Source organism: Canis lupus, chromosome 32 (genome assembly GCF_003254725.2).
Source record: "Canis lupus dingo isolate Sandy chromosome 32, ASM325472v2, whole genome shotgun sequence".
In the NCBI taxonomy this organism is placed as follows: Eukaryota; Metazoa; Chordata; class Mammalia; order Carnivora; family Canidae; genus Canis; species Canis lupus.
The window spans coordinates 38,527,969-38,641,797 of NC_064274.1; the positions used below are offsets into that span (position 1 = coordinate 38,527,969).

The window sequence follows — 113,829 nt, forward strand, 5'->3', positions numbered from 1 at the left end:
TTAATAACCAAAGTGAAGAAATACTTAGGTAATAATACATTTATACTTGGTGGCTTCAATCTAGCTCTTTCTACCCTCGATAGGTCTTCTAAACACAACATCTCCAAAGAAAGGAGAGCTTTAAATGATACACTGGACCAGATGGATTTCACACTTATCTACAGAACTTTACATCCAAACTCAACTGAATACACATTCTTCTCAAGTGCACATGGAACTTTCTCCACAATAGACCACATACTGGGTCACAAATCGGGTCTGAACCAATACCAAAAGATTGGGATCGTCCCCTGCATATTCTCAGACCATAATGCCTTGAAATTAGAACTAAATCACAACAAGAAGTTTGGAAGGATCTCAAACACATGGAGGTTAAGGACCATCCTGCTAAAAGATGAAAGGGTCAACCAGGAAATTAAGGAAGAATTAAAAAGATTCATGGAAACTAATGAGAATGAAGAAACAACCGTTCAAAATCTTTGGGATGCAGCAAAAGCAGTCCTAAGGGGGAAATACATCACAATACAAGCATCCATTCAAAAACTGGAAAGAACTCAAATACAAAAGCTAACCTTACACATAAAGGAACTAGAGAAAAGACATCAGATGGATCCTATACCCAGCAGAAGAAGAGAGTTAAATAAAATTCGACCAGAACTCAACGAAATCGAGACCAGAAGAACTGTGGAACAGATCAACAGAACCAGGAGTTGGTTCTTTGAAAGAATCAATAAGATAGATAAACCATTAGCCAACCTTATTAAAAAGAAGAGAGAGAAGACTCAAATTAATAAAATCAGGAATGAGAAAGGAAAGATCACTACCAACACCAAGGAAATACAAAAGATTTTAAAAACATATTATGAACAGCTATACGCCAATAAATTAGGCAATCTAGAAGAAATGGACGCATTCCTGGAAAGCCACAAACTACCAAAACTGGAACAGGAAGAAATAGAAAACCTGAACAGGCCAATAACCAGGGAGGAAATTGAAGCAGTCATCAAAAACCTCCCAAGACACAAGGGTCCAGGGCCAGATGGCTTCCCAGGGGAATTCTATCAAACGTTTAAAGAAGAAATCATACCTATTCTACTAAAGCTGTTTGGAAAGATAGAAAGAGATGGAGTACTTCCAAATTCATTCTATGAGGCCAGCATCACCTTAATTCCAAAACCAGACAAAGACCCCACCAAAAAGGACAATTACAGACCAATATCCCTGATGAACATGGATGCAAAAATTCTCAACAAGATACTAGCCAATAGGATCCAACAATACATTAAGAAAATTATTCACCATGACCAAGTAGGATTTATCCCCGGGACACAAGGCTGGTTCAACACTCATAAAACAATCAATGTGATTCATCATATCAGCAAGAGAAAAAACAAGAACCATATGATCCTCTCATTAGATGCAGAGAAAGCATTTGACAAAATACAGCATCCATTCCTGATCAAAACTCTTCAGAGTTTAAGGATAGCGGGAACTTTCCTCGACATCTTAAAAGCCATCTACGAAAAGCCCACAGCAATTTTCATTCTCAATGGGGAAGCACTGGGAGCCTTTCCCCTAAGATCAGGAACAAGACAGGGATGTCCACTCTCACCACTGCTATTCAACATAGTACTGGAAGTCCTAGCCTCAGCAATCAGACAACAAAAAGACATTAAAGGCATTCAAATTGGCAAAGAAGAAGTCAAACTCTCCCTCTTCGCCGATGACATGATACTCTACATAGAAAACCCAAAAGCCTCCACCCCACGATTGCTAGAACTCATACAGCAATTCGGTAGCGTGGCAGGATACAAAATCAATGCGCAGAAGTCAGTGGCATTTCTATACACTAACAATGAGACTGAAGAAAGAGAAATTAAGGAGTCAATCCCATTTACAATTGCACCCAAAAGCATAAGATACCTAGGAATCAACCTAACCAAAGATGTAAAGGATCTATACCCTAAAAACTATAGAACACTTCTGAAAGAAATTGAGGAAGACACAAAGAGATGGAAAAATATTCCATGCTCATGGATTGGCAGAATTAATCTTGTGAAAATGTCAATGTTACCCAGGGCAATTTACACGTTTAATGCAATCCCTATCAAAATACCATGGACTTTCTTCAGAGAGTTAGAACAAATTATTTTAAGATTTGTGTGGAATCAGAAAAGACCCCGAATAGCCAGGGGAATTTTAAAAAAGAAAACCATATCTGGGGGCATCACAATGCCAGATTTCAGGTTGTACTACAAAGCTGTGATCATCAAGACAGTGTGGTACTGGCACAAAAACAGACACATAGATCAGTGGAACAGAATAGAGAATCCAGAAGTGGACCCTGAACTTTATGGTCAACTAATATTCGATAAAGGAGGAAAGACTATCCACTGGAAGAAAGTCTCTTCAATAAATGGTGCTGGGAAAATTGGACATCCACATGCAGAAGAATGAAACTAGACCACTCTCTTGCACCATACACAAAGATAAACTCAAAATGGATGAAAGATCTAAATGTGAGACAAGATTCCATCAAAATCCTAGAGAAGAACACAGGCAACACCCTTTTTGAACTCGGCCATAGTAACTTCTTGCAAGATACATCCACGAAGGCAAAAGAAACAAAAGCAAAAATGAACTATTGGGACTTCATCAAGATAAGAAGCTTTTGCACAGCAAAGGATACAGTCAACAAAACTCAAAGACAACCTACAGAATGGGAGAAGATATTTGCAAATGACATATCAGATAAAGGGCTAGTTTCCAAGATCTATAAAGAACTTATTAAACTCAACACCAAAGAAACAAACAATCCAATCATGAAATGGGCAAAAGACATGAACAGAAATCTCACAGAGGAAGACATAGACATGGCCAACATGCACATGAGAAAATGCTCTGCATCACTTGCCATCAGGGAAATACAAATCAAAACCACAATGAGACACCACCTCACACCAGTGAGAATGGGGGAAATTAACAAGGCAGGAAACCACAAATGTTGGAGAGGATGCGGAGAAAGGGGAACCCTCTTATACTGTTGGTGGGAATGTGAACTGGTGCAGCCACTCTGGAAAACTGTGTGGAGGTTCCTCAAAGAGTTAAAAATAGACCTGCCCTACGGCCCAGCAATTGCACTGTTGGGGATTTACCCCAAAGATTCAGATGCAATGAAACGCCGGGACACGTGCACCCCTATATTTCTAGCAGCAATGTCCCCAATAGCCAAACTGTGGAAGGAGCCTCGGTGTCCATCGAAGGATGAATGGATAAAGAAGATGTGGTTTATGTATACAATGGAATATTACTCAGCCATTAGAAATGACAAATTTGCTTCATTTGCTTCAACGTGGATGGAACTGGAGGGTATTACGCTGAGTGAAGTAAGTCAATCGGAGAAGGAGAAACAGTGTATGTTCTCCTTCATTTGCGGAATATAAATAATAGTGAAAGGGAATAGAAGGGAATGGAGAAGAAATGTTTGGGAAATATCAGAAAGGGAGACAGAACATAAAGAGTCCTAACTCTGGGAACCGATCTAGGGGTGGAGGAAGGGGAGGCGGGGGTTGGGGTGAATGGGTGACGGGCACTGAGGGGGACACTTGACGGGATGAGCATTGGGTGTTATTCTGTATGTTGGTAAATTGAATACCAATAAAAAATTAATTTATTAAAAAAAAGAAAATGCAAACCAAAATTATAAAATCCCAGTATAGAACCATTAAAAAGCTTAAAATAAAAAGGCTGACAAATCCAGTTATCGACAAGGATGTAGGGAACACTGGAAGTGTCCTATATCTGTGGTAGGAATGCAAAACACAGCAATCACTTTGTATAATAGTCTGGCAATTTCTTAAAGAGTTAAACATAGGGCGCCCGGGTGGCTCAGTCCCTTAAGCATCTGCCTTCCACTCAGGTCATGATACTGGGGCCCTGGGATTCAGCCCGCATCCGACATGTGGGCAGGTGCTCTGTCTCTTTCCCTTTCAAATAAATAAATAAATAAAATCTTAAAGAAAAAAAATAAAAGTTAACCATAGGAACCTCTGTGTCTAAAGTAACAATAATAAAAAAAATAAAAAATAAAGAAACAGTAGTAATGTTTGGCAGTGTTTTTTAAAACATGTAGAAGTAAATTGAACGCAATTTTTGGCACAAAGAATGAGACAGGGAAATGGAAAATCCACCTATGCGAATTAGCATAATACTGTTTGAAGGGGATGATAATTTATTTTATTTTTTGAAGATTTTATTTATTCATTCATGAGAGGCAAGAGAGAGAGGGAGAAAGAGAGGCAGAGGCACAGGCAGAGGCAGAAGCCGGCTCCAGGCAGGGAGCCCATGCAGGGCTCGATCGGGGTCTCCAGGGTCACCCCCCGGGCTGCAGGCGGCGCGAAACCGCTGGGCCCCCGGGCTGCCCCAAGGAGATGAGCACCTAAAAACGACAGCCCCTATGGACCCGTAGTGTTTCCTTTCTGGCTCCAAAAATCGTTTCTTTCGTCAGCTGAGAAAGCTTCTCCTAGGCTGCTGCTGCAGGCTCCTCCGGGACTTGGGCGCCTGCACAGCCGCCCCGCGGCGCTGGGGTGACCCCCGGCCTCCGCCCCCCGCCTGCCAGGCTGGACGGCGCCTTCCCCTGGGGCCCGGCAGGTGGGGGCAGCAAGTTCTCCAGCCTTTCCTCCTGTTCTCCGGGGCCTCTGTCCGAGCCTGGCAGGGAGACCCCCGGACGGCGAGCTCTCCCCGCGCGGCCGCCCACTGCGAGAGCGCCGGGGTGTGCAACAGCACGTGAGCCCCACGGCTAGGCCCGCGGCCGCACCGACCACAAGTCTGCGTCCAGGCAGAGGCTTCCGGCCGCAGGCGGGAAAGCGCCGGCTTCGAGCTTGCTTCCTCCCGCACGTCGAAGGCGAGCGCGGCTGCAGGCTCCGCGGGACCAGCTCCAGGCCCGGGGACGCCCGCCTGAGCGGAAGCAGCTCCGCTCCCACAGGCCTCGAGCGGCTCCGGCGCCCGCCGGCTCCGAGGAGCGACTGCGCACGCGCAAGTCGAGAGGCGGGCGGGGCCGTCGGGCGCCTGCAGCTGCCGGCACGTGCGGGGCGCGGGGCGCGGGGCGCAGGGACTCCCCGGGAGAGAGACCAGGGCTTCCGGGGGCCTCCGAGACCCCGCGGCCGCGTGCTGGAAGCCGGCCTGGAAACACCCCGCCGGGGCCGCGCTCTGCCGCCGGCTCCTGCCCGGCCACTGTCCGGGGCCCTTGGCCGCACGACGGAGGAGGCTCTCTGTGAGCAGCGCGCGGGCTCCCCGGCTCGCCCCCCTGCCCGGGCCTGCGGCGCGAGGTACGTGCGGCTCCGGCCCTGCCTTCCTGTGGGCGCGACGAGGGGGAAGGTGGGACGAGGAGAGGGTTTGAGTACAAGTGGATGACAGGATGTTCCGCGGGAGGTGGAGGAGGGTACAGCGATGGCGCTTCGGTTTTGGCAGAGACTTTTTAAAGTTCAGCTCTAAGAATGAATGGAGACGGGGCATTCGTATTTAGATGGAGTGAATTCACCTGCCAAATCCATCCCATGAAAGAAAAAATGTGGGCAGCCCGGGTGGCTCACGGTTTAGCGTGGCCTGCAGCCCAGGGCGTGACCCTAGAGCCTCGGGTGTCCCTAACAATTCCCCTTTCTTTTAGGAGTTTGATGTCTTTCAGGATTTTCCTTTTTGTCGTTTAAAGCCGCTCATGAGATGCAATGGGTGGTGGGTTAGGTGGGGAAGTCAGATCGGTGTGGCCAAATGTGGAGAAAATTCCTAAAGACAGGATGATCAACGACAACCACAAGAGAAGACACCTGGGTGACCCAGTGGGTTAAGCCTTTGCCTTTGGCTCAGGTCATGATCCCAGCCAGGGTCCTGAAATGGAGCCCCGCATCAGGCTCCTTGCCCAGTGGGGAGTCTGCTTCTCCCTCTCCTCCTGAGCTTGTGCTCTCTGTCACTGTCTCTGCGTCTCTCTCAAATAAGTACAATCCTAAATAAAAACAGCCAAGAAACAACAATAACAAGACCGGGTCCCAGAGATTATTCCAAAGAGCAGCAATCAGGTTTCAGGGATTAGAAGATATTTGGGTTTGGTGGAGGGTTGAAGGGCGGTTGAAGGGACAAACTCACTATCAGCAGCAAGGAGGGTCACAGAAGGAGCAGAAGCCATGCTTGGTAAAGTCAGTGAGAAAGAGACCTGGATCATGAGAAGCCTACGATTTTGGTTCAGCTCTTTATTACTTACCTCCATGTTGAGACAGAGAACAGAGAAGTAGAAATAGTGCTAAATCAAAGGGTGAAATTTAGGAGTAATTGTAAACTAGGTAAGATAGGGGACATATTAACAATGAATATGACCGAAACAGGGTTTCTATGGAATAACTCTTGCTTGGTCCATAAATAAATAAGCTATTTATAAATAAACTATGATTTCCTGTTTTGAATTCCATTCTTAGCTTCTAGAAATCTTAAGTAGGGCTTCGTTCTTCCCTTTGCTTTAGTGATGGAGAGCTTCATGGTTGTCCTTTTCTCCCATCCACTGGGCTAAGAGTACCAGAACTAGATAGAATGGAAATAATTTCAGAAATTAACAAAAAGTAAGGCAGTATATCTTCATTTATGTTTCCCAGTGTAGATATTTGTTATTATTTTTGCCCTCACATGTTGATATTTGGAATCCTAAAAACAATACAATTTTGTATTCTCTATTTTAGAATTCCACATGAATGGTTTACAGTGTTGGTGAAATGGTCTGTATAATACCACAAAAGGACTTCTTAAAACCAACAAACTGATATTGATCAGTGAATTTGCTTCTTCAGTGACCTCTATGGGCAGAAATCTGAGTCACGTGAACAAGGAGTGCTCAGAATTGTTGAGATCCGTTAGCTGCTTTGTGAGCACATGAGGCTGTGTACCTGTGGCTCTGTGATGGTGGTTGACCTCGGTAGTGGGAAGGTTTCGACTTTTCTTCCATTTAAGAAGATTTTTTTTAATAATTATTTTTTGCTTTACTCTGTTCACACGTGACAGCCCAAACCCAACACTTGGTTTTTCTCTTTTGACTTTACTATTCTGCCACTACCTAGGTCAACAGTCTTCCTCCCAACAGTATATATGGTTTGATCCTCATCATGTAGATACAACACAGGTCCTCAGAGATCGTGGCTCTCCAGCACGAGGACCTCCGTCATCCGCTTTGACTGTCCTGCCTGTGCTGGGGCTCTGGCCAGGTCCTGTCACCCCTAAGGTGTCCCTAGGCCAGAAACACCAAGCAGGCTACATGTTACGTGCCAACTCTAAATAAACGTGGGGATTGCTTAGAGCCTAGGGTTGAGGGTAGTGAGGCAGGCTGTGTCTGGGGTTTTTCACAGCATCCATTACAAAGGGATGCTGTGCTTGATTAACGAAGAAGTCTGCCACGGGCAGCGATGCCCTCAAGAAGTCTGCCACGGGCAGCGATGCCCTCTAGACCTGTCTGGAATGGGGACCTTAGGGAGAGAGACTGCATGCCCGCCACAGGCTGCTCAGACTGGGACAAGGTGTGTACTGCATACTTGCCTTAGGCGGTTGTTCTGCTTCCCAGGCTGCATTGTCTCACACACCAAGTGGCTGAGGAGGCATTCTGAAGGCCATGAAGGTTTAAGTGGCTTCCCTAGGCTCTGGAAGGAAGAGAATAAGCCCCAAGCTAAAGGGTGCTTGGGAGGACGGCTCACACAGACCCCATGGGGTCTGTAAGCTCAGGCTGTGCTGGCATTAGCTCCTTATCCTCTGGAGTCCCTTTCATCCAGGTAAAGGCAGCTAGCTGGATGACTATCTGAATGAGATGCAACTTGAGGGTAAAGACACTTTTTTGTATGTGACACAGAAATAACCTTAATCTCTAAATAAACCTGTACAAAATTTCCAGTCCAAACTAAAAAGGTTTACCTTCTATGCTACCAACAAACCAAAATGGAGTAAAACAACAGTCTTACTTTAATTGAGTTCCAGCAAGAGGGCACACTGCTTGGAAAGCATTTGTCTCAGCAGAAAACGCAAGGGTGTGTGTAATAGAATGTTTCTAGAAAATACTAAAGGCACCAAACAGAACCTTAACTTTGCCTTCCATTTCTCCTCGACGCCACTGCATACCCTGGGTGGGGAGGCTACTTCGTCCAGCTGACTGGGAATGTCAGAGTGCTCCGTAAGGGTGTCCAAGTGTCTGTTGAAGTCCTCCACTCTCTGCTTGTGGGTTTTGGATGCTTTCTTTAGGATCCTTTCCATTTGCCGCTTCTGCATCTTCTTGAAGGCCACCTGGGCCAGGGTTCACTTGTCCAGGCCGCGCCGCTTCTCATCCTCGTTCTTTTTGCTTGTTCCCATAGTTTCCAGGAGTTTCGCCTTGTCTCTGTCCTTCTTTTTCTTCTTCTGCATGGTCACACCGGGCTCTGAAACACCTTTTAGTTTCAGGGGCCCCTTCTGAACCTGCTCGTAGGCCGCCATGATGCCGCTTCCATTTAAGAAGATTTAAATAAAGACACGTGGAACACTGGCTAATAGTGTATACAACAAATCTGGAATGAAATAATGGGAAATTTCATACCTTGCATTTTGTTTTTGAGTAAAAGTCACATAGACTAAGAGTCACATTTATCTGAAGGGTGTCTTCTTATCAAATAATTTGAATTTGCTGTGGTCAGTGTCTATGGAAGTCTTCATGGGATCATGGATTACACAGGACTGGAAGGGACTTTAAGAAATAAAGTAGGTATTGTACTGGAATTAAAAGAAAAGGAGTTAAGAGTTAACGGGGTACGATAAGGGTCTGATTTTCATCTAGATTTCATCTTCCACTCCAGAAAGTCCAAAGCCAAAGTGGCAAAAGTAACTGAGTAAAGCACACATGTGGGGAATGCCTTTGCTCAATTTTTCCCTTGTTTTTTAGGAAGACCAAAATGATCTTTTGTACTGCAAGGTGCTAACACTTGATATAGATGAAAATCTACATAAACCAACGTATCTGTCTGCAACAGGTAGGTACTATTTAAATGCCTTTTAGGGAGAAGGGAGAAGGTCTGAAGCTTGGCCGTGTCTTTAGCTTCTTTCCCAATATCTAGGCTTTGCCATCCAGGAAAAATCCAGAGCAGTGTACTAAATCAAAGTAATTGATTGCAAAAAAAAAAAAAAAAAAAAAAAAAAAGTAATTGATTGCTTTACTGAGTGGTAACTTGACAGTTTAGAGAGTTGGACTTCTGTGGTTATTGTTTGTATAAATAATGTGTTTTATGAACCATAGTGATATGTGATAAAATCTCATAAACACCTATAGATGTACTCAAATCACCTTAGATTAGGTAGTGGACTTTTAATAAAACTTCTGCACATTTGCTTGTAGATTTCCTGGTTGATTTCTTAGAATCCTGGCAGCTTCTGAGCAACAGTTTTTTTCTAAGACTCTGAGGCAGTAGTTATATCGTTTAACAATCCAATCAGTAGTTTTATCCTTATTCTGGATACACTTCCATTATAAACAGTTGATGGAAATACACACACACACAAACGTGTGTGTGTGCATATACACACACACAGGTCCGTACATAAAAGCCATTATCCCTCATAAGTTTTTCATCTATATTCATAAGCCAAAACTGAGTACTATTGAGGAGCATATGGTTCTCTAAAAATCTATTAAGGAAAAATTTGGATTTAAGGGAAATAATTATCCATTAAATTCTCAAAACATTCTTGGAGCACCTGGGTGGCTCAGTTGATCAAGTGTCTGACTCTTGATATCAGCTCAAATCATGATCTTAGGGTCATGAGTTCAGGTTCTTCATTGGGCTCCATATAAATAATAATAAATATTATTAAAATAATAATAATAATAAAATAAAAGGAAATTCTTAGAACATTTTCAATCTAGACTTTACCCTTAAGTGGAAAGAATGGAGAAATTTAATATGTCCAATTTTTTGAATCATTTTCCCTCTGTTCTGTGCAAGAAAAACCAATATAATTAATGTGGTATTGGTGTTATTTTCTTATTCTAGTTAGCTTACTTTAATAATATCACTTAATATTCTTTTATACTAAGTTTCTGAGTTGTTCATGTACAATGAATGTATCTGTGTTGTGATTTCCTAGATTCTTCATGGAATGTACTATTTTATTTCTGGATATCTGATCATATTTAAATGCCTTAAACTTTCCTGGTCAAAGAGTAACTTCTTTTCCCTTTAATATTCTGCAGAGGAATTAAGCAGATTCTTACAGGTTGAAATGTTTAAATATGTCTTCAGAACACTCATGGGAGAAACAGTAGCTCTGTCACATTTTTAGCAGCAAAACACTTAAAAGAAGTAGCTGTCCAACAAAACTAAAACTGCTTGTGAAGTCCACTAGAGATAATCCCATCCTAAATTACTTGGCTGCATTAGTACATTCGTATAAAAAAGAGCAAAAAATAACAGGAAGGTAAGATAGTTGTGTCTGAAACACTTGAGGTACTGATATATATTAACAGACATCAGTTTCTAACTTGTGCTTTCAAATTATGAAAGGAAATTTGTTTGAGATGCTTTCTATCTCATTTTTGGAAAATTTAAGATAATTTTAGAATAGGTTAGATTTAGAATAGGTTTTTTTTCTTAGTTTGAAGAAATAGTTGAGAAAGTAAATAGGAATTGTGTGCCATGGCCTCTCCTCCATCAACTGGATCTCAGAAACAGCGTTCTGCTCTTCCTCTTGGCTTACAGAAACCAAGTTTCTGTACTTCTGCTGCTAGGTGGACACTGTGGGTGGACGGGGAGGGACAGAAGGAATAGAATACACAGACTTCTCTTTCCATTTCAGTTTTCTATCATCTATCGGCTATGAATGACCAAGCCTTGTTTCTGCCCACTTGCAGCCCCCTGAAATGAAGCTGTAAGAGATCACCACCCCCTAGCCCCCGCCAACATTCACAAATTGATAGCTTCTGGGTCACATTAGAATGTTTTAATTTTTTTAAATTCAACTTTGCTTTTTTTGTTCTTTGCTTCTTTTAAAGTAAACTTTGTATTCAAGTACTCGTCATACTTGAATACAGAATGATACACAAATCAAAGTGTATTATATTAATTGAAACTGATCACATCATGGGGAAAGTTGGCTGGGGCCTGAGTGGCAGTTATAAATTCCAACTGCTTGAGTCCTTGATGAACATTGGTTTACTGAAAGGTGTTAGGACCAGGTTTTGCCAAATTCTAGAACTATTCTCAGATTGTGGTATGTGCCTTTATTCTGTAATTACATTTAGGCTGCTTCAAATCTTTATTACTCCAGTATTCAAGTTGTATAGTCACAGAATCTCCCAGTTACTATTTCCTGCAAATTAATTGGCTACCTTCAAAGGCTGATGAACAGGATACCTCTTATTGATTGTAGTATTGAGTATTGTGTGACTACTGAGTAATAGCTCCTGCACCCCTCCCCACTTCTTTCTAATGCTGATTTTCATTCAGGTAATTTAATCTCTTTCACATGACCATATGCTTTCCTAATCCAATTACGGTAATCTTTTTTAAAAAATTGTATTTAAGTTCTAGTTAACATACATTTGCAATATTGGTTTCAGGAGTAGAATTCAGTAATTCATCACTTACATACAACACCCAGTGCTCATCCTGACAAGTGTCCTCACCACCCATCTAGCCCATCCCCTGCTCATATCCCTCCAGCAACCCTCAGTTTGTTCTCTGTCCTTAAGTCTCTTATGGTTTGTTTCCTTCTCTCTTTTTTCCCCTTTTCCCCCACTTTCCCATATGTTCATCTGTTTTGTTTCTTAAATTCCACATATGAGTGTGAAATCATAAGGTATTTGTCTTTTTCTTACTGACTTATTTCACTTAGTGAAATGTGCTCTAGCTCCATCCACATTGTTGCAAATGGCAAGATTTCATTCTGAGTAATACTCCATTGTATATAAAAGAATGCGTATTCTACTTTGGGATGAAATGTCCTGAATATACCTGTTAAGTCCATCCGGTCGAGTGTATCATTCAAACACTTGTTACTGTCTTTGTTTTAAAATCTAGTTTGATATAAGTTTGGCAACTTTGGCTTTGTTTTGCCATCCATTAGCATGATAAATGGTGCTCCATCTCCTTAGTCTCAATATGAGTGTGTCTTTAGGTCTAAAATGAGTCTCTTGTAGGCAGCATATAGATGTGCCTTTTTTTTTTTAAATGTATTCTGATACCCTATGTCTTATGATTGGAAATTTAGTCTACATACATTCAGATTGCTTATTGAAAGATATGAATTTCATGCCACTGTGTTACCTGTAAAGTCGGTGTTTCTGGTGATGTTCCTTTCTAGTCTTTGTTGCTTTTTTTTTTTAAGATATTTTATTTATTATTCAGAGAGAGAGAGAGAGAGAGAGGCAGGCAGAGACACAGGCAGAGGGAGATGCAGGCTCCATGCAGGGAGCCCGACGTGGGACTTGATCCTGGATCTCCAGGATCACACCCCGGGCTGCAGGCGGTGCTAAACAGCTGGGCCACCAGGGCTGCCCGTCTTTGTTGCTTTTGATCTTTTTTTCTCCCACTCAGTTCCTCTTAATACTTCTTGCAGGGCTGGCTTAGTGGTCTATGAACTCCTTTGGTTTTTGTTTGTCTGGGACACTCTTTATCTCTCCTCCTATTCTGATGACAGCCTTGCTGGATAAAGTATTCTTGGCTGCATATTTTCCCCATTCAACACAATTATGGTAATCTCATTCTTCTTGGATGCTCATATTTTAGGAACAGGTATGATGCATTTCTGGTCAATGAGCTAGGAAGTGGAATATTCTGGGAGCTCAGGGAAAAACTTTGTCAAAATTTAAAAAAGACAAAAAGACAGCATTTTTACTGGATATCATTTTGTCACATATGGTGTAAGGTAGTTAACATAAGGATAAGCCTATATCCTGAATAATGCAATATAGAAAAATGGAAAGATCCTTGATGATGTTGTTGAGGCACTGAATTAAGCAACCCTGTAGCTGCCCTACTGCAGAATTTTTCATATGAAATGATAAATTTCTTAGGACGTCAGCTAGTTAGGCCAGGGTTTTCTGTTTCTTGTAGCTGAAATCTTCCTAATTAATACACTAGGGGAACTACTTCATTAGTGAATGATTTACAATTAAAAGATTTATCAGGTTATATAGAAAGGTTTTTATCTCAGCCTGTCTTGCAGAATAAATTATCCTAGAAAGGAGAGGGAAAATTGGATGATGGTAGAAAGATAAAACAGAGTAAGGTTAAACAACAAAAACGATGTGATAGTAGCTGAGACCAGGAGTCAGAATCTATTCTAACACAGTCATTTACATTATATATATATATAGTGCATATATATATATCATAAGTGTATGTGTATATGTAAATGTTTCCTCTAAGATTGTGCAGATAGTTCATATAGTTTGTGCTTCTGATGAATCTCGAGTGCTTTCATGTTTCTTAAATTGCTAAACCTAAATTATTAATGTTGTGTTTACTCAACAAAGTCCTCTTATCTACCCATTTATTGAGCTTAGCTTCAATAAACTTTGAACATAAATTAAAGGTTTCTGTGAACTAAGTTTCTCTTCTGAAACTGATTTATCATCTCAGTATAAGCAGGAACAAAGAATACTGGCTTAAATAAAAGGCAGGTGGGGATCCCCTCCTCTAGCCACCTCCCACCAATGTGTCTCATAGCCCTGAGAGTGGGGCAAAGCTCTTTTTTTCTGGAGGGAGAACCCTCTCTGGCAGTTCCTCCTCAGTTGTTTGTGATCCACTAGCCTCTGGAAGGGGAAGAGCAAGATGTGCAGACTTCCTATGTTACTTTCCAAGAGCTTCAACCTACTTGAAGAGTCAAGGAGAAGGATATTGTGGATCAAATAGACACAAATCCTGACTATATATTTAGAAATGCTCAGCATAGTTGGTTTGAATTTAGAGGCAAAGAGTTTTTCATTGTGATCAGTTTCCTATTCCTTTGGAGGCAGGTATCGTATCTGTCCACCTGTCTGTCTATCCACCTATAGCTTCCTAGTTCAGCCTCTCTGGTATGTTCTATTCTGCCAATGAAAAGGAAACAGTTACACCATCACATCATTTGACAGGAACGTTATATTACATGTTAGAAATCATAAAGAAGGGACAGAAATTTTTTTAGGATAAGTTAAATAAGTAGAAGATAACTTCTCTAAAGTCACATATGCCAGAAAATACACATAGGTGTTTAGAGTCCTGGGGAGAGTATAGGAGGAGCAGTAACATGTTGGCTAAACAGTGATGTGACATTAGCCTAGACCAAGACTGCTGACTCTGATCTACAGGCCAGATCCTACCTGCTGCCTGGTTTATTTTTTTTTAAAGATTTTATTTATTTGTTTGTTTGTTTGTTTGTTTGTTTATGACATAGAGAGGCAGAGACACAGGCAGAGGGAGAAGCAGGCCCCATGCAGGGAGCCTGACGTGGGACTTGATCCCGGGTCTTCAGGATCAAGCCCCGGGTTGAAGGTGGCACTAAACCGCTGAGCCACCCGGGCTGCCCTGCTGCCTGTTTTTGTATGGTACACAAGCTAAGGGAAGGTTTCAACATTTTTTAATGGTTGAAAAAAATTAAAAGAATATTTTGTGATACATGAAAATTGTATAAAATTGAAACTTCAGGTTCCATACATGGTTTTATTGGCGTGGAACCATGCCCTTTATTTATATATTTTTTTTGTGGCTGCTTTTGAGATAGGAAAGCAGAGTTGAACAGATATAATAGTCCTGCAACAAAGGCATAAATATTTACTGTCTAGCCCTTTACAGAAAGTTTGCTAACCTCTGACCTAGACCACTGCTTCTCAACCCTTAATATGTTTGTAAATCATTTGAAGATTTTGTGAAAATATATAGTTTCTGATTCAGTAGGTCAAGGGAGCCTAAGTGTATTTCTTTTTTTTTTTTTTTTTAAGATTTTATTTATACATGAGAGACACACAGAGAGAGAGAGAGAGACACAGGCAGAGGGAGAAGCAGGCTCCATGCAGGGAGCCCGATGTGGGAATCAATCCCCGGCCTCCAGGATCATGCCCTAGGAGGAAGGCAGGCGCTAAACCACTAAGCCACCCAGGGATCCCAGTGTCTGTATTTCTAATGAGCTGAGGACCACGCAGTAAGTGGCGAAGCTCTAGTGCAGGATTAACACACTTACTGTTTAAAGAGCCAAGTAATAAATGGTTCAGAATCTGCAGCCTATCCAGTCCTTTTTTTACAGCTATGTACATCTGCTGGGTAACGTAGACATAGACAACGTATAAAAGAACAGGAGTGGCTGTGTTCCAATAAACATTTGCAGAAGTAGGCTTTGGGCTAGAATTGGCACGAAGATTTACTTTAGCATTCACTGGCCTCAGCTGTTTAGTGTGGGTGTCCGTTAAGTAATAGACACAGTCCTACCCTCAACTTGCTTACTAGATTTATAACATATTCCAGTAATGATGATAAAGACAGTTAACTTGTATTGGGTAATTATCATATGCCAGGCTCTATGTGAAGCACTATGAGCCATCTCTTATTTAATTACCACAACAAATCCTAGGAAGCAGATACCATCATTATCCTTGCTTACAGATGAGAATACTGAGCTTCAGAAAAAAAAAAAAAAAAAAGAAAAAAGAAAAAAACTTAAAGCTGCCAACAGCAAATCAGTGGTGGGCCTAGGGTAAGGCATAACTCATGATTATTGAATGACTGTTGGATTATTAGATGATTGGATCAAATGTGTGCACTCATAGGAGTTCCAGAAGCTGGAGAACCAGACTGTGACTACACTGGCTTCCTTCATTGTGAGGCCTGGTACTCGAGGACCTGAACAGTAAAAGATACGACATCTCTTTAGAGGCAACATTAAATGTAGGTGTCAGACACTGGATGTTTGACTCAGGCCAGAGCTTTCTTTTTCATGAAAGATTTAGTACCTTCACTGCATGTTTTTGAAGTTAAAGCTCATAGATATCTCAGAAAGCACATTTTTCATAGTTTTGGGTTTTCCATGCTCCAAAATGAAATTGCTTTACTTTATAATAACATGTTATTTTAGGCACCAAATAAGTATGGCATTTTGCCTTCCTTGTGTACTTTGGGATTTTCAATCATACAATAAATGTCCCTTCTAACCACAGTGACTGAAATTACATTTCTGCTTCCAATTTCTAGATTTTTTTCCCCTTCCTTCTTAGCTGCAATTACTAACGTAGAGAGTAGACCTTGATTCTGGCCTAGAATATAAGATTACTTTTATCTGTCTTTACACTGTTATTTTCATGTAAATGAATGTTTTTAGGTAAGATGCCTACAACTACATTATAATAAATTAATAGGTCCCTGAGAGCAAACATGTTGTTAATAAAAATGCTTTGGAAAAAAACTTTATGGAGTCTCAGACACAATGTCCTTGGACTATAGATATCATATAAAGATGAATAAGTATGCCATTTTAAATAAACCACCTGTTGAAAAACTTTTATGTCATTGCTTTGATGAATAATAATAGGTTCCATTTTATGAGCAGTCAGTGTAGGTACAGGGCAAGGAGGAATATGTCAACATTTTCTAAGTCTTAAGAATCAATAATCTTGAGACGCCTAGGTGGCTCAGCGGTTTGGTGCCTGCCTTTAGCCCAGGGCATGATTCTGGAGACCCGGTATCGAGTCCCACATCGGGCTCCCTGCATGGAGCTTGCTTCTCCCTCTGCCTGTGTCTCTGCCTCAGAGAGACACACACAGAGAGAGAGAGAGAGAGGCAGAGACACAGGCAGAGGGAGAAGCAGGCTTCTTATGGGGAACCTGATGTGGAACTCCATCCTAGGACTCCAGGATCATGACCTGATCCAAAGTCAGACACTCAACTACTGAACCACCCAGATGTCCCTCATCTATTTATTACGTTGTAACTCCTTTAGGTTAAGTTCGTCCAAGTGTTACTGGAGGTATAGCCACACTTCTACAGCTCAGCTTATTCAACTAAAGCCTGGTTATTGTAAAAAAATCTATTATTTCTTAAAAATAGCTTGATTACTGGGTTAATATAATAACATTTTACATTAATTTGAAAGCAAGGCATTATTTAAGGGTCCCAAGTTGTCTTTGTGTGGGACAGAGGGAACCAAAACTGTGTCTCCCTGTTACTTATGGCCCTCATGAGAAAAGCTGCCCAAACCATCATGAATATCCAGCAGGATATTTATGGGATTTCTAAAAAGATGTAAGTTACTGGAGGAAAGTTTATTAAAACAAGCTGCATTTCTCTTCAGTGAATTTTTTCTTATTTTGAGGAATTATTTTATGCAGGTATCTGGTGCCACCACAGACCATGCATTGTGACTTGCTCATCTTTAGTGACTTTTGGCTTGTCTCTGTGTACTTGGCTGCTTTCCCCAAGTGTTGGCCAGGGCCTTCTGATATAACTGCCATTAATCAGGCAAAAGCAAATATAAACAATGTGAATCTTTTTCCGCTTTTAGCCCATAAGTTAAAAGTTTAATATCATAAATTTGGAGAAAATTAGACATAAACTGACATATTTATATACATGCTATATCTCACTAAATGAAAATTAGGCTAGAAATTCTTTTTTAAAAAGAATTCTTTTGAATTGATTGTATCTTGCACAATGAAAGCTTGAAGTGACCTGAAAATGGCCTACATTCTTTCCCTAGTGTTCTTGTAGGCACCTGAACACACAAAAAAACAAACCCTTGATTGTATGGAAATGTTATGTCTTCTTGCGTTTGATTTTCAACTTGATACTTTGCATCATTGCAAGATTAAAAAATTTCCTGGAATATTGATTTAGAATGTTGAGCACTAAATTAGAATTCAGTTTTAAGATTTGAAACACATAGTGCAATTAAGGGGTTTAAAATTCTTGTACTTCATCTCTTGTAAGAGACCATTCTTTTATAAATTAGAGTGTTTTGTAAAATAGCAGCCAAAGGACATGGAGATGGAAGAGGAAAATAGAAAAACAGGAAGAATTATCCTTCTTTGTTCAGTTCAAAAACACACCCAAGAAGAATATTAAGTATAAATAGTGAGGGAAAAGGCTGACTGTGCCAACTTACTAGCATTGATTAAGCAGTGCAAAATGTGTTGATATAGTGATTTTCAGATTACTGATAAAATATATAACGCGACAGGAGGAAAAAACCCACAGCTGTATTCTCAGTATCTAAACTATTGCTGCCAACATGAAGAAAGATTGTGCGTCATATAATATTCTGCTGGATTTAACTGTTGTTTAGGTCTGTGGGGATATATCGATACTCAGAACTAGTGTGCCAGTATGTCAAGGTAAGATCAACTGTGAAGGGCTTCTTCCTTTACTTAATTAAACTCCTGGAATCTAACAGGGAACCAACCTGGAATCAGATGGCTGTGTGAGATTTCCAATGCCTTTTTCATAGTGAAGAATCCAAACACATCCAGAGAGTGATTATATAAATATGCAGTTCATATAGGTATATGGTCTACCCAGAGTTTCCTAGCAGTTTAAAAATGGTTCCGTAGATACGAGGGATAGACCTAGAGTCTAGAACTAGAACTAAAGCTGGAGCTGGAGTGCTTTCCAAGACCACCACCAGTTCTTCCATCCCTAGGAAAAAGGACAGAAAGGGGTGGTTCTCCTTGGCCCATTCAGAGATTTACCTGATTAGGATTCAGTCTGGACTAGACCACCTCATACTTTGACACTCTGAAGTTCTAGTGTTATAATACATGGCCTCAAATTATTCAGAATCAATGGGACATGGTCAGGGAACCCTTGCATTTCTGTCCTTCCTGGTCACCTGCTGTTCATTGTAGAGAGAATTCAGCATTTGCCCAGTGCCCTTCCAGTCAAGAAAAAGTGGTGGACACAGCCAGATCCATACCAACCAGCTTATATCCTATTCTTATGGATTCTTAAATGATGACACATTGATCAAGTTCATGAATATCACTGTTGCACAGAAACAGCAATATCTTGGATATCTGGTACATTCTAAGAAAAAACATTTGTCATTTAACTTTTCAGAGTTAAAGTCACTGAAGTAGGATTTTTTAAAAAGATTTTATTTATTTATTCATAGAGACAGAGAGAGAGAGGCAGAGACACAGGCAGAGGAAGAAGCAGACATCATACAGAGAGCCTGACATGGGACTCGATCCAGGGTCTCCAGGATCACGCCCTGGGCTGCAGGAGGCACTAAACAGCTGCGCCACTGGGGCTGCCTTGAAGTAGGATTTTAATAAAGAAAATTAGTACTGTTATAACATCTACATTATACAGTTTTACAAAGATACTTGATTTCTTTAATATAAATTTTCAGAAAAATTATAAGTAATGGTGATGATGTGAATCAAAGAGGTAACAGTTCACTGATCTGGAGGGCTTGCCCTGCCTGAAATAAGAAGACTTTGTTCTTTTTCTTTTTTAAGATTCTATTTATTTATTCATGAGAGACAGGCAGAGGCTTAGGCAGAGGTAGAAGCAGGCTCCCTATGGGGAGCCCAATGTGGGACTCGATCCCAGGATCCTGGATCATGACCTGAGCCATTGAGCCACCAAGGTGCCCCTGGAAGACTTTGTTCTTATGTGTCATATGGATTGTAGACAAGTGATCTGGAGGGCTCGAGTCTGAATCTGCTGCCCTAAATTTGGTAGTGAGTTTAGAATATTTGTTTAAAGCAGTTATTTAAAATGAGACAACATTTACAAAGAGATATTAGAACTGTGGTTAAAGTTTCTGGAAAACCATGGAATAAGACAATTTAATGAACAGAATAAATAGTGGGGATTTGGAATGATCTTTTCAAATAGATAACAAGTGGCAGAGAAAAATGAGTTACCAGTTTTGCAGCTATGTGGAATGAAACCACAGTTTCTGTGATCCACATTTCATATCAGAATTGTTTAACTAGCAAAATGCTGAAATGATTAAATATAAAACCATGAAGTTAAAGCTCGAGAAAACTTTGGTCAGAGATGTTTCTGGAATGAGCCCTCAGCTTTCATAGTTGTTTCTGTTCTGTTGGTCAGTGATGAAATGTGCTCTAATCAGCCTAGTAAATTATCCACAAAGGAGGGTTTACTTTGGTGGTTTGAAGGTATCTCCTTTCAGAGCTGTGATGCACAGAGCAGCACATCCCTTAATAGCTCATTTCCTCAGGGATACTAAGCAAGAGCCATATCCAGGAAAAGAGAAAAATTTAAGATCTCTTTCCTTACTGTGAACCCTTTCCATGTTTAAACACAGATGACTCTCTTATTTGCTGTCTGGCTTAAACTGAACATTGCCACAAAGGCGCTAAATACTTTCTATGCAGAGACCCAGGGTCCATTTTTCATCAGGAAAATAAGAGCTGTCTTTACCAGCATTGTGCTTTGCCCAGATGTGAAACTGAAGCCAAAATGAATGAAACAACCTTATTTTTCCTATGACAATTTAGATGGAGAACACTGTAATAAGTTGATGTACAAAGAATATTAATATGTGTTGGTTGCCTATTAGAAACTGCCAAGAGTTCAGGTCTTATTTACTAAAGCATGGTGTCACTTTAGGTCTCAATCTGGTCCTTCCTCTGTCTTGGAAGTCCTCCCTGGCCATCACAGTAACCCAATAATGTTGGGCCTGGGAAGCTGTCTCCTCCTAAGGGTTTTAATTTTTAATTGGTGTTTATTCTAATTTCTATTGATTTGACCATTGCCTTCTGACTTTTTTGTCTTACTTCAGCAGAGTAATGTCAAATGACTATGTAAATATACATATTTCATTTATATAGTTACTTATAAAATAATGTGTTCTTCGGATGTCAAATTGCTGTATTAGCAGAGTTAACTCCTCAGAACAGGTAGGACAGCAGGAAGAGACTAGAGTGAATGGAGAAATTCACTAACTTACTCTGTCTGAGTAAAATGAATATATATCTTTGAAGGACATAATTTCCAACTTTAAAAACAGAGAAGCCTAATCTAATGTGATTTGACTGGCCCATATTTTTTTTTTTTTTTTTTATGATAGTCACACAGAAAGAGAGAGGCAGAGACATAGGCAGAGGGAGAAGCAGGCTCCATGCACCAGGAGCCCGATGTGGGATTCGATCCCGAGTCTCCAGGATCGCACCCTGGGCCAAAGGCAGGCACTAAACCGCTGTGCCACCCAGGGATCCCAGGCCCATATTTTTTAAGTTTAGTAGTACCAATTCCTGAAATTTTGAAATTATTAATACAAAAAATAAACATAAAATATTTTAGAAGGCTTTTTGGTCAAAGTTGTATTATATAATAGGCTTTATTTTCCTTGGCATATTATGAAAAAGTCAAAGAATAGCTCTGACCAATGCTGTACTTATACTTACTGGTAAATATTTATTAACTAGCTCTGGAGATGGGGTTAGAGAAGTCCTGATTCATAGCATTTGACAATTAACATGATGTAAATACTCCTACATGGGGCCAGTTTCAGACTACCCCTGGGATGTCAATTGGCTTGAAAACCTCTTGAAAGTTTTTTTATTTTTTTAATTTTTTTTATTTATTCATGAGAGAGAGAGAGAGAGAGAGAAACAGGCAGAGGGAGAAGCAGGCTTCATGCAGGGAGCCCGACATGGGACTCGATCCCGGGACTCTAGGATCACACCCTGGGCCGAAGGCGGCGCTAAACCACTGAGCCACCCGGGGCTGCCCTGAAAGTTTAATTAGTTCTTACAATGCATAATGACTCTGCTCCAGCATATTGGCCAAGGATGAATTTATACAAACCGTAAAATGATCTTCATAACTTAAGAGTTTGTCAAATCAGTTATCTAATGTGGGCGTGGAACCTTAAATATTCTGTCTTATGATCCTCCAAATACCTCTAGAAAAAAAAAGAAAACATAATAGGGATAAGAATGGGAAAATTCTACTATATTTGCTATACTTAGAATCTTACACCAATATATTGGAAAAGTGTATTAAATGGAATGAATAGTTCCTTAAGCCTTTGAGATAAATAAATGTGCCTCTAAAAATAAAGATTTTAGTATTACTTGTAGCATGTTGTTAGAAGTATAATATCAATAAATGGCCATGAATAAATGATTTACTGCCAGTCACTAAACTTTTTCCTTATATTACTTTTTAATTTATATTCTTGCATTGTGTCTTCTTTGGTATCCCCTTTCCCTCAAATCAGTTTCTATGCATCAGTGCCAATTTATTTCACCAAAACAAATATCCCTATAAAAGCTCTTTATCAGCTAGACTGTTTACAGTATATAACTAAATGATTTTATTCCCCCCTCCTTCCCACCATTCTTTAAATTAAAAGAATTAGAAGGATGTTGCTAATCCTGTGCCAGAGTTTGGAAATTATATGAAAAATAACCTCTGAATAATCCCACCTTACCTGGAAATATTAATAATTTAGGGAAAAGAGACTTAGTTGTTTAATCTGCGAGAATGAAAAGTTACAAGTTAAAGCTTCTTAACTTTATTCATTCCTTTCAGCATCTCAGGCCTGGGACTCAGAAGGTCTATGTTGATTAAAGTCATTGCTGCTTGATAATTTTTTTAATTGGCGGCTGATAAGGAGTGCTTGCACAATAAATTTATTCTAACATGGTCCTTGGGTGTGATCTTTTCTTTTTAGGAATAGCCAAGAAATAGATTTACCAAAGAACATAATCCAATAATCTTTACTGAGTTGTCACCTTTTTTTAAAAGGGCTTATATGAGCACTGGGGGTTATATGCAACTGTGAATTATTAAAAACTACATCTGAAACTAATGATGTACTATATGTTGGCAAATTGAAGTTAAGTAAAAATAGATAGATAGATAGATAGATAGATAGATAGATAGATAGATAGGCTTATATTTTTTAACTTGCCTAGTCCTCTCTCATCTGTTCTTGTTTGCTCAAATACGGAGAAGCATAATGGCAATGCTCTAGAACAATGAAGAAGAAATGAGGTTCTAGAGAGAGTGATTGGATCAGAGAAAACTTAGAAAATGATATTTCTCTTTCCTTGGCTTTAAGAGGTCTAGGTACTCAGATAGGTAAAGCAAGTGGAGGGCTTTGATTTTTTAAAATTTATTTTGTAAATCCCTGGAGACTCTCCCTTTCCCAAGAACTTAAGGCTCCAGAACGGTTGCTTTTAACCACACCATGCATGATAATTTTTCTTTCTGCCTCCAAGGAAATTCTTAATCCATGCTCTTCCTAATCCTTCTGCATTGGCTGTTTGTCAGTTGGAAACATTGACAGTTCTCATTAGTGAGTAGATATTAAAATAACACATTTGTTTTAAAAAGAAAAACAAACATATACATCTTACAAAGGTCACCAGTCACACAATGTACTGTTTGGAAATTTCCATTCACTTTTTCTATGTATGTAAAGATTAAACTCTGATTCTTTAGGGAACTGTTTTTCAAATTACCCTATTAAAATAAAGCACCTCTGTATCTGTAGCTACTTTGGTGGAAAAAAAAAAAAAAAAGCTTTTGCCTCTTGGTGGATGTTAGAAGGAGATCATGATGTACCTACAATGTAAATTTGTTAAAAAGAAAGTAGGCTAAGCTGGTATACTAAACTACTAAGTACTCTCCCTACCGTGAAACCTTTGAACCTATATTTTCTCCTGGATACAAGCTTCCTGAGAACTTTCTTATCTTTGAAGGCTCAAGGACAAGTGTAAAATGAGCTTATCCTTTTTACTTGAATTGAATATCTTGGGCACTTAAAACTATAATCTCTATAGTCTAAACTCTTCCCACCAAAACAAGCAGTAAACAAACAAACAAATTACCCCTCCAGGGAGATTACTAATCTGGTGGCTGATAGGTTATGTGATTTTGTTGCCTTTAATTTTCTTCCCAGATTTCCTTCTGTAGCATCCCTCTTTATTCTGTAAAGCCTTTTGAATTTCTGCTTCTCTCTGAAGTATCATCAATTAATGAAATATTATGTAAGTTGTTAACAATTTGATCCTCTCTACTCATATTTGCATTAAGCAACAGGATTCCTGAAGATGGGAAGACTTCCTTCTTCCTCCCTTTAAGGTATACATATAACATCAAAACTACTTGTGTCTTCCACTTCTCAACCCCCTGCTCACCGGGAATATGAGGAAAACGTAGAAAAAGGACACTCATTTCTAAGAGATTGCTAGTTCCTGATCTGAGCCTTTGCAGACTTCAAAAGAGAAAATACTGTAATTGAGAATGCTCTTTTAAAGAAGAATGTCTGTTTTCTAGGCTTACCAATAATGGAGATTAAACAATAGAGAGCAAAGGTAATTCTAAGAAGAATGGTGGAATGATAGGAAACAGAAAAAAGAAAGGCAAATAAATAGTTGCCTTTGTTCTATGGATTTGCTTAAATATTTTACAGCTCTGCCCCTTGACTCCTCTCTGATGCTATCAGGGCTAGCAAAAGAGCTAGCCTAGGTAGCTATAGACAGATCAATAATTAAACTCTATTGCAAAACCTCAGAAAGTAATGGGCAGAACCAAACCAAAATTACCCAAACATTTAATCAAGTGAATTTTTCTCAATTTCTGTTCTGAGTAACTATGTCATTACTTAAACAGCGTATTTCTTTGTATCATTAGTGTATGTTTGATTGCATCTCTCCATTGACTTTAATCTTCAAATATGGTGTTTCTTTCATTTAAAAGGGTTTCACCATCAAAAGATGAATGGATAAAGAAGATGTGGTTTATGTATACAATGGAATATTCCTCAGCCATTAGAAATGACAAATACCCACCATTTGCTTCAACGTGGATGGAACTGGAGGGTATTATGCTGAGTGAAATAAGTCAATCGGAGAAGGACAAACATTATATGTTCTCATTCATTTGGGGAATATAAATAACAGTGAAAGGGAATATAAGGGAAGGGAGAAGATAAAGACTCCTAACTCTGGGAAACGAACTAGGGGTGGTGGAAGGGGAGGAGGGCGGGGGGTGGGGGTGAATGGGTGATGGGCACTGAGGTAGGCACTTGACGGGATGAGCACTGGGTGTTATTCTGTATGTTGGTAAATTGAACACCAATAAAAAATTAATTTATTTAAAAAAAATAAAAAATAAAACATTTGTAGTTCCTATTTAAAAAAAAAATAAATGAAAAATAAAAATAAAAGGGTTTCAATATTCCCATCCCTTTATTTTCAACAGACTTGCTGCTGGGAGAGATGAACTGTTGCCCTAGAAACACTCAAAACATCAATTTCCCTGGAGCAATATCTCACTAATCTCAGCACTCAAATCACAATGTTTTGCTAGAGGTTGCTCAGTGAGTACTTGAGGGTTAACTAAATGACTATTAAACTTCCCAGAACAACCAAAGTAAAAGCTCCAAAGCAGCAGATCACCCATGTTGGAAGACAGCTCCTTCCATTCAGAGATCAGTTTTGTCAAGACCACCTAGAAGACACACAATTACCAATTACTGAGGGTAACTGCAGAATAGTAATCCCATAAGTACCATGGATATAACCTATATATAATTTCCCGATATTTCCTAAATGTGGCATTTGGTGAAAACATAGGTAAGTATCCATGTGTATATATATGCATGTGCTTGTGTCTGCGTGTCCTCCTTGTGTAGAATCTCTTTGATTAAAAAAAAAAAAAAAAGAATCTCTTTGATTTGCTTACCCTCTCACTTGTTGACTAAATTTCTTCTCTTGTTTATCAACTCTCTTGGTAGAAGTTTGACAATTTAGTTTATGTATCTTGAGGAATGCAGAGAGGACAGATTTAAGGACTTGAGACATATTTCTGAAGTGTTTGATTTCATCAGGACCAGAATAAGATTAGGTGTTTGACTCAGGGATTAGATCATCTTCTGACAGAAAGAAAGTGGTAAGAAAGTTATAGTTTCGAGATATGCCTGCAAACTAACCCATCTGCTCAAAAATAATAGTTTACAAACAAAAAGACATAACACTGTCAACAGTGACAGAAAATAAAAATTTGATTCATAAACCAGGAGTCAGAGATTTTGTAGGATACCAGTAAAATTCCCATGAGTTGCCAAGGGAAATGCTATTTCATCAGTTTTGAAATGACTTTCTACTAGACCATTGACAAGTACTTCCAATGCCGGCTTCCAATCTTAGTGGAACATATTACTCTTCTGTGAAGGTTTGAGGGACTGTGTACAGCATTGCTGTTAATATTCCCATTTCATGTGTGTAACTGGGGTATGAAGGGTTAGTCTGTTTCTGTGGGCTTGCAGAACTCTCTGAAGCAAGAATTTCCAGAGGAATTACAGAAGTATGATTATATTGAAGCCTATTTAAAAAACTGTATAATATTTTGAAACATAAGTTAATTGGAAATTTGGGCTGTTATCATTTATAATTTAACTTGAATGTCTGAAAATAATTCATAAGTAGCCTTTACTTTCTATAATTGAGGTTTCCATGTAAAATATGTTTATTTATAACATGCTGTACCTTATTTTTTTACATGGTTACTAACCATGTACCTTTTGAAATAGTTATGATTTTAAAAATGATAATTCTGAAAGGTCTATTTCTATGCCTAGGAAAATATTTGAATACTCTTGCTGTGTCATTTAATTTTATATTGACTCCAGCTGCTAGTTGCAATCTATTTTCTTCCAGCCAGTGGCCACCTTTTCTAAGGTGCCTTAAATCCATATTTTATTTAAAATGTATGCTTTCAAAGGTGATCATCCACTTTAAAAATAAGAAACACCAGGGATCCCTGGGTGGCGCAGCGGTTTGGTGCCTGCCTTTGGCCCAGGGCGCGATCCTGGAGACCCGGAATCGAATCCCACATCGGGCTCCCGGTGCATGGAGCCTGCTTCTCCCTCTGCCTGTGTCTCTGCCTCTCTCTCTCTCTCTCTGACTATCATAAATAAAAATAAAAAATTTAAAAAAAAATAAGAAACACCAAAAGTAAATGAGGATACTAAGTCCTTTACTCCATTGAATATTCAAGCTAGAGGGAGTGTGTGGGGTCCTGAAGTCAGGGCTCCTCATCTTCTCTTTTTTAAAGATAAGGATGCTAAGCCTAGTCAGATGGTGCAGCTTGCCAAGGCCACACAGCTAGTTAAGGAAGAGCCAGCACTGGAGCCCACATCTCTTGGCTTGCAGTTGAGACCTTCCCCACTATATTTCAAGGAGACCATATTTAGCAAAGATTAAAATGCTGAAATTTTCTCTCCACATCTGTATTTTTCAGTAAATCAATCTTGGACATGAATCATACTCACCATTTCCAGTATTTATCTGAAAAGTCCTAGAGCTCTGAACATTTTGGGGTTTGCCTTTCATTAGCTACAGTGAAAATAGTGAAAGAGCCAGTCCCACCTCCTGTCCTGAATATACTGCTCCTCTCTGATATATTGGGTTTGCAGCTGCTTTTTGAGCCTCTCTCTTGAACACCATCCTCTTTACCTTATTGAAAAGTTATTGGGAATTTGGGAATCAACTGAAATATTTCATAGTTTACAACAATGTAATTTAATGTTCTCCATTAAAAATCACAAACATAATGATACTCATTTATAGTCTGCCTTCCCTCTGGCTATTAATAATTTAAATAATGTTAAGATAGTGTTTCAAAGGAATATTTCCATTTTCACCATATGTGATATTTAACATCTTAATGCATAGAAATAAATGCTTAGGGGGATCCCTGGGTGACTCAGCGGTTGAGCGTCTGCCTTCAGCCCAGGGTATGATCCTGGAGACCTGGGATCGAGTCCTGCGTCGGGCTTCCTGCGTGGAGCCTGCTTCTGCCTCTGTCTGTGTCTCCACCTCTGTCTCCCTCTCTGTCTCTCATGAATAAATAAATTTAAAAAGAAAGAAATGCTTGATTCAAGGAATTTTGCTTTTTCAACCAGTAGGAAGTGCATGAACTGAAGTATTTGTATCTGCTTTACTTCCCTTGAGGACCAGAATAATAGTAATCACATTTTTCCTGAGTGCTTACAAGCTGCCAGGTTTGGGAATAAACACTTTATGTGCATCATCTTATTGAATTCTTATGGCTCCCCTGTGAGATGGTTATTATGGACTCTATTTTAGAGATGAAGTAACTGAGGCTAAGGGATTAAGATCACAAAGTTGATAAATGGCAGAACTGTGGAAAAATCCAAGCAGTCTCAATTCAGTTCCCAGCTCTGTTGCAGAATATATAACCCTCTGGGGAGGGGACAGCTTCCTAGGCCCAACATTATTTGGTTGCCTCTGTGATCATGGAGGACCTCCGGGAGGGGGTAATGATCAGGTTGAGACTGAAGAAACATCATGGAATAGCGATTGAAAACCTGGGCTCTAGACAGTGTGTTGAGGCTGGCATCCCTGCTTTGCTACCTACCAGGCTTTAGTTACCCTGTCTGTATAATGAGGTATATATTACTACACATGTCTGTAGGTCTGCTGTGAGCACAGGACAAGGTAATTCATGGAAAATATTCTACACAATGCTGAGCATGTAATATACACTCAGAAAAGCTTAGCTATACTTATACTTGACTGATAACAAAGAAAAATTCCTATCCCATTGTTCATATCTCCAAACCATAAAAATACCCCATGAAAAAGGAAGATCTGAAGAGTGTCTGGGGGCTCCGGGTGAGAGCTTTCATTCTTCTTTGAATAGCTCAGATGTCATTAAGCCTTGCTCACAAGAAAGTAAAGCAGCCAGGCAGCAGTTATGATATGATAACACGTGAAAACAAGACAAAACATCAACCAGACATAGCCCTAACCTTGGAAAAGTCAAAGAAGAGACTATGTAGCAAGGGATACTGTGAACAGAGGTGCACACGGGTATTACAAAGTGCACTGTTCTTGGGAGTGAGGCATGGGATCTTGGGTAGAGACTAAGGAAGTACTATATGATAGCATCCTGGAGATGATAAAGCACTTGTTATGTGAAACACATGAGGCAGACCTGTTGTTGAGTCAAAGAAGCTGTTCTCTGCACCTAGGATATTTAATATGGCAAAATTTCTGGGATAGGAGTTGCAAAATAAATGCACAGATCTTTCCTAGCACCAGTGAAGGTTTTTGGCTAAAGCATAGAATGGGATGGGAGTGGTTGGGCAGAGTAGAAACCTAGTGTGAAGATCCTAAAGAAGTTTTAGGTATGGTTTAGAGTCAAGGTAATTAGCAAACTACCAGAGGTTTAAAGAAGAAGAGTTTATGTTCTGTGTTTCTCTTTCTCCCTCTTTCCCTCTGTCACTCCCTCCCTCTACCCCACCACACTTCCTGGATTCTCTATCTGGAATACCTCTCTATCCCTCCTCTCCCCATTCCCCTCCTGTTTGCTTAAACTAACTCCTGCAGTCTTCAGGTCTCAGTTTTAGGTCTTTCTTAAAAAGCCATCCCTGACCATAGACTGGGTTAGGTCTTTTCCTGCGTGTACTACTAATATCCTCCTCTTACCCCTGTGAAGTTTGTTTTCTTTATGTAGTGCTTTGTAACAAATCACTACAAATGTAGCAGCTTAAAACAACAAAATTTCTTTTCTCACAGTTTTCGTGCCTTAGGTATCCTGGACACTCTGCTCAGGAACTAAGGCTAAGATCAGGATGTTGACCAGCTGTGTCTTCATCTGGAGATTTGACCGCGGAAAATTAGGCTTCCAGGCATCCTTAGTTTGTTGGAAGAATTTGTTTCCTTGCAGCTGTAGAACTGAGGTTCCTATTTCTTTAATAGCTGTAGGCTGGGACCTACTCTCAACTCATCCTTACCACATGGCCCTCTCTACAGCATGGTAGTTTGGCACTTCAGGGCCAGCAGGAAATCTGCTAAAATAAGAGCTTGTGTAACATTACATAATTATGGGAGTGACTTTCCCATCATATTCACAAATTATGCCCATACTTAAGCGGGAGGGGATGGGATCATACTGTGTGTGTACCAAGGGTAGGGGATCTAGGGAGTCATCTCAAAATTCTGCCATTTTTGCTTTATGACTGAGACATCAGTCATCTCAAAATATCCTTTATCACATTGCATTATAATTGCCAAATTGCTGAGATCCCAGAAGGACTATCTCTTGGTGGACCTGGCTTGTGCTTTGCATAGTGCTTGGCAGATATTGGACTCTCAATAGATACTTGCTAAGTCACTTAATAAATGTTGACAGTTGAGTTTGGTGCTTGGCAGATATTGGACTCTCAATAGATACTTGCTAAGTCACTTAATAAATGTTGACAGTTGAGTTTGGGTGATAGCATGTGCCAAAAGAGAAAAAAAATCTTAATAACCAATACTTTCAGTAGAGTCTTAGTGAAAAAATGTTTCTGAATGGCAATGAAAGAGAAATTTTGAACTAAATCTGGAATCTACAGAATCTATTAATGAGGTGTTAGGGAGCAAGAATTTTCTGTTCCCTAGAAGGTCATTCTAGGTGGGCTAAAATCAAATTGACATGAGACAGATTAATAAGAAGAAAATAAAAATTAATTTCCTATGTATGGAGAATCCACACACTCGGAAATACCAAAGATAGTCAAACCAAGGGAGGTATATATATGTCATTCTGAACTAAGAAAAAAGAAATAGGGATCTGGTATTTCAAAGGGAAAGAATGCAATTCTCAGGAAGACATAAAAGAATTAATGTTTGGTAAACTGTTGTTTACCACTCAGAAACAGTGGGACAGAAAGGACTTTGATCAATCAGGCCCTGCTATGTTCTTTCCTGTCTACGGTATCTAGTTTGTAGTGTACTGTAGTTAGCTCTGATGATAGCTCTCTTCCTGGAGCAAGTTGTCTATCTAAACTATTTTTAGTCAGTTGTGGGGGAGATGAACTTTTCCTGAATCTTCTAAGTTTTGATTACTTTTTAACTCAAAGTAGCTGTCCATCCTGGGGTGGTCTCCCTTTTGGCCCCTAAGAGGATGGTACCAGCATTGTGGTGATGGGGAAACCTGACACTGTATTTTTGGAGGTGGTGATTGAGTGATGATACTCAGTTAACACTGTTTGATTGATTGTGTTGCATGTGGTGTTGAATAAGTAAGAATGAACAGTTCCCACTAATTTGCTGAAGTGTGGAAGACCGTCCATGATAATCATTGCTTAAAAAGATATTTCAGCTTTTCCTCTGATCAAGACACAAGGATAAATACTATTGAAGAGTATCAGGGCTGAACCAAGAAAATATAGGAAATTTAAAGCAGGGAATTGGTTTACTCAGTGATGGGAATGGTGAGAAGACAAAGAAGGGATCGTTAAAATAACCAGAGATCAGTAGCCCCAGGAAGCCTCTACCATCTAGGATTCTAAAGGGAGGAGGTGATCACATAGGAGCTTGGAGGCCAAGGTTATGGAATTCATATGATAAAGGAAAACAAAACACAAAAAAGAGTCAATATTTAAAATGTTCCTACCAAGTAAGAAAAAGACAACTAACCAAATAGAAAAGTAAGCGAAAATTAGCAATTCACACAGCAAAGTAAGATAATATAGTTCAATTTTCATAAAGCAAGACATTAAACAACAGTCCTCCATGTATGATTTCTGAAATGGAGAGAAATGTGAAAAGTTGCATAAATGGCTGGCTTCTTACATTGGTTACTGGAAGGGAGGAGTCTGGAGTGTGGTATGGAGGACTAGGGAACAGGAAAATAAAAGAAAAAGGAGTACACAAGAAAAGTTTAAAGAACACATTCAGCATATACATGGTCCCATTCATGTAAAATAATTGACATATATGTCCATGTATAGGTCTGTGTATATACTACTTCCACTGCTCCCACCCAAGTCCAAACATCAGCTCTTCCCCTGGATTCCCTTTAGAATCTTCTTTCTCATTTCCCTCTTCCATGCTTGCCTTCATGCAGCACTCTGCACGCAGCCAGAGTGATTCTTTGAAAAGCTAAATCAGATCCTTCTCTGATGAGTACTGTCATGATAGTACTCTCTGAGTACATGATAGTACATGGTAGTACATGATAGTACTTTCCATCTCACTCAGAGTAGAATCTGGCCCCTGTAGCTTCTCTAACCTCAGGTCATTCTCTCCCTTCCCTCAGGACACTCCAGCTACACTTGTCTTCACTATTCCTCGGATGTGCTGAATGCCATGTCACCTCACAACTTTAGTACTTTTGCAATCCCCTTTGCCATCTCCATATTCCTGCCCTCTCCTCCATACTTCTGCTTAAATGTCACTTCTTTAAAAAAGATTTTCCTGACAACCCTACCCAAAATAACATCTCTGACACTAATACCCTTCTTTACTTTTCTTTAGAGCATCTATTACGACCTGACATATGACTAGAATATAAACATCTTGAGGACATAAACTTTGTGTCCCATGGCACACAGTAGGCACTCAAAAATTATTTGCTGAATAAATGAATAAATGGAGATATTCGGGCAAGGATAGTCACCAAAATATTAACACTTATAGGTTTCAGGTGCTTTTTGTTTCTTCTTTATAATCTTTATTGCTTGAGTAGCAAAATTCTTAAACAAATTTTTTCCTCAGTGACAAATCAGAGGATTTGGCTTGTTTATTGGAGTCTCTGATAGGTTTAGATGAAGAATTCTTAAGGAAAAATGAACTTATTATGTTTCCTCTTAGAAATACAGGGTTATTAATAGTCTCTGTAGCTTTCATTTTCCCACAGAACCTCAAGATGTTACTTAGCTATTGCTTTATTTTCTAGACATGGGTAGGAAGTTATATATTCAGGGTCCTAGTTCCTATGCTAGCATATGTGCCTTGCATCTTCCTGCTTATTGTAGTGGAGATAAATGTATCTTGTCTGTGTCAAAAACCAAATCACTAGTGTTTGCTGTAGTACTTAAGAAAAAGGAGATTGGTGTTTCCATTTACTTTGAAGTTCATAAAGAAAGACCAAGATAGGGGATCCCTGGGTGGCTCAGTGGTTTAGTGCCTGCCTTCAGCCCAGGGTGTGATCCTGGAGTCCCGGGATCAAGTCCCACATCAGGCTCCCTGAATGGGGCCTGCTTCTCCCTCTGCCTGTGTCTCTGCCTCTCTCTCTCTCTGTGCGTCTGTCATGACTAAAAAAACAAAATATTAAAAAAAAAAAAAAAGAAAGACCAAGATGGATTAATGGATGAATAGAAAGTTGGATAGATATAGAATGAAACAAGATAGTAAAATATTAATGTTAGAATCTAAGGGGTGAGGGATACCTGGGTGGCTCAGTGATTTGGTGCCTGCCTTCAGCCCAGGGCATGATCCTGGAGTGCCGGGATTGAGTCCCACATCGGGCTCCCTGCCTGGAGCCTGCTTCTCCCTCTGCCTATGTCCCTGCCTCTTTCTCTCTCTGTGTCTCTCATGAATAAATAAAATCTTAAAAAAAAAAAAAAAAAGAAAAGAATCTAAGGGGTGAGTATATAGGTCTTCACTGTGAAATTCTTTCAACTTATAAATATTTGAAAAATTTCATAATAGAATTTCTGAAAAATTAAATGACTAGATATAATGGAATTTAGTATAATATTCAAGGTTACTTATTTCTTTTTGATGAGAGAACAAAAAGAAATTTAGATATTCTGATGAAAGCATTTAATAATATTCTTAGAAATAATAAATATTTAGTCCATGTATTTTCTTACTTAGATTTGTGGTCATGTTAACCACATTTATTTGATTGGGAAAAGTCCATTTTGATCATTTGGTAATGTAGTTTCATCAAGCATCTTTTGTACTTTAAGCATGTATAGAAGAAGCAGTGAGAGTCTGGTCTTTTCCATTAATTAGGGCTTTCAGAAGCTTACTGAAAAACACCCTCTAAACATGACAAGCATGGAGAGCTGTTGCACTGAACTACAATTAGCACAGTTAATAATAGCTTTTCCAGGAAAAGAATTTAAGGACTGTGCAGAACCAAAAAATCTAAATTAAGCATCATTATGTATATCACTTCAGTGTGTTCTTTGCTTTTCATGTGATAAATAGGCAGAAAAGTTTGTCTCAATGCTAAATACTATTACCTTCTAAACCTCTAAAAACACATTCATTCATTTCAATGTGCCACTCTGTTCATTACACAGAGGGCATAGAGAGGCAGGGACAGAATTTCAACTCATGGTCTCCCCCTCCCTTTCCTCTGATCCTCTGTTTCTGTCTCCTTGTTCTTTACCCTCTTCTCTCTTTTTCTTCCTCCCTCCCTCTTCCTTGTCCTCCTAGCCCTTCTTTTCCCCCTCTTGTCTCTTTTTCTGTTCCCTTTCTCCTTCTCCCTTAGGCTGCCAGAGAGAGGCAGTAGGCCATTGCTACACACTCATTTCTCCTCTAATAAGACTATGCTGAGTTGGAGTGTGGAGAGATACTAGATTCTATATTTAAGATATATAAGCTATGTATTTCTAATTGTGGGTTATACTTTTCAAATTCTTTTTTTTTTTTTTTTTTTGTTCTGACTAGGGCTCTGATTTGAAAAGAGATGTACTTCAATTTCAAGCTGTAAATACATTTTTAGTCAGATTCCCCTTCTATTATAAATGTTTTTGCTTTATATGGTTAGCACTGTGTTGACAGGTACATTCATACAGTGCATTCTTTTGTGCCTTTTATGAGGTTATGACTTCTCTTTTTATCTAGTTTAGTGCTTTTCCCTGTCTATTGAATTTAATATAATACTTAAGTTCTATATTGTCTGATATTAACCTTGCTATTCGTCTTTTTTACTTTGCTTGGATTTACCTGGTATTTTTTTTTTCCTATTTCTTTATTTTCAGTTTTCAAATTACTTTATATTTAATAATATTCTCTAATTTCTTTTATTAATCCAATATGACTGACTTAATGGAAGCATATAGCCCATTAACATTGAGCATATTGACTGATTGATCTGTTTTCTTTAATTTTTTTCTTATTTTACATTATTGTTTGCAATTTATTCTTATTTCTCTGGTTTATTCAACTTACTATTCATTCTATTCCCCTTTACCTTACTTTATGTACCCCTCTTCTGCTCTAAGTCAGACACACATTTCTTTCCTACTGTTTAAAAGCAAGATATATATATATATTTAAACCCATACATAAAGGAACTATACTGATTCACAGAAGATGAAGTCCAAGAGGTACAGCAGGATGAAGAAATTAAAAACTTCACTAGACCTATTTTCTCTATCTTGTTCCTCCCTGCTTTCTTCCATTTTTTCAGTTTTATTGAGGTATAACTGACAATAAAACTGTGATATATTTAAAATGCACAATGTGATGATTTGATGTACATATTCATTGTGAAAAAAGAGAACAGTTGTCTACCCGCCACCCCTCACCCCCTGGAGGCTTCCCTCCTAATTATCATAACACAACAATAAGATGAGTCCTTTATCAAACTTTCACTTGCTTCTTTTCTGTGTTTCATCCCATCAGAATGAGAGGTTTGGAATGTGGGGTTTTTAAAAATTAGTTGTTTATATATTCATTCATTCATTCATTCATTCATGAGAGACACAGAGAGGCAGAGACTCAGGCAGAGGGAGAAGCAGGTTCCCTGTGGGGAGCCTGATGTGGGACTGGATCCCAGGACTCCAGGATCATGTCCTGAGCCAAAGGTATACACTCAACCACTGAGCCACCCAGGCACCCCAAGGAATGTTTTTATCACCTAATCTCTCCACTCTAATCCAACTCTGCCACCATCTTCAACTTCTGGGTTTTGCTGAGATAATTAAATACTTTTATTCTAAACCGATTCCACTTTCATTTCAAGAATTCTTATTTAGTACTTTTAAAAACACATTCCCAGACAGTCTACCAATATCTATTTAGACTTAAATGTATATTTAGATTGTGTGTGTGTACTCTACTAAAATGCTTTTCAAGTTTTTTGTACAACTTGTCATAAATCTGTCCAACAGCTGTATTTCACTGGATACCTATATCCTTTGATCTTGATCTTTCTCTTTCATATTGTTATTCTAACAGGTTGTTATTTTTCTTGATGTAGACCTGGGTACAAATATTGAAGGTTCCCTAAGTGATGGGAAGCAAAGCATCACCTGCCTAACTCCCTGGGGAATTGTATAGAAGGTAGACAGCTAGACTATCTAGACAGCAGAGAGTCTTCCTGTCCCTTTTTCTACTCATACCTTCCTGCGCTCAGAAAAAGGGATGTTTAGCCTTCTAGATATGCTCTTTCAGCTTTGTAGGGGTCAGACTAAGAACCCTTCACAAGAGACCAAGTCATCCTTAGATGCTTGGAGTGTACAGAACTTTGAGGCTCTCCCTAGTATTCATCAAATGCAAACTTAATCTTGAGTCTCTGAATTTGGCTTTCAAACTCATGCCTCGCCCATGTTGGAAAAGGCCCCACATTTTCTCCTCTGCCAAGATCTTTTCAGAACTCAACATCTTACTTATACTCAGTGGCTCACCACCACCAACTGCTGCTTGGCTCAAGATAGACAAATATATTTAAGCCAGAAATGGATAGGAAATAAGACATTCAAATTTGATCACTGTTGTCCCAGAATTCTCTTAAAACAGATTCTAGCTTTTAAAAATTAATTAATTTTATACATCATTAGAATGTCTTCAAAATGGGGACGTAGAAATGAAAATGATCAGGATTTGGTCGTGTATAGATTGTGAGAGGAGTTTTTATTGACTGTCCAAAATTCCTGCAGGAACCACCACCCTTTCCCTCAGCCAGTTCATGCAGTTTCAGCCTTGGTAAATTGAACTATTAGTTAAGGATATTTGTTTTGCAAATAACAGAAAAATATAATAAGGCTTATGTAAAAATGGTATTTATTTGCTAGTATAACCATCTTGAGATAAACAGACTTTGGGGAAATTAAATAGAGGTATATTGAACTTTGGGTAGCTGGATAATTACTTCTGTCATCATTGGCTGGTTTCTGCTTAGCTTCTATTCCTTCTGTGGCAAAACTCTTCAAGACTGCAAGACGTCTGCCAACAATTCCCAGGGATAACGATCTTGGTCACATCCAGTGGCACAACGTATATCTTCCCATTAGCTATCTGAGAAGCCCCCAGAAAACATCACATTCCTTATTTGGATCATATGCAGTAATGGACAAAAATCTGCCTCCTCAGTGGCTTGCACATAGATCATCAAAGTTACAAACATGTGCTAACATAGAGACACAAACAGTGTCCACTAGCCTTCTCCTGTCAAGGTCACCAAAGATTTCTGTTTTTTTTTTTTTCCTGCTAAATCCAGTGATCAATACTCAGTCTTCATTTTACTTGACTTATTAGTATCATTTGACTCAATCGATCATTCCTGAAACAGTTTCCATTGCTCCCATGACTTTGTTCTACTACTTTTGCTCCTACCTCACTGAGTGCTCCAATTTAGTCTCCTTTGTTAGTTCTTTCTCAACATCCTAATATCTTATATTAGTTCAGAAGACTCTTTAGACCTCTTCTCTTTTCTGTCTGTACTCACTGCCTTCATGGTCTCATCCAGTTCCATAGTTCTTAATATGAGCTATACAAACTGTGTATAATCAGTATCATCATCTTCATTAGCAGAATATACCAAACTAGCATTATCATTCTTATCACTGTCAGAGAAATGTTATCTCATTTACTCCTGACAGAACTTCATGATGTACATTGAGTTATTATCTCCATTTCACAGGTGAGAAAACTGAGACTGAAGACTACCTCACTCTGGCACAGTCACAAAGTGGTATAGAGCCAGGCCTTGAATCTGGATAGGTGATTCCAGAACTTTTTTTTTTTTTTAATATTTTTTATTTATGATAGTCACACACAGAGAGAGAGAGAGAGAGGGGCAGAGACACAGGCAGAGGGAGAAGCAGGCTCCATGCACCGGGAGCCCGACGTGGGATTCGATCCCGGGTCTCCAGGATCGCGCCCTGGGCCAAAGGCAGGCGCCAAACCGCTGCGCCACCCAGGGATCCCAACTTTTTTTTTTTTAAGATTTATTTATTTATTTTAGAGAGAGAGAGGAAGAGAGAGAGGGCAAGAGGATGTGATTGGGGGCAGGGACAGAGAGAGAGAGAGAGAGAGAGAGAATCTTAAGCAGACTTCCTGCTAAACACAGAGCCCAACAAGGGGCTACATCTCACCGTCCATGAGATCATGACTTGAACTGAAATCATGAGCTGGATGTTTAACTGACTAAACCACCAAGGCACCCTCAGAACCATTCTTAACCACCATGCATTACTGCCTCTACAGCATCAATAGCTTTTTGATGTGTAGGATCTCTGAAAGACATTCCTTTGCTCTTCATGCCAGTATCTGACATTATGGTGCCCTGCTCTTAGAAGGTTGTTTCTCTGTTGCCAAGGATTTCCAAAATGTTAAAGTTTCTGTTGTTTCAAATAACTTCCAAATTTTTAGTAGTGAATTTTCTTGCTACCAGGAAAATTTTAGAGGCCAAACTGCTAGTGATCCTATTTTCTTAAAAGGAAGACTATGAACTGACATTAAAAAGAAGTCTAACATGGACGCCTGGGTGGCTCAGAGGCTAATCATTTGCCTTTGGTTCAGGGTGTGATCCTGGGAGTCCAGGATTGAGTCCCACATTGGGCTTCCTGCATGGAGCCTGTTTATCCCTCTGCCTATGTCTCTGCCCCCCTACCCGTGTCTCTCATGAATAAATAAATAAATTAAAAAAAAAAAAGTCTAACATACTCTTTGAAACTTTTTTTCCCCTGGCTAATGCCTTTTTTATTTTTGTCTTTCTCCACCATCTTTCTGGAATAATACCCTTATAAAATAAAACATAAAAAATTGAATAAAATAAATAAAATAATAAATACATCACAAAATAAAATACCTTTGTTTTATTGCCCTCCATTTGAAATCTGAATTCTAACTTCCCAATTCCACCGAAATGACCACTAATTTTTACCTCAATTGCCAAATCCAATGAACATTTTTCAGTCACTACTTCACTCAGGTTTTCTGTGGTATTTAACAGTGTTGATTATTTCTTCCTTTCAACTATTTTCTCACTTGAGTTCCATGACAACATAATCTGGATTTCTTTGTATTTCTGTGACCTCTTCTTTAGAGCACCCCTTACTTGAATGTATGATTAACTTTGTTTTTCTCCAGGGTTATTATTCCTCTGCTCATTATACTCTCTCCCTGGATAATGTCATTTGTCTCTGGGTATAATTTAAAAACAGATAACCCTAAATATGTACCTTCAGCTGGAGGTCTTATAAGTCCCTTAGTCAACATCCCCGGAGCTGAGCAATGTGGTTCCCCTCTCTTCACTCTGAAACAATTCCACTTTTCTTTTCACTGTCTGCATTAGTGATATGCCACCACTGCTATCAGAAGTCCATAACATTCTAAGCTATCCAGTGCTTCCTTTCTTCTCTCACCTTCAATACCCATGTGCTCACTCAAGTGATCTGTCAGGCCTGTCTTCTCTGCAGCATCACCAGTAGCCTTGTGTTAGTTCAAGCACGTCACCTCCAGCCTGAAGTATAATAATATAGGCTGCTTTTTGATCTTCCTGATTTCAGTCTTGCCCATGCAATTTTTTCTTTTTGTATGTTGTTACTGGAGTGACCTTTCCAAATTTCAAATCTATGTTCTCCAGATGAATTACTTCAGTGACTTCCTGATGCTTAAAAGAGGAGGTTCCAGCTCAACAAAATCCTTCCTAATCCGTTCCCAGCCTACTTCTCCAGCCTCATTTCCTTCTACTTCTTACTTCTTTTTTTAATTTTTTTTTAAGATTTTATTTATTTATCCATGAGAGACACAGAGAGAGAGGCAGAGACACAGGCAGAGGGAGAAGCAGGCTCCATGCAGGGAGCCCGATGTGGGACTCGATCCTGGGAATCCAGGATCAAGCCCTGGGCTGAAGGCAGGCGCTAAACCACTGAGCCACTCAGGGATCCCCTACTTCCTACTTCTTGCCTTCTTCCTTCTCTTTCTCTTTCTCCTTTTTGGATCCTCTTCCCCTCCCCTTCTTTTTCTTCTTTTTCTCTCCATACCCTCCTTTTCTTCCTTTTAGCATTAAATTGTTTGTAGTTCTCTGAAGATGACAAGGTTGTTTTATAGGTCTAGGCCATTTGAAACACTTTCACCACTCCCTGAACTCCTACTTATCCTATGAAGGCCAGTTTCCATATTATTCCTTCCAGTTTCTCCAATCTGAATTCATTATTGCCTTCTTTGTACTACTTTTGTAATTTGCCTGGACTTTAGTATATATAAAGCTCTCTAGTTACAATTGTTTGAATTCTGTGGCTCCATCAGATTGCAAGTTTCTTAAAGGTAGTAATTCTGCTTTTATTATCTTTTTATCTCCTATTAGAATGTTCAGCATATAACAGAGAGGCAGCATTTGTTGAGCTGGCTTAACTGAAACCATGAGTTAGACAATTTCTCTTGGGATATTAATAATTCTTTTGGAAATGATATTATACATTTTAATATCACCTTACTGTGTACTATGCATTATTGTGCAACTTTCTATTAAGCCTAAGCAATTTTTACCATAAATTAAGCATATAAGGAATCACATCTATTATTCCATGTCAGTAAGATAACCATTTATTATTTTTAACAAAATACATATGTTATTTTGTGCTAAAAATCTGTAAAATTTTCCAAGTGGAAAAATCATTTGTTTTCTCATAGAAATGACAGCAAAGGCAGTGCCATCTGGGATAACATTAATAGCTGAATCCAAATAAATTTGGTTACATCATTCTCAAAGAATTTAAGTCTCATATTCTTGAGTCATCTATTTTTGCAGTTTCAAATTTATGACACATATTGAGATAGATTATTTAAAAATGACAAAAGAATTATTCTGATTGTTATGAGAAAGAGCTCAGCTAAGTTTAGCTTGCATTTATTTATTTATTTACTTATTTATCTATCTGTTTGTTTATTTATTTATTTAAGATTTTGATTTATTTATTCATGAGAGACACAGAGAAAGAGAGGCAGAGACACAGGCAGAGGGAGAAGCAGGCTCCATGCAAGGAACCCGATGTGTGAGTTGAACTCAGGAATCCGGGATCACGCCCTGAGCCAAAGGCAGGCCCTCAACCGCTGAGCGGCACTCAGGCATCCCTAAGTTTAGCTTTTAAAAACAAATTTAAGGGCAGTCCCGGTGGCATAGTGGTTTGGCGCTGCCTACAGCCTGGGGTATGGTCCTGGAGACCTGGGATCGAGTCCCATGTTGGGCTCCCTGCATGGAGCCTGCTTCTCTCTCTGCCTCTCTCTCTCTCTCTCTCTCTGTGTCTCTATGAATAAATAAATAAAATATTTAAAAAAAAATAAATAAAAACAAATTTAAGAGTAGTATAAAATGAACCTTGCAAATTCATCTAATCTCTGGTATAGTTAGGGCATACCCAAAATTAATTGATACAGACCTCGTTTCCAAGTAGTTCTGTTCTTCTGTTTTGTCATTTCTGTTGAACTTTTAAAACTTGAACAAAATAGAATATGGTCATGGAAATGTAGTTTTTCATAAATGAAGAAGATTTATATCACATGCTAATTTTTCTCCCCTTTAAAGCTTGGTTATGATGGGAAATGCTTATAAAATTAACCCCAATATAACTATTTTTGTCTTACTTCTAAGTCATAAGTATTTTTTTTATCAAGGAGAAATTCATATAACATAAAATTAACCCTACTGAAGTTAACAGTTAAGTGGCTATTAGTACCTTCACTGTATTGTGCAACCACCACCTCTGTCTAGTTTCAAAAAATTTTTATCATGCCAAAAATAAAGCCTGTATACATTAAGCAGTTGCTTTTCATTTTTCCCTGCCCCAGATTCTGGTGACCATCAATCTGCTTTCTGTTTTTATGGATTTAACTAGTCCAGATACTTTATATAAATGTAACCATACAATATGTGGCCTCTATTCTGACTTTTTTCACTTGGAATAGTGTTTTTGAGGTTCATCTCTGTTGTAGCATGTATCATATTTCATTTTTTATGACTGAATAATCCATATTATGTACATACTGCAATTTGTATATCCATGTATCCACATTTGGGTCATGTTCATTTTTTGGACGCTTTGAATAGTACCTTTATGAATGTTCATGTACAAATAATTGAGTACCTATTTTCAATGGATTTGTGTGTTTTTGATATAGGAAGAATTAGCCAGTCTCCTGAATTTCGGAAAGCTGTTTGCAAATTTGACTGAATGTAGACAATTTCTTATCTCATATCTCAGGATGTATCTGACAAAACTAAATTCCAAAGCTTTGAGCCCTTTTTTCTCTAGAAAATAACTATTCCTATTCCTGGTAGGGGGTGATGTGGGATACCCAGGACTGACAGTCATGGGGAATTAAATTCAATTGTTTATATTTGTTGACTTTCTAAGATAGGAAAAATTAATTTCTGTTATATATCAGGTACTATATTCTGTTGGAGTATAGAAATAAATTTCACACAAAAAATTTTCACTTTCAAAAATCAGATCCTCAGATAGCGTACTACAAAAACTCTCTGGGATGCTGCTCTTACTAATGTTTGCCCGGGATGCTGTGGAACAGGAGTGAAGAGCATCTAATCCAATATGGTCCTTCAGATTTCCCAAAAGTGAAGTATGAGCTCTTTCCAAACATTATGAAAGTATAGATTTCCTGAACCAATTCTTCCACCTCACCCCTTAGAGGTAGATATTGTACAGTTCCTTCCTGAATATTTTTGTGTAAGGAAAGATACATTTGGATTGAATGTATAAAGACAAATATATCTTGAGACAAGATCAGACTATACATATTGCTTTGTGAAATACTTTTTTATTTAACTATTGTGATATCTTTTTTTAGCATACAAGTAATCTGAGACTGAAGATGTATGAGTTAGCCTGGTTATTTTATACAATGACAGTAGCATGGGTAAAGTTATAGAGATGGGAGACAGGGTGGCATATCCTACACTTCCAGATAACTTAGTTTTTCTGTATAGGGAACATGAAACTGTATAGGGAACATGAAACTAGCATTAAAACTTGATAGAGTTGAGGGCAGCCTTGGTGGCTCAGTAGTTTAGTGCTCCCTTCGGCCCAAGGTGTGATCCTGGAGACCTGGGATCGAGTCCCATGTCAGGCTCCCTGCATGGAGCCTGCTTCTCCCTCTGCCTGTGTTTCTGCCTCTCTGCATTTCTCATGAATAAATAAATAAAATCTTTTAAAAAAACTTGATAGAGTTGAAATAGAAAAGATTAATATGTCTAGACAATCTATAACTGGATTTGAATTATTTTAGGATTATCAAACTTACTTTAAAGGCCTTTGAACTTTCCTTCTTTACGTGTTGTGTTTCTTTTTTAGGTTCTTAGTGAGGCTTCATTTAAAACAGATTTTAGCTTTCCCCAGGAGCAATCATTTCATCTTGTTTGTTTACCCAAGTATGGCCCTGAATTGTGTGCAGTTATCTGAAACTTTAGTTAACACTGATTGCGCAGTGACTATATAACTAAAACACTGTGGTAAGGTGCCAGGGACAAACAGATGTATAAGACAACATTCATATCCTAATGGGATAATAGTCTAGTGGAATAGATAGATAGATGATAGATAGATAGATGATAGATAGATAGATAGATAGATAGATAGATAGATAGATATTGTACAGATATTTTAGAACTATATGTCACAACTCTTAGCTCCAGACTGATGAGGTCAGCAAAGTATTCTTGACATAAATGAATACAAATTATCTAAGATAAAACATGTGGGCAGAATATTTCAGACAAAGCATCAAACAAAGTGAAGATTGTTAGGCTTAGAAAACTGCATGCAGGGCAACCCAGGTGGCTCAGCAGTTTAGCACCACCTTCAGCCCAGGGTCTGATCCTGGAGACCTGGGATGGAGTCCTACATCAGGCTCCCTACCTGGAGCCTGCTTCTCCCTCTGCCTGTGTCTCTGCCTCTCTCTCTCTGTGCCTCTCATGAATAAATAAATAAAATCTTTAAAAAAAAAAAAAAAGAAAACTACATGCAAATTTTGTCTTTTTAGAGTATAATATGGCAAAATGTGTTAGAAGAGAGAGGTGAGGAAGTGGGGGTCCTAGTGTATGGTGTTAAAGAGAGTATGCTTGATTCTTTGCTAGATGAAAAGCCACTGAATACATTTAGGGAGATAGACATGCTCAGGGAGTGTAGATTTGAGGAGGGCAGATTATGGGTGGGGAGACCCGTTAACAAGCCATTACAGTGGTACAGTTGTGAGAGATATAGAACTGAGAATAAAAGCAATAGATGCAGAAGGGATTGGGAGGAAATGGGCTGAATTAATAAACATTTTAGAAGTAAAATGAGAACTTAATGGTGTAAGGAAATAATGCTGACAGAAGAGGAGAAACAATAGATATGCCCGAGAATTTTACTTTTGGTGGACTGCCAAAAATGCTAGTGCCATTTGGTGAAATGTCTGTGCTACTACTTAAAAGATCCAAGAGAAGATAAGAAAATTTGGGAGGGGGGGAGCTGTAAAATGGTGCATGGATTTTGTCCGTAAGGAGCAACCAAATCTTCTTTTAATGGACATGTGGTTCACAGTTTGAGGTTAGGCTAGAGCTAGAAAGCATGTTTTAGAAATGATCCAAAGGGACTATTGAAACCATGACTCAGAGAGAATATATAGGATACGAAGGATACAGTAGTTAGCTTATGAAAAAGAAAATATAATTCTGAAAAGTAATAACGACCAGAATTTTAAGGTAGAAACAGGAGTGAGTGGTGTAGGAGTCAAGAAACATGGCAGTCAAATGACATAGGGAAGTTCATTTAAAGACTGAAGCCCAAAAATATCTATTGAAGCCTCATGGGCAGGGGCAGCAGAGGCAGCAGGAGGACCTACTTGTCATCTTCCCTCCCTGAATCTCTTCTTCAGCCCCCTACTTGCCCCAGGGAACCAGGGTGGACTTCTCCCTCCCGTAATGCTCAATACTGAGCTTTGGCTTGACACATTTTCCCAATGGTCCCTTCCTCAAACAAGGTAACCATTTGATTTCCCCCTCAGATCTTCCCCCTCTCTCTTTTTAAGGCCACTTGGAATTTTTAAAAAGCAGCAGCATTACCTGGTATTGGGGGGCAGAAAGGGCTTGTGATTTCCCAGAAGGCAAAGTAGGAATAAAGCTGGGGTGGCAGTCATCTAACCTACCTAACCTTCCTAACCTTCCTGCCCTGGGATTTCCTAAGAGTGTCCAGGGCCTAAGTCAGAGGGAGCCCTCCCAACCCATCACCATCCTGGAGGAAGGTAAATAAGGGGATGGGATAGGGAAATAAAGAAGCATATTGCTTTGCTGGAAAAAAAAAATTGTTGAGAATACCAGAGAGCTTTTGTTTATATGTGTTTTATTTATCAATATTTACTGCATTAGAAATTAAAATTGAGAAATTAAAATATTTGTTTATTAATTTTAAAATAAAAGTAATAAACCCATTACATATAACCATAAGTAACATATTTTAAAAGATGTATGTTTAAAAAATAGTGAAGGGCAGCCCTGGTGGCTCAGCGGTTTAGCACCACCTTCAGCCCAGGGCCTGATCCTGGAGACCAGGGATCAAGTCCCATGTCAGGCTCCCTGCATGGAGCCTGCTTCTCTCTCTGCCTGTGTCTCTGCCTCTCTCTCTGTGTGTCTCTCATGAATAAATAAATACAATCTTAAAAAAATAAATAAAAATAAATAAAAAATAGTGAAAATATTGGCATTGTTTTCCATATTAGAACATCTAATGCCTTCTTTTAAAATGGCAACTGGATTCTCATTCTACTTATGCATTTAAATCTTTTGCAGTATGTTGTTTTGATTGAAATACATGAAGAAAATCTGGCTGCGTACAAATCTGTACCTGGAAAAGGGAGGATTTGATGGTCACCTGAAAGAGTTTCCGGGACCCCTAGTTGTTTTCGGACTGCATTTTGAGAATGACTGATGTAGATGTAAGCTTTATTCCCATAAAAGGTAGATGAGAATGGAAAGAATAGTGATAACATCTACACACTTAAAAAAATATTCATTATATATGTTCCTATTGTCAAATGTTATTTTCAATTTTCTATCAGCTAACAAAGCAAGTCTTTTTTCAGTTTCATTGAAAAGAAATGATTTGAATTTGCAAAAGAATTTGTTACCTAATCTTAGAGTCATTTATTCTTTCAATATTTGGGAAATACACCAAAAGTGTCCTTTGAAGAGTTAACAAATGACAATTAATCATAGTATTACTCTTCCTTTAAGACACACCTTATTTTGCCTTATTTATTTATTATTTATTTATTTGTGAATGAGGGAGAGAGAGACAGAGGCAGAGACACAGGCAGAGGGAGAAGCAGGCTCTATGCAAGGAGCCTGAGGTGGGACTGGATCCTGGGCTGAAGGTGGTGCTAAACCTCTGAGCCACCTGGGCTGTCCCCTATTTTGCTTTATAAGATGGGAAGGGTTGGAAAAATTGAAGTATTGTCAATTTTTTTTTTTAAGATTTTACTTATACGTGAGAGACACAAAAAGAGAGCTAGAGACATAGAGGGAGAAACAGGCTCCCCATAGAGAGCCCCATGCGGGACTTGATCCCCCTGTCCTGGGATCAAGCCAGGAGCCAAAGGCAGACATTCAACCACTAAGCCACCCAGGCATCCCAAGTGTTGTCAATTTCTTTTTTTTTTCTTTCTTTCTTTCTTCTTTCCTTTTTTTTCTTTTTCTTTTTGTCAATTTCAATACAACTTTGATAGTAAAGTGTGTCAATTTAAATGTTTGAAGGGTGCCTGAGTGGCTCAGTTGCTTAAGTGTCCTTGGCTCAGTTCATGATCCCAGGGACCTGGAGTAGAACCCTGCATTGAGCTCTCTGCTCAGCAGGAAGTCTGCTTCTTTTCTCTCCTCTGCCCCTGCTCCTTCTCTCTCTCTCTTTCATTTATTTAAATAAAATATTTTAAAAATGTTGTATGCAGTGGCAATACTGTGTATGTGTGTGTATTCCTCTCCTTGTTCCACCCCTACGGCTTAGTCGTTGGAGTTCTAGTTAGTTCATTCAATTCATTGAAAATATCAAATCAGTCATCTAAATCAGATTTATTCACTTAAAAAAAAAGAGTAAGCTCAAATAAATGTGTTAATGTTCTTACGACAAGCATCTCATGTGGGAATTCTAATTCTTATTTAGAGAAATGAATAGTTTGAGAGTCCCAGATGAGTCATTGTGTGGGGTCATGTATGAATGAGTTTATAACCCAGAAATAAGTTTCCCTTCTTCAATATTTCTCTTCAAAAGTCCTTTTGCTCTACTTTCGCAGGGCTGTCTTTCAAAAGTATGAATTCTTAGAAAAAAGTTGGCAGATGGGGATAGCTACTATGAAAACAGTACAGCAGGGGATCCCTGGGTGGCTCAGTGGTTTGGCACCTGTCTTTGGCCAGGGGCGCGATCCTGGAGTCCCAGGATCGAGTCCCGCATCGGGCTCCCAGTATGGAGCCTGCTTCTCCCTCTGCCTGTGTCTCTACCTCTCTCTCTCTCTATCATAAATAAATAAATCTTTAAAAAAAATTAAAAAAACAGTATAGTGGTTCCTCAAAAAATTAAAGATAAAACTATCATTTGATTCAGCAATTCCACTTTTGGGTATATATACAAAGGAAATGAAGTCAGTATCTCTAAGAAATAGCTGCACTCTCATGTTGATTGCAGCATTATTCACAATAGCCATTATATGGAAACAACCTAAATGTCCACTGATGGATAGATAATGGATAAAGAAAAATACATATACACAAAGGAATATTATTCATCCACAAAAGGAGGAAATCCTGCCATTTGCAACAATAGGGATGAACTTTGAGGACATTATGCTAAATAAAATAAGCCATACACAGAAAGACAAATACTGTATGATTTCACTTATATGTGGAATCTAAAAAAAGTTGAGCTAATAGAACTTGAGGATAGAACATTGATTGCCAAGCACTTGGGCAGGGGTGGGAGAATGAGGAAATGTTGGTCAACAGGTACCATTTCTGGTTATAAGATGAATTGTTTTAGGGATCAAATTTATAGCATGGTGATTATAGATAATATCATTGTATTGTCTACTTGAAATTTGCTAAAACAGGGTTTTGTATTCTCACCCCATCCCCCCATACACAAGGTAACTATGTGAGCTGATGGGTGTATTAACTTGATTGTGGTAATTTTTTTTACAATATATATGTATGTGAAATCATCACAGTTGTATACCCTAAATATATGAAATGTTCATTTACAATTACATCTCAGTAAATTTAGGGGGAATAAAAGAGTTGGTGGGCAGAATAATAATGATCATCATTGTGACCATGTCACTCCCAGATATATTGGCCAAATAGCACAGGTTCCCACCAGTATTTTATATTAACAGAAATTTCTAAAATATAGGGACAACTCTCAACTCCTGCTGTGGGTTGATAGTGACTCAATTAAAGAAGGCTGCAGTAGCACTATTCAGTTTTTGCTTTGAAGAGTTTGCCTTTCTGATGGTTTTTATATCCTATGAAATGCTCCATATTAAGATTTGGCATGTGTGATAGGTAGGCTTTTCTTTCACGAAGTGAGAAAAGGGTGATTTTGAAAAAGGAGTGAGAAAGGAGAACTGGCATTCATGCCTTGATTTTAGGTAGGTTTTCAGACAGATAGTTTTGGGAAAGGAGGCCTGGAAGGGGAAGATCTGGTATGTGAGTCTCTTAAAACTAATTGTGCCCATTTGTTTCTTGGAAGCTTTGTATGTACACCCAGAATACATCTACCCTAGATTGGAGAATGCTATTACACAATACAGACATGATTCTTGACCCCACTGAATTATATATAATGTTATGGGAAAGGGAGACAGGTAAAACAGACAAAGAAAAACTAACCCACCATTTTACAATAGTGTGTGATGAGGGAAGTATGGGCATTATGAGACTATCAATGAGGGTCTTCCAAGCTGAGTGGGTGAGGGGAGTGTCAAGAGAGTCTTCTGCAAGAAGATGACATTCAAACTGAGACATGGGAGATAAGGACAATTTAGCCAGGTTGAAGAAGGTGGAAAGGAGGGAAATAAGGAAGGGTGTGCACAAAACACAAAGGCCAGAGAAAGGAGTTCAGTGTGGCTGTTAGTGGAGAGGGAAGGAGTAGGAGCAGGTGCACAGACAACAGCAGGCAAGGAAGAGGATGGAAGACAAAGTGGAGGCCAGCCTTAGGAGGGTCTGCAAGTCATATGCATGATCTGGATTTTACCTGGGGTAAGTGGGAGCCCCTGGTTAGGGCAGGTAAGGAAAATCATCATATTTGTGTATTCTCACAATTGACTTGAACAGGGAGATGACAAATCCTGAAACCAGCTATTACTCAGTACATTCTTATTTAAAGGTTTCATCTTTTTTTTTTTTAATTTCTTGGGAGTTTTCCTTAGCTTTCCTTAGGATAATTTTTGTAATAGAAAGCATTCCAATCATCATTTCACAATATCACATACTTTAAACATATGGCAAAAATAGCAGCTACAGAACAGAGGCTCACTCTTTTATCTGCTGTGTGGGCTGCAAAACAAATTTCCCTTTTCTTTAGGGTACAGAAATCTTCTAGTCTCTTTTGAAACATTGATCTAGAGGAAAACTGAATATGCAACATATTTTACTAAACTTCAGGTCAATCTTAATATGGATTATCTCTCAATTACTGAGACTGGATGCACAACATTATCTGTGAAGCACCATCCTAGACACTGCAGTAACTTTTAATCCTCATATCACAGGAACACTAACCTGCTGTCTAGACAAAATTGATAATTTCTATAAGGATTCTTTAAAATTTCATGACCCTTATTTAAAATGACAATAGGGAACCCTGGGTGGCGCAGCGGTTTAGCGCCTGCCTTTGGCCCAGGGCGCAATCCTGGAGACCCGGGATCGAATCCCACGTCGGGCTCCTGGTGCATGGAGCCTGCTTCTCCCTCTGCCTATGTCTCTGCCTCTCTCTCTCTCTCTCTCTCTGTGACTATCATAAATAAATAAAAAATTTTAAAAAAATAAATAAAATGACAATAAAACTGTTTAGAGAAAACCCTAAAATTAATAGTTTTCTAGTCAAAATTAACTCATTCATGATGTGCATATTGTGAAGAGTTTTTAAAGATGGTCACTGAATTAGCTAATGAAATTAAAATAGAGAGATTTAGTTTATGCCACTGTTTCCTGATTCAACTGTATGAACTCATTTAAATGCATATTTACTAGGGTACCTGGGTGGCTCAGTCAGTTAAGTGACTCTTGGATTTGATCTCAGGTCATGATCTCAGGGTCTTGGGATTGAGCCCTGCGTTGGAGGTCCGCACTGAGAGTCAGCTTGAGATTCTCTCTGCCCCTCCCCACTACTCTCTCTTTCTCTAAAATAAATTTTAAAAAATAAAAATAAATCTTTAAAAAAAGTGAATACCACTAGGTAAAATAATAAATAAATAAATAAATAAATAAATAAATAAATAAATAAATAATAAATAAATAAATAAATAAATAAATAAATAAATAAATAAAATCTGGGTCTATTTATTCAGTGCAATGAAAGAAGGAGAAATAAAAGAGCACCAGTTCCCTGATTTTGCACCCTTGGTCAGAGGGCGAGATATTTTCATGAGTTAACTATAATCTATTGGGATGGATGTAGCTGGTAACAGATGCAGTGTTAGGGATTCCAACTGTATCCTTCTGAGGATCCCTATTCCAGCAAAAGCCAAAGGGTGAAGTGGCTTTGTTGTTTTCTCTGAATGAGGAAGACATGCACTGCAGGGTCTTTGACCAGGTCTTCATCCTCCTTCGGTGATTCCTCCTATGCTTCTATAATCCAGAGTGGAGGCTTGCTCTTGACTGGTCTGTCTTCTCTATTGCTGCTTCATTAAAAGAGGGAATTCCATTTCTCTCAGGTCCTACTCTCTACATCTAGGTTGCTAGTACTATGTATTCACTTGGGAAACAAAGCTTAGAAACTGTTGGAACTGAAACATCCTGGCAGTCAGGTCAGCAGGCTCCAAGAACAAAGTTGGTACTTCTTTAATCCGAGTTTATGAACACACCTGATATTTATTCTCCTTTTCTCATCTCCCAGCATGAAAGAACTACAAAAGAAACGCTAAGAAATTCTCTACACATTTATTGTTCTTCTTTTGTTTTGTTTTGTTTTGTTTTTTGTGGCTATTAATTAAAATCTCTTGAAATAGCATCATTGACAATGTAGATTAAAACACAGTCATCCCCAGATCAAAGGGCAAATAGCGCAGAATATTTTTCTTTGAATTGATACCAAAGAAGAAGGTACTTCCATACTTCCTTAAAAAAAAAAAAGATCTATTTATTTATTTGAGAGAGAGCAGCAGGAGCAGGGGGAGGGGGAGGGGCAGAGGGAGAGAGGCAGACTCCCCACTGAGCATGGAACTGAGATGGGGTTCAATCAGGCAACTCTGAGATCAGGACCTGAGCTGAAATCAAGAGTCAGACACTTACCCGAGTGAGTTACCCAGTTGCTCCTCCATGCTTCTTTAAGGTGTTGAAAGTGTATTTGAAGAAATTATAGTCGGTAAGATGAAAATGGCTTTACCAAAGCCATCTTTGTAAAATTTAGAGACTGATATACAGGCAATAAATGGCCTTTCACCATACTGCATGTTCATCCATATGAAATCTGAATTAATGGCAAAATATAAGAAAAATGAAGAGAGATATTTTATAGAATGGTAACAAATAGCTTGAAAGGGTATCTAACCTGATAGACTCATCCCTGTCTATGCTGATTTTGTTTACAGTATTTCTGTCATAGGTCATTTTTAGCATCATCTGGTGAAATCCCCTCTCTGCCTTCCCTATGACCTTCTGGGTTTGTAATTCTTGGTGTCTACTCCCCTAGAGTGGCATTGGATCCTTCAAATGGGACAGAGCAATTACTCTCCTGAGCTCTCCTGGAGACACGGCTCTAAGGTTTAGTTTGATGTTTCCATAAGTGGAAATGAATTCTGTAAGAAGGCCTGTAGTCTTGCTCTCTATAGTTTAATAGGTGGTCTCTCCATTTTTCACCCTCTTATTTCTTTTATTAGTAGCTTATTCCCGAGAGATCCCCGATTAGTTAGGGGCTTTTTTCTTGCATGCTGTTTTTTATTGGAAATAGTCAAATCAATTCCATTGCACAAATATTTACTAAGCTAGATTGAAGACACTATGTGGAGTGCCACAGAAATCCTGAGATGGGTAAAACAAGATTGTTGACATGAAAGATTCTATAATTCTGCAAATGATTGTTTTTTAGGTAAATGACTTAATATAGAGTAAAGTTAGTGCCCTAAGATTCATGCAAATTGCTAAAAATAAGGCAGAGATCACATCTGGGTGAAAAGATGAAGAAAGCTTAATGCAGTGAGAACACAATGTTTGAAATTTGTCTACATGAAGGAAGCAGTAAGAGCAGTGATAGGTACTGACCTCCTTTGGTGGATTATCTCATTTAAAGCTCAAATTTAGATATGTAAGAATTATATACATTTTAGAGACTATGAAACCGAGGATTTAAAAAATTAAGTAATTTGCTCACAGTTACATACCTGAAGAGTAGGGATTTGAATGCAGTGAGTCCAAAGCTTCAAGCTCTTCTTTCCACCATGTTGAGCTGTCTTTAAGTGACAGGAAGGAAAGAAAGCCTTAGAAGGAAGAAAGCACAGGTTCTATTTAGAGAGGCAACCAAGTTTGACTGGAACATGTGGAACATGAAAGAAAGCAGTAGGAGATAAGATTGAGAATGTGTGCCAGGTCTGTATATTAGAAGGATCTTGAATACCAGGGTGAAAATGTTAATATGGTTAGTAGTGAGGACTCTTTAAAGGTTTTAGAGCCACAGAGTCAAGAGATGCAAATAAGGAAGAATAATCTGTTAGGTTTGCCCAGGATGGACAGGAGAAGGGAAGACCCTCTCCCTCGTCTGTTATGGAACTTCAGTTAAAAATAATAAGGGCATAAGCAAGGTGGAGGAAGTGAGGATCAGAGGAGAGAGAGAATACAGAAAAATTTTGACTTGAAGACTGCAGAATTTAAGGGGTGAAGAAAGAAGAGTTGAAAACGACTCAGCAATTATCAACAGGAAAGTATGAAAAAGATGGAATTCCTATTACCTGCAAATCAGAGTAGGATCTCCTTTGGGGAAGAAAGTTGTTAAATTGGTTTAGTATAAGCTGAATTTATGGTTCAGATAAGGTAATAACAGCCAATAAAGAGCTGAGAATATGAGTCTGAAGCTCCAGAAAGAAGCCTGGGATGGGAGTGTATATTTAGGGTCATCAGAGTGGAAATGATGATTGAGATTGGGAAGTGAATAGGATCTTGAGGAAAGATCCATACATGAGATGAACCTGGAGAATAAAGATGGTTAGGAGGCAGTTGGTTATTAAAATCTCTCAAACATAATATAAACACTGTATCTGAATTATTAATCATCATGTAGACTCTGCAAAGGCAAAACTTCTTCCATGCTTATGGATGTTAGCTATTTGCTAAAAGTACACACTCTAGAGTACACATTTCAACTGATAACTCTGCTTCATTATTTAGTCATCTTCTGAGCCTCATCTTTACTGCCTACTTTCATAAAGATTTGTGATATCAAGCATAAATATAAATCCTCTTGAGAGTAAAGCATATTTAATATATATACAATGAATGAAGTTCATCAAAGATGATTTTACATGTTTTGACTTCCTAAGTACTGATTTCAAAGCACCTTAAACTTGTTTCAGCTTGTTAGATTAAAAGCTCAAATATAGGGGATCCCTGGGTGGCTCAGCGGTTTGGTGCCTGCCTTCGGCCTGGGGCGTGATCCTGGAGTCCCAGGATCGAGTCCCATATCGGGCTTCCTGCATGGAGCCTGCTTGTGTCTCTGCCTATCTCTCTCTCTGTGTCTCTCATGGATAAATAAAATATTAAAAATAAATAAATAAATAAAAGCTCAAATATATATATGTGTGTGTGTGTGTGTGTGTATGCTTACTGACAGCAATGAACAAAGTATTTGGTAGAAATGATATAAAAAGGAATTTTAGAGAATCATGGTAAAATATCATAATAATAAAAATATAGTTTAGATATTTTTTCTTTGATGTGCATTTTTTTCTTTTAAATGTGCTAATTTAAATGTTAGGACTTGGTGACGTTAAGAAATACAACTTGGAAATATATTAAACATATAATTTAGAAGTGTGAATTTGTATTTAAAAAGAAAAATATTTGCTTTTTAAATTTAGCATCTAAGCATTTATTGGGAGATCCTTTATTATTATTATTATTATTAATTTTTAAATATTTTATTTATTTATTCATGAGAGACACACAAGAGAGAGAGGCAGAGACACAGGCAGAGGGAGAAGCAGGCTCCATGCAGGGAGCTTGACGTGGGACTTGATCCCGGGTCTCCAGGATCATACCCCGGGCTGAAGGTGGTGCCAAACCGCTGGGCCATTGGAGCTGCCCAGATCCTTAATTATTGTATAGGGACATATGGGGTTCTGAGGCTTAAAACAACACTCACAATACAGTTTCAGTGGAGGCTATTCTGGTCTGCCAGTGTATAGCTTCATGTTTCTGAAACCACACTAACTGTACCACAGCTTGTGCCTCTCCTCTAGTCTATTTTCTAGCCTCTTCTCCCAACCTTGGATTATTTGGCTTGTCAGCTCAATTCCTTGCAACATCTCCTCCTTCTTCCATAATGAACATCTTTCTGAATAGCTTTTACATTTGGATTTTGTTGTTGAAATCTAATTAAGAGTTACTCTAGTTAAATATGAATTATAAAACAAAATTAATCTGGAATTAGTCTGTTAATGAGAAGTTCAGATTTGATCACATTATTTTTATTTACATTGAACTTTTCAAGATTATAACTATTGTCTTTAAAACAATCATTAAAAAAAAAAAAAGAATCATCTGGGGACACCTGGGTAGCTCAGCAGTTAAGCGTCTGCCTTTGGCTCAGGTTGTGATCCCGGAGACGCAGGATCGAGTCCCACATCAAGCTCCCTGCATGGAGCCTGCTTCTCCCTCTGCCTATGTCTCTGCCTCTCTCTCTGTATGTCTCATGAATAAATAAATAAAATCTTAAAAAAAATCAGTGGTTCTTAAAGAATGGTTTCAGGCTAGCAGCATCAGCGTCACCAGGGAGCTAACTGGAATTACAAATTTTTAGGCCCCACTGTACACCTACTGAATCAAAAACTATGGGGTTGGAGTCTAGCAATCTGTAATTTAGAGCCCTTCAAGTAATTCTCATGCATGCTAAAGACTGAAAACTATTGCTGTATATGATTTCTATCATTGGGGAAGATGGAGGCATATGATCTAATCCCATATGGGCTGTTTAAATCAAGAATCTCAATTTTATACTTAGAATCACTTAATACTCATGGTGAGGTGTCTGGGTGGCTCAGTTGGTTAAGCGTCCAACTCTTGGTTTTGGCTTAGGTCATGATCTCATAGGTTGTGGGATGGAGCCCCACATCCAGCTTTGCATTTGGTGGGGAGTTTGCCCCTCTCCCTGTTTTCATGTAGGTGCTCATGTTCACATTCAAATCTTTAAAAAATACTCATGGCAAGCTACATGATACACCAATTTAATCAGAATCATTAAGATGTGGATTTTTTAAACATTCCAACTGTAATATCCAGGTTGGTTTGAGAGATGATTGCTTTAAGTCATCAGTAAATCTTCTAGCCAGTGCTACAGATAATAGAATTCTAGTATCCTTTCACTTTGTACTGTTTTAGATCTGACACATTTGCTCCATGTGCTCTAGGACTTGTTAGGAGATATGCCTCATGACTCACTTCTTGTTGGGTATACCAAGAATGCAAGGCCATGACTACTCTTTACCCAGACCATTTCTTATGGTTTTATTTTCAGGGAACATCCTTGAGGAAGGAAATAATGTTTTCTCTGTAGCTGTACCATGAGTAATAGTCTCTTATTTTGACCCACAAGTCTCATATCTTCTGTCAATATTTGTGAAATAGTTTCAGGCAAATTTAAGATCAAATCCAAATCAGTAGTAATCCATACCAAGCTATTCTCAGTACTCCAGCCTATTCTGTTAGATCTTGCTCTTTGGACCATAGCTGGGCATGGATTCCAAATTTACTCCTATATTTCATTCTTGCCTATAGGGATTCTCCCTCTTGTTACCATTAGCTTCAGTCTACTCAGGATAGGGCTCTCCTAATGGCAACTTTACTCCAGAGACTTTCTGCCTGTCAATGTCTGCCTTGGGCTACAAACAAGGCCTCACTGAGCCTCAGAAGAGGACCAAAATTTATTTTGTTAAAGCATACAAATCTTCTTTGTATTAATAATAATAATATCTTACATATGTATAACATGTTAAAACTATCAGTGTACTTTCATAAAGATCGTCTTATTTTATCTATTTTTCTTTCTTTCTTTTTAAAGATATTATTTATTTATTCATGAGAGACACATAGAGAGAGAGAGGCAGAGACACAGGCAGAGGGAGAAGCTGGCTCCATGCAGGGAGCCCGATACTGGACTCGATCCCAGGTCTCCAGGATCACGCCCTGGGCTGAAGGTGGCACTAAACCACTGAGCTACTCAAATTGAACACCAATAAAAAATAAATTTATATTAAAAAAAAAATTCTTTAGATATACTAAATAAATAAATAAGTAACTAACTAACTAAATAAATAAACAAACCACTGAGCTACCCGGACTGTCCTTTTATTTCATTTTTAATAACCAGTCTGGTATCTTGCCTGTAACAGGCATGCATTATTTATTTCTTTAAAGAAATGAGTGAATATGCTCACGAATATAGAAATAGATGAAGAGAGGAAAAAGAAAATTCTGTGTTAAAAAAAAAAAAGAAAATTCTGTGTTAAGGTACATAGATAATGTACCTTACCTCGTTGATAAAAGTACCTGAACTATATTAACCATACTTTATCATCAGTCTCTTTGTGATTAACATCATCAGAAATTGTATTATGTGAATTCATACATTGTGTTGTTTTGTTAGAATGATTTATTTTTATCTCCTTAAAGAGCCTCCATACTACAAAGACAAAGGTATGTTATCAAGACAATCAACAGCCTTTGTTGATTATCTGCCTTAATTAATGTATTGTTTTCATTTTGTCCTTTTGGATTGTCTTCTTATCTTGTCTCTGATTTGTACCATTATTCCTTCTGGCAACTTGCTGATAACATGCCCAGAGAAAGAATGAGGGTGACTTGTCTGCTCTTTAAGCTTATCTGTGCATCCAGACAAATCAATCCCATCCCTCCTGCTACTCAGGGACACCCAGCTAGGCTTGGTTACTCTCATGGTAGGGCCATCCCCTAAATCACATTCAGAAGTAGTTTCCTGTTGCTTGGGAGCTAAGCCTGGGAGGAAAGGGAGATTTTAGGAAATGTGAATATTCAATTAATCTATAGCATAGTGATGAAGTTTTGGAATATAGGTGAGTGAGGTCCAGAGCCAACGACCAACAAAGAATTCTTGAGATGTCTTTGGTGCAAAATGGTGGGTTTATTAAAGCAGGGGACAGGATGCTTAGGCAGGAAGAGGGGGCTGCCCCATACTTGTGAGGGGTGGCTAATTATATACCCAGGAGTTTGGGGAAGGTAGGCAAAAGGGAGTGCCAAAAGGATTTTCATATGCTAAGGAGGACCTACCAGACACTGAAGGCCTTGACTTTGTCAAGTTAAAGATTGTTTTTCCCTCCAGCTAGGTATTACCATTAAGACTCCTGAGGAATGTCACAGGTATCCCACCCTGGGTGGGGGTTATTTGTGAGATAACAGCTGTGCTTTGTCCTCAGCTAGCCCTGCTCTCTCATCTGTAGAATGGTTTGAAGAGAATGGACAAAATAAAGACTATCTGGCTTTATCATTGCTCTCTGATTTATTCTCCACCTCCCAGCTCTGTCCTTGGGTGAGTTTGGGTATCCTAGAGGGGCATTAAAATTATAGGATTATTATTAAAAATAAAACGAGGAGTAGAGCAATTAAACAGAAAGTTCGATTAATAACCACAGTCTTGGGGATCCCTGGGTGGCGCAGTGGTTTGGCGCCTGCCTTTGGCCCAGGGCGCGATCCTGGAGACCCGGGATCGAGTCCCACGTCAGGCTCCCGGTGCATGGAGCCTGCTTCTCCCTCTGCCTGTGTCTCTGCCTCTCTCTCTCTCTCTCTGTGTGTGTGACTATCATTAAAAAAATAATAATAAAAAAATAAAAAATAAATAAAAAAAATAACCACAGTCTTATGTCTCCTTTTACTGTCAGTAGGAGAATTTTGCTTTCCATGAATAACCTAAATAAATATGTCAAGTCTTCACTTGATTTTTTTCCACATCAGAGAGAAAAGCAGTGAAAGGCATTGAATGGGCTTCTGAGGAGTCCAGCTGGGAACCCTGTCGTCAGCCTCCAGCCTAGAGGCAGGTAGTTTGCTTCTATTTAGGAAGCAAAGATTATGCCCATTGACTTCTAAGAACATCTCACAGGTTTAAAGTAAAAGTGACAAGATCATGGAACATTTTCAGACAATATACTTTGCTATTTTGTTGTTGTTATACATGGAAATCAACAAGAGTTCAGATATCTTTAAAAGTCTTTTAAGTTGCCATTGGAAACCTGAGTATTTTTGAAAAATATAAAAACATGTATTTTGGGAATATAGATTCCATACTGAGAAGGGGCAGGATGAAAAAGAGCTAAGTATTGTCCTCACTATGGTGATCATAAAAAGATCATTTTTTGATTGACTAAGGGGATGTCATTGAATCATAATTTATTACTAATAGGAATTGGATTTAACACAACATCATGTGGAACTGGTGAGAGGGAGTCTTTTTTATGTCAAACTTTTAGGAAGATAATCTCACCAAAAAGGCAAAGTGAGATTATCTATTTCATCTTTCCCATTGATGCAGTATGAGGCACATCAAAAGATAAAGTGTTCCAGAAACAAACAGAAAAGAAGGATGACTTTAGACCTTGTAGAGAAACCCAGAGAGCCTTCAGGCAGAACAAAAAGAGAAATTGAAAGCCATATACCTCACAACTAGAGGTCCCATTTCTTACGTGTAAGCAGCTGCAGCAAGAATTTACAGCACATATTGGATGGGAGGAAAGATCATTAAATTCTATACCACTAACAACAGGTTTCAGAAGCAACAGGAGTTGTTTATGGATAATCTTTAAATAAAACTGAAGCTTCGAACAATTGCAGTTGGATAACCTAAGAATATTTGGTATTTATTTCAATTCCTGATTTTAAAAAATTATAGCAAGTCTCATATGAGATATGAATAGTGTGGAATACAGAGGAAGTTAGTTTACAGTAAAATGCCTGGGTGATAAATAATGAAAAATATCATTTAATTTATGGATCACTTTCTTATCTCCTGCCTGAAGTTAAGAGTATAACTTGTTCATTAGCTTGAAATAATTGAGTGAAATCACATAATATTATTTGTAAGGTTTTGGCCATCCATAATCATACCCAGTTCAACTTCACTACATAGTTTTTTCATTCCATAGCTTAGATCCAATCACTATCCATGTTTAACTCAGGATTTTATAAAGTAAAGAAAGAATTCCTTTAAATATTTTAGTTATAGGAATTGAGTAAAACCAGCTGACAGTTTCAATCAAGATTTGTACTGACAGAGGTCAGAAGTAGTATGTCATCCCCCAACTCTCCTCAAAGTAGGGAGGGGCCTTGAAAGGCTATTTCTCTTTGGCTGTGGTGTTTCTTAGTTTAGCTTTTCTCCAAGCAAGTTGTATTTGCCTGTGTTTGAAAGGCTGTTCTCTGCATGTTCTTTCCTCATATCTTATATAATTACCATTTTAAATGATCAGTTTCCTATTTCACAAGATATATTGTGTTATAACAATATCTTTGTGTTTTAAGTACTTTTAAACACTTCTCATGTCCTCAATGCATAATTAAGCATGACTTCCTGTTCAGTTTTGATGGTTTCTGAAATATTTTCCTTAGAACTGAGATAAAATGTTTGTAATAGTTCTGTTTAAATTTTTTTTTTTTTTTTTTGTAAAAATCTTTATAACTTGTATAGGGGAACACAAAAAAAAAAACAAAAAAAAACAAAAAAAACCCGGTGTTTAGAATGTTATGCTCCATGGTAAAATATGCTAACTTAAAGAGTTTGTATCAAAGATAAATTTACAGAGCATCATCGTATTTACCAGCAAAGTGCCACTGGTAAATTTTAATTTCAAAAAAAGTAACAAACTGAAATTTTAGAATAAAAAGTATTGAGAATTGATGTCTGAGAAAAAAGATCTATGGTATCCATGAACAACTTATGTCTTCAAAAGAAACAGAAAAATCCATTAACATTTAACCAAAACTAACTAATTAGAGTAGGACTTTTTCAAGTTAGATATCAGGACTCCTTTAGACTCTTCAGAATTATTGAAAATCACAGAGAACATCTATTGTTATATCTCTCAGTATTTATCACATTAGAAATTAAAACTGAGAAAACTTCAAATACAAACATAAAACAATAATACTTTTCTTTGACAGAATGACAGTTTTATTCCATGTCGTGTAGCCTCTAGAAAACCCTATTGTATGTTCACTTATGAAAAAATGAGAATGAAAAAGGCAAATAATATCTTAGCATTATTAAGAAAATATTTTTTTAAAAAAAGAAAATATATTTTTAAAAAATATTTATTTATTCATGAGACACACACACACACACACACACACAGAGGCAGAGACACAGGCAGAGGGAGAAGCAGGCTCCATGCAGGGAGCCCGATGTGGGACTCCATCCCGGTTCTCCAGGATCACACCCTGGGCTGAAGGCAGCACCAAACCGCTGAGCCACCCAGGCTGCCCAGAAAATATTCTTTTTTTTTTTATTAATAAATTTATTTTTTAATTGGTGTTCAGTTTGCCAACATACAGAATAACACCCAGTGCTCATCCTGTCAAGTGCTCCCCTCAGTGCTCTCCACCCAGTCACCCCCACCCCCAGCTCTCCTCCCTTTCCACCACCCCTAGTTCTGTTTCTCAGAGTTAGGAGTCTTCCATGTTCTGTCTCCCTTTCTGATATTTCCTACTCATTCCAGAAAATATTCTTAATGAAGCCTCTGATACGGTCTTGAGGATCCTCAGAGACCATATGTCAGTCTGTCAATGAAGCAGAAATCAAGATGTTTGGATCCCTAGTAGATATGTAATCAAAATGCCATGGGAATACAGAGAAGGGGAGTCATTTGTATCAGTTAGTGTTAAAAATTATTATCACGCTCTTGATATTAATTTTCAACTGAGTCTAGATTACAATAAAAAGCAAATAGTTAAACTAAATAAAGGTACTAGTTTTTGCCAAGTAATTCAGTTCATGAAATGAAGGTATTCCCCTGCCACCTGGTGGCAATGTATCCTAATTATAGGGATTGAAGAAGTTTTTAAATGGTGCACAATTACAGTGCATCTTCAGTGCAGATTCAGAACTGAATGTGGAATCTATTCATCAAACACTACAGAATTATACTTGGAACCTCTGAAACATGCCAACTTACAATAAACAGTCCCCTAATGCAGTAAAAGCAACTACGTTAAAACCAACCATATTTTAAAGAACCAATAATTATGCAGAATTTTCTCACTGCGTTGAATACAATTGGTGCTCAGTATTTCAGGGTGGCAAAAAGAAGAGCTTTCCTCGTTTTTCTCTAATGCATTTTCTCAAGCCTAGGGAAAAAAAGAAGAAGTAAGAGGGATCTGTAACCTGACCACCATCAGATTTTGTGCACTCAGTCTAGGGGAGTTGAGAATATGCCCTAAGAAGATCAGGATAATGGCCTCACTGATTCACACTCCATTTGGGAATGTATGTTGCTGCAGCAATGTGAAGCTGTTTGGTACATGGATACCTGGCAAGAGAGAGAGATGGGAGTGTTGGAGGGGCCAATAGAACGTTGAGCCTGATAAATACAATAGGTTGATATGGTTTACATAAAGCTACTTTCCTCCTCCCCTCTTTATAGTCTAAAACATATGTTAATTGTACTGTATTTTTCAACAAGACCATAAAAATAGTTTTTATCTTTTACTGGTTAGTCTTGAACTTTGGGAATCAGTAACTCATGATTTTTGTAAACTTTTAACATTCCTTCTCAATACTTGCAAGTATGATATAGCATAGTGCTGTGATCATCAACCTGAAGATACGTGCCTTTCCAAGATACTTAAGCGTGATGGTTTTTAGACAGTAAATTTCCTTATACTTTACTTCCATGTGTAGTTTTCCCCCCAAATTGATCTGCTTGGAAACAAGCCTGTATTCAGAAAGGCTCAAGTTCAATTTATAAAAGGTATACAAGGTCCTCACTTATCTTATAACTTACTAAGGAACATTGCCTGAAGGATAAACCTCTCTGGATGCCTTAGAAAGGGGAAGCCTCCTGCAATGATTAATCATGCTACCATGAACCTATAGGACTTTGAGTCTTTCCAGAGTTCTATATATTTCTGTTAAGGATAGAGCCTGGGGTGGAAACTGGTACTTTTGGTAACTAAGAATGGTGAATTCAGATATGTGGTGTAGAAGGTAAGAAAATAATATTAATTTTAATTTAAACAACTTTGTTTCTTTTATCTCCTGACTTTTTAAAGAATTGATGGCTTCTGAGGAAGAGTCCATTGAGGAAAAAGTAGAAAGAGCATCAGTAACAAATTTTAAGTGCTTGAAAATGGCCTTTTCTAATGAAAATCCTTTTCCACTCCTAATGTTATTCTCTAGTACCTGAAAGCACCGAAGAATAGCTAAAGGATATAGAGTAGGAAAACTTCTTAAAAATATATAATTTGATGTGTTCTGAAAATATCAAAAATTTTTAAATATATTGAAAAAACTCTGGATAAAACTTCAATGTGGTTTCTTTCAGATTTAATGTATATTGTTCACTAAAGTAATTTAAACTTGCTTTTTAAAGTCATGTCATGTAAGATTTATTCTAATTACCATAAATTCTCATTTGATAAAAAATGTTAAACATTCTCTGTGTTTTATTATTAAACTATAAAATTAGACACTCACTGTTAGACCAATTGCCGCTGAAAGAAGCTGACACCAAGACCTAGTAAGGGAGGGTACAGGGGAAAAACTACTCTGATCTCACTCCCCACCCTTAGACCTGATGATTGAGCCTCTCATTGGCTAAACACAAGTAAGGCCTCCAAGAACATTGAATAGAGTGAAAAAGGGTGAAATGAGGATCCAGAAGATCTGGGAAATGTCCAAAAATTGAGAAAATGCATGACTCTGGTAATTGTTTATCTTAGCTTTGGACCTTTAGAAAGTGGATCTGAAATCAAAGATTAAAGACTTGTTGGGTGGCAAGTCTCCATGGTGTTTCTGTACATCAGTGACAGCTTTTGTCCAAGATTATATTTTGGAAGATGTTTGTGTAGCAAATAGCCCCGAAAGATAGGGATAGTGTCAATTTTGGGAGGAAATGCAGATTTTTTTTTCTGGCCAAGAAAATAAAGATAATATGCCTCCATGGGAAAACTAGACACGTTTCCTAGCAGTCCCTTTAAAATATTGGGAGTTTCCAAAGCTTAGAGTTTCTCAGCAGTAACACAGATATACTACTGCACACACAATACCCCCACATATCTTGGTGGGCAAGGAGAGCCAGCATAAACATAAAGTACATACTGCCTGTTGTGCTATGAGTAACAAAGTCCTTTATCCGACTTGTGTCTTCTCTCAGCATCTGTGAAACTGTGGCAGGCTCACTTGTTAGCTTACAATTGGGGGTGAAATCTCCAGCCTTTCACAGTTCTTGATAGGACACTTTATTTGGGAGGTACAAGCCTCAGGCAGTGAAGGTAAGGGAAAAGAAGGGAAGGAGGTATATATGTGTTGCTATACTGGTTACCATAGTGACTGCAGAGAGACATTAGCATTCATAATTTACTCTGCATTTGGGACTTTCCCAGAAGTACTGAAAGGAGAACTTCACCTGCGAGTAGTCCATAAGAAAGAGAGAAAGGAGGGGGACATTTTCTCCTTGGCTCCCTCCCATCTGCTCTTCCCTTTGATCAAGGTTTACCTGCATAAAGATCTCCTCCATACTTCTTGGTTGCATCTTGGTGGCTATTCAGGAAACTAGGCCCCATAACTTGAAGTATGACGTTTCATCCAAAGATGAAAGTGGAGGATTGGTCTTTAAGTAAAATGCTAACAAAGACAGTACAAGGAGGAGATGGACAAGAGAATTGCAGAAGGAGCATAAACTTTATATTTCAGTGTAATGAATACAGACTCATTTGGGTGTCAAACAGTTCCTGATTTTTGCTTTCCATAAAGTTGAATGAGAACCTAGCTGAGTTTCAGCTGATTATTAAAAACAAAAACAAAAACAAAAACCAACCCTTTGTACTAGATCATTACATAATTTTTTATTTGTTTTGAAACTGGAGGAGTTAAAGGAAATGGGTGCCAGAGTTCTAACAAAACCCCTTCTGCTTCTATCTACTTATTTGTGTTGATTAATGTACTTAGTATTTCTAATTATAAAAAGAAAAAATAGACATGAATCCATTCGTAATCTTGTTTATTTACAAATAGCTGAACTAATTGGGAAAAAATAACCCCATTCAGCTTATTAATATCTATACTTTTTAATAAAATGTTTAAATTTAATGGCTATTTAGTAAAATTTATAATATATATTCTTTTGATTAATTATGAATTAATAATAGTTGTAACGGTAACTCAAAAGCCAGAAGGAATTTTAAATTATTTGAAGTCTTTTGGTCATAAGAAAGAAAACAAATTTTAAATGCTTTTACATATTTTTGGTGTAGGAAAGTATGGTAAAATGATCAATAAAAGGCTTCCAACTATAAAATACAATATTATTAGGGAAAAAAATCTGTGGAATGGAATTGTGTGGTCAAGTAAAAAAGAGAACTATGTCAATTTTCATAGTTTAACAACAGTTTATTCATATATTTTTAAGGTGGGTATCACATATAGTATGTATATGATATATATAATACTATTTTTTCATTTTTTATTAAAGCATAATTTACATGTATTAAAATTTATCCCTGTTAGTGTATAGTTTTGTGAGTTTTGGCAAAAGTAAAGAGTCACATAACCACTTCATCATGGAAAGCAAGGTGTAGAATAGTTCCATCTAGTCAAATTCCCCCAGGTTCCTACCCATACCACCAGGCCCTGGAAACTACTGATCTGTTCTGCATCAGATAGTTTTGCCTTTTCCAAAATTTCATTTAATGCAATAATGTAATATGTAGCCTTTTGAGTCTAGTTTCTTTCACTTAGCATAATAAATTTGAGATGTATCCATGTTTTTGTGTATATCCACAGTTCATTTCTTTTTAGTGCTGAATAGTATTCCATTGTATGGATGGACTATAGCTGGCTTATTCAGTCACCAGTTAAAGAACATTTAGGCTTAAAAAAATTTAGGTTGGTTTGAGTTTTTAGAGACTATGAATAAAGCTTCTATAAACATTTATCTATAATTTTTTGCCTAAACATGGTTTTTATTTCATTTGGGTAAATGCTGAGCAGTGGGATTGCTGGGCCATATTCTGAGTGCATATTTAACTTTATAAGAAACTGACAAACTGCTTTCCAAATTGACTGCATTATTTGCACTCCCACCAGCAATGTATAGGAGGTCCAGTTACTCCATGTTCATGCCAGCGGCACTGAGTATTATCAGGATTTGCTGTTGTTATTCTTTGCATTCTGACAGTTTATATAGTGATAGCTCAGGGTGGCTAGTTAGGTTGAACATCTGTTCACATGATTATTATCCATTTATATATTTTCTTCGGTGCGATGTCTGTTCATGTCTTTTGCCCATTAAAAAAATTGGTCATCTGTTTATCATTGAGTTTTCAGAACTTTTTGTATATTCTGGATTTAAATATTTTTATCAGATTATGATTTGTATTTCTAGGAAGCTCCCAATTGCTGCTAACGCTGATGTGCTGTTGGGAGTAGCTCTGATCTAGCATTCTGCTTTTAACATCTGTAAAAACCACCTGGAGTGGGACTCAGTAGATTTGGGGTGAAACTGAGATTCTGCATTTCTAACCAGCTTCCAGAAGAGTCTAATGCTTCTGTGATCACAGTTTGAGGGCATGAAGGCCTTAGCAAGATCACAGAAGGATTCCAAGAAAGGATTAAACTTCAGCTGATTTTGAAGGATTAGTAAGTTTTTCCAGAAATATAAGGAGTAGAGAAAAATGGAAGGTGAAGGAGGGAGAAAAGAGAAGAATAATTTTTCAGAGGAATTAATATAAACAAATATATAGAGGAATGAGCCATTTAAGGTTGAAGGAACAAAGCAATTAAAGATGTTAAGCATAGGTGGTGAGACTGGAGAAGTAAGCCAGAATCATATTAGATAGGATATCTTTGGATTTTCTTTCCTGTGGGTGGGTGTGCATAGAAATATTTCAATCAGAAGAGTATGTGATTAGATTGTCAGTGTGGAAATCTGTCTGTCTCTGGCAGCAGGATAAAGAAGTGATTTTAGAAGAGAGTGGAAAATTGATTATTGCAATGTGCAGTGAGAGATAAAGGGTGCTTGAATTAAGGCAGTTACAACTGGGTGGAAGAGGAGGAGCCAGATTAAGAGATGTAGATTAACATAGTCATAGTAAAAATTGATGTAGGGGTGGAGGAGGAGGAGGAGGAGGAGGAGGAGAAGGAGGAGGAGGAGGTGGAAGAGGAGGAGGAGGAGGAGATGGCAGCAGCAGCCGCGGCTAGAATGGCAACTGGGTTGAGCCATTTACCAGTATAAGGAACGTGTGTAAGGACTAAGTTTTGTGCAGAAGATCATGAGGTTCAATAGATATGCACGTGACTGGAAGGTATTTTTTTTAAATTTTATTTATTTATGATAGTCACACAGAGAGAGAGAGAGAGAGAGAGAGGCAGAGACACAGGCAGAGGGAGATGCAGGCTCCATGCACCAGGAGCCCGACATGGAAGGTATTTAAAAAATACTGAAGTATAGTTGGCATACAATGTTACATTTGTTTCAGGTGCACAGGTAGTCATTGGACAATTCTGTATGTCATTCAGTGCTCACCAAGTTAGGTATTATTAACGTCTGACACCATACAACATTATTACAATATTACTGTTATTTTAATTTTTAAAATTTGAGTATAGTTGACACACAATATTACATTAGTTTCAGGTGTGCAGTGTAGGGATTTGACAAGCTTATGCATTATGCTATGTTCACCACAGGTGTAACTACCATCTATCACTATACATCCTATTACAGTATCATTGACTATATTCTTATGCTGTGCCTTTTATTCCCATGACTTATTTATTCCATAACTGGAAGCCTGTATCTCCCGACTCCTCTTCACTCATTTTGCCCAGTCTCTCATCCTCCTTCCCTCTGGCAACCATCATTGGTTGCCATACATTGTTCTGTATATTTCTGTTAGGTAGAAGCTAGACATGAGCAGAAGGAGGAATATCCTGAGGCAGAGTCCCAAGTCCTTGAAGGGGAACTATAGAGACATGAGCTGGAGGCAGGGACGGTGATAAGTAAGCTAGGCATTGAAAGCCCCAGGGACATGATATCCTGATCTTGTTGGCTTCCAAGACCTTGGGACTGACACATTAAGAGCCACAGGTGCAGAGCATGTCCTCTTCTTCTACCTCTGCCTCAGGGTAACCCCTAGACTTATTATAATGCATTTTCTTTAATACTACATCCTCACCATTCCTCCCACCCCACCTTTGCAAATTCTGCTTTGACTGTTCTAGTACAAACTTTGTAAAGTCAAAAACTCCCCCTTCCAACCTGTAGGAGGATTTTCTCAAATGATTGGAAGCAGCCTCCATTAGAGACCCACGGTACATGATAACTCCAATGAGCTCAGAGAGCTGTAAAAAATACCCAATCCCCAAACAATGTAGGGCCCGTCCACTTCTTGTAACCTGCCCCCCTCTCCTGCCTTCAGAGTATATTTTTGCTTTGTGCTTGCTACTTTCCTTCTGGCTGTCCTTATGCCAGTACAGATCACCATGTAAATCTGGTGGGGAATCCAAGAACCAAGACCTCTATTCACACAGTTCATACTCTCCCACCTGCAACATTTCTGGTCTGATCTGCTTTCAGGTTATTTATTCATTTGTTTTTTGTCTTTTTTTTTATATTCCACTTATGAATAAAATCATATAGTATTTAGCTTTCTTGGTCTGACTTATTTTACTTACCATAATACCCTCTAGGTCCATCCATGTTGTCTCAAATGGCTTATCTCATCCTTTTTTATGATTTCATAGTATTTCTATGAGTGTGTATACACCACATCTTCTTTATTTATTTGTCTATTGATAGGTTGCTTCCATAAACACAAGAGTTATATGTATCGTTTTGAATTTGTGTTTTTTTTTTCCTTTGGGTAAATACCCAATAGTGAAATTATTGGGTCATATGGTATTTATATTTTTAATTTTTTGAGGAATGTCCATACTATTTTCCACAGTGGCTATACTGATTTACATTGCCAGCAGCAGTGTATGAAGGTTCTTTTTTCTTTATATCTTTGCCAAAACTTGTTGTCTTTTTTATTTTAGCCATTCTAACAGATGTAAGGTGATACCTCATTGTGGTTTTGGTTTGATTATTAGTGTTATTGACCCCCATTTCATCTGTATGTCTTCTTTGGAAAAATGTCTTTTCAGGTCCTCTGCCCAATTTTTCTTTTTTCTTTTTTTTTTTGGTACTGAGTTGTATAAGTTCTTTATATATATTTTGATATCATAAACAATACTTTTTAATATATATATTTCTTGTTGAAGTTCGATTTGCCAACATAAAATATGCACCCAGTGCTCAGCTCATTCCATCAAGTGTCCTCCCCTGTGCAGTTCTTTATATATTTTGGATATTAACCTCTTATTGGGTATATTATTTGTAAGTATCTTTTCCTATCTAATAGCTTGCTTTTTTGTTTTGTTGATTTTTTTTTTTTTTTTTTTTTTTTTGCTTTGCAAAATCTTTTTATTTTGGTGTAGTCTCAATAGTTTATTTTTACTTTGGTTTTCCTTACCTGAGGAGACCTATTCATAAATATTTGCTAAGGCTGATTTCTGAGAGATTGCTGCTTATAGTTTCTTTCAGGAGTTTTATGATTTCAGGTCTCACATTAGGTCTTTATACATTTTGAATTTATTTTTGTATTGGTGTAAGAAAGTGGTTGTTTAGTTGTGTTTTTGTTTTTGTTCTTTGTTTTTCTTTCTTTCTTTCTTTCTTTCTTTCTTTCTTTCTTTCTTTCTTTCTTCTTTCTTTTTTTTTTTTTTTTTTCCCATGTTGAGGTCTAGTTTTCCCAGCACCGTTTATGGAAGAGATGGGCTTTCCCCATTGTATATTTTTGCTTCCTTTGTCATAGATTAATTGACCATATATAAATGTGAGTTTATTTTGGGCTCTCTGTTTTGCTATATTGATTCATGTGTCTGTTTTTGTGCCAGTAGCATATTGTTTTGATTATTATAGCTTTATGGTAGACCTTGAAATTGTGATACATCCAGTTTTGTTCTTCTTTCCTAAGGTTGCTTTGGCCAACATCACTTGGCATCAGGGAAATAGAAATCAAAACCACAAAGAGATACCACCTCACACCAGTCAGAATGGCTAAACTTAACCAGTCAGGAAATGACAGATGTTGGCAAGGATGCGGAGATGGGGGAAGCCTCGTACACTATTGGTGGGAATGCAAACTGGTGCAGCCACTCTGAAAAACAGTATGGAGGTTCCTCAGAAAGTTAAAAATAGAGCTACCCTACAACCCAGCAATTGCACTACTAGGGATTTACCCCAAAGATATACAAGTCATGATCCAAAGGGGCGCTTGCACCTCAATATTTAGAGCAGCAATGTCCACAATAGTCAAACTATGGAAGGAGCCCAGATGTCCATCAACAGATGAATGGATAAAAAAAGATGTGATACACACACACACACACACACACACACAATGGACTACTACTCAGCCCTCAAAAAAAAATAAAAAAAAAACAAAAAAAAACAAAAAAAAAACAAAAAAAAAACAAAAAAAAATCAAATCTTGCCATATGCAATGACATGGATAAAACTAGAGGATATTAAGCTAAGTGAAATAAGTCAATCAGAGAGACACAATTATCATATGATCTCACCTGTATGTGAAATTTAAGAAACAAAACAGAGGGTCATAGGGGAAGAGAGGAAAAAAGTAAAACAAGATGAAATCAGAGAAGGAGACAAATCGTAAGAAACTCTTAATCATAGGAAACAAACTGAGGGTCCCTGGAGGGGGAGGGAAGTGGGCAGATGGGATAACTGGGTGATGGACATTAAGATGGGCATGTGATGTAATGAGCACTGGGTATTGTATAAGGCTCGTGAAACACTGACTTCTACCTCTGAAACCAATAATACATTATATGTTAATTGAATTTTTCTTTTATTATTTTTAAAATTTAATCAATTTGCCAACATATAGTATATATATTATTAATTTCAGATATAGTTTTCAATAATTCATTAGTGTGTATAACACCTAGTGCTCATCACAGAGTGTGTGTGTGTGTATATATATATATATATATACACACACACACTCTTCTTTATCCATTCATTTATCAAAGGATATCTCAGCTCCTTTCACAGTTTGGCTATTGTGGACAGTGCTACTATTAGCATTGGGGTGCACATGCCAGTTCATTTCACTACATCTGTATCTTCCCAGTAGTGCAATTGCTGGGTCATAGGTTAGCTCTATTTTTAACTTCTTGAGGAACCTCCTTTTCTAGAGTGACTGTAGCAACTTGCATTCCCAACAATAGTATAAGAGGGTTATCCTTTTTCCACATCCTTTCCAACATTTATTGTTTCCTGTCATGTTAGTTTTAGCCATTCTAACTGGTGTAAAGTAGTATCTCAATGTGGTTTTGATTTGTGTTTCCCTGATGGCAAGTGATGTGAAGCTTTTTTTTATGTGTGCTGGTATTGAATATGTCTTCTTTGGAGAAATGTCTATTTATGTCTTCTGCCCGTTTCTTGACTGGATTGTTTGTTTTTTGGATTTTGAGTTTGGTAAGTACTTTATAGATTTTAGATACTAGCCCTTTATCTGATATATCATTTGCAAATATCTTCTCCCATTCTGTAGGTTTCCTTTTAGTTTTGTTTACTGTTTCCTTTGCTGTGCAGAAGCTTTTTATCTTGGTGATGGCCTCAATATTTCATTTTTGTGTTTTTTTTCCTTGTCTTTGGAGACATGACTTGCAAGAAGTTGCTGAGGCCAAGGTAAAAAGTTTGCTGCCTGTGTTCTCCTCTAGGAATTTGATGGATTCCTGTCTCACATTGAGGTCTTTGATCCATTTTGAGTTTATCTTTGTGTATGGTATAAGACCATGATCTACTTTCTGCTGCACGTGGCTGTCTAATTTTCTCAACATCATTTATTGAAGAAATTTGTCTTTTTTCCAGTGGCTATTCTTTCCTGCTTTGTTGAAGATTAGTTGACCATAGAACTGAGGGTCCATTTCTGGGTCCTCTATTCTTTTCCATTAATCTATGTATCTGTCTTTATGCTAGTACCATAGTGTCTTAATGATCACTGCTTTGTAATATAGCTTGAAGTCCTGCATTGTGGTGGCTCCAGCTTTTTTTTTTTTTCCAACATTCTTCTGGCTATTTGGGGTCTTTTCTGGTTCCATACAAATCTTAGGACTATTCCAAGTCTGTGAGAAATGTCCATGGTATTTGGGTAGGGATTGCATTGGATGTGTAGGTGACTATGAGTAGCATAGACATTTTCACAATATTTATTCTTCCAATCCATGAGCATGGGATGTTTTTCTCTTTGTGTCTTCCTCGATTTCTTTCATAGTGTTCTGTAGTTTTTAGAGCACAGATCATTTGCATCTTTGTTAGGTTTATTCCTAGGTATCTTCTGTTTTTTGATGCAATTGGAAATAGGATTGATTCCTTAATTTCTCTTTCTTCAGTCTCATTGTTAGTGTATAGAAATACAGCTGATTTCTGTGCATTGATTTTGTATCCTGCCATGTTGCTGAATTGCTATATGAGTTCTAGCAATTTTGGCAGGGAGTCTTTCAGGTTTGCCACATACAGTATCATGTCATCTGAGAAGAGTGAGAGTTTGACTTCCTTTTTGCCAATTTGAATGCCGTTTATTCCCTTTTGTTGTCTGATTGTTGAGGCTAGGACTTCTAGTAACTATGTTGAATAACAGTGGTAAGAGTGGGCATCTCTGTCATGTTCCTGACCTTAGAAGAAAAGCTCTCAGTTTTTCCCCTTTGAAAATGATGTTTCCTATGAACTTTTGGTATATGGCTTTTATGATACTGAGGTATGTTCCTTCTATTCCTTTTTTTTAAGTTACTTTTTTTTTTAGATTTTATCTGTTTATTCATGAGAGACACAGAGATATAAAGAGGCAGAGACACAGTCAGAGGGAGAAGCAAGCTCCATGCAGGGAGCCCAATGTGGGACTCAATCCCCGGACTCCAGGGTCATGCCTGGAGCCGAAGGCAGGCACTTATAAACTGCTGAGCCGCCCAGGCATCCCTTGTTCCTTGTATTCCTACACTTTGAAGAGTTTTGATCAAGAAAGGATGCTATATTTTGTCAGTTGCTTTTTCTGCATCAATTGAGAGGATCATATGGTTCTTGTCTTTTTTTTTAATTAATGTGATCTCTCACATTTATTGATTTGTGAATGTTGAACCACCCTTGCATCCCATGAATAAATCCCACTTTGTTGTGGTGAATAATGCTTTAATGTACTGTTGGATCCTATTGGCTAGTATCATGGTGAGTATTTTGATATCCATGTTCATCAGGGATATTGGTCTGTAATTCTCCTTTTTGATGGGATCTTTGGTTTTGGGATGAAGGTAATGCTGGCCTCTTGGAACAAGTTTGGAAGCTTTTCTTTCTATTTCTATGTTTTTGAATGGCTTCAGTAGAATAGGTATTATTTATTCTTTATGAGTTTTATAGAATTCCCCTGGGAAGCCATCTGGTCCTTGACTCTTGTTTCTTGGGAGGTTGTTGGTGACTGCTTCAATTTCCTTACTGGTTATTGGTCTGTTCAGGTTTTCTATTTCTTCATGTTTCAGTTTTGGTAGTTTATAAGTTTCCAAGAATATATCCCTTTCTTCCAGATGGCCTAATTTTTTGGCGTATAATTAGTTATAATACATTCTTTTTTTTTAAATTTTTATTTATTTATGATGGTCACACACAGAGAGAGAGAGAGAGAGAGGCAGAGACACAGGCAGAGGGAGAAGCAGGTTCCATGCACCGAGAGCCCGACGTGGGATTTGATCCTGGGTCTCCAGGATCGCGCCCTGGGCCAAAGGCAGGCGCTAAACCGCTGCGCCACCCAGGGATCCCTATAATACATTCTTAAAATAATTTGTATTTCCTTGGTGTTGGTCATGATCTCTCCTCTTTCATTCATGATTTTATTAATTTGGTCCTTTCTCTTTTCTTTTTGATAAGTCTGGCTAGGGTTTTATCTATCTTATTAATTCTTTCAAAAACCAGCTCCTAGTTTCATTGTTTTATAGTTCTGGTTTCTACTTCATTGATTTCTGCTGTAATTTTTATTATTTCTCTTTTGCTTGGTTTGGGCTTTATTTGCTGTACTTTCTCCATCTCCTTTAGGTGTATTGTTAGTTTGTGTATTTGAGATTTTTCTGATTTTTTTGAGAGAGGCTTGAAACGTACTTTTCTCTTAGGACCACCTTTGCTGTATCCTCAAGGTTTTGAACTGTTGTGCTTTCATTTTCATTACTTTGCATGAATCTTTTTAATTCTTTTCTAATTACCTTGTTTGACTCCTTCATTCTGTAGTAGAATGCTCTTTAACTTCCAAGTGTTTGAATTCCTTCCAAATTTCCTTTTGTGATTGAGTTCAAGTTTCAAAGCATTGTGATCTGAAAATTTCCAGGGAATAATCCCGATCTTTTGATATTGATTGAGACCTGATTTGTGACACAGTATGTGGTCTACTCTGGAGAAAGTTCCATATGCATTTGAGGAGAATGTATATTCTGTTGCATTGGGATAGAATGTTTTGTGTATATCTATGAAGTCCATTTGGTCCAGTGTGTCATTCAAAGCCTTTATTTCTTTGTTGATTTTCTCCTTAGATGATCTCTCTATTGCTGTGAGTGAGGGTTTGAAGTTCCCTACTACTAATGTGTTATTATTATATGTATTTCTTTACTTTGGTTATTAATTGGCTGCTCCCAAATTAGGAGCATAAATATTTACAATTGTTATATCTTTTTGTTGTATAGACCCTTTAAGTATGATATAGCACCGCTTTTCATCTCTTTGTACAGTCTTTGGTTTAAAATCTAATTTATCGGGCAGCCCCAGTGGTACAGCGATTTAGTGCTGCCTGCAGCCTAGGGTGTGATCCTGGAGACGCGGGATCGAGTCCCATGTCAGGCTTCCTGCGTGGAGCCTGCTTCTCCCTCTGCCTGTGTCTCTGCCTCTCTCTCTCTCTCTCTCTGAATAAATAAATAAATCTTAAAAATAAGTAAATAAAATCTAATTTATCTGATATGACGATTGATATCCCAGCTTTCCTTTGAGGTCCATTTGCATGGTAAATGGTTCTTCACCCCCTCATTATCAGTCTACAGATACATTTAGGTCTAAAATGAGTCTCTCTTAGAGAATTTATGAGTGGTCTTGCTTTTTAAATCTAATCTGGATACCCTGTATCTTTTAACTGGAGCATGTAGCCCATTCATGTTTAGAGTAACTATTGAAAGATATGAATTTAGTGCCATTGTATTACCTGTACAATCCCTGTTTCTGTGGATTATCTCTGTTTCTTTCTGGTCTGTGTTACTCTTGGTCTCTCTTCGCTTACAGAATCCCCCTTAATATTACTTTCAGGGCTGGCTTTGTGGTCACATATTCTTTCAGTTTCTGTCTGTCTTAGAAGCTCTCCATCTCTCCTTCCATTCTGAGTGACAGCCTTGCTGGATTCAGTATTCTTGGCTGCATGTTTTTCTCATTTGGTATACTGAATATATCATGCCAGCCCGTTCTGGCCTGCCAGGTCTCTGTGGAGAAGTCTGTTGTCAATCTGATATTTCTCCCTCTGTATGTTAGGAATCTCTTTCTGGACCTGCTTTTAGGATTTTCTCTTTATCTCTGAAATTTGCAAGCTTCATTTTTCTATGTCAGGATATTGATCTATTTTTATTGATTTTAGGAGGGGTCCTCTCTACCTTTTGGATATGAATGCCTGTTTCCTTCCCCAGATTAGGAAAGTTCTCAGTTATGATGGCCTCAAATATATCCCCTGCCTCCCCCGCATTCCCACTCTCTGTGCCTTCAGGAATTCCAATAATTCAGATCTTTGTTTTTTTAAATAGCATTATTTATCTCCCTGAGGAGCCTCTCCTCATGGGCTATTAGTTGTTTTTCTCTCTTTTCCTCAGCTTTCTTTCTTCCATCAACTTGTCTTCTATGTCACTTTTTCTCTCTTCTGCCTTATTTACCCTAGCTGTTAGAGCATCCAGTTTATTTTTTTAATAAATTTATTTTTTATTGGTGGAGCATCCAGTTTAGACTGCATCTCAGAGTATTTTAAATTTTGGCCTGATTAGATCTCATTTCTGCAGTAAGAGAATCTCTAGAATCTTTTATGCTTTTTTTTTTTTAATTTTTTAAAAAATTTTTATTTATTTATGATAGTCACACACAGAGAGAGAGAGAGAGAGAGAGAGGCAGAGACACAGGCAGAGGGAGAAGCAGGCTCCATGCACCGGGAGCCCGACGTGGTATTCGATCCCGGGTCTCCAGGATTGCGCCCTGGGCCAAAGGCAGGCACCAAACTGCTGCGCCACCCAGGGATCCCTCTTTTATGCTTTTTTGAAGTCCAGCTAGTCACTTTATAATTGTTATCCTGAATTCCATCTGACATTTTACTTAAATTCATATCCATTAGATCTGTGGCAGAAAATATTCCCTCTTGTTCTTTCTTTTGTTGTGAATTCCTCCTTCTAGTCATTTTTTCCAGTGAAGAATGACTGTATGAGTCAACAGAACTAAAATTTTAAACAACGACCCAAGCAAAATACACACTAGACAAATCTGAAGAGGTTAGCAACCAGGAAAGAAAAGAAAAAAGACAAAGAAAAAAACACAGACACACAACAACAACAACAACAACAACAAAGAAATAAAAGAAATAAAATGGGAGGAGAGAATATAACCTCAGAGTGGACAAAACAGGGTGATCCACTTGGTCCTGAGTGTATTTTGGTCTATATGTTAGAAGATACTAAATTCTAAAGTTATAAAGAAAGCAAATATATATATATATATATATATATATACACATATATATGTATACATATATATACAAAAATAAAATTGAAGGGTGAAAGGAAGCCAAAAATGAAAAACACATCTATAACATGTAATTGTAAAATATGAAAGTTAAAAAAAGATTTAAAAAGAAAAAGTAGATTAAAAAAACTAGTTGAAATGGGAAAAAAGGAAAAAAAAAAGGAAAATTTTGAACTGAAAGACCAGCAAATCATAAGAAAAAACCTTGAGTTCTTTCTATATATTATTTTACCCTCCCACTGGAGTATTCCAGTCCTGGTTGGTCAGTAAACTTGCTGTTCCCGTGTTCTTCCAGCCAGTCTTCTGGAGGAGGTCTGCTGTGCTGGTTCTCAGGTGTCTGTGCCTGGGCAGAGTTGTCCGCCCCATGCCAGGGGACTGGGCTCAGTATAAGCTGTTTGCTGTGTGTGGCTTTTGTTCCCTGAAGGCTTTCCACACCACTTCAGAGGGTGGAAATAAAAATAACTGGCCCCCATCTCCAACCCCAGAGCTGAAAGATCATGGTGTATGCCAAACTCTACAGACTGCTATGGTGCCCACCCACTCACATCCTCCAGGGGGAAGATGGAGGGACACTGATTTGTGTGATTTGCAGGGCTCTGGCAGGGAGAGCTTCCCCCACTAATGCATGCAACTGCAAGCCCCCTCCTAGAGGAAGAGGGTGACCCTGTTTCTGTCCATTGCAGGAGTGTTCACAGAGTGTTCATCTGGTTGAGTGTGCACCTGCTCTGCCTTTCCTGGAGGAAGACTGTGTTGCTGTGTTCCCATCCTTTTCAGGGGCCCAACACCCAGAGCAGTCACCCAATCCAGCCTTGGTTTGTTGTTTAGGGCAAAACAAGCTGAGGGTCCCCTCCCTGGCCCAGTCATTTAAAGCCATTTCCCTGCAGCAATGCTTGGAATTCCTGCCAGCTGAGACACCCCTGTTCTTTCTGCACTTCCAGGGATATTGATACCCCACTGTCCCACCTTTAATTCTGCCCCCACTTCACCACTGAGTATCTTTCAGGCAGGGAAGTCTCTCACAGGAGCAGATTCTAAAGTGTTGTGCCCAAGATTGCAAATCCAAGAAACCACCAAGGAGCCGACGCCGATGCAAATACATGAGGGTTTATTTACAAGCTCGAGCTTGGGTCCAAGTATACTCCATACAGCAGAGCAGGGACTTGAACCCCGAAGTGGGTTATAACTGGATTTTTTATGGGCTGGTCTAGGGGATCTTCAGAAGGGGTGGAGGAATTTTTTCCATTCCAATATGGGGAAAAGGGTGGGGGAGTTTCTTAAGATCTGATACGGGATTCTCTGCCGAGGGCATTCTGAGCTTTATTGTCTTTCCGATATGGGATTCTCTGCCTAGGACAATCTGCAGTTTTTCCTGTAAAGTTCAGCTCTTATTCCCAGGGACTTAAGATGGCTGTGTACTTGTGCTAATGCTAAACTTGAGGTGGAATGGTCTTAATTTTTCTCGGTCTCCACATAAAGGACCCAATTTTGAGCTCCAGGGCCCTATCACTTTCCAGTACCAGCTTACAGGGGCCCCTCCACACCCCACACCATTTATCTTCCAGTATGGCCCCTCTGTTTCTCTTTTCCACACTCCTACCTTGCAAAAAATGGTCACTGGTCACTTTTCTATTTGTATTGTTCCAGTCATTCTTTCCTTACATCTCAGGTTGAATTCATAGGTGTTCAGTATGATTTGAAAGTTATCTAGCTAAATAAGGGGACGATATGAAAGGAGGATCCCTACTCTTTTGCCATCTTGCCTCTTCCAATTAATTTAATTTAAATAAAATTTTAAAAAATGAATCTTCCAAACCAGGAAAAAAAAATACATTGGCTATTTGGGATCTTCTGTGGTCCCATACAAATTTTAGGATTATTTGTTTGCCTTCTGTGAAAAGTACTATTTGTATTTTGATTTGGATTGTGTTAAATCTGTAGATTGCTTTGGGTAGTATGGACATTTTAACAATATTAATCCTTCTGATCCATAAGCAGGGCATATCTTTCCATTTGTTTCATTTTCAGTTTCTTTCATCAGTGTTTTATTGTCTTCAGAGTATAGGTCTTTTACCTCCTTGGTTAAATGCATTCTTAGACACTTTATTCTTTTTGGTGCAGTTGTTAATGGGATTGTTTTCTCAATTTCTCTTTCTTCTACTTTGTTACTGGTGTATAGAAGTGCAACTGATTTCTATATATTAATTTTGTATCCTGCAACTTGTATCAAATTCATTTACAATTTCAGGTTATTTTCAGAGTTAGTTGTAAAGATGTACTGTTGCCTCAGTATGTCCATGGGATGAGGTGAGCTCAGAATCTTCCTCTTGTGCCTTATCCCTCTCTCTGATCTGACCTGGAAGGGATTTGTATGAGTATGGAGAGCCAGGAATGGCAAATGGATTCAAATCATAAACTTGGGAGTAATCTGAATCTCATTCTCTTTGTAAAATTGTGTTAAGAACACTAAACATGAGCTCTACCTCTGAACAAATTTAAGTGTATAATACAGTATTGTTAATTGTAGGCACTGTGGAGCAACAGATCTCTAGAACTTACTCAGTTTAGATAAGCAACACTTTATTTAAACAATTCTCTAGTCCCTCTCTACCTAGCTCCTAGCAACCACCATTCAACTTTCTGCTTCTGTAGGTTTGACTATTTTAGATATCTCATATAAATGAACTCAAGCAGTATTTGTCTTTCTGTGACTGATTTATTTCACTTAGCATAATATTCTTCAGATTCATCCATGTTGTTGCATATGGCAGGATTTCATTTTTGTCCTAAGGCCAAATAATATTCCATTATCTCTATATACCACATTTTTAACCCATTCATTTGTTGATGGATATTTAAGTTGTTTCTATAGCTTGGCTATTGTGAATAATGCTGCCATGGACATGGGAGTATAAATATTTCTTCAGATATTTATATATCAGCTGTATCTCCTGATTTCAATTGTTTGGATATATACACAGAAGCAAGATTGCTGGATCATATGGTAATTTTTAATTTTTTGAGAAACCTTCATACTATTTTCCATAGTAAGTGCACTATTTTCCATTCCTATCAACAATGTGCAAAGGTACCTATTTCTCCCCAAGCTCTCCAATATTTATTATTTTTTGTATTTTTGATAATATCTATCCTAACAGGTATGAGGCAAATGTGATTTTGATTCACATTTCCCTAATGATTAGTGATGTTGAGCACTTTTCTTTTGTGAAATATCTCTTTAAGTCCTTTATTTTAAAATTCAGTTTGTTTGTATTTTTGCTATTGAGTTGTAGGAATGGAGTAATCTAGTTCTGAATGGTAGTTAAAATGGAGTTCCTTAATGAAATCCCCAGGGAGTACAAAAGAAAGAAGAGCCAAGGGCAGTATCCAAGAGGCACTCACATTTAAAAGAAAGACTAAAGGGGGAAATCCGGTGAAGGAAAGTGAGGCATTTCCTCTAATAGGGTAAACTATTTTAATTTGAAATCCAGCAGGGAGACAGTATCAGACTGAAGGAGCTTATTTAAAATGATTTCTTTCAATATTTTTTTTAAATTTTTATTTATTTATGATAGTCACACACACAGAGAGAGAGAGAGAGAGAGAGAGCGAGGCAGAGACATAGGCAGAGGGAGAAGCAGGCTCCATGCACCGGGAGCCCGACATGGGATTCGATCCCGGGTCTCCGGGATCGCGCCCTGGGCCACAGGCAGGCGCCAAACCGCTGCGCCACCCAGGGATCCCAATTTCTTTCAATATTTAATATATATGTTCATACCTTGCAGGCTGTAAAGTATTTCTCATTTTCCTAATTCTAAGGTAAAATGTAATTTTAATTTAATGTAGGTTTAACTGTTTGGTTTGTGAAGGGTCTTTCATGTTCTGTCTCTTAAGAAAGTCTTTAATTACTTCTAGATTGAGAGCCTACCTAGAAAAATTATGATTTCTTCCCTTGCTCCTGAATCTGTATTTAATAACTGAATGTCTGCGAATAGTACCAGGCAATGCAGTAATTATGCAATTACTAAAAGTCATTGTTGTTATAAATATATTTCATTTAGATGCAAACTTTTCTTGCTATATTATAGACACTTCATAAATACACTGATCCGTGTTAGAAATTGGTACAGATTTGTCATATATTGATACCAATAGTTTAGAAGTAGCCTAAAAATATTATTTTGTCATTTGCTTCCCAGATGACAATAATTTCAGGCATGTGTTAGGCACTTGATCTAGTTCTGCTCCAATCTCTGTTTCAAAATTGTGTCTATGCAACATAATTCGCTACAGGATAGATGTGTTTATTTTCTGGATAAAACAGAGCACTGGGCCTTGCCTTAAAAGACCTGAAGTTAAAATTCTCCTTCTTCTGTTTCTCAGATGTTATACTGGGAAAGCCAGTGAAGTGTATTTCAACAAATTCTTTGCTAAATTTCTAGTCTTACCAAGTACTGAAAAACAAAGCTAAATAAAATATAATCTTAGAGAAAGACAGACATACATAGAACATTTCAAAATAATTGTGAGAGGTATGTGCAGAGCCTAGGAGTTTGACAGAGATCTTTCTCTTTCAGCTTGAGGAATAAAGGGTCGGCAGCTATTTCTAGAGATGTCTGGGATGATTCTTTTTATTTTATTTTTTTACTTTAAAATTTAAAAAATCAATTAACACATAATGTATTATTAGTTGTAGAAGTAGAGGTCATTATTTTATTGGCCTTCTATAATACCCAGTGCTCATTACGTCACATGCCATCCTTAATCACACAGTTACCCCATCTGCCCACTTCCCTCCCCTCCAGGGACCCTCAGTTTGTTTCCTATGATTAAGAGTTTCTTATGATTTGTCCCCCTCTCTGATTTCATCTTTTTAAAATTTTTTCCTCTTTTCTTCTATGATCGTCTGTTTCTTTCTTTTTTCTTTTTTTCCTAAAATTTTATTTATTTACTTATGATAGACACACAGAGAGAGAGGCAGAGACGCAGGAGGAGGGAGAAGCAGGCTCCAGGGCGGGAGCCTGATGCGGGACTCGATCCCAGGACTCCAGGATCACGCCCTGGGCCAAAGGCAGGCACCAAACTGATGAGCCTCCCAGAGATTCTCCTCTCTGTTTTGTTGCTTATTAAATTCCACATATGAGTGAGATCGTATTGTAATTGTCTTTCTCTGATTGACTTATTTCACTTAGCATAATATCCTCTAGTTTTATCCATGTCGTTACAAATGGCAAGATTTGATTTTTTTTTTTGAGGGCTGAGTAGTAGTCCATACCACATCTTCTTTATCCATTCATCTGTTGATGGACATCTGGGCTCTTTCCATAGCTTGGCTATTGTGGACGTTGTTACTATAAACATTGGGGTGCAGGTACCCGTTTGGATCATGACATTTGTATCTTTGGGGTAAATCCCTAGTAGTACAATTGCCGGGTCATAGGGTAGCTCTATTTTCAACTTCTAAGGAACCTCCATACTGTTTTCTAGAGTGGCTGTACCAGCTTACATTCGTCTGGGGTGATTCTTAAGAGGTAAACATGTGTGGCAGTTTTGGGGGATGGGGAAAAGTTGTTGACTGAAAGGTCATAAGGTGGTTACTCAGCCACAGAGAGTATAAAGGCAGTGCTAAATGAACAACAGGGTAGGCTTGGGGAACTCTGGGCATTTTGTATTACTTGAAAGTAAAATATGAGATGTGGAGTCAGCTACAGAGGACTTCATAGGCCAAATGAAGTGTTGGGCTTCGGAATGCACTTGAAGGGACTGGTTAAAGTATGTTGAGAATAGCCGTCACAGTCAGATTTGCGCTGGTGGCAGTGTGGAGGGTGCTTTTGAAAGAAACAAATCGAGGCATTTTTAAATGCTTCAGTGAAGCATGATAAAGGCTTGAATTTGGGAGATACTTGAGTCAGGGAAAGGAAGAGCATAAGAAAGAGTAAGGAGGTACCTATTTATGACAGTGCTTGCTGAGCTAGAAAAAGCACAGCTTGAAGAGTGAGAAAGACCTGCACTTGAACCTACCTTCATCATTTAAGGATTTGAGCCCTTGGCAAATATTTCCTGACTTTCTGTATTTATGAAAGTGAGGGTGACACTGCCTTGTCTTATCATGGAGATTAGATATAACCTAAGGCACCAGAAGTCATGCTTAAATGTAGAATGTCAGTAAATGATTACTAGTATTACTATTTACTTGATGTCACTTAACATCTCTAAAACTCAGACTTCTACAAAATTGTAGGTTTGTTATGATGTTACAATGAAGCAGTGTTTGTTGATGATGAATAACCTTTAGATAAACAGTGTTTTCAGAAAAAAAAGTGTTTTCCCTACTTGAAAGAAAAATAGCTTTGGGCCTCATTTTTAAAAAAGACTGTTCTTATAAACAGTGCAGTTTATTGTTTTACTGAATGAAAGCAAATAAGTGAGAATATTGTCCACTGACATGCTAATAATGAGCATCTTTGAGATTTAGCTCTATGGAGTTTTACATTATAGTGGTTAAGAATATGAGAACTGAGGGGTCAGACAGATGGCTTATTGTATGTATCTGATTAAGTTAACTTATCTCTTTATGCCTCAATTTCTTGATTACTAAGTGGTTAAGTGGCTAAACTTCCTAAGATATTTGTGAGGATTAAATTAGAAGTTACATATGTAAACTTCTCTGCTGTATGTTTGGGTACCAGTCCTTGGGTTGCCAAGGATTTACTAAATAGGGACCAATTTTTTTGCAGCACAATGTTTGAAAGAGTGACTTTATAGGCACTAACTTCTTTAATGAAAAAAAAAGAAAAGAAAAGAAAAGAAAAGAAAAACAACTTCCAAAGATGGGCATTACTTTTATGCCCCATTTGCAGACTTAGGAATGTAGACTGAGAGGTGGGATTTCATTTTTCAAAATCACATAGCAAGGAAGCTATCTATAGAGCTGAGAATAGAATAGTTCCTTATATTCAGTGTTGCATTTCCTGAATCTGATGTATACTCCTACTAGGGCCTATGCTTGTGTCTCTCTCCCCTCACCCCAACCCAGCCATGTCTTCCTCATCCCCAGGGTTGTAGGACAGTGTCTGCTTAAGCACAATGCAATCAAGAGCTTTAACAGACTGTCATTTTATGCAAGAGCTGGATGCTGCTCTCCATTGTACTGAGCTCTGGATGGTTTAGTCTGCGGAGGGTTTCAGCTCTAGTTTGGCTCCCCTTCCCATGAATAAGTGGCACTCTCTGACAATTCCTTACCTCCTATTTGTACCAGGACCTGCCCAACTGAGGTGTATATTTCTGGGGTGAAGGAATTTTAGTGATGTCCTCTAAGGGTCTTATGTTCCCCCCTTCCACCAACCAAAACAGCCTCAGCCTATTTCATATGAGCTCATAGGCTGTAGACTTAATTATCACATGAGGAAGGTCATGGGTTTCTTATTGCTGATGGACAGTGTGCAAGCCCTTTTCAAACCAAGCCATAGACAGATATCTTTATTATAAATGATAATAATAATATCAATAAACAGGGTGGAAGGTAAGAGCTGGAAGTATCTCATTTGTGAATAGACATGCTCATGAATGGAAAGGCTTTATTAAAAAAAAAAAAGAAAGGCTCTGTTTCTCATGTGTCAATTCTACATGCCTCTACAGATAAGGACAAGTAGAGAAAATCATGAAATTTGATTTGCTTTACTTTTTTTTATTTAAGGATTTATTTATTTATTTATTTATTTATTTATTTGAGAGAGGGACAAGGAGAGAAAATCTGAAGCTGACTTTGCACTGACTACAGAGCTGGACATGGGGCTAAATCTCATGATCTCATGACCACGAGATCATGACCTGAGCCAAAGCCAAGACTGAGACACTTAGCCAGCTGAGCCACCCAGGAGCCCCTTGATTTGCTTTTCAAATAAATATATGTTTATCCAGCTCACATTCAAAAGAAATGTGTGGGAAATATCAGAAAGAGAGACAGAACATAAAGACTCCTAACTCTGGGAAACGAACTAGGGGTGGTGGAAGGAGAGGAGGGCGGGGGGTGGGGGTGAATGGGTGACGGGCACTGAGGGGGGCACTTGACAGGATGAGCACTGGGTGTTATTCTGTATGTTGGGAAACTGAACACCAATAAAAAATTAATTTATTGAAAACAACAACAACAACAACAACAACAAAAAAGTAATCCTTGGGCAGCCCGGGTGGCTCAGCGGTTTGGTGCTGCCTTCAGCCCAGGGCATGATCCTGGAGACCCAGGGTGGAGTCCCATGTTGGGCTCTCTGCATGGAGCCTCCTCCTTCTGCCTGTGTCTCTGCCTCTCTCTCTCTCTCTCTCTCTCTCTCTCACTGTGTCTCTCGTGAATAAATAAATAAAATCTTTAACAACAAAACAGGGGATCCCTGGGTGGCTCAGGGTTTAATGCCTGCCTTCAGCCCAGGGCATGATCCTAGAGTCCCGGGATTGAGTCCCATGTCGCGCTCCCTGCATGGAGCCTGCTTCTCCCTCTGCCTGTGTCTCTTCTTCTCTCTCTCTCTCTGTATCTCTCATAAATAAATAAATAAATAAATAAATAAATAAATAAATAAATAAATAAAATCTCTAAAACAAAATAAAAAACAAAAGTAAGTGTTGGGAAAGCTACTGAGGATTTCAATGAAATAGAAGTAACAATTTCCTGATCTTAACTTCTCAAATGCTTTTTGAACTCCTTCTCATATTCCCGTGATTACATAAAAAGCCTTATAGTCTGGACTTCCCCTGCTTCCCCCTCTGGCCACCTCCTCTGGCTACCTTCTCTGGCCCTCTCAAGCTGCACGGTCTCTCCCACACAGGACTGTCCCGGTGGGGATATGGCTCGTGGACAGCAGAAGATTCAGTCTCAGCAGAAAAATGCCAAAAAGCAAGCTGGACAAAGGATGAAACAAGGATATGACTAAAAGGCTGCTGCCAAAGCTGCCTTAATATATAGCTACACTGTTTGTAGGACACAAATGCCAGCCTCGAAGACCTTCAAGCAGCACATTGAAAGCAAGCATCCTAAGACTCCACTTCCTCCAGAATTGGCTGATGTTCAGGCATAAAGTTGTTTACAGGTGAATTCATGACACCTTTGACTTTTTTTTAAGATTTTATTTATTTATTCATGACAGACACAGAGAGATCGAGAGGCAGAGACAGAGGCAGAGGGAAAAGCAGGGACTTGATTCCCAGTCTCCAGGATCCTGTCCTGGGCTGAAGGCAGGTGCTAACCTGCTGAGCCACTGGGGCTGCCCACCTTTGACTCTTCTACTGTCTCAGACCTTAGGTAACAAACCTGCAGCTGCTTTTCTAACAAGCTGTTGATCAGCAAAAATAAAGGGGCTACGTAAACACTCATTTTTATGCTGTTCCCTTTTGAGCTTCATGCAAAGACAATTCTGTGAAAGTGTACAGTTGATTCTGATTTGGAAATCTGAAAATGTTATAAAAAATCCTTGTTATAAAAAATTTTTTACAATTGTAATTATATTGATGTTCATATTGTGTAAAATAACTCATTTAATAAAGTAATACTTTGATTTTACAAAAAAAAAAAGCCTTATACTCTGAAGTTTCTTAGGCTTGGGGGACTCTACACTTTAAGTGAATCACCATCATGATTTACATAGCAATAATTGCCATTATGGTTTTATTTACTTTTCCCTGTTCATTTTTGTGAGGATACATTGGTGAAACTACAGATACGTATCCCTAATTGAAAAAGAAAAGTTAAATTGATCTTGAAAAAAATTGCTCTGTGTATCTATTTCTGTCTTCACTTGTGGTGCCAAAGAGGTAGGTTATAAGGCACAGATGCCCTGGGTGGTGTTCTTTATAGAAGTTATCCATGCATTGGGTTTAAAGGGAAGTAGCTTTGAACTTCTTTAAATCCAGCCGGAACTACACTAACTCATGAATAAACAATATCATGTGTTTGGGAAAAATATCAGCTATCATATCCATATGTGTTTTTCTGAAGGCTTTTATGTAGTGGTTTTGATTCTTATCTCAAAGACAGTTGCTGCATTTCATCAAGTAACTGCCACAGGCCCCTGCCTAAGCAAAGCATTTTGGTGACTCTGTTATTAATAAGCAAGATTTAGAAACCAAACCAAACCAAACCCAAAACTAGCCATCAGTCAAGTTTGTCACTTGTCTACTCTTTGAAGAAGCAACAAATGAGTTACAGATGGATCATTATTTACAGTTCCCTGACATGTCCTAAGGGCTTGACTGGATGTTTTCTACAGTGTTACCACTACACAGCATTTAAAACTTCCTCTTAAAAGAAGCTCCTGCTGTTTCTTCTTAGCAGGTGGCCCATAGAACTGTAGGAGTTGGTTGATCACATTTTTCTCCATACCAGGGCTGCTGCTCCATGTTATAAGGAGTAGACTCAGAGGAGGAAAAAGATTTGTGCCTATATGTTTAGGAGTGGTGCTGGACTGTCACACTTGATTCCTTTCTTGTCCTCCTAGCAAGACTCTGAACATGAGTCCTTGTCCACCAATGATGGCCACCATCTTTCCATTCCAGGGTGATTGGCCCAGATGTCACCTCCTTACAGACAGTTTTCCTGACCATCCTCTCCAAGAAGGTCTCCCTTACTACTCACTACCATTGTGTTCAGTTATTTTCTTCATCCACCTCCCACAAGTTTGTGTATGAATACCTTTTAAAAAATGATCCATCACTCCTTTGGGATTGTAACCTCCAGAATCCACATCTGTTTGGCTTATTGCTGTTCATCCACAATAGCACATTGTACAGAGCAGGCACTCAATAAAAGTTTGTTGAGCAAGTGTGAAATGAGGAGTTTCATAGAACTGACATACCCCATCTTGGGTCTTTCTTTACCTGCCTTGCTAATGTCACCATTCATAATAACTTTTAAAAATTAATTAAAATAGTGTGTTACTTTAGTGGACAAAATTTTCACCTTTTTTTTCTTTCTTTCTTTCTTTTTTTTTTTTTTCTTTTTTAAACAGCTGGCATAGAGTTCCTTTTGGAAAAAGAACTTCTCCAGAAAAATACCTAAATAGTCTACTTTGGTTTAGGATAGGAAAGACACCAGGGAGTATGCTCTATACTACTAAGATGAAACAAGTTGTTAGAGAAAATGCTTGGCATAAGATGTTACTAGTAATCAGAGTTGGAGAAGAGAGCCGTGCATCACAGTGGGACCCTGGAACCTTTAAAAAAAAGTGTTAACCAGTTAAGAGGTGAACACTTTCTCATGGCAAGATAACCACAGTCTTTAGAAAGCACAACTGTCTAAAATCTGGTTTTAAGTTATTAACATTCTCTGGCATAAATCACTTTTATAGTACCAAACTTTGGAAAAGTCTGCTGCGTGCACATATTTTTGGGAGAAATTTTGGGAAAACCAGGGAAAAGCAGCCATGCCCACCCTTGGTCACTGTGGAAGTAGGAGCTAGAACAGCTGCAGAGATGACAGGTGGATATAAGTTAAATGTAAGTGGCCTCTTTCAAGTTGTACTTTAAGTTTATACCTTGAAAACATTTTTGGTTGGTTGGTTATGGACTTAAGTTACTTATGCAGTGAGTGCTGCATAAAGTTTCAGACCCATGTATATATACATAGAATATAGTCATTGGTTAAAAATAAAATGTTTGGTATTTTTAGTGGCATGTGAATACAAAAGCCGAAGTGTGAGTTATGATTTCTGTTTTTAGTGGTAGGAATTCTATATTCTCTGTCAGCTGTCTGTAGAAATTTGTGGTGACCACAATCAATTTCTCAAGGGAATGCTGGAGAATCCTAAGCTATACACCTTGTGAAGGAAACTGGCCTCCTGCCTTGGCTGGGGGGAAATGGTGAGGCCATGAGAAACTGGGGTCTTCCATGGCAGGCCAGACTGCACCCAGGATTCCTCTGGAAGAAAGGGGGTTCTTGGGTGATTTGAGGGTTCTCTTTGGGACTTTAATCTCTGGAGTATTGGTTTTTTAATTTTGGATGTCATTGAGAATGTTGCTTACAGGTCTGTACCTTTTTCAAAGCCAGCCAGGTCTGGAGAAACACTTGTTAAATATAAAATCCAGATGATTAAGGGCATTTGCTTTTTCTCACTACACCAGATACGCAATTAAGAAGTGAATGTCAGGTGATGGACTTTCGAAAGAATTATTGATCATCCTTCCTTAGGATGTAAAAGTCAGTAACGAAGACTCAAATTTGTTTTATCTTTTTGGTTTAAAAATTGTAGGATGGTAATACCTTATTAAAATATATAAATCCATAAATTACCATTTATTTCAAAGCCACAAGTAAAATTACACTTTTGCTCATGTAAAACGAATCTCATTGTACTCTTACAGTTCAGTGCGCTTGATGGCTTGATGGCTTTCCCTCTTAAACCTCAGAGGGGAGAAAATTCTCTATCATTTTGCATAAAAAGTGTCTTCTTTGAGATGCCTTAGTATGTGGGTATAACATAGAATAAGGGAAGCTTCTCAAATGGCTTTAGAGCAGGTTCATATCTGGTTCTTCAGCCGAGTTTATATTTATGTATTTTCTCTTGAATTACTAAGTATTATTTCAGTAGTCCAGTGTCCCTAAATGTATTTCTGCACTAGGATCATTTTTGTGTTAGTGATCTTCCTGGAAAAATAATGTCGGGGAAAGTGGCAATGCTTCGAAGTAAAAAACACAGGCTTCTAATGATGGAATCAGGCACAACTGGATTGCCTTTGTCATGCCACTTAACCTTTATGAAAATTATTTTGTTCGAATGTAGAATTGGATTTATTTCAGGTGACTTTTGCTGTATCAGGTCTTGTGGTTTAAATGGCGATTACGAGTATATTTGGAAAGTTGAATAGTTAAATATGCACATTAGCTCTGGATATTAGTTTATTCATATTTGTTTATCTGTAGCTCTCTCTGTATAAAACATCCTTCTCTTCCTTGTTTGTCTGTTTATTTAATCTCAAGTCCTTGAAGGTGTATTCCCACACTGTGGTTTGCAGGGGACCTGTCCTGACTTCCGGGTCTCTATTACATGCTGCTATTTTCATGTGTAGTTTCTTGCCCTAACGCATGATGCTGTAATTCATCCCTGTCTGGCCCATTTCCCTCAGTTGTCTCTGAGCTCTGTGAGGGCAGCAATCTTATTTTTTATTGCTGCATTCTCCATGTCAGTCACAGGCATCATTCTGATACACAGTCAGCCCTCAATAAGTATTAATTTAATGATTACTTATTTATTGATTTTCCAAGTGTTATTTACTTTTCTGAGGAAATAACCACTTACGTTAAAAAGACTTCACAGTGGGCAGCCTGGGTGGCTCAGCAGTTCAGCGCCTGCCTTGGTCCCAGGGCATGATCTTGGAGACCTGGGATCAAGTCCCATGTCGGGCTCCCTGCATGGAGCCTCCTTCTCCTCTGCCTGTGTCTCTGCCTCTCTTTCTCTCAGTATCTCTCATGAATAAATAAATAAAATTTTTTTTTTAAAAAAAAGACTTCATGGTACGATCATGTGCCTTATTTCTGACTTTATGATATGCTTTTAATGGAGGAATGATGGATTATTTATATCAAATGAAAAAGAGAATTTGGAATTCCTGTCTTCAGAGAATTTTACACAGAAGGAAACTAAGATCCAGAGAAATTAATAATTTTGTCTGATGTCATGGAGCTTGTTAATGACAGAACCAGTATTTCAGAGAGGGAGGCATTGTTCCAAGGTAAATATTTATAGGTTTGAGGTCTTCATATGTTAAATTTTGGTTTAGCTGTTTGGCTACAATGCATTGGCTAAGAATTTGACTTCTCCAATCCTTGTTTTCTTCAACTCTAATTTGAAGAGACTGCTCAGGAAACAGGGTGAGGACAGAAGACTGTTCTTGTGATAATTAAACAAATTAACCTGTGAGTATGTTTTGTGCAGTTGTGTAGATCTATACAATAGTAGCCATGACTTCTCAGTCTTATGATTCTTATGTAAGAGCTCTTTTAATTATTTATTTTATGTAGAAATCTGTTTTTTTTTTAAGTTTTATTGAGATATAAGTGACACAAAGATAAACTCAAAATGGATGAAAGATCTAAATGTGAGACAAGATTCCATCAAAATCCTAGAGGAGAACACAGGCAACACCCTTTTTGAACTCGGCCACAGTAACTTCTTGCAAGATACATCCACGAAGGCAAAAGAAACAAAAGCAAAAATGAACTATTGGGACTTCATCAAGATAAGAAGCTTTTGCACAGCAAAGGATACAGTCAACAAAACTCAAAGACAACCTACAGAATGGGAGAAGATATTTGCAAATGACGCATCAGATAAAGGGCTAGTTTCCAAGATCTATAAAGAACTTATTAAACTCAACACCAAAAAAACAAACAATCCAATCATGAAATGGGCAAAAGACATGAAGAGAAATATCACAGAGGAAGACATAGACATGGCCAACATGCACACGAGAAAATGCTCTGCGTCACTTGCCATCAGGGAAATACAAATCAAAACCACAATGAGATACCACCTGACACCAGTGAGAATGGGGAAAATTAACAAGGCAGAAAACCACAAATGTTGGAGAGGATGCGGAGAAAAAGGAACCCTCTTCCACTGTTGGTGGGAATGTGAACTGGTGCAGCCACTCTGGAAAACTGTGTGGAGGTTCCTCAAAGAGTTAAAAATAGACCTGCTATATGACCCAGCAATTGCACTGTTGGGGATTTACCCCAAAGATTCAGATGCAATGAAACGCCGGGACACCTGCACCCCGATGTTTATAGCAGCAATGTCCACAATAGCCAAACTGTGGAAGGAGCCTCGGTGTCCATTGAAAGATGAATGGATAAAGAAGATGTGGTTTATGTATACAATGGAATATTCCTCAGCCATTAGAAACGACAAATACCCACCATTTGCTTCAACGTGGATGGAACTGAAGGGTATTATGCTGAGTGAAGTAAGTCAATCAGAGAAGGACAAACAGTGTATGTTCTCATTCATTTGGGGAATATAAATAATAGTGAAAGGGAATATAAGGGAAAGGAGAAGAAATGTGTGGGAAATATCAGAAAGGGAGACAGAACATAAAGACTCCTAACTCTGGGAAACGAACTAGGGGTGGTGGAAGGGGAGGAGAGCGGGGGGTGAGGGTGAATGGGTGACGGGCACTGAGGGGGGCACTTGACAGGATGAGCACTGGGTGTTATTCTGTATGTTAGTAAATTGAACACCAATAAAAAAAAGAGATATAAGTGACACATAAGATTGTGTCGGTTTAAGGTGTGCAAGTGCAACATAATGATTTGATATGGGTATGTATTAAGAAATTATTGCCGCAGTAAGTTTAGAGAATTTTTGATGCTGCCTCTGACTCCAATGGAAAACACTTAATCAAGTTTTTGAATTACTATTTATTTCTTGACAAGTAGGTGTGAAAACTCTTCTTGTTTTAATCAGAACCCTTGCTATTTAGTTATTCAGTGCCCCTTGCAAACACCTAAAAAGGAAACATCTACCAATTTGATTTGTATCTGTTCTTTCTCTCCTTCCTATGAATTTGATTTTCCGACCTTTAGATTGTTAAATAGCACATAATATCTTGATTTTGACCAGCAAATAACTAGTTGACATTTATGAATTCCTTCTTAATTAAAGATAATTATAAGTGCTTCTTTTCTTTTCTTTTTTTCTTTTTTTTTCCATTCTTTTCTTTTCTTTTCTTTTCAAGATTTTATTTATTCATGAGAGCGAGACAGAGACACAGAGACACAGAGACATGGAGACACAGGCATGGGGAGAAGCAGGCTCCATGCAGGAAACCTGACATGGGACTTGATCCCAGGACTCCAGGATCACACCCTGGGCCGAAGGCAGGCACTAAGCCACTGAGCCACCCAGCCACTGAGCCACCCAGGGATCCTGGTTATTTTCTTATGTTAAGAAGCGAACTGGGAATATTTTTTGGACCATTATTTTTGCTATACTGAAATAATGTTGACATTTGATTATCATGCTAAACTATTCTGAACACTTTTTAGCCATCAGAAATCTAATGCAAGGGAGCTTGTGCTAACTTTTCAGGACTGACCTTTAGAATTAAGATTTACTATTGCTTACTGGTAGGTATTATACTAAAGGAAAGAAGAGAAGTCATGAAGGGAGTGGAAAGCCTGGCTTGAGGCAAAGTTGTGAAGCAGATTGGGTTAATCATAACTGTTTTCTCAGGTTCCATCAGTCTTTTACCCATACTTTCTTTTTTGGACACCTTCTCTGCAGAAACTTCTCTAGTAGGTTCTTAAAGCCATGTTACTCTGGTTATCTGGAGCTGGTTACAGCAATGCCTTCCTCTTTACTATAAAAGGTAAAAGCAATTTCTTCTGCTTTGCCAGTGGAGGGCTGCCTTTCCACAGTAGACTCACCTTCACTTTTCAGGTGATATATTTATTTTAAGATTTCCTTCTGCATACTTGCAGCTACTTTTGCTATTAAGTCTAAAACAAAGCAAAGGGATTAACAAGTCACAGCACTTCTGGCGCTACTTGATAGGGATGTCCTGGATTGGTACGTATGTATGTATGTATGTATGTATGTATGTATTTTTTTTATTTTTTTCAGGATTGGTTTTTAATTAATGGATCTAATTTTAAGGGAACACTAGAGAATTTAAATCTGCTTCCTTTTAATTGACTCTTCAGTTTAATTCTTTGCTCTAGATGTAAAAATTAAGTGTAATCATTTCGCCATTTGATGAACTTTCACTTACTTAGTGATGGCTGCAGTCCCTCCTCAGGCTTCTGATCTTGTGTTTCGTGTCATTTTTCCTTAGCCAATATGGATCCCAGTTCCTTAATTTGTCTACTTGTCTCCTTTGGGTACACACCAGTTTTTCAGTGTTTTCTAATAGTACAGTGGCCGTAGACACATTAATGAGGCTCTCGATCTTACGCTATTTGTACAAGAAGATGATGTTTACTTTTTCTTATTGCTGACTCTTATTTTGTGGTTCCTGGTCTTTCTTACCTTTTCCATTGCTTTCCTTTCCTAATGAGTCCTCATTCACTTTTTTTTTGTCATATTCATGGACCTGAGGAAAATTTGCCTTGAATAATTTTCATAACATGTATTTTTTATTTGTGATTGTGCTCCTTGTTGTTTTTTTATAAAAATAACTTAATATTTTGTTGAATAAATAAGTGAAATTCCAAAAATACATGAATATTTCAGAAGTTTATGAGAGAAAAGTAGTTTGATTCCTCCCTACTGACTCCCTGTTCTACTCCCTAAACTCTCTTAACAGTTCCCTGTGTATTCTTCTAGGCATTTTCCATATAAGTTGAGTAAATACCTGGTTATGAAAAAATCTAACTTTAATTTTTGTACCTGAATTTAATTTCTTTATAGAGCTTCCATTTTCCTGATGATCTCTGAGTACTGGAAAACTGAATAGTGTCAAGGGCAGATGGTCTGAATCACAGTCATGTTTATGTACCAGACCCTACCTTTTCATTATTTCTGTTTCTTTGATTGTCACTGTGGCCCTACCTGGTCATGTCTTCTTCCACTGTTTTGGCTTGTTCTTGGGCTTTTGCTACTGAACACCAAAGACAAAAACTTATTATTATTTTCTTTTAATTCTGTAGATTCTTTTCTGTTATCTTCTTAAGACATGGAGACATTGGCTACTGCCTGAATGGGGATAATTATCAGATAATAATAGCAAGTATAAGAAAAAAATTAAATATGGGATCCCTGGGTGGCGCAGTGGTTTAGCGCCTGCCTTTGGCCCGGGGCGTGATCCTGGAGACCCAGGATTGAATCCCACGTTGGGCTCCCGGTGCATGGAGCCTGCTTCTTCCTCTGCCTGTGTCTCTGCCTCTCTCTCTCTCTCTCTATCATAAATAAAAATAAAATAAAAAAATAAAAAGAAAAAAAAAGAAAAAATTAAATATATATCTAATATATATGTTAACTGAAAATTCAATAGGAGTTTTCCTGTTAGTATTTAGACTGAGCCTGAAAGATAAGGATAACAAATTATGAAATATCTCTGGCACATTCTCAAGAGAGATAGATATTGTACTTGTTAAGAGGTGGTCCTACTGATCTGTGGACCTCATCCTTACCATCCAGTTTATATAAACAGAAAACCAGAAAAGCTTAAGAGAATTTATTGAAGAAGGGGAATTTTAAGTGTTCCTGGAGATAAAACCCATGAAAATGTGGTGGATCATCTGAGACTTTAAATTTTTTTATTTATTCATGAGAGAGAGGGAGAGAGAGAGAGAGTCATAATTCAGCCTTCCTCTGCCTTTTTTGGTTTTGTTTGGGCCCTCAAAAGATTAGATAATACCTGAACACATTGGTGAAGTTGGCTCTTATTTGCTCATTTGACTGATTCAGATGTTCAACTCTTCTGGATATACTCTCAGAGATACACCCAGAAATAATATTTCACCTACACCTGAACATCTGTTAGTTTAGTGAAGCTGACACATAAAATTGACCACTGCATTCTGATAAATGCCCCTAGTCCCTTTGGAGTAGGCTTCTTGGAATCTTCTGGGAAATATTGTGATATTATTACAAGATCCTCCTACATCTACCTAGTCTCATCTTCATTCAGGGATTATAGGTATGATTATTGACTCAGGCCTGGAAATTGGATGAGAAGCCTTAACTCCTTTATGTTGACTCAAGTGAGGCTTTTGTTCATCAGATGTAGAAGGTTTTATTCATATTATACAAATTGAGTAGGACCTTAGTTCTGTTCCTCTGTCTTAGCCCTTCATCCATTAGCTCATATTAAAGGGTTTGCAGGTCAAATCATTTTGATAATCACTCTGGTCCTGCTGTCCAGCAGGGCTGTCTTGCCTGTCTTGCCCTTCCTGGTTAATTGATGCTCTATTTTGGCTCACCAAAATCAGAGACACTGGTTAAATAGCACTTCCAATCTGGAAGATAGCCACTAAGGGAGCAACAGAGCTTTACAGGAAGGTGTGCTTCAATCTTCCTTGACAGGATATTGACTGAAACAATATATTTCTCAGTGCTTTGGTATAGGAAGAATACTCTAAGCCCTCTTAGGAGATCTAGTTAGGAGAATGTTATACATGATCAATCTATCCCAGTATTTCTACTTTCTTCAATCTTGGGATTTTCATATCTATAAATTCATCCTGGTTTATAATTTTGTTCCTTCCTCCATGGTCTTAGAATCCATTTCCATGATATCCCCATTAGCTAACCACCAAGTAAAAATAACAACAAAATATTTTAGTTATTTTGGTGTGTAAGCTGCTCACTTTCTAAATTTCATTTTGTACCATCCTTACAATGACATGTTTGGATTTTAGTTGTTGATCTTGAGACATTGAAAGATGAAAGGAGTACAGCATGACAAGACTTGTCATTCTCTTGAAAGGTATCCTGCTCAGGTGAAGCCATTAAAGGATCTCTGGTCTAGCAAGTCTCTACTCATCAGACAGGGAAGGAGGAACTTCTGCTGACCAGGGTGGCACTTAGGAATCTGAGGATACTCAAAGTTATGTGAGTCTACTCAAATGTATCTGTTCAAATCATCAGGCTACCATTCGTTCCCAATCAATGTCCTAAATTTTCCAGAAGGACCTGATGAGGTTAAGGATTGACTTATCTTCATCATAACTTGAGCTGGAAATTTAAAATATTGAACCAGTTATTTCCCTTTTCATTGGCCTCAATAATAATTGACAGTCTCATCAACTTTATATTCTTCTTTTTTATGATATTATTTTGTGTAGAGACACTTGGGCTGTCAAAGCATTGACTCCAAAAGGTTCTTTACTGCAGGTGACCAGAGCTGATGATTTAAATAACTATTTTATCAATACAGACCATGGATTTTCCTGGTCCCACCATTTAGTTTTAGTAGGAGCCTTTCTCTACTGAAAATTATTTACATCAGATACAAAATCCTAAATTGCTGTTTTTTTAATCCTCCTTTGCAGAGGGCAAAATCTAGCTTGTTGAACAAAGAGAATTACTATAAACATATAATAGGGTCCATAAATATTAGAAGGGTTAAATAACCATATTCTAGGATGCGCTTCCAGAAATAATTCCCAAAACCACAATGCAGAACTGGTTGCCAGTGTAGCTGGTGTTACTAACAAAATTAAGAAACTGCCCTCAAGTTGGGAAGTTGTCACTGTAGTTACTGGCTCCAGAACCATGCTGCAGCTGGTATGGCCCACCGCAGGAAAAGGAATGTTTCATTCCATGATTCTCTTCTCACTTTCTCAGTTCTTGAATTCGAGGGGAAAAAAAGCCAGGCATTAATTAGTGGAATCTAAATCACACTGGAACTCTACCTGCAAGTTCATCAGGGAAATGTAGTTTCTGTTTTTCTGGTGTCTGTAGTACACAAGAGGAGGGTCTAAATAGCATTTGAGAAAGGCAGTCTGTTATATTCTTCATCTGATTCTCAATTACTACATAATTTTCTTTCTCTCTCTTTTTATTTGTATTTATGTGGTTCTGTTCTAGTTTTTTTTTCCTATTATTCTTTTGAATGTGTAAGCTATTTACTCAAAAATATGGAGCAAGGGGATCCCTGGGTGGCTCAGTGGTTTAGCACCTGCCTTCAGCTCAGGGCGTGATTCTGGAGTCCCGGGATCGACTCCCACATCGGACTCCTCGCATGGAGCCTGCTTCTCCCTCTGCCTGTGTCTCTACCTCTCTCTCTCTCTCTCTGTGTGTCTCTCATGAATAAATAAGTAAAATCTTAAAAAAAATATGGAGAGAAACGGGAAGCATGATCTAGGGCAGCTGCCAGCATCAGTTTGTAAACTGAGCATTATCTCTAAATGTTTCTCACTTATTTGCTGTGTCTTCTCTTGGGGCATATTCTCCTTCGTGTGGACAAATAGTGCAGGGCTATCTATCAATAATTTCCCAAATTATGAATTTATGTTTATTTAGTTCTCTTATTAACTGACACTGGTATCTACTGCAGATACAATTATACTTTTTGCCCTATTCCCACTCTAGTTACTAAGTTAGAAGCTATGTCTCAGAAAGTAAAGGTGGCCAGTATAAATAGTTTTCTCTTTGGTTCTTTTTTTTTTTTTTTTTTTTTTTAATTATTCGATCCCGGGTCTCCAGGATTGCGCCCTGGGCCAAAGGCAGGCGCCAAACCGCTGCGCCACCCAGGGATCCCTCTTTGGTTCTTTCTATTCTTCTATTCTGTGTGGGTGGAACTGGGCACTTATGGAACTCATAGAAGCAAGTAGATAAAAGTTGTTGAGCATTCTTGGGCTATGCCATTTACTTTTTGCGAACTCCATTCGTTGGTGGCATCCTCTCTGGATTTGGCAGATAGTCTTTACAGTTTATGGTTTGGGATCATGACTATTCCTAGTTTTATTCAAATTTTCTTTTTCTACCTATTGGTCCTTGTCATTTTGTAGGCTCAGCTAGTATAGTGTAATAACAACAGCTTTATCGTGACATATTTGCCAGGAATATGGAAATAGGAAAGAAATTGAGAGGAATATTTTAGATTTTTCTTTTTTAGAGTACTTATAATAAAATGAAAATCAAGTTCCTTTTTACTCATGTGACTTTTAACCCTTTTCTGTGTGTCAGTGGGGCTCAGTAGCAATAACATAAAGAGAATGAATTCAATAAATTTGGATGGATGATACCCTCATTTGGAATCTAACTAATGGGAAATGCAAATGACGACTTAAAACTCTACATTGTTTATTATTAAACATGTGATAAATATAGCCTTTTCTCTATGGTCCTCCTGAGGAAATTTCTCATCTGGGAACCCACTGGAAATTATGATAAAATTTTGCCTCCTCCCTGAGCAATCTTCCTTTCAAGCACTCATGGATGCTTAACAGACTCAATAGTATATTAAATATAAACGACTTCCCTAGGGCTATGGAGGAGAAATGAAAGAATTATGAGTATTAGGACCAAAGTAAAACTAGTAATATTTAGATCATAAATGGAAATGTCACTTTGTCCTGGCACTGTTTGCTTTGCATATTTACCATTTTGGTTATTTATACTCCACTTTGTTTTTAAAAAGGTTTCAGGCAATGTATAAAAATACACAAAATAAAAATAAGTAAGTGAGGAAATTGAGGTAAAGGGAAAATATGGAAAAACAAGATGAAATGAGGAGTGAAAGAATGTAACAAATGCTTGCCTCAAGATTGTGTCTTCTTGCTAAAAGTGGGTTGGCTATTTGCTCAGAGCTTTCTAGCAACCATTGTGGAGAGGAAAGTGTAATTAGTTGCAAGAATCACAAACTCATTAAGAGATAGACAAGGCCACTGCTCAGGAGACCTGCACAATATCCCTGGTGCTGTGTTAAACTGTGACTTGTTTTCTTAACAATATTCATTGGGTAAATAAAACAACAAATTTTACAAACACATTTTTGAAACATTTTTTTAATAAAATCAATGGCATAACACCAAAGTGTGGGACAGTCCAGGTGTAAATTCCTGCTAGTTTGTAGATTTGAGTCTTCAGAAATGTGTTCATTATAAAAATTATTTCTTTTTGGTTTTAATAATTGTTTTAAATAGGATAGTTGTGTGTTAAAAAAATTTAAGTAATATCAGAAAGGGAGACAGAACGTAAAGACTGCTAACTCTGGGAAACGAACTAGGGGAGTTGGAAGGGGAGGAGGGCGGGGGGTGGGAGTGAATGGGTGACGGGCACTGGGTGTTATTCTGTATGTTAGTAAATTGAACACCAATAAAAAAATAAATTAAAAAAAATTTAAGTAAAATGAATAAATACAATGAATAACCAAAATGCACTTCACTTTTCAAGATTGTTAAAAAGTTGAACAATTTTTCTTTGCATAAACAAAGGAATTAGCACACATGTGTATACACATGCATACACACGTCAGTAGAATTACTTTTTGGCATCCACTGCTCATACATCCAGAGTCATCAATTTTTAATCATATACTTTGGTTCATGTGAATATAATGAAGAATACAGCCCCTAGTCCATGTGGGCTAATGGAATAAAAATCACAAATAAGAAATAAGATAAAGAATTTATGAAACAAGAATAGATAGTAACAGAAAAATTACAGAATGTGAATATAAGAAATACAGTATAATGATTAACATTGAACTTCTAACTCCATTTCCAAAACAACACCACAGAACAGTTGAAGAAGAAATTAATGAGCTGGAAATGTGAGAAATGGCATAAAATGACACATGGCAAAAAGGGATAAGCAAAAATTTAAAGGGAGACATGGGATGATAGCATTATGAGTTCTAACATCTACCAGAATGAGTGTGCAGATGGAGAAAATAGTGAGATTGTATGTGACATTCAGGGAAAGAAAAGATAGAAAATTTCCAGAAATAAAGATTTGGTGAAAATCCCCAAATCCTGAGTGGGATGTATTCAGAGCATATACATATACTCCTGGCTATCTGGTAGAGAGATTTTAGAGGTGAAGGGTGAAGGATGAAGGGAAAGTCCTAAAGTTTCTGTAAAGACAACAGATTACTTACAAAGGAAAGAGAGTCTTCTTGATATTAATCTTAGTAGCAATTCAGGTTGTAGAAGTGGATAAAATCAAAGATAAAGAATGGAGATTAGAAAAAAAAGTTAAAGTTAGAAATAAATAGATCTCAAATTCTAAGATAATATAAAGGAAATGAAGAGAAAATAAAGATTAAACAAGTAAACGAAATAGTTTAATAACAGATTACTAAAGATATAGGAAAGATAACTATTACAATGTAAATCAAAAGCAAAGTCACATGAGGTAATTTTAAGTAAACAATCTTGAGCTAAGGAAAACAAAACAAAACTGATTTTCAATCTGGATAGAAAATACCTTCACCACAGGAAAGTAGAGTGAGAAAGAGGAAAGGAGAGCACAGACAGATGACTATAGGTAAGGAATTTGTGTCTTAAAATCTTGAGGTGTGTCTCCTATTAGCATTTCATGGAGAGAAAATCAAGATACTGACTCTAATAACCCTGAAACTCCAGTCCCTTACTTTAAGAGCAAGAACCTATAGGCACTGTAATTGTACTTAAAATTTTGGGAGTATTGTTTTTTTATTTCAAACAGGTGGTAATTGGGTATGTTATTCTTTTTTTTTTTTTCTTTTTTAATTTTATTTATTGGGATGCCTGGGTGGCTCAGTGGTTAAGCATCTGCCTTCTGGCCCAGGGTGTGATCCTGGAGTCTGGGGATCGAGTCCCACATCGGGCTCCCTGCATGGAGCCTGCTTCTCCCTCTGCCTGTGTCTCTGCCTCTCTCTCTCTCTGTCTCTCTAATAAATAAATAATTTTTTAAAAAAAGATTTTATTTATTTGAGAGAGAGACAGAGATAGCGAGAGAGAGCAAAGGAGGGAAGAAAAGGAGAAGCAGGCTCCCTACAAAGCAGGGAGCCCGACATGGGGCTTGATCCCAGGATGACCCTGGGATCCCAACCCAAGCCGAAGGCAGACGCTTATCCGACTGAGCCACCCAGGTGCCCCTGGGTGTGGTATTCTTGCATGGCCCATACATGCAGCACTTAACATCACCTCTAAACATTTCCCACACAGGTGGACTATTACAGTATTATAGGAAGTTGGAGAAAATCACAAGTACTCATAGAATATAAAGGTTGTTCAGAGATCCAGGATAAGGGATGTTGCTTCTCCACTGAGTATAATAGCATTTTAGATGGAGTTGTCTCTAAAACAGGCACTAGAGCAATATTCTTTGTATTTCTTGCTCTAAAAATGGTTTAACATTGTTTTAATTTACTTTAAAAAAATAAAAGATAAATAAAGAAAGGAAAGCAAGCACTCGGAAATGCCTCTTTAAGGCTGTGGTTCAAATCAGTAAAGCATCTTGATAGATAGAGAAGACCATTTTTCCATCATTGATCTTTCTATTTGGAGATAACATTATTGAAGATTAAATTACAATAGTAAGCAGGTGTTACTGCAGATTTCGGTAAACAACTGAAACCTTTCTCTATGTCTGCTTCTCTGAGATCTTAAGAAATGCATACAATAACATATAAGAGAATCCCAACACAAAGGCCACTCATTCTGGACTTGAATGCCATAAAACTAAGTAAATAGTTTCAGTAATATTTGTTGTAAACTAGGTAAACCTAATTAAATTACCATCTCCAGTTCAAAATAATGCTTGATCTGTGGTGGGATTACACATGTGTGTGGAACTCCCACCTGGGTATGTTCATGTTTTATGGTCTTTTAGACTTTTGGCAGCAAATGTTATATCTACTTTCCCATAGCTTTCCCCTAATGTTAATGGAGTGAGAAATGAAATATGCTTTCTTAACTTCCCTTGGGCTTTAGTAAAGTTAGACTATGACTAGGCAACCAGCAATGGAAAACAGTGAGAAACAAATGGCAAATTCTCACAAATCAAGTCCTTCCTTAAGGTCAGCTATGGTGTATACGCTGCACTGCAGCTAATAATAATAAAAGAAGAAATAAACAAAGACGTGTAACCTTATTGCTCTTAACTTTTTACTCTGCCCTCCATTCCTCTAGTCCTGTGTTCTTTTTTTTAATAAAAAATCATATATTTTCATTAAATAATCTTTTATACATGGATTTCCACAAGCCTCCTCCCCAACCCTTAAGGGAAGGGATGTTATCATTGCCCAGGATACGGCCTCTTCCTGTCAGTGATCTGGGTCCCCAAATGCCAACATCAATCACCCTGCTGGGGCCTGTAGCTTCTTAATCTCCAGATCCTGCTGACCTTGGAAAAATATCCAATCAAGTGACAGCTGGTATTGTCTGCTTCAGTCATAACATAAAACAGGAAGGGTTCCACATCATAATATAATGTCTTGTGGTCCAGAAAAGGCTTGGCCAACAGGCACAGGTTTTGGCAGTAGATCTTGTTTTTCTTGCCATCCACTTCAAACACTGAGATGGAGCCTTTGCAATAGATCTCATCGCCAGGTGGGTGTTACCACACACATTTAGACATGTGTCGGCGAAGTATCATTTGGCTCTTCATGTATTTTAAACAGAATTCGCACATGTAGAGCCATCCCAGTCGTGTATATTCTTCGGGATAAGGAGAACGGTACCAAGTGTCGGGCTCATAACGACCAAAAGCAATTGTTTTAATCATGTTGCTCCCCTCAGTGATTTGGCCTTGCAGCCTTAACTTCTACAAATCCTCTGAAGCTTGTGCTCTTCAGAAAAGATCCAAGTCATACTCGCTAGTCAGGTTTTCCAAGAGAGGTTCCCGAGTGTTCCCATAAGTCTGTCTGTGTTCCATGGTAGTCATGACAAGTATGCTGGCACCGGAAAGCTAGTCCTGTGTTCTTAAGAGATAGGTGACTGTTAATGTTAATCTTTTAGCAAGTACAAACATGAAGACTAACATCAGCATGAACTGATTTACTTGAATGTGACTTCCTTAAGGAGAGGGAATGTATCCTATTGGTACTTTGAACCTCCAGATGGAGAACAATGCTACCTTACATTAGTTGCTCAAGAACAAAATAATGCCATTTCACATATATTTGTAGCACACATCATACAGTTCTGCCAACTGTTCTATCATGGAAAAGATAAAAAGTAGCGTCATGAACACAGAACTCTGGACCATCCACAAAACATATGAGTCTTGGGATTGTATCCTGATTATTCACATTGCTCTTTTGTAGAGGGTAGATATATCCATTTTTATCACTGGGTGTTGAAACATCTTGATTTTCAGGTGGTACTGAGTAAGGGCATGGGAGAGATAGAGGGAGGGCCATGAAATCAGGCTTACAGAAATCCCAAGGGTGCCGAGATGTAAAAAAACAGAGATAAGAGAATAGACCAGACCACCTGGTCCCAGAGGTGAGGGAGTATTTTTCTTTGGTGGCTATAATGTAATCAGAGAAAGTCACCAGACCACAAAGAAGTAAGTCATTAAGGGTGTTATCAATAGTCCTTGCTCAAACCAAGACTGCACAAGAATCTCAAGGCCACAAACTCCCTGGTCAAGTTTTCAGTAAAAGACCAGCCTGAAGAGCCCTCAGTGGCAACCCTGTTAGGGACCCTTTCACTTCTGAGAGCTTTTTCTGTATCCTTGCTTAATAAACTTCTATCACTTTACTCACTCTCCTTTGTCCATGAGCTTGTCTCTGTGAGACAAGTACCTCACTCTCGCACTTCAATATAAGAAACCAGAAAGATTTGTATGGGAAACAGTAATATGAGACTATAAAGTATCTAGCAGGGACATTTGTTATTATTTTATTTTTAGCATTTTTTACTTTGGGAATTAATAAACGAAACAGTTTTCCCCCCCCCCCCAGGAGAATTAATGGCTCATTACAGGCAGTGTAGTGAGTGAAAAAAAAAAACAAAACAGGAGACACTTAGAAGCAATTAGTATTTACTGAATACCTGCTATATGGCAAACTTTTGCTAAACTTTGGCTATCCTGAAGTGAGTAAGACAGATATGGTCCCTGTCCTCACTGAGTTGACATTTTAGGCAATAGGCAACATGCCAGCTGACTTAAACAAACAAACTAAACAAACAACCAAGTAAACAGGTATTTTCAGTGCTTCATAGGAAAGGAACAAGGTGCTGAGATAGGGCTGGGTGGTGGAGTCTGGGTACAGAGGGACTTTGGAGAGGGCCCGGACAAGGTAAGAGGCCGAGGGATAAGGAGGAGAGCCAGAGTCCAGATACTGGAGAGTATTCCAGACCAATAAACCAAGGGCAAAAATTTGAGGTAGGAAAAATTTGCATGTTAGATCTGGATTTGAGTCTAAACATGGTTATCCAAAACATGAGAGACACCTAACTCTGGGAAATGAACAAGGGGTAGTGGAAGGGGAAGTGGGCAGGGGGTTGGGGTGACTGGGTGATGGGCAATGAGGGGGGCACTTGGTGGGATGAGCACTGGGTGTTATGCTATATGTTGGCAAATTGAACTCCAATAAAAATTTTTTTAAAAATTATAATCAGGGAGAAATATCTGAGCGTGAACTAGGGTGGTAGCAGTGAAGGCAGGGAGAAGCAGCTGGATTCTGGAAATGGCATGTTTCATTAGTTCAAAAGGATGCACACCTTTCACACAATAACCCCTGCAACTGGAATGTATATTAAACTGATAACATGTCTTAAAAAATTAAAAAAATAATAAAATGGTTAAGATGGTAAATTTAAAAAAAAACAAAAAACAAAAAAACATGGTCATCTATGAGCCTAAGTGGGCAAGTTCCTTTACCTAGAATTCTTAGTTTCACATACGTAAAATCAAAATGTTAATGTCTGTGTTGAAAATTGTGTGCAAGTTAAAGCTCTCTATGGCAAAGTGCCCAAGGCCTTGTAGACCTTCCAAAAATGTTGTTTCTCTTCCTGCCAACATTTTATAGCTTTAAATGAATTCCTTACAAAAGTCAGAGCAATAACAGCAACAACAAAAATAGTTAAACTTGTTAAGGATAAGAGTCGTTTTGTTCCAAATAGTACATACTGTAAGAAAAAAAAACAACAAGCCCCCCAAACCCCCATACAACTCTTTTGGAAACTTTAAACAGGATTCAGCTGCATCCTAACAACTGTGACGGTCACTGATTATCATACCTATTTTTTAATGCAAGTATATTTTAGCGACTGCAAAAAAGTCAAGATTGAAATATAATAGATTAAAACCCTTACTTGGTGAGTTTTCAGTAATAGATTAGTGTGTATTTAATTGCTTTTGCAGCATGAGTTAATTTAATCTCTTTTACATTAAACAGACTATTAAACAAGACTTCACAATGCTGCTGTATCACCACCAGCATTATTTTACTATCTATAGGCATTTTGCGTTCGTTTTAAAAACCCTGCAAAAACATGTGTCTGTTTATATGACCTTTCGTAACTAATTCCAGTTGGGTTTTGACAACCAATTGTAGTGCTTGTTTTCTTAACAAGCAAGTAACTTTCCCTTTCTTGGAATGAGAACATATGATACTTTTTTTTTTTTTTTTTTTTTTTTGCAAACACAGGAGTTTATTTACAAGCTCGAGCTTGGGTGCAAGTATACCCGACACAGCGGAGCAGGGACTTGGACCCTGAGGTGGGTTTCAGGAAAACCATACCTCGGTAAGATGTCTTCCAGCAGTTTCTTGGTCACGGTCTGTGCTGTTTCATGTTTGGTGGGAAATGCCTCTGTCCATCCTGAAAAAGTGTCTACAAACACCAGTAAATACCTGTATCCCCATTTTCCAGGTTTTACCTCAGTGAAGTCCACTTCCCAGTAGGCTCCTGGGCGGTCCCCCCAGAGCCAGGTACCCGGGTTAGATCCATGGGTGGTGGCATTAGTTAACTGGCATGCGTGGCAGCTTGCCACAATCTGCTCGATCTTTGCTCGAGAGTCTTTAATAATGATCTTTGCATGTCATATGAGGTCTTCTATCTTCCTTGTTCCCATATGAGTACTCCAGTGCATTTTGGATAGGACTCGCCCTCCTAGTTCCTCTGGCAGGATGATGCTGGAGTCTGCGGCCCTCCACCAGCCATGCAAGCACTGGGTCATAGGCAACCGTTTGAGCCAATGTAAATCAGTATCAGTATAGTTGGGGGTGTCGGGCAGGGTCGGTGCCCCCGGATCAGGTCTCCGTTTCCATGGTTACAGCTGCCCCCGCGTATCTGATTCCTTCTCAGACGAATCTGCTGCCATCTGTGTACCAGGTGGTGTCCACATTCTGCAGTGGCTGGTCCTGGAGAGCTCTGATTCTGTGCACCTGTGCCAAAATTTCTTGACAGTCATGCAGAGGGAGGTCCCAGTCTGGGTTAGGGAGACGAGATGCATGGGGTATTGGCGGACCCTGACAGGGTCTGTCCCCGGCTTTAGTTCTATATATATGGCCGTTCAATACGGACCAGCCCAATTTCCCTAGTTTCTGCCCATGCTTGGGGAAATTCCTGCAGCCAATGTTCAATGTCAGTCATTGGGGCTGAGGGCGTTTGATGGAGACAATATTCGTCTTCTAAACTCAGGACAAGCATCTGAATCGGGTGCCCCTCTTTGTTTAGGATTTTTCCCCCTTTGGAGTGGAAGCGAATTTGTGCCCCCATCTTGGTGAGCAAATCCTGACCTAACAATGGGTAGGGGCACTCAGGGATGACCATGAAGGAGTGGGATACCCGGCCCATGCCGAGATCCACAGTTCTTCGGGTAATCCATGAGTACTGTTTGGTGCCTGTGGCCCCTTGCACCCATGAAGTCTTGCTTGCCAATTTCCCTTGGGGTTGTAATAAAACCGAATGTTGTGACACAGTGTCCACTAGGAATTCAACAGGTTGCCCTTCCACTCTAAAAGTTACCCTGGGCTCAGGGAGGGGTGCCGAACCCCGACTCCCCTAGTCGTCCAGGTCCTCCATCTCCAAGATCTTGGCAGGGGCCTTAGGTCTTTTGTTAGGGCAGTCTTTCACCCAGTGGCCCTCTTCTTTGCAATAAGCACATTGGTTTTTGTTCAGTTTAGGGCGCTCCCGATGGGGACCAGGGCCATCCTCCTTACCTGTCCCTGAGGCCAGCTTCTTGAGGTGCCTCCATCTTTCCCGTGGGTCGTCCATGGTTGTAGCCAGCAGGATCTTGGCCAGGTTTCGGGTCTGCCAGTCACAGTTTGGTTTGCTGTTCTTCCGGACTTTCTCTATTATTATAGGCTCTTTCTGCTACTATTACTAAGTCCTGCAAGCTCTTCTCTCCTAGTCTCTCTACTCTTTGCAATTTCTTTTTATTTTATTTTTTTTATAAATTTATTTTTTATTGGTGTTCAATTTGCCAACATATAGAATAACACCCAGTGCTCATCCCATCAAGTGCCCACCTCAATGCCCGTCACCTAGTCACCTGGCAATTTCTTTTTAATGTCCGGAGCAGCCTGGTTAACAAAAGCCATGATAATTGCGGCCTTGGTTTCCGGGGCTTTTGGGTTCATAGAGGTGTACTGCCTAAAAGCCTCTATGACTCTAAGAAGGCTGCTGGACTCTCATCCTTACCCTGTCTCACATCATACACCTTGGCCAGATTGGTAGGCTTGTGTGTGGCAGCCTGGAGACCTGCCACTAGAGTCTGGCGGTGGACCTGGAGGGAAACCAAGAGGGGGAATTCTCGATCATGTCCTGCCAGGCCAGGATGTAGGGCACCTGGTCAGGATGGCTGTCTGGTTTGTCCCTGAAGATCACAGCCTTAACCTGTAAGATAATAGGTAGGGGAAAGTTCCTTCTCGGGGCCAACCCACATCAAAGGTTGGCCATTCTGATATGCAATAAATTTGAAATCTCCCTCTCCTTATGTAAACAGTTATGACAGTTAACAAAGACACAGTAACACAGACAAATGCACAGTTAACAAGGACATAGTAACACAGACAAACGTTCCAATGCAGCCACAGAGACAAAACAGAAAGTAACCCAAAGGGCTGGCAGCCAGCCCTTCTTACAGATGAGGACCCTGTCCTCCAGGCAGGGGCACGGGATGTCTCCTCAAGACCCCCGGTCGATAGCCGCCAGCACGTCCGCCTAAGCCAATGTCGACCCAATACAGATTGGAATTCCTACAGGTAAAAGTACAGTTTAGAGCTCTCAGAAAATATGCATGCAAAAGGTGGAAAAAGTTGAGTGCACTCACCAGGCGTGAAACCCTCCAGATGGGGTCCTGGGGGTTTCTCAGATCCCGGACGAGCTCCCAAATGTTGTGCCCAAGATCGCGGATCTGAGAAACCACCAAGGAGCTGACACTGATGCAAACACAGGAGGGTTTATTTACAAGCTCGAGCTTGGGTCCAAGTATACCCGAACAGGGACTTGGACCACATATGATACATTAAATGATTAGAGCAATTTAAGTCCTGAGCAGATTCTATTCACAAAAACATGTTCCTCTGAGGTTTGCTACAGCTATAAAATGAACCATGATAAAATAATCCCTGGTATTAGTAACTCTAGAACCTCTGTGTGTTCTGCTGAAGAATAAGTGGCTGTACATAAGCACAGTCCAGAATGTACCCCCCACACACACACCCCTCTGGTGGCATAAACCAGAACCTATATTGTTTGTGGCTGTCATAATTGCAGAGAGGATAAGGGTCATTTTGTTTCAAATAGCACTTACTGTAAGAAAGCCAGGAAGCCAGGTTTGGATTCACAGTGGCCTAGGTTCCTTGAGACATGGAAGAAGACATGCTTTTCCCAGATATGTTCCACTCTGCTTTAAATTTGATTAGCAGGTAACTTAATTGGTCCTGCTGCCACTGAGACCTCTAGCAAGGCTGAGGTGGCTAGGAAAACTAATGGAGGGAGGTGTTTCTCCTCTTTAAATGTTTACAGAGAGGTAGAAAGAGCCATTTGGAGTTTGTGGTGGTGCTGATGAGGAAAAAAAGAAAAAAAAGTATGTCCAAAGAGCATGCATGGAAGTTCAATTGAAAAGAAAATTGTGGTGTAGGTGAAGTGAAACAAACTGAAATTACTCATTGTAGACAAAGCCAGGCTGAGTCATCTGGGGTAAAAATCTAAACAAAGAAAACCTCACTAAAATTTCCTATTTTAAGAGAATGGAAAGGAATATTTTTTGTCTAAATAACTCCCAGGAATATAGACATTCTTTCTGAGAATGAGAGAGAGTGAAAGATTTCTGTGGTTTTGAGTTAAAGATGATTTCTTCTACTGGATACCTGTGACAAATTGCAATGACTGAGTGAAATGAATCTTACTTTTGATTTTGTTCAGGTAAATTTATGTCTCCCATTGTCTCTTTACTAGTGGCCAGGAATGCCTTTTGTCTCCCCATTTATTTAAATACTACAGTTTCCCATTAAAAATCTAACCTCTTCTGGAGACCAATCAAAAAACAGACTCTTAACTTTTTGAGAACAAACTGATGGTTACCAGAGCAGAGGAGATGGGGGGGTGTGGACTAAAAGGGTAATGGGGATTAAGGAGTGCACTTGCTGTGGTAACATTGGGTGTTGTATGGAAGTGTTGAATCACTATATTGAATACTGAAAACTAATATTCCTCTGTATGCTGAATGAAATTAAAATTTTAAAAAATAAAATAAAAAAAATCTTACCTTCCCTATTAAGTTTCTTTTTTTTTTTTTTCCCTATTAAGTTTCTTTTACTGACTCTCTTCTCAGTAAGCTACCCTTTCTGTCTGACTTACTTTAGTACTCTTTTATTATGGAGTTGGAAATCCTAGTTGAACCCAGAGGGGAAATAGAATTAGGCTGTGGAATGGGTAGAGTGATGGTCCCTTTAGGGTCTATATGTAAGATTTGTCAATGTTTTGTTTTGGTCGTAGAAGGAGGGAAGTGTTTTGTGAAAGTTGGGTGGTGAAGGCATGATGCTAACACAGGCGATAAGATTGAATTTTTCCTCTCCTAGCCTTTAGGGTAGGTTTTGAGCCCAGGGGAGAGAAAGGTGAAGGGTGGAGGAATTATAATCCTGAAAGACTCAGTGAGACATCAGATACAAGCAGTGCTGCTTTAGGGCCCATCAGAGAACTTACAACATAGATTTGGTAAGAGGATCACCCCCAATCCTACCTCTTCCTCCTCCCCTAGCCACAGAGCCTAGTGTTGCATTGTCACCTTAAGATTCAGGAGGCCACTGGTGTAGGACTGTTGAGCATGCCATATGGTGTCTCCACAGAAGGCACCAGGAGCAGAACCAACAGAAGAAGCTTACCTAGATGAAGGAACCAGAGTAGATGGACACAAACAGATCGGTTACAAGAAAATACAAGACCTCAAACAAGACAGAAATATATAGGGGGGGCTATGAGATGGAGAAGAAGGGACTGGAGAGGGGCTTAATTTCTGCATGAGCAAATGTAGGTCAAGAATCCTAATAATTCAGCATAAATATTAGTATGATTTTATTTCTCCTCATAGCCTGGCATAGTCCCTTCTAGCTATTTCCTTTACAACTATTCTAGGTAATAATGTTTTTTTTTTTAAAGTCACTAGTTATAATTAAAAATATCCACATATGTATTTCTTTAAAAATGATATAATTATGCCCAGGTTTTTACCAGAAGTTTATCTAAATTAATTAGTGTATGGATTTGCTAGGACTGCCATTACAAATTGGATGCCACAACAAATGGATGGCTTAAACAACACAAATTTATTTTCTCATAGTTCTGGAAGCTAAAAGTCCAAGATAAGGTGTTGACAGGGGTGGGTCATCCTGAGGGCTATAGGAAAGAATCTGTTCCATGCTTCTTCCTAACTTCTGGTAGTTTGCTGGCAATCTGTGGCATTTTTTGGTTTGCAGATCTCTGCCCTCATTCACATGGAGTTCTCCCTGTGTCTTTGTTCAAACTTTCCCTTTTTATAAGAATATTAGTCATATTGGAGTAGGGATTCACACCTTATTCCAATATGACCTCATCTTAACTAAATGAATGTGCACCAACCCTACTTCCAAATAAGGTTCCATTCTGAGGTAATGGGAATTAGGACTTCAACATAAAAATGTTGAGGAAGACACAATTTCAAAAATCCAAAATAGTTGAACATGTTTAAAAGCTATTGATGAATTAGAATTCTTGGTTCTAGTGGTGGGGGTGGCAGAGTGCTATCTTTGAAAAGGAGACACTCTAGGATAGTTAAGTTACTGGCTGTTCTTTTGCCCTAGCTATTTCTTAACCTGCGGTGAGGAGAAAAGTGTAACCATGAATTGAAAAAAGTCCCCTTCCCTAGTTATAGTCATCACATTTTTTCAAACCCAAATGAGAGTGCCTGAAATAACACACAGGCTGGCAATTGATAAAATGTACAAAATCAAGGCCAAATAATGTGAGCTTATGACTCCAGAGTTTGTGGCAAACTATTAATGGGAAAGGATTGGTTTTGAAACATGTTTCCAGGTATGGTAGGTGACCAGTCCCCCAAAATGTCCACACCCTAATTCCTGGGATTTGTGAATATGTCATATTTCATGACTCAAGGAATTTTCCAGATGCAATTAGGATTAGAGACCTTTTTTTTATAAATTTATTTTTTATTGGTGTTCAATTTGCCAACATACAGAATAACACCCAGTGCTCATCCCATCAAGTGCCCACCTCAGTGCCTGTCACCCAGTCACCCCCACCCCCTGCCCACCTCCCCTTCCACCACCCCTAGTTTGTTTCCCAGAGTTAGGAGTCTTTCATGTTCTGTCTCCCTTTCTGATATTTCCCACTCATTTTTTCTCCTTTCCCCTTTATTCCCTTTCACTATTTTTTATATTCCCCAAATGAATGAGACCATATAATGTTTATCCTTCTCCGATTGGCTTATTTCACTCAGCATAACACCCTCCAGTTCCATCCATGTCGAAGCAAATGGTGGGTATTTGTCGTTTCCAATGGCTGAGTAATATTAGGATTAGAGACCTTAAATATGTTATCCTGGATTATTCAAGTGAGCCCAATTAAGCAGGGAAATTTTTTTTTGGCTGGAGGTAGTAGAGGTAAACCAGAGGGTAAGGTGAGGGAGATACAAAGTCTGAGAAAGATGCAACCTGCTATAGCTGACTTTTTTTTTTTTTTAAGATTTTTTAAAAAATTCATTTATGAAAGACAAGAGAGAGAGAGAGAGGCAGAGACACAGGCAGAGGGAGGAGCAGGCTCCATGTAGGGAACCCGACGTGGGACTCGATCCGGGGACTCCTGGATCATGCCGGGGTCAAAGGCAGGCGCTAAACCGCTGAGCCACCCCGGGATCCCCCAATAGCTGACTTTGAAGATGAAAGGAGGTGAGAAATGTGAGCGCTTGTAGACATGGAGAATAACCCCTGGCTGACAAACAGCAAGGACAAAGGAACTCAGTCCTGCAACCACAAGGAATGGGAAACTACCAAATGATCTAAGTGAACTCAGAGGTAGATTTTTCCTAAAACTTCCTAGAACCCAGCTAGCTGAACTTTGACTTTGACCTTGTGAAACCAGGACACAGAAATCAGTGGAGCCAACACAGACTTCTGACATACAGAATTGTGATATAATATATTTGTGTTGTTCTGTGCTCCTGCATTCATGGTAGTTCACTATTGCAGCAACATAAAATGAATACACTAGGTGTCAGCAGGTTTCTCTTTTAAAATCAAAATAATATTGGCTTCAGTCTCCTTTCCAGTGCTCTCCCCAAAATTTCTGCGAAGCTTCAGGTCATATAGGTTAATGAGCTTCTGTTTCTATTAAAGAGTCCTGTAAAGCACATGTGCAGTTGAGTTTGCCTTGTGCTGGCCTGCTGGAAAATGAGTGGCCTGAGGTACAATCCAAGTAGGCCCAGAGGAGGCAGTCAAGGTCATTCTAGATCAGCTGACAGCCATCTCATCTCCAGATAACCTGTAAGCAAGCCTAAGCAAGTGCAGAGCTGACCTGCCTGAGCACCGTGTTAGCGCAAGAAGTAAACTCTCATTGTGTGTCATCAAAGTTTTGTGATTATTTGTCACATACATTTTGGTCTTATTAGATAACCCACATTAAGGGAACTTGTGCTCCCTTACTAGTCCCAGCCTTTTCATTCTGCTCTTTCTCATGCCTTAGCCACGCCATTTCTAGACATTTTAGTATTCTTTCTCTTTCTGTTTTTCTATCTCCTACTTATTCCTATTGAAATTAGTTTCCTAGTTTTAAAATAATGGCTTCTTTCAATGTCCTCTTTATCAAAGGCAACTCTGTGCAGTAGTCATCTGGAGAATTAGATGAAGACTCTTCCATAAAGAGTGCATTGTAGCAGGAGGTTAATTCTGAAGATGTTTTGAATGATGTCCCGAAGAGCTGGGGTAACCAGAGAATGGTTCTCCAAAAGGAAGAAGTAATGTCATGATTCCTTAGATTAGACAACATCATTCAAGTTCAGCTATATTCAAGGTCCCCTGCATCTGTCCTTCTGACATTCAGTTCCAAATTACCTTGAAATGTTATGTATATATGTCACAGATTTTCAACAAGATTATAAACTCTTGAAAGTAGGCTTTGTTTCCTGTATCTTCTTGAAAGTATGATATGTTTCTCTGTATATAGTGGACCTGAAATCAGTATGTATTAATAATGATTATGAAGGAAAATAAGAGGCTAAAGGAAGAAGAGAGCTCATGTGAGGAATATCTCTAATTAGTTTCAGCTTCTCTTAACCTTTTTATCTTAATTTGGGAAGATACACTATAGATTTAAAAAGGAATACATACAGGGATGCCTGGGTGGCTCAGGGGTTGAGTGTCTGCCTTTGGATCAGCGCATGATTGTGGGGTCCTGGGATCGATTCCCACATCAGGCTCCCCATAGGGAGCCTGCTTCTCCCTCTGGTTCTCTCTGTGTCTCTTATAAATAAATAAACCAAAAAGGAATACAT

At 38.5% G+C, this 113,829-nt stretch overlaps 2 pseudogenes; one reads left to right on the forward strand and one right to left on the reverse strand.

Moving 5' to 3' along the window:
• The first annotated feature begins 5,191 nt into the window (after positions 1–5,191).
• LOC112671726 (zinc finger protein 706-like) lies at positions 5,192–85,834 on the forward strand (annotated as a pseudogene).
• Positions 8,176–8,490, reverse strand: LOC112671745 (protein FAM32A-like; annotated as a pseudogene).
• Positions 85,835–113,829: the final 27,995 nt, after the last annotated feature.